The sequence below is a fragment of the Arvicanthis niloticus genome, chromosome 9, assembly GCF_011762505.2.
Source record: "Arvicanthis niloticus isolate mArvNil1 chromosome 9, mArvNil1.pat.X, whole genome shotgun sequence".
Taxonomy (NCBI): Eukaryota; Metazoa; Chordata; class Mammalia; order Rodentia; family Muridae; genus Arvicanthis; species Arvicanthis niloticus.
In genome coordinates this window covers 27,314,335-27,415,389 of record NC_047666.1, presented here as the reverse complement: position 1 = coordinate 27,415,389, position 101,055 = coordinate 27,314,335, and the positions used below count along the sequence as shown (strand labels likewise).

The 101,055-nt window shown below is 45.5% G+C and overlaps 3 protein-coding genes and 1 long non-coding RNA gene across 6 annotated transcripts; all 4 read left to right on the top strand.

Annotated features, from left to right (window-relative positions):
- The first annotated feature begins 33,109 nt into the window (after positions 1-33,109).
- Cnbp (CCHC-type zinc finger nucleic acid binding protein) lies at positions 33,110-42,043 on the top strand. 3 transcript variants are annotated; one of them, XM_034511712.2, is made up of 5 exons: positions 33,110-33,784; positions 39,201-39,338; positions 39,437-39,529; positions 39,688-39,886; positions 40,965-42,043. In XM_034511712.2, the coding sequence occupies exons 2-5, from the start codon at positions 39,215-39,217 to the stop codon at positions 41,080-41,082; spliced, it is 534 nt and encodes a 177-aa protein (XP_034367603.1). In that variant the 5' UTR covers positions 33,110-33,784; positions 39,201-39,214; the 3' UTR covers positions 41,083-42,043. The 3 variants fall into 3 exon arrangements, with proteins under 3 accessions (XP_034367603.1, XP_034367602.1, XP_034367605.1); XM_034511711.2 differs by having other exon boundaries at positions 33,618-33,784; positions 39,685-39,886; positions 40,965-41,314; XM_034511714.2 differs by having other exon boundaries at positions 33,638-33,784; positions 39,201-39,317; positions 39,685-39,886; positions 40,965-41,314.
- A 6,397-nt stretch (positions 42,044-48,440) lies between these two features.
- Positions 48,441-67,254, top strand: Isy1 (ISY1 spliceosome associated protein). Its single transcript, XM_034511506.2, has 11 exons — positions 48,441-48,598; positions 50,387-50,409; positions 50,948-50,999; positions 51,462-51,527; positions 52,122-52,164; positions 59,169-59,281; positions 61,034-61,151; positions 64,071-64,193; positions 64,884-65,005; positions 66,284-66,370; positions 66,741-67,254. Exons 1-11 carry the CDS (start codon positions 48,596-48,598, stop codon positions 66,846-66,848), a joined length of 858 nt encoding a protein of 285 aa, XP_034367397.1. The 5' UTR covers positions 48,441-48,595; the 3' UTR covers positions 66,849-67,254.
- Positions 67,255-74,840: 7,586 nt separating this feature from the next.
- Rab43 (RAB43, member RAS oncogene family) lies at positions 74,841-97,335 on the top strand. The gene is made up of 3 exons (XM_034511507.2): positions 74,841-75,306; positions 92,052-92,235; positions 94,192-97,335. The coding sequence occupies exons 1-3, from the start codon at positions 75,109-75,111 to the stop codon at positions 94,440-94,442; spliced, it is 633 nt and encodes a 210-aa protein (XP_034367398.1). The 5' UTR covers positions 74,841-75,108; the 3' UTR covers positions 94,443-97,335.
- LOC143443475 (uncharacterized) lies at positions 76,820-91,643 on the top strand. The gene is made up of 2 exons (XR_013112505.1): positions 76,820-76,931; positions 81,597-91,643. It is a non-coding gene; the product is annotated as an uncharacterized LOC143443475 (long non-coding RNA).
- Positions 97,336-101,055: the final 3,720 nt, after the last annotated feature.

The following is a 101,055-nucleotide window of genomic DNA, read 5'->3' as shown; positions in this document are numbered from 1 at the left end:
TGTGTATGCAAATAAAAAGTTATTAATCAGGCATGGTAGCATATAACTTTAATCCCAGCACTTGACAGGCAGCTCTCTGAGTTTGAAGCTAACTTGGTCTGTAGAGCAAGTTCCAGAACAGCCAGGACTACACATAGAAAACCTGTGTTTAAAAAAAAATGAAAGTGCCGGGCATGGTGGCACACACCTTTAATCCCAGCACTTGGGAGGCAGAGGCAGGCAGATTTCTGAGTTCGAGGCCAGCCTGGTCTACAGAGTGAGTTCCAGGACAGCCAGGACTACACAGAGAAACCCTGTCTCGAAAAACCAAAAAAAAAAAAAAAGAAAGAAAGAAAGAAAGAAAAACATTTTAGTAATAATAAAATCTTAGGGCTTCTCTCTGTAGTCCTGCCTGTCCTGGGGCTCACTTTGTAGACCATTCTGGCCTCAAATTCATAAAGATCCTCTGCTTCTGCCTCCTTAGTTCTAGGATGAAAGGTGTGTGCCACTATGCCTGAAGTAAAAAGATTGTAGAGAATGGGGGTGAGGGCTGGAGAGATGGCTCAGCGGTTAAGAGCACTGGCTGACCTTCCAGAGGTCCCGAGTTCAATTCACACAATTCAAATCGTTTACCGAGTTTACTCCTCCAGGGGTATATCTTGCATGACCCCCTGTCTTTAAACTAGATTTTCAGAGAGCTCTAAGCCTATAATAAAAAAGAGACCTTGAATCTGTAACCTATGCTGGCCAGAGTTCATCAGTTGTCTCTGTTTGCCCTATATCAATTATACTGTTTGAGTTTGCTCAGGGGAAGATACCCTGAGCAGATTCCTGGAGTAATGGCCTCATCTAGGTATGTGCTTATCTGTGGTTAATGATCTCCAGGGCATAAGGAAGACTTCCAAATAAAGTTAATTTTAGGATTTTCCTTAAAAGACTCAGACATAATTTTTCTCAGGAAAAGACATAACATGAATCATAATGCAGATAGTTCCCAAAAATGCTACATGCAGAGACCAAAACTCAAAAGTTAAGATAAAAGGGCAGCGATGGCAGCAATTGGCTCGGCTTTTCTGGAACTGTGTCAAGCAGCCAGTGAGCACACTTGTGATGCTCCATACTACGTAATATTGTAGAACTATACAGATGAAACCAGAGAGCTGGCGGCTGATTCCATTCTCATGCAAGCAGCCATTTGGTTGTATAGTAGTGCATGAGTCAAGGTCCTCTAGAGTCACAGAGCTTATGAAATGAATCTCTCTCTTTCTCCATAGATAGATAGATAGATAGATAAATAGATAGATAGATAGATATTTAGATATGTGTATATAGAGAGAGGTGCTGAGGTTTTTTTTTTTTTTTCAATGTTTTATTTCTACCTTAAGGTTTAGGGTTTTTGTAAATGTATTTTTGCCCTGAAGTGAGTGTTAATTTGATGGGAACTCTGCTTTTAAAGAATCATCACTTAAAGCAGGGCGTGGAGGTAGATGCCTTTAATTCCAGCACTTGGAAGGCAGAGGCAGGCAGATCTCTGTGAGTTCAAAGCCAGCCTGGTCTACACAGTGAGTTCTAGAACAGCCAGAGCTACACAAAGAAACCCTGTCTCAAACAAAAATAACAGAAAGTTCTAATAAAGGTTAAGCTTGAAAAAGAAGTGTCTTTTTAAAAAAAAGATTTACTTATTTGTTTGTTTGTTTATTCTATATGAGTACACTGTCACTGTCTTCAGACACAACAGAAGAGGGCATTGGATCCCATTACAGATGGTTGTGAGCCACTATGTGGTTGCTGGGAATTGAACTCAGGACCTCTGGAAGAGCAATCAGTGCTCTTAACCGCTGAGCCATCTCTCCAGCTCAAAAAAGAAGTTTTAAAGAAGGAAATTTGTGAACTATGTGTCTTCTTTCCTTGCAGAGCATTTGGTTTCATCTCGAAGAATCATTGCTTAAGCCAAGATCATTTTCACCCCTGTTCTCTTTAGAGTGTCATACTTTTGACTCCTATATCTAGTACTTTCATCCATTTTGATTAGTTTTTTTTTTAATATCTTCTGTAGCTAAGTAGGCCATAATACTAATTTTTAAAGATTTATTTATTTATTTATTTAGTGTATATGAGTACATTGTTGCTGTCTTCAGACAACACTTGAAGAAGAATCAGATCCCATTACAGCTTGTTGTGAGCCACCATGTAGTTGCTGAGAATTTAGGACCTCTGGAAGAGCAGTCGGGGAGAAGCGGGAGGGGAGTATTGCATACATGTAGGAAATTGTCAAAGAGCAATTACAAAAGCGAGGGGTTGTAGAGATGGCTCAGTGGCCAAGAGCAAGCACTTGCTGCTCTTTCTGAAGACAAGCACCATTTGCCTCACAGCCAAAAGTAACTCCGGCTCCAGGGGATGTAATGCCCTCACACACGCTTGTGCACATACATGTACACAGGCAGACACATAAATAAAAAATGAAATCTGAAAAAGTAATGGTATGGCTATAATATTTTATTGCCATATTCCCCAACTTAAAAAAGAAAATCTACAGTGTATTGTAGGGTTCTCAGGTCTTCCTCTGACATCACCAATTTTTTCTGTTTTGTCTTTCAGAAGTCAGAACATGAGATAGGAAACTAGTCCACCAAAATGACCTGGAAAGAGCCCAAGTGTCCTCTCAGTGCAAGGAGGAGGTGCAGGACCACCCTTGCTTTAGGAACAGTCTCTAGCCTCAAGAGACAAATGTTTGTTTAGCAAAAGCCCCTAAGTTTGATCCCCGTTATTACATAAACGGTGTATAAAGATATGTCCTTGTAACTCTAGTACTCAGGAGGCAAAGGCAGAACTGGAAAGTCAAGGACATCATTGGCCATGTAGTGAGTTTGAAGCCAGCCTAGGATACATGGAACTCTTTCTAAAACAAAGTGTGCACACACGCTTGCGCACATTCACACACACACACACACACACACACACACACACACACACACACACACACACGAGTATTTCAGTGGAGTCTGGTTTGTTTTCCCAAAGTGAAAAAATCATTTATCTGTTTATTGGACAACCATGATACTTCTCTGAACCAATGAGATGAACCTACTTACACTGGGAAAGCCCAACCCACTTCCCTCAGTATCCAGAGTTAATAATAACCTCATCCCAAACCACTGCCACAGAAACACCCAGAATCATGTTTGCCCAAAGATCTGGCACTTGAGGCTCAGGTAAGTTGACATCTAAGATAAGTGATCACAAGACATCTCTCACCTTCAGAGTGTTTGCTATATCTAGTACCTGGCACAAAGTAGGTGTTCCAAAAATTGTAGTTAAATGACAGGCCCAGATCCCAGCACTGGTCTGAACAACTCCAGGTTTAAGTATCCATTTATTTTTGCAATGAAACATCCCTTCAGGTTGGGTGGATAGCTCAGCAGAGTTTGCCTGGCACGTGCAAGACCCTGGGTTTGACCCCAACAGTGCAGGAAAGCAAATGAGTAAGACCTGCTTTCTGGCTGGGGATGGAGCTCCGGTAGAAAGGAAGGAAAGAAAGAGGGGAGGGAGGAAGAAAGGAAGAGAGAGAGGGAGGAGGAAGGAAGGAGAAGAATGGAGGGAGGAAAAGAGGGAGGAGGGGGGGAAAGAGAAAAGAAGGGGAACAGAAAATCCCCTCACATTGGCCACTTAAAGTTTCATGGAGGGAAAATGCATAGAAATCAAATTAACGTCTCTATAATGGTTTGTTTTCTTTCATATGATAAAATCAAAAAAGGCCTGAACTGGGTGTTTTGTGGGCTCGCAGTCTTAAGCAGTGAAGTTCACCCCCATCATCTTCTATATCCTGGTTAGCAGAGTAGGCTCCTGGGAGCTGCTTTCCTGTTACCATGGCACCCACCAGAGGAGAAGCAGCATCTGCAAGATCCTCCCTCCACCCTGCAGGAGGGGTGGTGTGGGAAGGGCTGCTGGTGATTCACCAGGAGCTGGTGACAGTGAAGTAGAAAGGGTTGGAACATCTCCACCCACAGCAAACTGAAGAGTACATGGAATAAAGCTAAGAGAAGGTCCGTTAACTATGTCTCCCAGGCTCCCCATCAAGGTCACCATGCATGAGGATTTTCAAAACTGGGCTGTGCCTGAGTCCATAGGTTTTTATACTTAAAAGAGCCCAGGAACAAGTTTGTCTTTCCCATCATAGTCCCCCACCTCAAAAAAATAAAACAAAAAAAACCATGATACTCTGGAATGTACACAGACATGTGAACAGAGCTACTGCACATTTTTTTATTGCATATTTTATTTACATTTCAGATTTTATCCCCTTATCCCATATCCCCTCTCCACCCAGGAATCCCCTATCCCATCCCCTCTCCTCCTGCTTCTATGAGGATGTACCCCCACCTACCCCCTCACTCCTACCTCCCCACCCTCAAATTCCCCCACACACTACATGGGACCAAGGATCTCCTCTCCCACCTATGCCCAACAAGGCCATCCTCCCCTACATATACAGCTGGAGCCATGGGTCCCTCCCTATGTGCTCCCAGGCTGGTAATTTAGACCCTGGGGAGCTCTGGTTGGTTGGTATTGTTGCTCTCCTCATGGGGCCCCTTTCAGCTCCTTCATAAAGAAGGGTTCTGGGCTGGAGAGATGGTTCAGTGGTTAAGAGCACTGACTGCACTTCCAAAAGGACTGAGTTCAATTCCCAGCAACCACATGGTGGCTCCTGGACAACTGAAATGTGATCTGATGCCCTCTTCTGGTGTGTCAGAAGACAACTACAGTATACTCATATACATTTAAAAAAAAAAAAACTTTCTTTCTTTCTTTCTTTCTTTCTTTCTTTCTTTCTTTCTTTCTTTCTTTATTTCTTTCTTTATTTATTTATTTTGGTTTTTTGAGACAGGGTTTCTCTGTGTAGCCCTGGCTGTCCTGGAACTCACTCTGTAGACCAGGTTGGCCTCGAACTCAGAAATCTGCCTGTCTCTGCCTCCCAGGTGCTGGGATTAAAGGCGTGTGCCACCACCACCCGGCAAAATAAATCTTTACAAAAGGAAAAAAGGACTCAGTTCCATGAGCTCCCCGAGAGGCACTGATGTCCGTGCTGAACCTTGGGCTTGGGCATGCTGTGAAGGGCAGCCTCTGAGGTGATTTATTTTCTCAGTCAAAAAATATCCAGAGATGCTGGTGCTGGAGGCTGAAGCAACAGCTTAGCACACTGGGCACACAAATAGTGCACATAAGGGCAAAACACCCACACACATTTACTTACACACACACACACACACACACACCACCACCACCACCACCATCAGAGGCCTCCTACATGATGTTCAGGGTTCTAAAGAGAGCCAAACAAATTGATGGGGTTGGTTGGAGAGAAGGCAGAGACATGAACTGCCTACAAGACAAAAATCTAAATATGTCTGTATATAAGCAAAACTGGGCACTAGAAGAGAGAAAGAAAAGGAGAGAGAAGGGGCAGGGGAGAGGGAATATATTGGGGAAAAGTAAGTAGTATTTACTCTTCATAAAAGTAACCATCAAGAAAAGGAAAATAAAAATAAATAAAACTAGGCATTCTGGTACATTCCTGTGATGTCAAGGCTCAGTGAGGACCTGCTGTGCAAAGAAGGGAGGAAATCAGTACCTAGTTTTGTGGTGGTTTAAATAGGCTCATAGAAAGTGACAATGTTAGGAGAGTGTCCCCCTGTATGACATGAAAGTCATGTCAATGACACTAATGCCTGAGTCTCATGGGAAAGGCAAGGTATGCTGATGAATGGTTGGCTTTTAACTAAACCCAGTATGTGCAGAAAGTACCAGCTCAGTGTCCTCATCCCCATGACTGCAGCCTGAGAATGCTCCCTACAGAGATGAATCAACCCACCTCCTCATTTCTATGTATGTATGAAACTTCTTGGAATCTGTATGGCCTTGTTGGAGAAAGTGCATCAATGTTGGGGTAGGCTTTGAGGTCCTATGTTCAAGTTCTGCCCACTGTGGAGAAGCCCCTTCTGGCTGGCTGCAGAAGATAGACTCCTCCTGGCTGCTTTCGGATCAAGATGTAGAACCCTTGGCTCCTCCAGCACAAAGTCAGCCTGCACTCTGCCATGCTTCCCACCATGATGATAATGGACTGAACATCTGAAACTGTAACCCAGACCCAGTTAAATGCTGTCCTTTATAAAAGTTGCCTTGGTCATGGTGTCTCTTCACAGCACTGAAACTTTGAGACAGGTAATTTTTGAGAGAGGTGGGAGAGGTCTCCTAACCAGAGTGGCATCAGGGAACAGATGCAAAAATATGGGCTGGCTGGAAATGAAGGTGAAAAGCTTCAGGGCTTGTTCCTGACTTTCTTCCAACATCGAAGGAGGGGAGATGAGAGGACAGAACAGCAGCCCTGACTGGGAAAGTTCCCTGCCACAACCTTTGGGCTCAATGACAGACACAAGTTAAGTAAAGCTGGGATCCGGTGGGAGACACCAGCCCAGAAACTCAGCAAGTTTCGTACATACATAGAAATGAGGAGGTGGGTTGATTCATCTCTGTAGGGAGCATTCTCAGGCTGCAGTCATGGGGATGAGGACACTGAGCTGGTACTTTCTGCACATACTGGGTTTAGTTAAAAGCCAACCATTCATCAGCATACCTTGCCTTTCCCATGAGACTCAGGCATTAGTGTCATTGACATGGCTTTGCTCATTCATACAGGGGGACACTCTCCTAACATTACCCTACTTTTGCCAGGCTCTTTAACTGACTGGTTCATATTCTTCACATCTTTACTTGAGTATAGGCAGCCAATCAGGGTTCTCCTATGAAAGTCTGTATAAACCTGGTGTGCAGCCTCTCTCTGGTCAGAGTGGTCAGTTTCCGTAGATTCTGAAAAGAAGCAAGTTACCCCTTCCTCAGCCTGAGACCTGCTGCTTATAGTGGGGAAGCCAGTCCCTACCTCATCTGCTGCTTTTACTTTCACAGGCAACCTGGTGTCTACAGACTCCCAATTTTTTTTTAGGGGGGAGGGGTTCACACGGAGAGCTCAGAGCTGTAACACCTGCCATTATTTCTCTCAGATCAGCTACAGAGAGTTATAAGCCTCCACTTCCTTAGCGAGCTGTCTGTCACCTCTGTGTGAATAAAAGTCTTTCTGGTTTGTTCACCCTTCTCTGTGTACCCTCTTCACTCTTAGGTGGACAGTACAAAAACCTTACGGGATTCAAAACAGGCCCCAGCTGTTTCAATATTAGTCTTTACTCTTAAGGAGTAGGGGTCTTGGACAGATACTGTGGCACATAGCTTTAGTCACAGCACTCTGGAGGCAGACGCAGGCAGATCTCTGAGTTCAAGGCCAACCTGGTCTACAGTGTGAATTCCAGGACAACCAGGACTGTTACACAAAGAAACCATGTCTCAAAAAACTGAAACCAACCAACCAACCAACCAACCAACCAAAGAGTTGGGGTCTTGCTATCTTGTCTGCTAGTCTGCAACAGTTGGGTTTAAAGGAAACTTCTACTTTAGCTTATCTCTTTTCACAGAAAGAACCCAAGACAAGCCTAACAGTGGTGACACACACATTTAATCCCAGCACTTGGGAGGCAGAGGAAAGCAGATCTCTGAGTTCAAGGCCAGTGAACTCTACAGAGTTCCAGGACTGCCAGGGCGACACAGAGAAACAAAACAAACAAACAACAAACAAACCCAAGACAATCCATGAAGATCGAGTGGCTGGCCCCTCCACAGAAGGAGCCCTCATCCTGTTCCTGCCTCTTCCTCTTCTGTCAGTGCCTGTCCCTCTTCTCCACTGGGACACTTCTGCCACAGGTCATGGGCTCTGGGGATTCTGTAGGACTCTGTCCGTTCCCTTGCTCTACCTTTCAGCAGCATTTGAAACCAACATCCACTCTCTCCTTGGAACATACCACATGAAGTTAGACATTATTCACGACATATTAAGTAAAAAAAATGTCCCGAACTTAGCTGTATAAAATTGCACACAATAGAGGTGGAGAAATAGTTAAGAGCACTGGCTGCTCTTTTACAGGATGTGGGTTTACCTCCCAATACACACATGGCAAGCCAGGCATCTAGCACGTGACGGTGATCCCAGCTCCAAAGGATCTTTGCTTTCTGCTTTCTGCTTTCCAGCCTGGCCAAGAAAATGCTAGCCCAAGGTTTAGGGAGATTCTTCTTCAAGGAATAAGCAAGTAAAGGTGTATATGTGGAGGGCAAAGGACAACTTGCAGGTCCCCAGGCTTGGTGGCAAGTGCCTTTACCTATCTTTGCCTATTGAGTCCTCTTACTAGCTGGGACCCTGTAACTTTCTGCATCTCCTGAGACTTGTAAGCACTGGCTGCTTACACGAGCTACTGGAGCCTCCTTCCTTGGTTAGGCAAAGAATGTCTTAACTCAGAGAAATAGCTACCCAGTAGCAGATTTATGTGTTTATATGTACATGTTTGTGTCTTTATGAGTGTATCACATGTGTGTGTGTGTATGTGTGTGTGGGGTGTGGGAGTGTGGGGGTGTGGGGGTGTGGGGGTGTGGGGGTGTGGGGGTGTGGGGGGGTGCACACATCTATGCATGTACAGGAACAGAAGATACTAAGTATCCTTTTCTATCACTCTTTGCCTACCAAAAAAATTTGTTTCCCCCAGATTGGAGACCACAGGGCAAGCCTGATGACCTGAGCTTGAACTCTGGAACCCATGTGGTTGAAAGAGAAAACAGATTCTCAAATTTGGCCTCTGACCTCCACACATGAGCCACAGCCACGGGTCATGTGCCAGCTAGTGCACACAAATGCACACATGTGTATAATTTTACTAGGTCCTTTAATTTACAAATGTACTAGATCCTTCCTCAAGGCTATAATGTAGTAAGAGAGGAGACTCCAACCCAGTAGGATTGGAGCTTCAGGGCTGCATTCATGAACCTTTTAGTGATCTCCCTCTCCTTGTCTCTCTCCCTCCCTCCTCATGCCTGGTCTTCACTATGGCTTTATGATTTGAGACAATGCAAGGGAAATCAGCCCCTGACAGCCCAGCTTATATGAGCTATTAGGATACTTGGTCACTACTGGCTAGGGTCTCCATGAATACCAGGGACTGAAAGACAGTGGAGGGCAGACGTCACTGAGAGAATTATGCTGGAGGGGTGTTCCATGCCCAGCTCACTGAGCTGGGTAAAACTTTGATCACAGGAGAGTTAGAAAAGAAGTTGCAAGCTGGAGAGATGCCCCAGGAGTTAGAGGCGATATGCTGCTTTTGCAGAGGACCTGAGTTCAGTTCTTAGCACCCGTATCAGGTAGCTCACAGCTCCCTGTAACTGTAGTTGTAGAAGATCTGATACCCTCTCTTGGCCTTTATGGGCCTCTGAACTCAGTTGCATAAACCCACACACATAAGGAACTGGAGAGATGGCTCAGCAGTTAAGAGCACTAACTGCTCTTCCAGAGGTCCTGAGTTCAATTCCCAGCAACCACATGGAGGCTCACAACCATCTGTAATGGGACCTGATGCCCTCTTCTGGTGAGTCTGAAGAGAGCAATAGTGTACCCATATAAAATAAATAGATCTTTAAAAAAAAAGAAAAAGGAAGAAGACTCGATAGATAGATCGATATCTAGATTAGATAAATGAAATTGATAAACTGTTGGGGGGGATGTGCTTTAATCCCAGCAGTTGAGAAGTAGAGGAAAGCAGATCTTTGTAAATTCAAGACCAGTCTGTTCTACATTGCAAGCTCCAGGCTACCCAAAGATACATAGTGAGGACCTGCCTCAAAAAAGAAAGAAAAAGAAAGAAAGAGAGAGAGAGAGAGAGAGAGGAAGTAAAAGAGGAAGGATGGAAGGAAGGAAGAAAAGAGAAAGAGAGAAGAGAAAATGAAGTGAAATTAATATTTTAAAATACAGTAGCTAGCCGGGCAGTGGTGGCGCATGCCTTTAATCCCAGCACTTGGGAGGCATAGGCAGGAGGATTTCTGAGTTCGAGGCCAGCCTGGTCTACAGAGTGAGTTCCAGGACAGCCAGGACTACATAGAGAAACCCTGTCTTTAAAAACCAAAACAATAATAATAATAATAATAATAATAATAATAATAATAACTACTTAAGGCTATGCTGAGGCACATGAGGATGGAAGGGACTCCCACAGTGTCATCCATGCAGAAACAATGAACAACAACAACAAAAAAAAAACCAAAAAAACAAAAATCAACTTGCAGTTGCAATTGGAGCCAGAAACAGATTCTGCTTGACTACCCACAACCATGACCTTGGACAGCCCATTTATGACGGTTGTCTATTGGAAGCCCCATGGCAGCAGGATGGCTCCAAGCCAAGATCACCCTAGAAGCCCTGGTGCAGACACCCAGTGCAAGCTGTGTTGCCTTGAGAACTGAGTACCTTCTCCTCCATCACTGCCTTGGAGGGAAGAGGAACAGAATCCAGGGCCTAGCTGGGAACCATTTGGCAGGCTTGGGTCATCCTCACCCTCCAGATTTGACAGCTCTCTCTTGATTGGTGCTTATTCTGTACTTAATTTACATGCCCACATCCAGCCAGCTAGACTCTGCCTTGAGCCTACGATTCATAGGTTTTTGAAAGGCTGGAGACATGTTGGCTACTAGCCAGAGTCCTGCTAAGGTTGCCAACCGGAGGCTGAGGCCTGGTGCTCTTATGAGGAGGAAGATCCATCACTCATCAGGGACTCACTGGAGATAAATTCTTCCAAGAAGCCCAGGTGTGCAGCTTCAGCTACAGGGAGGATATGCTTCATCCTTGGAGACTTTGGAGACATGGGAAGCCCACTATCCTACTTTCAGCCTAAACAAGCCTCATAAACCAGGACTGAGTGGCATTGTGGACATCTTATCTCAGTGTACACACACACACACACACACACACACACACACACACACAGAGAGAGAGAGAGAGAGAGAGAGAGAGAGAGAGAGAGAGAGAGAGAGAGACAGAGAGAACAGAGAGAGACAGAGAGACAGAGAGAGTTCACAGGACCTGTAAGATCAGGGGTCCTGGGAGCTGGAGAAATGGCTCAGTAGTTAAGAGCACTGACTGTCCTTCCAAAGGTCCTAAGTTCAGTTCCAGGCAACCACATGGCAGCTTACAACCATCTGTAATGGGTTCTGATATATATATATATTCTTAAAAAAAAAAAAAAAAAAGATCAGGGGTCCTGACATCTCAGACTCTAGTGTTGTGGCTTGAGGGTTCCAGCCTGGTAAGTGCAGGCTACAAGCAAATGGAAAGCAGAGCAGTTGAAGCATTATGATTAAGTCTCTAGGTCTCTGGGCATGGGGCTCTCACTTCAGCTCATGAGATTTTGTTGGACTCTAAGATCCAAACCAGGGGATGCACTTCCGAAGAAACATTCACGGTCAGTGGGTTTGCTGCAATAACATGAGGTTTAACCATAATAATAATCCAGTGCACTGGGGTTCCCTCGAATGCAGGTAAGAGGAACCCCAAGCTAAAGCTAAGAGCAGTTTTTATACAGTTTAAGGGTTGGACTAGGGAAACAGTGACTAGACACAATATGATTGACAGAACAGTGTGACTTTTAAACTGATTGGTCTTTGGGGAATGGGGTGGCAAAGACCTCCCTTGTCTGAAAGTGACAAGGGTTGGTCTGTCCTGCAGAATGTGTCTACCTGCTCTGGGCCTTCCCCACCTGCAGGTGGGTTCCCTTCCCTGTGGTCCGAGAAATGTTAATCAGCCTCTCCCTTCTTCCTCTGAATGTTAATCCAGCAAGTGTCCTCTGACTAAGGAATGTGCTCCTCCTGGGGATGTGTCCTGGGCAGTTAATTTTTAAGTTTTACCAAAACCTGAGATTTTTTTCAATTTTAAGTTTAAACTGAGACCTGAAATTCCTACAATTTCAGCATTCAAGGGCACACAATACAACACTAGGAAAGAGTTGTTGTTGTTGTTGTTGTTATTATTATTATTATTATTATTATTATTATTATTATTATTATTATTATTATGGTTTTTAGAGACAGAGTTTCTCTGTGTAGCTCTGGCTATCCTGAAACTCCCTCTGTACACCTGGATGGTCTTGAACTCAGAAATCCACCTGCCTCTGACTCCCAAGTGCTGGGATTAAAGGAGTACACCAACACCACCCAGCTGAAAAGAGTTATTCTTATTGACTTGTACAATTCTCATTTGAGTAAAGGACCCCAGCCAACTCAGTAGTACACTAGGAGGCAGCTTTTTACTGAGACTGAACTGGTGAGATCAAGCTAGCCACACAGAGATCCTGGGAAGAATGTCCAGGAGCCAATGGCAAAAGGAAGTAAAACATTGTCTTGACAAAAACTTAGTTTGGCTCTTAGGAGCAGAAGGCAAGTCATAATGGCTGCAGTGCAAGAAAGGAAGTCGGTTGCAAAGTCTGCCGGGACAGGCAGCGGCCCGTTTGACCTTTGCACACAGTCTTGCTGTATTGCATGTCAGTATCTCTGTCCCTTAGCTCTTTGTCTCTAAACCTGTTCTTGCCCGTTCTCCTGATCTTTTCTGAGAAGCTCTATCTGAAAATTGCTTAAAGGAGAACTAGATTAAGACGATCAGAGATCGTGCAGCCATCCATTTCCAGTTATAACCAGCATATGTTTGCACAGACATTGTCCAATAGCACCACTAAGTCCAATCAGGAGGAGACAATAAGTGTTTGAGCAAGACACATGGTGAGTTCCATGCTAAAGGCTTTCCTATGCGTTAACTTGGCTAACCTCTACAACCCTGTAAAGGATTGTAACTCTGAGGATATAACTCAGAGGCCCCACAAGACATAAGATCACAATTCCCACCAGAGTCCTTTCCTTCTGAGTCACAGACTCTGTTGGCTCCATGCAGATCTGGTTTCCCGCTGTAGGGCCTGCCAGAGGCAGGTGGCCAGACCGTGCATTCTCCAAGATCATGATCTCCATACAAGGCTGTTGGTGAGTCAGAGACACACTCAAAGAACTAAAAGAAGATGTGTCTCATATTTCCCTGAACTTGTATTCTTGTTTTAAACTAACACCTGGTGTATTCTGCATATAACTTATACAGAGAGTCCATAAACTACTTTCTTTTGTATTTATTAGAATGTTTTAAACTGCTTCTTGGTGATATTACTTTAAAATCTGATGAGCTTTACCTAGAAAGGTTGCTAGAGGTTAAAGAAAAAAATCCCAGGGCTGAGAGGGTGGGTGGGAGGTAGAGCACATGTCTGGCGCGCTCTCCTTCAATCCTGAGCACCCCGCCACCCAAATGTACTGTGTAAAGCTAGAACCAACATACCACTGAAATACAAGCTTGCCAGATATGACAGTTTATACCGGTCATCCTAGTTCTTGGGATGGTGAGGCAAAGGATTACTATGAGTTTAATGCCAGCCTGGGCCACATGGTGAAAGTCTGCCTCAAAATAAACAAACAAAGAAATATTTTTCTTACATATCTTTCTTTTTTGTTTGTTTGTTTGTTTGTTTGTTTTGTTTTTCAAGACAGGGTTTCTCTGTGTAGTCCTGGCTGTCCTGGAACTCACTCTGTAGACCAGGCTGGCCTCAAACTCAGAAATCCGCCTGCCTCTGCCTCCCAAGTGCTAAGAACATATCTTTCTTACATATTCATAAAGTGATATACACATATATGCATACATATATTTATTTATTATTTATATAAAATTGATTATTTTTAGGAGAACACTTGGGGTTGGGGAGATGGCTCAATCACTAAAGTGTTTGCCATGCAAGCACCTAAGTTCAGATCCCCAGCCACAGGTGTTGAGTGACTATGATGCCAAGGCTGAGGAGTCTGAGGCTGGCAGATCTGTGGAGCTCTATGGCCAAACAGCCTAGTTTAATCGGTGAGCTCCAGGTTCATGGAGACTGACCCACCTTTAATTGCAGCACTTGAGAGAGGCAAGTGGGTCTCCATATTCAAGGCCAGTCTGCTCCACAGAGTGAGTTCCAGGACAGCCAGAGATACACAGAGAAACCCTGTCTCGAAAAACCAAAAATAAATAAATAAAATCCCCTTTACGAAGGTGGACTGTCTCAGGCAGATATGCAGTGTCGATCTCTGACCTCATACATTCATTGGTTCCCACGTATACATACGTTCAACACACCCACACACACACACTGAGTTGTTTTTTTTTTTTTTTTTTAAGAACACTATTATTATGTGGTGGCACTCAGGAGGCAGAGACAGGTGGATTTCTGTAAGTTTGAGGCCAGCCTGGTCTACAGAAGAAGTTCCAGGACAGCCAAGGGTATACAGAGAAATTTGTCTCAATGAAACACCCCCAAACCAACCAACCAACCAAACAAACAAACAAACAAGGAGTAAGCAGTATTATAAACCAGTGATTGTGTGATAGTGTTGATTAAACACTTAGCCAGGCTTGGCACTGCATGCACGCAGCACTCAGTAGACAGAAGCAAGAGTATTGCTGCAAGTTTGAGGTCAGACTGATTATATATTTATGTATATGTATGTGTACACACACACACACACATACACACACACACACAACACACAGAGTAAGGTTTCAGGCCAGCCAGTGCTACATAGAGAAACCATCTCAAAAATAAGATAATACAATAAAGTAATGAACACTTATCCTGCAATTTGAATTTTATATTATTATTATTATTATTATTATTATTATTATTATTATTATTATTATTTTGCTGCTTCTGGAGATTGGAGCCAGCTGATGTGAGCCTGTTTAGAACTGACTTTTCTTTTTAGCCTTGTGGGCCGCAATCCATTTGAACAGCATGTGCTTGCCTGGCACAGCCTGTGAGGAAGTCCCATGGCTTCCTTCCCAAGACCTAGCTTGGTGCAGATCCTCTGTGTGCCCAGAACACGGCAGCTGTCAGCATGTCCCAATGACCCCTGTGGCCCCTACATTGGGATGTAACTGAGCAAGGGGTTGCTCTAAATAACTCCTGGTGCAGCCAAGCCTAGTTACAAATTCTTTCTCAATATAGTCTTTGATTCGCTTTCCAAAGGTCAGCAGCTTGCCTGACTGTGTTTTAGGGATGGCCTATCAGCTTGTGGATAAAAGAGGGAGGTTGTTAATGGGTAGCATCTAGGAGACCCTGGCTCCTTCCCTTGCATAGCAAACAGGAAAAGCAAGACAGAAGAGGGAATTTTTATAATTTGAAAAGTGAGTTTGAGCCAGAAAAATCTCAGGATCTCCCTGTGAGTTCTCACCTACAGAGGATGAATATACAAGCACAAGGTTGAGGTCACTTGTCCCACTTGTCCTGATGTCATGAGGAGGTTCTTGTTACCAGTCCTGTCCACATACATGTTCACTTTTATGTCTGTAATAAAAGCAGACATTTCTATTTAGCTGTTTTGCATGTGGGTGCACATGTTGGATGTCGTTCCCTCAGGAGCCATCCACCTTAGTTTTTGAAGGTCCTTCACTGGCCTGGAACTGATTCAGCTAGGCTGGCCAGCCACCAAGCTCTAGGGCTCTGCCTGCCTCTGCCTCATAAAACCTGTGACCACAAGGGTGTAGCATCACATCCACCATTTGTTTTTTACATAGGTACTGGGGATCACACTCAGGACCTCATGTTTGTGCAACAAACTGAGCTGTCTATTCAATCTTGATAATTTAATATTTTTACTCTGCCATTTGAAATTATAAAAATATCCTTTTATGCTGGGCACGGTGGTACATGCCTTTGGTCCTAGAATATAGGAGACAGAAGCATGCAGAGAATGTTCTGAGTTTGATCTAGCCTGGTCTACATAGTGAGTTCCACTTTAGCCAGGGTTACATGGTAATGTCTTGGCTCAAATAATAAAAAAAACAAATGCAAAACAAAACAATGAAACCTTTACAATCTTTGTTAATTTATCTTAAAATTTCCTTAGGATTTGAAAGAATCGCAAAACCAGTTAAATCCCTTGTTTTTACGGATGAGTAGTGAGTCTCTTTAATTATGTCGGGGGTGGTGGCACGTGCCTTTGATCCTGTCACTTGAGAGACACAGGGAGGTGTATCCCTGTGAGCTCAAGGCCAGCCTGGTCTATAAAGCAATTTCCTGGACAGCCAGGGCTGTTACAAAGAGAAACCCTCTCTTGGAAAAAACAACAAAAAAAAGATTCATAAGTAAACATAAGGAATCCTTACAAGCAGTATGACCTGAATTTAGATGAAAGGCAATTCTCTCTCCACCTCCCCATTCTCAGTCCATCCACTGAAGTGAAGAACAATAACAGCATGAAGAGCACAATCGAATGTGTTTTCTATTTCTCTTTTGTCTTTTGTGTGTAAATAATATATAATGGTTCACATTTGTGACCCCAGCACTCCAGAGACTAAGGCAGAAGTATCAAGAGTTTGGGATCCTTGAACTGGGTGTGGCAGCACACGCCTTTAATCCCTGCACTTTGGAGGCAGAGACAGGTCAGAGACGCTGTCAGTTCAAAGTTGGCCTGGTCTACAGAGCAAATTCCAGGACAGCCAGGATACACAGAGAAACTCTGTCTCAGAAAAACTAAAAGGAGGAAAATAGAGACAGAGAGAGAGGAGAGAGAGAGACAGAGACAAAGAGACACAGACAGACAGACAGACACACAGACACACAGAGAAAGAGAAAAAGACAGACACAGAGACACAGAGAGAGAGAGAGAGAAAGAGGAGAGAGGAGAGAGAGAGAGAGAGAGAGAGAGAGAGAGAGAGAGAGAGAGAGAGAGAGAGAAAGAGAGGCCGAGTCTAGGCTACTGAGACCCCATGTCAAAGGGTAATCACACTGGAGAGAGTACCAACATTTCTACATGGGTATTATGTTGGGATGTTCATCCTGCAGCCTCTTAGCAGTCACTTAGCAGCTCACTGTAGACTGGAATCAACAGGGGAGACCCAAAACACTTAGTCAAAAACTCTGTCAACCATCAAGGGTTAGGAGAATTTCAGAGGACAGTGTGCTCCCCTTTGCAGTAATACAAGCATTCTGGAGTAGGGAGAGCTTTCTGAGACCAATTTGCGTAGGGCACTTGCAATCTAATAACCCTAGCCTATTGGTTATAGGTATGATTTCTACACTCTGGCCACACTGTACACTAGGACCATGCATATGTGCAGCCTGTGTGTTATATGGAGAAGACATGTTTACCCTCAGAGTGCCTGGGGCAGGACACGTGTGTTTACATTGATAAGGACCTATACCCAGAACTGGGGAAAAAAAACATTTTTTTTTCTTAAGTTTCCCCACTATCAGCAATTTACAGAAGCACGCTCCTCCTTCCCCTTTCTTTCATTTGAAACTAAATCATATGTAGCCTGTGCTAGCCTAGAGTTCAAGGCCAGCTTAGGTAATTTAATGAGATCCAGCCACAAAAAAAGTAAAATGAGGTCTGGGGATAAAGCTCACTGGTAAACACTTCTAGGATACACAGAGCTGGGATTCAAGATCTCATGACAGAGCAGCAGCAGCAACAACAACAAAAGCAGGCATGGTGGTGTGCATCTCCTATCTCAGAACATGGGAAATGGAGACTGGATGATCAGGAACTCAAAGCCAAACTGGGCTATATGAGACCCTGCCTTCAAACAAAAGGTAAACACAAACAAGCAAGGCTTCATTCTCTAAAACACAGTCAGCTTGTGGTGGTCCAAGCGAAGAAAGTTGGTTTTATGAAGAGATTGAAGACAGCAGAGAAAAACAACCCCCAAAATGGACTGGTCATTTTAGCTCCGTTCTTGTGACAGAGCAATGGGGAGCTGACTGATGAGTCAGTTACTGTTTGTGGTTACTCCTGTGTGAGGATGGAGGCAGAGGGAGCTTCATTACCACCCTAACTGATGCTGTCTCTCTGCAAATCCTGTGGCTATCTCTCTAACAGTAATCTCTCAGAAGGTCAGCTGGACCTATGGGCTTCATTTGGTGACTGGAACTTTAGTGTGAGTGGCTCCACTTTGATTTTTTTTTTTAGCCTGGTCTGTTGGGGACGCTTAGTCCAAAACTGGCCCCTGGCCAGAATGTGGCTCAGTGGTAAAGTGTGTGCTTGGCATTGGAGAAGCCATTGGTTCAGACCCCAGCACCAAACCAAAGCAAGAACACCAGTGGCCTTCTGGAATCTTTATTTAAAATCCCAGAATGGAAAACACTGCTCCCCACCCCCCATCCTGAGATCGCAGCATGAGCACTTAGTAGATGGCAGACCCCAGGCTAGCCCCCCCGGCAGTCTAAATGAAGAGTCCGTGCCCATTTTCTGAGGGTGCTTCTTAGTTTACTGTGGTCCTTTCTCTTTCTCTTGGTCCACCCAATAACTGAGGAGAAAGTCCTGGGGGAGTCCAGGTGACTCAGATCTAAGGGTGACAGGGCAGGTTAGGGCTGTGCATGGCCGAGAGTGCTGGGCCACTAGGAAAAGGGAATGAGTCAGGGAGGAAACCAGAGAGGCTTGTGGAGCTGGGCCAGCAGCTGGGGCTCAGGCCAAGATCAGCCCAGAAGCTGGACAGGAAGAATCTGAAGAGGCAGCTCCTGAGAGAAGGGTCTGGAAGGGTGGAGGGAGCCTGCATCGGGGCTGGACAACCACAGGGATAGGCATTTTAGCTCTGAGAAATGGTGAGGGTACAGAAGTATGGGTCACTTTCTCTTCGTCTTGGTGATCAACTATATGACATGTTTTAACCATTTCACTACCTCGTGCTTTCCTGTAATTTTTGTTTGTTTGTTTGTTTTTGTTTTTGTTTTCGAAACAGGGTTTCTCTGTGCAGCCCTGGCTGTCCTGGAACTCACTCTGTGGACCAGGCTGGCCTCGAACTCAGAAATCCACCTGCCTCTGCCTCCCAAGTGCTGGGATTAAAGGCGTGCGCCACCACCGCCCGGCTCCTTTCGTATTTCTTAAACCATTTTTTACATGTTCAGTTCAATAACACTGATTACATAAATCATAATACATGCAATGATCATTGTTTCCAACATTCCAAGGGGAAACTGGCTCTCATCCACCTTCCTCTACTTCCTGGTGATCTAATCTACTTTGCTTCTGTGAATTTGCCAATTCCAAGCTATTTATTTATTTATTTATTTATTTATCTATTTATCTATTTATAGAGGGTCTTACTATATACCTTCAGGCTGGCCTGAGACTCCAAATGGCCTTCAACTTCCCCTTCTCTCTGTAGCTAAACTCTGTAGCTAAAGATGACCTTGAATTTCAGATCCCTCCCCTCTCCCCCCCCTCCATCTCTTGGGGATTGGAATTAAGATTATAGGCATGTGGCACCATGCACTTTATTTAGTGTTGAGGACAGCTCTCAGCTTTAGAAATGCCAGGCCAGGCCATCTTTTTAACTTACTGGGACAAGGCCGGTGTAGTACAGGCCGCCCTCACCCTTCACATTTGCTCTGTAGCCTAGCATGGCCTTGAATTCTTGATTACAGGCATGAGTCAACACGTCCATTTTTTATGTATTTATTTCGACAAAGTCTTGCTATCTATGGAGGGCTGGTCTTAGACTCATAACCTTTTGCCCTAAGTTTTTGGAGTGTGGGGCTCATTGGAAGTTACTTTTTTCTTTTTAATTTGGGGACAATCTCTTAAATTTCTCCCAGAGGCACCGGTAGTTGTTGTTTATACATTAGTTTGATTACAACAGTAAAAGGGACTAAAATACTATATTTGGAAAACACATAAAAACATATATTAGAATATTAAAATAAAGTACAAGAATAAAACAATATTTTACATGTGCCATTTTCATAAAACCTACAAAATTCCTGGTATCTATTAGTATATACTTTAAATTTTTTTTCTTGTATTTTTAAAAATTATGTATATGTGTGTATGTCTCCATGTGGGTTTGTACATGTGAGTCCAGGTGCCCTGGGAGGCCAAAAGAGGATGTTGGGTCTGATGGAGCCAGGTTTACGTGTAACTGTGAGCTGCACCATGGGAGTGCTGGGATTTGAACTCAGGTCCTCTGGAAGAACACATGCTCGTCACTATAGCCATCTGTCCAGTCCAGAGCACACAAAGAACAACAGCTGTCCTGGAACCTCCAGCTCCACACTGTGCCATACATATAACCCCTATAATAGAAATACAATAAAAAAAAAAGATTGATACAATACAATAGAATTGGTTTATCTGGGTCTGGAAGCCTGAAGTAGTCTGCATAGGGACTTTGCCGACTCATTCATGTTTATTTCTCAGAAGCACAGCTCTAGAGCTCTGACTTGTTGTCTGAGAGCCCAGGGATAAAAACGTCTGAAAGGGTTCAATGTTTATAGTTCCTCTGACTCAGCATGATTTTTTTATTCCCCTTTGGCAAAGAAAACAAAATGATTCTCTGAAGCCCTCCACTATCTCTGGCAAGCTTTGAGGTCCTTGTCCAAAGGTTCATCCTTGCAAAGGCAGTATGAGGGACAGTGGCCAGAGGCCAGTGTGCACAGGCTGTGCTCCTCTGGGGCTGCCCAGAGCCTCAGATTGCCTTGGCTGCTTCATCTGGAGAAGTCAAGCTGACTTGTGCTGTTTTCACCTGAAGCAAAAAAAGGAGAATAAAAAAATCCAGAGAAGACTTTTAAAGGGTCAGATACAGTGGCACATACCTTTAATCCTAGCACATGAGAGAGAGGAGGGAAAGGGAGGAAAGGAGAGAGGAGAGAGAGAGAGAGAATGAGAGAGAGAGAGAGAGAGAGAGAGAGAGAGAGAGGCAGACAGACAGACAGACAGACAGAGACAGAGGGACAAAGAGAGAGAAAGAGGAGAACGTGATTTCTGTGAGTTCATGTCAAGCCTAATTTGAGTTCTAGGTCAACTGGGGCTACATAGTGAGATTTGTTTGTTTGTTTGTTTTTTTAAAGACATTTAAAAGGAGAGAATTCTGACAGGTGATACAGTATGATGAACCTGAGCACTGCATCAAGTGAAATAAATTAATCAGAAAAAAGCAGGTACATATGGTTCTACTTACCTGAGGTCCAAGACTCATCTGTAAGAGAAGTGTGGTGGATACAGAGCCTGGGGAAAGAGACAGTGTTTGATGGGAACAGGGTTTGAGTTTGAAAAGATGGGAAAGCTGTAGAGATGAGTGCTGGCTGCATATCATCAGGATCAGTTAGTGATGCTGAGATGCACACTGAAAGGTAGGTTTGATATCGTGTATTCTACCACAGTTCAACATTTGAATGAGGGATCCACCCCAAGCCAGTCATGATGGCTTACACCTGTAATTCCAGTACTTGAGAGGGTGAGGCAGGAGGGGTGCTGGATTATAGACTTGTGCAACCATTACCAAATTGTGCAAGTCAGGGGACTGAACCCAGGGCTTCCAACTGACCTACATCCCCAGCTCCCAAGTAACTACATCTGCTGAGCTTTGCAGCCTAGCATAAGACACGTGGGCGGAACTGGCCAAACTGGATCTCTCCCACTCCAGTGTTCCAAGGTAGCCTTGGCTGTTCTAGCACTCTGTAGACCAGGCTGGCCTCAAACTCAGAGCTCTACCCGCCACTGTCTCTGGGACTAACTGCATGCACCATCACCACCTGGCAGATTTGTTCTTTAAGTTGTTTATATTTGGGGCTGGAGAGATGGCTCAGCAGTTAAGAGCACTGACTGCTCTTCCAGAGGTCCTGAGTTCAATTCCCAGCAGCCACAAGGTAGCTCACAACCATCAGTGATGAGATCTGATGCCCTCTTCCAGTATGTGTGAAGAGAGCAACAATGTACTCACATACGTAAGATAAATAAATAAATATTTTTTTTAAAAGATGTTTACATTTATTTGTTTTCATAAGGGGGGCACACTTTTGCCACAGCCACAGGGCAGTCAGAAACAACCTGTGAGAGTTGGTTCTTTCCTTCTACCATGCAGACCCGGGGGATGACTGTGATCATCAGGCTTGTTAGCAAGCACTTTCAGTCACTGAGCCATCTACCAGCCAGAGATCAGTGTTTAAATCAAACGTTTCAGTAGAGCTGTCTGGGGAGACAGCAAGAGCAAGGCTCTTAGGGCAGTGAATGGGATGGCTAAGAGGTAGGAACTATGCAGAAACCCGCCTTGAATAATGGCTGAAAGAGAAACAGAAGGTGCTAGAGTGTCAAGTCCCCAGACCATGGGCATTGTGAAGGCCTTGGCCATTCTCTGGGCATCTTAGCATCTGCTTAAACAGTAGACTCTTGTCATTTATGAGTTAGTCATCTTAGGCTTGTCCTCTGGTGACCACTAAGGCCAATGATACTGTCACCATTATTCTGTCAGGGCATAGGTTTGGGTTTCCGTGGCTGGGATGAAGAACCTTGGATTTGGAGAGATTCTCTTTTCCCCTGTGCTTTGCAAAGCTCCCCGCAGGCATGCCTCTTGCAAGCAAAAATCTTCCTCCCCATTGCTCCTCCAGGACCCAGAGCATACTTGACACCAACAGGTTCTCAGAGCTATCTTAACCCTGGCACTGGTAACACTGAGGCGAGAGGAGTATGGATTCCAGGTCAGCCTGGGCTGCGTAGTGAGACTGTGTCTAAAACAAAACAAAGGACAACAGACTGAACGTCCAGGGAGTACGCCACAGAATCCTCTGGCAAAGTTCAAGGCTCATGGTTCTGTTGCCCCAGCTGATAGTATAACAAACAGGAGGAGACAAGGCCAGGAACTAAATTGCACCGTTAAATTAACAGCTCCTCATAGGCAGACAAAAGTTCAAGGCTGATGGAGAAATAAAGAATTTCTGCCAATTAAATTTGAGGTCTACCCTGTCTCGAAAAACCAAAAAAAAAAAAAAAAAAAAAAAAAAAAAAAAAAAAATTGAGGTCTATATTTTTAAAATCTTGATGCCTAGAAAAAGTCAGAGAGTACCTACTTTTAAATTTTAGGCGTACTAACTTATGTAATTTACTTAGCTATATGGACCAGTTTGGCCTTTGAACTCAGAGATCTGCCTGTCTCTGCCTCCAGAGTGCTGGGATTAAAAATGTGTGCCACCATGTTTCAACTTTGCTGGATTCCTCTTGATGTCTTTGCTACCAGTTTGGATCCACTAGCTCTCCTGAAAGACCTCATTTAGATGATTCAAAGAAAAGACACAATTTTATGTGGTCTTAAAGTACTCCTGACAGGCTGCCTGGTGATGTGCTCCTCTGGTAAGTCCCAGGTAGTGATGATATACTAGACCTCACTCCTGCACCAACACACTTTTGGTTTAATAATGGTCTTAGTAGTAATATTTATACAAGGAGTAGTAATATTTATACAATTAGTAAATATATTGCAGCTACACTTACTATGTAACAGTAGTGTGTTAATAAAACAGTTCTCATGAGAAAAAAAGAAAAAAAAAAAAAAAGCCAGTGTACTGGTGTGTACTTTTAATCTTAGTACTCAGGAGGCAGAGTCACACTCTATCAGTGAGCACTACATCTCCTGCGTTTTTTCTCTCTAAAAATTCTGATTACATTTCTTTTATTTTAGGATTCTGTTTGTTTGTTTGTATGCTTGCTTGCTTGCTTGTTTTGGGACAGGGTCTCTATGCAGCCCTGGTTTTCCTGGAGCTTGCTATGTAGACAAGACTGGCCTTGAACTCACAACAATCTACCTGTCACAGAGATTGTATGTAACCAGTGCTGGGATTAAAGCATTCCCCACTGCAACCAGCTTTATTTTTAATTGTATGTATATATGTGTGTGGGATTATGTGCACTTGAGTGCAGTTGGCTCGGGAGGCCAGAAGATGGTTTCTGATCTCCTATAGCTGGAGTTACGGAAGCTTGTGAGTTATGCAATATATGCAATATAGGTACCTGGAACTGAACTCAGGTCTTCTGTAAGAGCAGAAAGGTCTCATCCTCTGAGATAGCTCTCCAGCCTGTGTTTATTTGTTTGGTTTGTGTGTGTGTGTGTGTGTACACACACCAAGGGTGAATATGTGTATGCACTGACATAGTGCCACAGCACATGTGTTGGAAGCAGAGGAGCCTATTGGTCCTCCCTTTCCATCACATGGGGTACAGGAATGCAATTCAAGTCATCTTGGCCACTAATGCCTCTACCTACTGAGCTATTTCACTAGCCTCCTGCTTTACTTTTAACTGCAATATCCATTTTTGGGGTGGGATGGAGAAGGATTCTCATGTAGCCAGGAATGGACCTAAATTCAATACTTAGCTGAGGATGACCTTGAACTCCGGATCCCCTAACTTCACACCTAGTTACCAAGGAGTGTGTCTACTAATAACATCATCACACAGCTGCCCCTTAGCCCAGCAAGAGACCCAGAATAGATGTCCATACTTGTAGCAGGTGAGGCCCTGGGAATTCATAGTTTCCTCTTCCACTAGTGATATCCACTTATGTCTTTATTAACTGTGTATGCATATGTTCTGTGTTTTTGTAAGTGTGGGAACCAAATCATAACAAAATAGAAATAGAGCTAATGAAGCAGATCATTCTCCAAAAATATTCTACTAGAGTTGGGTGGGAGGTAGATGTAGGAAGATCAGGGGTTCCAGGTCTTTCTCTGAGACCTAATGAGTCCGAGATCAGCCTGGTCTCTTTGACCTCTGACTCAAGACTTAACAAAATAAAACGTAATCTACACAAACTGTTGTGGGGTATCTGCCAGAAACGACTGTCTGGACATAGATTTAAAGCGATCGAAAGTTTTTATTAGCTGTTCAGAATCCCAGTGTAGCCCTGAGCCTTTCTCAGGATGAGCTTTTAAGCACAAAAACCATGTCCTGAGTTGACATACTTTGGTTAACAACAGTTAGCCAGAGTGGAACCACAAATGCCGAAAAAGCAAGCTTAGGACATTTAGAGACTTTCCCAGAAGTATGGACTTTGATGGATTAGGGCTTTCTTTTAGTTTTGGGAGGTGGTGGTGTCTTTGTGCTGAGTTTTACAGCCTGAATGGTACTTCCATCATAGGGTAAGTAGATCTGGGGGCCTAAGAAGGTCTGGGGCTTGTTATAAAACAAGGTTGTGTGACAAATCACTACAGAAAAGGAACTGTGGCCAGGCCTGGTGGGTATAGGTCTGTAATCTCAGGCACTTGAGGTGACAGGAAGATTGCAAATTCAAGACCAGCTCCAGCTAGAGCGATCAAGGTCAGCCTTGTACTTCAGTGATAGAATGTTTGCCTAAGGAGTGTGGGGTCCCACACCAGTGATTCTCAACCTTCCTAACGCTCTGAGCCTTTAACACAGTTTCTCAGGTCATGGTGACTCACAATCATAAAATTATTCTCATAGCTACTTCATAACTGTAAATTTGCTACTGTTTTGAATCATAATGTAAATATCTGTGTTTTCCAATGGTAACTCCTGCGAAAGGGTCATTGGACTCTTGCAGTGAGAATTTCGGTTTCCTTAAAAATCCAGCTATGTGAATATTTTTGTTTTAATCCCAAGTATGGAATGTGAGCTGCTTCAGATTGTCTATAGCTGCTAAGTATGGTTTTCCTGTGCTCCAGGAGGGGGGGGGGGCGGTGATTTTTGCCAGCTGCAGATAGTTTATATTTGGGACTCTGGAGAGGGTATAAATGGGAGAACCTCAAGGGTGCCAGAGGTGGCTGCTGCTCCCCGCTGCTATGGGTTGCCCCGTTTGCAATGGATTGCTGGACTGCTGGTTGGAAATATTCTGACGATGAAGATTGGGCTTACCCCTAGGACCTCAATGTTCCTAGTCAGCAGGAAATAGTCTAAAGAGGTCTCTGCCCCAAACTTTCCCCTCTAACCTTTTTTCTCTCCTACGTAGTGTCGGAAGGCTGATAGGTATAAGAACCCAATAAAATAGCCCCCAAAAAGTATGCATAAAGATCACCAAAGGGGGAGTTATGACCCATATGCTGCCCTAGATTTAATTCTCAGTACTGAAAGAAGGAAAGGAGAAAATTACAAATGAGGCCTACAGATATTTACCTTAATCTGTTTTTATATAAGAACACTTACTTAACTCAGCCCTTTGGAAGTACCCAGTGCCTTTTGTTGGGCATTATTTGTATAGCACAAACATAAATTCTCATACTCCTAGACAGCCTGTTTTCATGTACTTGCTATGGTTTAAGCAAAAATTATAAGAACTCTTCTCCCCTCCCAACACACACCTCTTTTATATGAATTTTTACAAATCAGCTTCTCTGTGCGTTATCTGGGGGGAATTGTCAGACTCATGTTGTCAGACTCATGCTATAAAGTGAACACTTGTTAAGGGAAATGAGCCAGAGGAAAAGAGACAAACCTCGTGTGTTCTCACCTAGAAGCTTTAGAAGTGACCTCTACAACCTGGCCAGGCAGTGCACGCCTTTAGTCCCAGCGCTTGGGAGGCAGAAGCAGGTGGATCTCTGTGAGTGTGAGTTCAAGGCCAGCCTAGTCTACATGGCTAGTTCCAGGATAGCCAATGCTGCACAATGAGAGAGACAACACTGTCTCAAAAAACAAAAGTGTTGACCTCACTGAGGAGAGCAGAATCATGAGCGAGACTGGCAAGGCAGGGGAAGTGGGAACAGAAACAGTTTGGGAAAGCTTACAGTTAGGAGGGAGAGTCAGGTCTAGTGTTCCCAGCATGGGGGGGGGGGGGACTACAGCTCAAGACCACTGTTACTCACTTTGTGTAAACTGGAGAAGGTGAACTGAAACCTCCAAACAGAAAGAATGATAAGAAACTGCAAATACTAATTACTGATTTTACCATTACATACGATATGTGTATATACATGTATGTGTGTTGAAATATTGTACTTAGTGAATCATATAATCATTGTATGTCAATAAAGAAAAGTAGGTTGCTGAGATAGCTCACACCCACATGGTAGAAGGAGCAAATGGAGTCCTGCAAGTTGTCCTTTGACTTTCAAACCTGTGCTTTGGTTGCCCTACCCCTACAAGATAAGTAAATAAAGTAATACCAGTTTTAAAATGAGGGGCTGGACAGATAGTGGTTAGGAGTGTTTGTTGCTCTTGCAGAGGACCTGGGTTCAGTTCCCAGCACCCACATAGTGGTTCACAACCATTTGTAATTCTAGTTCCTCGGGATCTGATGCCCTCTTCTGACCTCTGAGGGACTCAGGCATGCACATGGTGCACATATATGTATTGAGACAAAACATTCATACACATAAAAATGAAATAAAGCTAAATTCCTTTTTAGTTTATAATGCGGAACAGGGAATGGTATAGGGGTTAGAGGTGCTTGGGGACAACCCTGACAAACTGAGTTCAATACTGAATCCCATATAGTGAAGAAAGAGACTCAACCCCACAAGTTTGCTGACTTCACATACTCTCACCATGGCCCGTGTATGCCCCTCCCAGATCACAATACAGTTTTTTAAAAAAAGATTTAGAAAGAAAAAAATTTCAAAATGAATGTCATTTTACAAATCTTTAAAACAAGATTTCATGTAGCTTCAACAGGCCCAGAACTTGTCATCCTTCTGCCTCAGACTCTTGAGTGCTAAGATCACATGAGTACACCACTTCTTGAGCTTTGGGGAATGTCTCAAAGATCACAGCTGAAGTGTGAGCTGCTGGGCTGTGCAGATTCTCATCCCAAACCCTGTGCCATAGTCAGGCTGGCTCCGTAAGTGCAGACCAAAGTGGGGCAGGTGGTCACTGCACTGTTATGGCCTCAGGAAGACAGAATTAGCTACACCAGATGGGAAGGTCCCCAGTATTACGGCGGGTCTGCAGGAGCATGGTTCCTGTTTCTGCCAAGGAGAAAGCAGTGGCTGCTGAACTGAGGACTAAGGAGAGGCTGTCTGGTACCTAAGAGCACACTGGCTTTGGCTCCTCCAAAGCTCTTTCTCTTTTTCAAAGTCACTTTGTGAACACTGACTGTACTGGAATATTCAGCATTCTCTGTGGCTACTGAAGGATGAGTCAGGATTCTAAATTCTAGCTGCAGAGCTGGGGAAATGGGAGTACCGGGGAAGGAAGGAAGACCATGATGTCAGCAGCTTCCCAGGGCTGGTCAAAATGCTGGAAAGCATGAGCTGGGTTTGGCTTGCAATAAATGCATCTAAATCCTTCAAAATATCAGGCAAAAGATTTACTGAGCCAAATCTATGGGCTGTTGGCATCTGCCCTTCAAGCAGGTAGAAGTGTGATGGGAAGCCAGGAAGATGGGCCCTATGGAGGACTGTGTGGACCTCTTCAGTCCCTTCACACAAGAACATTTAGAGATGGCCAGGGAGATGGCTCAGTGGGTAGAGCACTTGCTAAGCCATTCAGATCCCTAGGATCCTGGTAAAAAAGCAAAACATAACAGTAATGTAAGCATTTGTAAGCCTAGGATGCTGTACAGGGGTGCAGGATGCACGTTAACCTGGCCTATGAAGCAGTGAGCAACAAGAGACCCTGTTGGGGTTGATCTGGTACTGCTATGTATTCAGATCCTAAATTCTGTACTCCAAGATCTAGTTGCCCCAAGATGAGTGAATTTTCATGGTCACCAGCTTTTGCTCTGCAAACCTTGCTCCCCAAGTTAATTGGTCAATAAAAGGATAAAGCCCTGTGATTGGGCAGTAGAGAGAGACAGGCAGGACTTGAGGATTGAGGATGTGTGTGTGTCTCCATAGAGACCAGAGAAGGAGAAGAGGCAAAGAGAGAAGGAGGAGGGAGGAGGTGAAGAGGGGAGGAGGCAGTGGTGAGGAGAAGAGATGGACTATGAGTATAAGACCAAGAGAAGCAGCAGGTAACAAGGGACATATGGCTGGGATGTAAGTTAGAACAGCTCCAAACCAGCCCAATCTAGGATTACAACTTGTAAATACCAGAATTGTGTGTCTTTTTACATGGGCTAGATAGAATATATAATTCCTACTACAGATCCTTTCTCAAAATGTCATGGTGGAAAGCCAGGACTAAGACTCAAGGTTGTCCTCTGAACCTTCACACGTGTCATGGTACAGACATACCCATCATACACAACCATATCATGCACACAGACATATATACACGTACAGCAAAATGAAACCAACTAAAAAGAAAGAAAGAAATGCTAACAAGACTCGCAAATTAACAAGAGACCAAGTCAGTAGAAAAAAATGTGCAAAATAGGCCCTTCTGGAAAGAAGAAACTGGAAGACTACAATTTTAGAAGAAATGTTTAGCTCCCCCAGTAATCTGGGAAATGCTAATTGGAAAGTGAGAGGTAAGATGAAAATTTATATTCATAGAAGAGCATTGCATAGATGTTTGTAGCAATTGATTTACTTTCTCTTTGCAGTGCCATTTATCATAGTAGCCAGAAACTAGAAGTAGGTCCTTCAATGACCAGTAATGATACACATGTGCTCTGCCCAACTGGGGAATATTAGCAATAAAAGAGTGGATTATTGATCTACAGTGATTTGGAATGAATCTACAGATAATTATAATGGGTGAAAAAAGATAATCTCACCGGGCGGTGGTGGTGCACACCTTTAATCCCAGCACTTGGGAGGCAGAGGCAGGCGGATTTCTGAGTTCGAGGCCAGCCTGGTCTACAGAGTGAGTTCCAGGACAGCCAGGGCTATACAGAGAAAAACCAAAAAAAACCAAAAAAAAAAAAAAAAAACCAAACAAACAAAAAAAAGATAATCTCAAATGGTTACATGTATGATTCCATTTACACAGTTTTTCTTTCTCCTTTCTTCCTCGTCTTCCTCCTCCTCCTCTTCTTCCTCTTTCTCTTTCTTTTAGAGGACAAAACTCACTCTGTAGACAAGGCTGGCCTTGAACTCACAGAGATCTTCCTGTCTCTGACTCAGGGGGCCTGGCTTATATAACCTTTGTTAAGGACACATTTTTAGGATGGAGCTGAGTGGATAGTGCAATGAGTAAACACGCAGGCTGTGTTGGAAACATGCTACTTGGGCAGATTATTTTAGATCTCTGAACATTACCTTCTGAGGATAATGAGAACTTACAAAGGTTATGTGGAAGATTACGAAAATTATAAAAATGCCTGGCATAGTTGGGCATAGCTATGCCTATCTGTGATCCCAGCACCCAGGGAGGTAGAGGCAAGAGAATCAAGAGTTCATCATTCCGGCTCTGTAGCAAGTTTAAGCCCACCCTGGGTTCTAGGAAATCTTGTCTCAAAAAAAAAAAAAAAAAAAAAAAAAAAAAAAAAAAACAAACCACCACCTAGGAGTGGTTGTACATTCCGTAAATCCCAGCACTTGGGAGGCAGGGTAGGTTCTAACCCAGTCTGGTCCTGGTTTTGATACTGAAGAGAAGGAAGTGGGTGGAGAACTGGTTCAAGGCCTGCCCTGGCTCCACTTTTGCCTGTACAGATGGAGGAAGAGGCAGATCTCTGTGCAGTTCAAGGTCAGACTGGTCTACATAGTGAATTCCAAAGCCAGGCAAACAAACCAACAAATAGACAGAAACAATCGAGAATCAGTGTTCTATAGGGAGTAACACGTGACAGAATGGTCCTGCTTGCTTTATGCAGACGTTGCTATGAAAGCTTTATATTCATAGTTTTAATGCTTAGTCATCTGGCCTATCATTGATTCCTTTTTTAGTTTAGTTTTTTCTTTAAGATTTAAAAAACTTTAAAATATAATTGTGCGTGTGCGACTTTGTGGGAGTCTGTACATGTGAGTAAGAAGGGACTGGGATCCCTGTTGCTGGAGTCACAAGTAGTTATGATCTAGGACTTGGACTTCTGTCCTCTGCAAGAGCATGTTCATAATCACCAAGCCGTCTTCTTGCCCGGTGTTTTGTTTTGGAGACAGGATCTCACATTTTAGACCTACTCCGGACTCACTCTGTAGGTCGGCTCTCCTTGAGTTCCTCGCAGTCTTCCGTCTTGGTCTCCTGAATCCTAGGATTACAGGTGTGCTCTACCACACCCAGTCTGATTTTCAGGATTTAGTCTAGTCCCTGCCTCTCCGCTTTGGAGGCATACATGGGATGGAAACATCAGTCTGTTCCCCTCTTCCTCAGCCACATACTTTCCAAGTAAAGTCACAGCAGTTTCCCTGCTGGCACAGAAAACATAAAGAAAAAGGCCTATGAATCATCTCGGTCTGACAGCAGAATCTAAGGCATGTGCTATGCAGCTGGGCACTTAATGGGAAATGGAGAGCTGGCCAGTTTAGCCGTTCAACAGTGACCTGTTTTAGGGACTGAATCCTGCTGAGTCACAGTGCTTTAGCTGGTCCTGTCTCCAACACTCATTCTCTTATGGCTGCTGCTAGCCAGCAAGTTCTTCAAGAGCAAGGTCTAGAGGCTAAGTGAGTACCTTTGTAACCCATGTGACACTTTGCACAATGAGTAACCGTGAACACAGATGGAGGAGGGGCAAAACACATCACGAGGACAGAGACTGCAACAGGAGTCCATTTCTTCAGTACTATTGACAGCTCAGCTTTAAAAAATTGTATTTTATTTATATGTTTTTGTATGTATATCTTTGTGGATGTTTGGAAAAGTGCTATTACATGTATAGAGGTCAGAAGACAAGTTGGGGGGGGGAGGGGATCCAGTCTTTCCTTCTAACATGTGGGTTCAGAGATCAAGCTCAGGCCATCAAGCCTGGCAGCAAACACTGTTACTTGTCAAAGTGTCTTTGTGACCTACGGTTAACCAAACTTGTCTTTTTCCTTTCTTATTTTTAAACATTTCTAGTGAAATGGGTGGTCATATTCAGGAAATACAAGTTAACTTCTGTTACAGATCTCCTTGCCAACTGTCATAATGCCTCGTGACCAGTCTGGTTTCACAAATAGTGATAATTACAGAATATTGGGCGCCAAGTGAAGAGTCATCAGTTGTTAACCACCACACCCAGCTTCAAAGCAATTGTTAAATAAGAAACATTCCATCCCTGGGCCTAAAAGTAAGACCAAACATTTTATGTATGATTGTACTTAAAATGGTAAATTAGAAACAAGCTATAAAATTATTAATTAATCCTGATATGATGTTACACACCTTTAACTCCAGTAAAAAGAGGTAAAGGCAAGCAGATATCTGTAAGTTCGAGACCAGGTTAGACTACATACTAAGATCCTCTCTCAAAAGCAAAAAACATTTTAGGGTTCTCATGTCCTGAAGTAGTATGGAATTCCTATATAGCCTTGCCTTATACATACTTACTGCTAGGATTTAAGAAGACACTGCTTGTCTGCAATTGCTTTATCTGCAGGGCTGGATATGTTGGTGTATGCCTATAACCCCAGCACTTGGGCAATGAAGTTAGGGGACCAAGAGAGTTCAAGGTTATCTTCAGCTATATATGGAGTTTGAAGCCATCCTGTGCTCGGAGACCCAGTCTCAAACAAGCAAGCAAGCAAACAAACAAACAAGATAGATAGATAAAAAAGATAAAGATACTATATTATGAAAATCAGAGAAGAGGGAGAGAATCTATGTATCTATAAAGCTGTATACAATTTCCATTAAGAAACAAATTGAAACAAAATCTACCATTTTGCCGCGCAGTGGTGGCGCACGCCTTTGATCCCAGCACTTGGGAGGCAGAGGCAGGCGGATTTCTGAGTTCGAGGTCAGCCTGGTCTACAGAGTGAGTTCCAGGACAGCCAGGGCTACACAGAGAAACCCTGTCTCCAAAAACAAAAACAAAAAAGAAAACCTTTTATGCTTTATCATTTTTGTTTAAAGGTTTAAAAATAGCATGTGTTCTTAAAGTTCATTCACATTTTGACAATTGTTGAGTATTAACACTGACTTAAACACAAACTGCTAAATGCTTTGCGTTGATGAGTAGGTTTTATGTCTCCCAATCAGTCATAGCCTTGGAACCAGAAGGATCCACTGAGATGACATGCTAGGGAAAACAGTAGCTCAAGTCTCCATAGTCGCCAACAGAGGACTTCTACTGGCGAGGAGAGTTCATCCTAGTTTTACTTTCTAACCTTTTTAGGATTATTTTTTATTTTATGTGCATGGATGTTTTGCTTGCATGCATGTCTGTGTAGCATGTGTAGTAAGCAGTGCCTGTGGAGGCAAAGGGTTCTGGATCCTCCAGAACTAGTGTTATAGATGGGTACAAAATGCAAACGGATCACTCCTGAATGGGGTAGCCCAGGCAGAGACTTTCCTGGCCCCCTCTTTCATCCATAAATCCTAGGGATGTCATTCATTATGGGTCACAAGAAGTGTTGTGACACAAATCACCTGTCACCATCTTCAACCCTACTATGCATTTTCATTTAGGGCTATTGCAAGCCAGGGGAACTAGCAGCGCGCTGTCCATTTATACCCAGGAAACACAGAACCCAAACGCATCTCATGGACCGTAATGGTAGCCACAGCCGCTTCTATGATCAGGCCACTAAGACCTTCCCCCAAACTTAAAGTGTGTGTTCTGGAAACCTGGCCTGCTTCTGAGCCCCACAGGCTTAGGGGAGGCTGGGCAGGGGTAGGTTGGCTCCAGCAAGCCGCGACCACTGCCCGGGCCAGTCTCCTAGGCTACAGCTGGCGAGAACCATCACTTGGAGTTAGAGTAAGGCCAGCAAAGGCTCGAGGGACGAACTGCCTGTAGGAAAGCAGTGAAACACCGATCGGAGCCACGGAACCCAGCTACGGGCGGGAAGGCCGCGAGAGCCGCAGGACGGAAGAGGCTGGGTGTGGAGCAGGCCGCCCCGCCCCCGCCGCCCTCGCGCGAGGCCGCGCTCCCAGCGGGCGACTCTGATTGGCTGGCCTAGCTTCCTGCGCTGATTGGACCCGTGGGCGAGGCGGAGGAGAGCCGTGCGCAGCGGCGTGTGTGGGGCCGTGTGCAGACCCGCGTGTGGCGCAGGCAAGGACTCTGAAAATAAACAGTCGCTGCTTTGCGAGTCGCCTTCTTGGTTCTACGTCCGAGTCTCCTCCAGTGTGAGCAGCTCAGACGCTGAAGGTGAGAGCCGAGGGTGTAGCCTGCGCAATGGAGGTCGCGGGGTTGGTGCGGCCGAGACCGACGGAGGGCCGGAACTGCGAGGCCCGATGGCGGCCGCACCTTGGCCTGCGCCCTGCTGCGTCAGGCGCGGGGCTCGGCCCGACTGCCGCCTCGGCCCCAGTTTCTGGCCCGCCGCTCTCGGGCGGGCGTTCTGGCCGTCCTGCGGCGCGGGCACTAGGGCCGGGGTGCGGGGGGGCCTCTCTCGGCCCCCAGGGCCACGCAGGCCTCATCCGTGTGGCGACGAGGCCCGGCGCCCTTGGGGCCGAGGCGGGGAGGGTCGCGCGCGGGCCTAGCGCCGAGGGCCAGTGTGGCGGGAACTCATGGAACGGGGCGGTGTGGCGGGGGAGAGCGCCTGCTCGAGGTGGAGGTCCCCAGGCCGAGCTCCGGGTGGAGGCCTGGCGGGCCATGTGCCAGCGGCTGCGGGGCCTCAGGACCTGGCCCGTGACGAAGCCCGCGTACGCCCCTGTAAGGCTCAGGAGTCTGGATTCGGTTCTCCGTACTGTCGACCTTTATTCAAACTCCTGATTTCTTGTAGTTTGTATTCTTAAGCAGCTTATTCGACATCGTTACCCGAAAGAAACCACCTTTCCCTGACTCGACGAGATTCAAGTCTTAAGTCCTTCAAACCCCCCCTCTTTTTTTTTTTTTTTTTTTTTTTTTAATGGAGCGGGAGCGGGGTAGAAGGGACTCGTAGATTGTCAGGCCTTTAAGGCCATCAGGGCGACAGAGGTTTTTACCAATATCTCTCGGATGAAACGGATATAAATTAGAAGCAAGCTTCGAAAGTAGAGTTGGCAAAGAAAAATCTAGGTTTTTTTTCATTAGCGTGAAAACCTGTTATAGAACGGTTTAATCGCTCTCACTTGGGTTTGGGTGTTGATTTTATATAGGTAAAGCTTTTTGCTTCTTGCCACATGTCAAGCACATGGCCTCGGCCACCAGGCACTTTCAGAGGAAGTGACTACATCTGGGGTGGGGGCGGGGGTCTTGGGAAAGGAGACATTGCACAGCAATCGGCTGATTAGGTTTTTGGAATATTCTTGGAAGACACAAAATAGACAAACCACGACACTCAATTTGTCTGCATTAAAGTAAAAGGGAATTCAGTTATATCCCCGTTTTACCCCCAAATTAAGTTTAATGAGAAAAAATTACCATTTCCTGTTGCTTGACCCAGTTTTGGACTTAGGACAGTGAATTAATCTTTGGATTTCAATTTGCAAGTTTGTTAGCCATTTGCTCCTACTAAATATTGAATGTAAGATTTTGAACGTTTAAAAAAGATACATAAGCTGTAGTCCTTATCACTTTCTTCTTTAGCTCTGAAAAACTGAAAGTTAATGTTGGTTAAAATTCAAGCTTATCAAATTGTAACCCCAATAGTCCTAGGTACCTTTTTTTTTTTTTTTTTTTTTTTTAAGCTTGTTAAGCTTGCTTCTTGTCTACAAGGAACTCTTTGTATGCTGGACTATAAAAGGAATAATTTATTGGAATCCCAAGGGCTGAATTAAGGGCTTAATTTTTCCCTCAAATTACAACTCCTGGTAACAGGTTTTAAAACTTAACAGTACTATATCTGTGTATTTACCTCCTATTTCACATTAGGAAATTATTGTATTTGAAGTATTTATTTTGGTATTGATAGCAAGAAGTGATTTATTTGTAAAATGTTTTAAGCCTAGTCAGCTGAAGACCAAGGGCTTACATTCAGGCAGTTGAGCAACTGCAAGTATTTAGATTTTGTAATGATGTATGATGTGATTCTTTTTACCTTTTAGACTTAAAAACATTACATAGTAAATAAGTCATTGCTGGGGTGATAGCTCTGTTAGTTAATTTTTAGAGGTTTTGCCTTCTCCTAGGCTCCTGTCAGTAAGTGGAGAGCCAGAGTACTAATACCAAGGCATCCTGGCCAGCGATGTGGAGAATGTCCTTTTCCACCCTGCCTCACTTAATAGGGCTCTTGTTCTGGCACTAATTTCAGGTTGTTAAATACTTGGGATACTAAAGTGAATTTAAGGCCTCGTGCAGATAGGAAGGCTTTGTACATTTTGAATACAAGCCAGGTGTTTTGATATTGGCCTATATCATCCCAGTACTTGGGAAGGGTAGACAGGATTGCAAATAAATTTGAAGCCCGCCTAGACTGTAGAATAAAATTGTTTTAAAAGGGCAGGACAATCCAGGAGTGGGGACACTCATTTAATACCAGAACTGAGGCCCATCTCTTAAATTTGAGAACTGCCTCCTATATCTAATAAGTTCCAGGCCAACAGAGGCTGCTGCATATGACCCTATTTCAAAAGGAGGTGGTGGGGGAGGTAGAAGAACTATGAGAGTGCTGCAGTAATCTGGAGTTGACTCCATCATTACTAATGAGGGTATTTAGCTAGTGAGATTAAGCTGTTAGTGTTTGTGTGTGTTAACACTCAGAAGGATAAGAAGACAAGATTTTGGCCTAAAATCAAATCTCTGTGAAGAATTACTGTGAATAAATTAAAAATTACTCCAGTGTCTCACCTGTTGTAGTTTTTATTTGGTTCATCTAAAAGAACAAAAACTTTATGCGTTTGGGGTTTAAATTACATATAAGAAGCAGTATGTATGTATGTATGTATGTATGTATATGTAAGTATTTTCCTTTATTATTTAGCTAGCCTTAGAGGATTTAGAGGTAAACTCTTGACATCTTGTTAGTACTAGGTTCTACCTGTATGGCTTTAGTAGGTGAGTCACTTGTACTCAGATTTGTTCTTCTAATTGTTATCATCATCATGTTTTGTTGAGACAAGTTTCTCTTTGTGGCCCGCTGTGTCTTGGAACTCATTCTGTAGACCAGGTTGTCCTTGAACTCAGAGATCTGCCTGACTCTGCCTCCCTAGTGCTAGGATTAAATGAATGTGCCACCAAGCCCAGCCACCCTCTCCTTATTGAAAGGGAGTGAGGATACATACCTTGAAGAGTGTACAAGATAGTAGATGATGTAATTATGGCTGGCTCAGTAGAAACTCAGCTATTAAGCTTTGCACAGGTAATCAGGGAAGGCAGGTACGGGTGTAATTAACCAAGGTCAGGTAGTGAATTGTAGGGTGAAACAGTTTGTTCCAGTTGATACTATTATTTTTTCATCATGGTGGCCAGAATCTGGTAAGAGGCTGTATCTTGCTTTTTATTATATCTAGTATGTTACAACAACAGAGTATGGTATTGTGGTGCCAAGCCAATACCACTGGAGCAGTATGTTCCAGAAGGCAAGAATTGCCCTGTGATCCTCAGTATAACAACTGTGATAAGGCAAGGATAACCCTTTGCTTAGGAAAAATAACTTAAGGGTCTAGGGCATTAAAAAAATGAATGTAAACCACTGCGGTAAGAAAGCCAGATGAAATAGTAAAGTTAGCTCAACACACACCAAAGTTGGTGGTGAGGACTGTGTATCTTTGAGGTGACATAACATGGGTAGCCAAGTTAACTAGCTAACCTGAACTTAACCATGATTCTAGAAGCTTTTTATACTGCTACTATACTAGCAGCACATCTGTTGTCTAACAGCAGTGAAAAGGAGTATTCTGGGTTTGGAATTGATTTTGTTGAGATTTTGTCTCAACACGTTTCTGGTCTAAACACTTGATCATCCTGTCTCAGTCTCATGCTGGGATGTTAGGGATGCACCTGCCAGTGTGCCTGATAATACTGCATTTTACTTTTTTTTTTTTTTTTTTTTTTTTTTTTTTTTGAGACAGGGTTTTTCTGTGTTGTCCTGGAACTCACTCTGTAGATCAGGCTGGCCTCGAACTCAGAAATCCGCCTGCCTCTGCCTCCCAAGTGCTGGGATTAAAGGCGTGCGCCACCTTTAATCTGCCCGGCCTTGATATTTCATATTGGCATTTTGTGATAGTAATTCTACAGAGGTATGAGCTTGAGTGACAAGTTACAATAAGATAGAGACTTGGCTGCTGGCTCATTTTATCTTTGGTGGAAATTTTCAACTACTCTTAGATTTTTAGATAATACTTTTTTTCTTCCACTTAGAACTTTCTCGATTTTCTCTTTATACTAGCACTATTTTTATTTTGTATGACTCCTTTTGTCTGCATGTTTGTGTGTGCACCGTATGGGTAAATGGTGCTAGTGGAGGCTAGAAGAGGGTGTTCAATGTCCTGGAACTGGAGCCATGCCATTGTTGGGAAGAGAATTCTAGTCACGAGCAGCAAATGTTTGTAACTGTTGAGTAATCACTTCAGCCTGTAGGGTTTTTTTTGTTTGTTTGTTTGGCTAGTTTGTTGCTTTTCATCAGAAATGTCCTTACAGAGGGAGCCTTGCTCCCTATTGGAAGCAAAAGCCTTTGCTCCTAAAAATCATCATACATAGGACTATATACCTATGATTTGAGGAAAATGAGTTTGAGTGTACTCTTAATGAGTGCTTAATTGAAAACATTAACATAGTAAATTAGTGATAGAGTAACTTTTGTGATACCAAGCATATTTAGTGCTTTACTGTTAGTATTTGGTTAGATTGAATTGGGTCTATATAAAATAGAAATTGTACAGAGCAGAAAGGACTTAAGGCCTCCCCATCTTTGCAGAAGCTGTGATATATAACTGCTACTAAAATGATCACTATATAGTGTGCTGTAGTGATTCAAAGGTGAGCTGATTCACTCAGTCTCAGCCCTCCAGGAATATGATTACAAGCATTGTTAGTCTGATTTTTTTTTTTTTTAAATAGACTTGGCGTTGAGATGGCGCTTAAAAGTTGGAAAAGGATGTGACAAGTAAGGGGGGGGTTGCAAAAGAATCTGATAGTCATAGGTAAAGTCATAGTTCTCAGCCATGTTTTAAGTTTCTGTGAGGAGTGGTCACAATCTAAAAGACCTAACAAATGCAGTTGAAGAGGGAGTACTTAGAGTTGCCGGACCTTAGGGGGAAGGCAATTTGCATGCATAGTATCTAAGACGATTAGACTTATGAGCTCAACTGGCTGTGGGTTTACTTTTGGTTTCAAGTTTTTGAGAAAGTGAATATATGTAGCCCAGGCTGGCCTAGATAGAACTCAGGATTCTTTGCCACTGCTCTTGACATGAAATTTTAAATTAGTGTTTCTGGGCAAAAGGAAGCTATTTTTCTGTTTTTGTTATTAAGTTTCCTTGTGTAGTAGGTACACGTGGTGTCTGTGCATACAAGGTGGACGGGGAATATTGAGGTATTACTGAGATTATCACAGGCATGTTAATCCATATATGCCTCTTTTAGAAGTTGTAAGACACAGTTTCAGAGTTTTTCATTTTTCGTATGGTAGTAGGTGTATGAAGCACAGGTACATAGTTAGGTGTATGAATTCTAAGTGTTTAATGATATTTTTTGATATTTCAAAGCTCCAACTGCAGCTATGAGCAGCAACGAATGCTTCAAGTGTGGACGGTCTGGCCACTGGGCCAGGGAATGCCCCACCGGTGGAGGTCGGGGTCGTGGAATGAGAAGCCGCGGCAGAGGTGGTTTTACCTCGGATAGAGGTATTTTTGTCGAATAAAAAATTTTGAAGTACTCCAGCATTCATTAATACCAAGACTGGCCTGATTATCCCAATTTTTTTTGTTTCTGCTCAAACTAGGGTTCCAGTTTGTTTCCTCGTCTCTTCCTGACATCTGCTACCGCTGTGGTGAGTCTGGTCATCTTGCCAAGGATTGTGATCTTCAGGAGGATGGTAAGTATTTAACACTTCATACTCTTGGGAGAGGAGTGTGTACCCACACACAGCTTTGTAAGGTTTTCTAGCTTTGAGGATTTGTAGCATGTGGCTTAGATATAGTACTTTATAAAGGTTTTATAGTCTTGGTCTGCTTCTTTTCCTTATTGTTGAAGCCTGCTATAACTGCGGTAGAGGTGGCCACATTGCCAAGGACTGCAAGGAGCCCAAGAGAGAGCGAGAGCAATGCTGCTACAACTGTGGCAAGCCAGGCCATCTGGCTCGTGACTGTGACCACGCGGATGAGCAGAAATGCTATTCTTGTGGTGAATTTGGACATATTCAAAAAGACTGCACCAAGGTGAAGTGCTATAGGTGAGTCATAAAAGTGGGTGCTGAAAAACTTGATTTTTATGGAGGTAGTATCTGTTGAGGACAGCTTGTGATTTGTTCTTCCTTAGGGTAGATCATCATCAGGCTTAGTGGCAAAAAAGATGACTTTACTTACTGAGCAGTCTTGTCTTACTTTTTTGAGATGAGTTCACTATGTAGCCCAAATTGGCCCCTCAATTTGAGGCAGTTTTAACTACTTTAGCTACCACTCCTGGCAAAGACACTGAACCAAGATAAGGTGTAGAGTTGGGGCAGTAAGGGCTCAGTGAGTGTGAAAGGACTTGTGCAAGCCTGTATCCCATAGGGAAGGAAGAAACAAACACCTGCCGTTTATACTCCGACTTCCCATATGTGATCTATATAGCTTGTGTATGGTGTAGTTACTAAGTGCTCTTGGGGCATATAAATAAAACCTTAGGGATTAACTTAGAAAGTTAATGTTTTGGACTTGATGCTTTGGACTTAGTACTAGTTAATCAATCTCTTGCGACAAGGTTTTTGAGAACCTAGTTTTTTTACTCTTCTCTGTTCTTTTTTGTTTTTTTGAGACAGGGTTTCTCTGTGTAGCCCTGGCTGTCCTGGAACTCACTCTGTAGACCAGGCTGGCCTAGAACTCAGAAATCCGCCTGCCTCTGCCTCCCAAGTGCTGGGATTAAAGGCGTGCGCCACCACCGCCCAGCCCTCTTCTCTGTTCTTAATTAAGATACAAAGATAGACTCTTAGCTGGGTATGATGATTTAACTCCCATAGCACAGCACAGAGCTAGAAGGTTGTGTTTGTGGCCTTAGTCGGCTTAGGTTGTTTTCGAAAGTAAAGCAGTGTATAGTCCTTTTAAAGAAGGAAGAAAACACTCAGTGTACTGTAAGGGATTTAAAAACAACCTGGGCAATGTCTTCTAAATGAGAATAGTCTTGTAAAGAAAAACATACTTATTTGTGTTTATTAATAAGCTTTTTTTGTTGATATTGACCATTGATTTAAGAGCAGTTTTATTCTGAGAAGCAGTGTCAAAACTATGTAAATCCTTTTTTTTTTGTTTTTTTGTTTTTGTTTCTTTTAGGTGTGGTGAAACTGGTCATGTAGCCATCAATTGCAGCAAGACAAGTGAAGTCAACTGTTACCGCTGTGGCGAGTCAGGGCATCTTGCACGGGAATGCACAATTGAGGCTACAGCCTAATTATTTTCCTTTGTCGCCCCTCCTTTTTCTGATTGATGGTTGTATTATTTTCTCTGAATCCTCTTCACTGGCCAAAGGTTGGCAGATAGAGGCTGTTCCCAGGCCAGTGAGCTTTACTTGCAGTGTAAAAGGAGGAAAGGGGTGGAAAAAACCGAATTTCTGCATTTAACTACAAAAAAAAAGTTTATGTTTAGTTTGGTAGAGGTGTTATGTATAATGCTTTGTTAAAGAACCCCCTTTCCGTGCCACTGGTGAATAGGGATTAATGAATGGGAAGAGTTCAGTCAGACCAGTAAGCCCTTCTGGGTTTGAGTGTGTTCCCATGTAGGAGGTAAAACCAATTCTGGAAGCATCTAAGCTTCCATAAATAACTTTAATTCTTAGCATAATGACGGCCTTGGATTGTCTGACCTCAGTAGCTATTAAATAACATCGAGTAACATCTGCATCAGGCCCTCATAGAACATACAGTTGAGTTGGGAGTAAACTGAAAAGACAAATGTGTTGAAGGTTGTGCCAGGGAATCTGGCTAAAAGCCTAACACAGAAGCAGCTTCATCCCAGTGTTGATGCTGGACGTACAGATGGTGATGGCAAAGGTGTAGAACACATTTTTTCAAAGACTAAATCTAAAACCCAGAGTAAACATCCGATGCTCAGAGTTAGCATAATTTGGAGCTATTCAGGAATTGCAGAGAAATGCATTTTCACAGAAATCAAGATGTTATTTTTGTATACTATATCACTTAGACAACTGTTTCATTTGCTGTAATCAGTTTTTAAAAGTCAGATGGAAAAAGCAACTGAAGTCCTAGAAAATAGAAAATGTAATTTTAAACTATTCCAATAAAGCTGGAGGAGGAAGGGGAGTTTGACTAAAGTTCCTTTTGTTTGTTTGAAATTTTCATCAATGTATATAGAACAAAATGCCATATTAAAGAGGGGAATGTGGAGGACTGAAAGATGACAGCTTGGACTTTTCTTTCTGTGCTAAGAGATGTCTTCAGTAAGGGAAAGGTGGTGATAGAAGAACACAATGTTGTATTAATTTGCAGAGCTATGAAGAGTTCTCTGTGGGTCTATGTTCTAATTGTCTAGTGGATAAAGACAATTGCCACATAAGCTTGGTGACCTGAGTTTAGTTCCAAAATCCATGTAAAAGAACTGAATCCACAGTTGTGCTTTGACTTAAACATATGAACAAAAGAACATTTCTCTTGACCTGTTGTCACAATACCCCTAATTTTTCACTCAAAATGGTCTGGTACTTTACTTACTGCTTTTTTAGTATGTTATATTTAGCTTTATTATGTTGGATTCCATGGCCCTGCCAACCCCAGAATCATCTGGCTTTATGCCCTTTATAATAAAAGCAAGTTAATACTATGTAGTTTAGGGTTAACCCTAAGCACCCTTCCTACCTGCTCTCTGAAATACAATTGGCGATTTTCCTGTTTAGTAGTTCTGATCCACTCTTAGTGCCATGTAATTCTTCACATTGGGTGTTTGTTTTTTTAAATCTTACATATAAGTAGAATTCTTGCCAGTTTGTGATGTTCTGTCACATTGATGTCAGTGTGGGAGTATTTCATCTGTGCCATGCCTGTGACAAAATTTCCACACTTAGAATCTTGGTGTTTTTACTGAGCAAGTAGTATGTCAAAGCAGCCAAGCATATTAAAAATCCTAGTAAATGTGTTTCTAAAAGTAGAAACCAGCATAAGGAATGGCCTGTTTTCAAACATTACTGTGCAATGTTGAGAGTAGGCACAAAGGATGAGTGCTTACTAGGTAATGGTACCTGATAAGCTGAACTTTGAACCCATGCTAAGATGGAAAAGAGAACAGGCTTGCTTACAGTCCTTGTGACCTGCACAGCTTTGGCATAGATGCATGTGCTCAATAAAACTAGCTACATCCCCAGCCCGCTGCTTTATTCTCCCAGGTGCTGAAATTCCAGGCATGAGCTACCACACCCAACTCTGAGGCAGTCTTTCCTTTCTGGCCTCCTTTATAGATGGTGCCTTGAAGCCAGGTGCATGCCTTTAATCTCAGCACTCAAGACAGAAGCAGGCAGATCTCAGAGGCCAGCCTGGTCTACAAAATATTTTCTAGGACAGCCAGAGCTGCTACACAGAAAAATATCCTGTCTCAATAAAATAAAATAAAAAATTGGTGCCCTGTCCTTTGTTTCCTAATATCCTTTAATGAATTAAAATTTACTATGTGCCTATAGATATTTGCATTGAAGTCAGAGAACAATTCTCATGATTTTATTTTATTTTTTATTTTTTTTATTTCATGATTTTATTTTTTTACATTTAATGTTCAAGAGTCACCCATCGGTTTGTAAATTTTTTACAAGATTGACTGAAGTACAGTTTTGTGGTCTTTACAAATACTGAAAATTGTAAGGACATTGGCTCTTAATAGAAAGTTAAAGTGAGCAGAGGAGCCGACTTCAGTTTCTAGCAGGCCATGGTGGATGCTCAGAACTACCTGTTATCTCCAGCTTCACAGGATCTGATGCCCTGACATGGTCCTTACATGCAGGTGGACATAGCTGGAGAAAAGATGCATAATTGAGAATCTTAAACAGCAACAACAAAAAAGCGTGTTAGGCCCTTACCACTGGGGCATACCTGTAGCCCAGTAGGTATGATTATGTTGAAATACATGAAAAACTGCCCAAAGTTGAGACCCCTGTAGTAGGTTTTGTTGTGAAAAAATCTAGTCCTACTTTTTCATACAAAGTGCTATCTTCTGCATGGAGAGCAGGATGCTTGGGGTTTTGTTTCTTTTCCTGGTCCAGTTAGGAAATAGTATCCACCCAGCTGGAGGTAGAAAACAGCATGTCCTAGACTTTACATTTATTTAGTTAGCTATAAAACAAAATTAAACTTGTTTATAGTAACCTGCTTTTCTGCCCTCCCCTTTGGAGACTGTGTGTGTGTGTGTGTGTGTGTGTGTGTGTGTGTGTGTGTGTGTGTGTGGTTTTTTTCCTGGAATTTTCTCTTAACCAGGCTGCTTTCTAACTCAGATCCTCTGCCATTGAGTGCTGGGATTAAAGATGTATGCCACACGGCTTCAGTGTACCAAGTTTATAAGGGATACCAAAAAAGCTATAATAGCAAAACTGGTCTCCAAAGGCACTACACACATCCTGCACATATACACACTCAGACACCTATTAAAAACTGCAACAGGTAGTGGCTGCACTTGCCTTAATTTTAGCACTTGGAGGTAGAGGCAGGTAGAGCTCAAGAGATTGATGCTAGCCAGTCTTGAAAAACTGCAAGCTGGGGTGGTGTGTGCCTTTAATTTCAAAACTCAAGTGAGGTGAGTATGTGAGGTAATTTTGCTCTAAAGTTCCAGGCAGAGCCAACATGCTAAAACCCTTTCTCAAAAAAAAAAAAAAAAAAAAAAAAAAGAAAGCCTGGTTGTGGTGGCGCACGCCTTTAATCCCAGTACTTGGGAGGCAGAGGCAGGCAGATTTCTGAGTTCAAGGCCAGCCTGGTCTACAGAGTGAGTTCCAGGACAGCCTGGGCTATACAGAGAAACCCTGTCTCGAAAAACCAAAACAAACAAACAAAAAAAAAACTTGCTATTGTAGAGGACCTGCCTTTGGGGTTCTGGCACCAGCACCAAGACTAATGTCAATCACCTGTAACTACAGTTCCAGAGGATCTACTGCCCTCTTCTGGTCTCCGTGGCACCAGACACATAGTGCTATTTATATTTGCATGCAGGCAAAACACTGGAAGTAAAGAAAAAACACAATATGCTACATACCTGACTGCCACTCTCAGCATTTAGGAGGTAGAAGTTTAAGGTTTACTTGGCTACAGAACAAGACTCTTAAAATGAAAAGATGGGAAATGAGAGGTGAGATGGTTCAGAAGGGAAAGACATGGGGGTGGCTTAAGTTTGATTCCTGAAAGAACTGATCACTCTTGTTACTAGTGGGCATTTTGGAGGGCAGTGTTTTGATGTTTTTGGTGTTTACAACACTTCCTATAAGTTCTGGATAGGGAAAACAGTATTTAAGATTCAAAGAAAGGTGCAGGAGATATTCATTAGCAAAAACATTCTGGCTTATGGATCAGATAGAGTTGGGGAATATTTTTAACTTGGAAGTGTTCTTTTTTGTTGTTTGGTTTTGGTTTTGGTTTTGAGACAGGGTTTCTCTGTGTAGCCTTGGCTGTCCTGGAACTCACTCTGTAGACCAGGCTGGCCTCGAACTCAGAAATCCGCCTGCCTCTGCCTCCCAAGTGCTGGGATTAAAGGTGTGTGCCACCACAGCCCTGCAGGAAGTGTTCTTTCAACCAATTCATTGTGCTACATTTTTCTGTCCTGCTTCTGGCATAGATGACAAAGCAAGGCTTTTCACAGGAAGTGATTGAATTAATAAATAGATTGAGTTGTCCCACTGAGGATTCTTAAATGTTTTACTCTTTTTAAAAAAAGATCTTATGTATGTGAGCACATTGTTGCTGTCTTTAGACACACCAGAAAAGGGCATCAGATCCCATTACAGATGGTTGTGAGACACCATGTGGTTGCCTGGTACTGAACTCGGGACCTTTGGAGGAACAGTCAGTGCTCTTAACCACTGAGCCATCTCCAGCCCTGTTCTACTCTTATTTCTATGCATATGTGTGTGAATGTGGAGGTCAGAAGACAGTTTGTAGGAAGCACTTCTCTTTCATCATGGGAATTTCAACATGCAAACTCAGGTCATCAAGCTTGCTAGTAAGCAGCCCCACTCATTTCAACTGTGAGCTGGAAGTGGTGGAATACATCTGTAGTTCCAGCATTGGGAGGTTGAAAAAGTATTAGCATGCAGTTCTAGATCAGCCTAAGACGGATAACAAGACTTTGGTTTTTGTTTTTTTTAAAGTCAAAACAAAGCCAAAACCTATCCAAGGTGTAATGGCTGCACACCTTTAGTCCCAACACTTGGGAATCAGGAAGATCAGAGTTCAGGGAACCATCCTCAGCTACAAGGCATGTTTCAAAGCCACCTGGGCTACTTGAGGTCTTGGATGAAAACAAAAGTCTCTGGAATATAGGGACACATATCTTTATGTGTCTTTATGTGCTTTTCTTTAACTTGAGGCTAATCTGAGCTACACAGGGAGTTCCAGGGCAACAGAACAACCTAGTGACACCCCCAGTCTTCATGTGAAGAATGACTATTCTTGTTTGGAATAAAATAAGACAATAGACAAACCATTCAAGTGCAAAAAAAAAAAAAAATCCCACTAATTTTAGAATAAGCGTGGGCCTGGCAGTGGGCTCTGGACTGCTCATGATAACTGCCAGTTCTCAGTCGAAGCTGGTGGTTCCTGATTAGAGTCATTTCTCAGACTAGTGAAAGGGATGGAAAAGGAAGAGGGGAAGGGTTTATTTTTAATGTGCTAGGCATTTAATCTAGTGGTCTTTCATGTCATAGGAAGTGGAGCAGTGTTCATCTCTGACTTCATTTCCATTGGTTCCTCCTAATCCCACCCCCTGCTTTAAACTTATAGACAGTTGAGCAGTAAGGGCCCAAACTCCGCAAATCTCTGAATGTGAAAAGTCACAGTGGCTGGACAGTGGTGGCACACGCCTTTAATCCCAGCACTTGGGAGGCAGAGGCAGGCAGATTTCTGAGTTCGAGGCCAGCCTGGTCTACAGAGTGAGTTCCAGGACAGCCAGGACTACACAGAGAAACCCTGTCTTGAAAAACAAACAAAAAAAAAAAAAAAAAAAAGAAAGAAAGAAAGAAAGAAAGAAAGAAAAAGAAAAGTCACAATGCTTTAGTAATGCAGAAACTAAAAATTAAGGCAAAAGATCTTGGGGCTCTTGACCCAAAGCACTACTGACAATCATTTGGTCACATCTCCATAACCTATTTGCAAGAAGTGGGAACACAGATTCTAGTCAGGTGACCAGCTGCCCACTTACATAGATATTCCAAGTATCTGTCTGAACCTGTTGGATCCTGAACTTCTAGTTCACGGCTTCTGCTGAGACCTTGTGTACTTACTGATGGTTGAGTCTACAGTGGCCAGGAGCAGGGAAAGCTGATATAGTGGGCTGACCATGGCTGAGATGTACAACGAAAACGTCTGCTGAATGCATAGCCAAAACAAATGTGTTGGTTCCTACACCTGACTGCAATGTCACTGGTTTTTACCTTAATAAATTCTGTATCTCTGAGCTTTGATGCACAATGTGCTTTGGGGCAAGAGCCTGCCCATTAATTGCCAGCTAATAAAGGACTCCAGTTTGACCTTATATGCATGGTGGTAACAATCTTGCATGGACTATGACAGGGTACTCTTCTTAGTGTTGACTCAGTGGGAGAGGCCACCATCATTTCCAGAATCCATATCTCTGCCAAGTGACTCATGTAGTCTCTAACTTCCCGTCTGCTCCGGATAGCTTTTTCTTCTCTGGACCTTACTCCATATTTCATTTTCTTCTCATTACTTAGTTGTTTTTCCGAGTTGTTTCTTTGTGTAGCCCTGGCTATCCTGGAACTTAACTTCATAGACTAGCCTCAAACTTCGAAGATAATCTGCTTCTGCCTTCTGAGTCTTGGGATCAAAGGTGCCCAGCTCTTCTCTAGTTTTTGAGGCAGGGTTTCACACTATGCACCCCTGGCTGGCCTGAAATTCCCTATGTAGACCAGGGTGTCCTCCTGTTCACAGAAACTGGTCTGTTTTGCCATCAAAATCCTAGGATTGAAGACATGGACCAACAAGCCTAGCTTTAACTCTATATTTTAAAACAAGGTGGTCTCTGCCTTCTGGAAATGTGTGGAGAGAGGCTTGATTCGTTGGCTTAAACGTTTCTTTCACGATCACATCCTGTCAGTTTCTTGGAAACAGTCACCTTTAATAAAGAATAATAATTATACATGTTTCTTAAAAGGAGGACGATCGTAGTCTCAGGCACTGTTCATTCAGCTCCAACTAAATGACAGGCAGCGGTGAAAAAGCCTCCCAGGAAGGCAGGTTCGCCCCACTGGCTCCTCAACCAGTGCCTGCGCCTGGAGGTATGCCAGCGACCCGTGTTCAGGCAGGTGACAGTACTCCACTCAGGGCCCCGAGTGGCTGTGAACACTCAGTGCATTGGGAGGTGGAGTCATTTTCAAAAAAGGTCATTTGCTGTCATAGACGAATCAGGAAGGACAGAGGCAGGCGAATCTTTGATTGCAGTTACCACCAGAACGAAACCAAACGACAAATGACACACGCAATCCTGCCGCGCAAGCGCAGTCTTACCGACTTAGGCGCGAGTTGACGCACTGGACAGGCGTCAGCGGGAAGCCGCCCACCGAAGCGCTACTGCGTTTCTCTTCCCTCCCCCGTTCTCTCTCACTTCCGGTCCTTAACTTCCGGTCCTTTCCCTTTATTCTTCCGATAAACAGTCCGCTGTTTTCCGTTCCCGCGCCTGCCGGCCTTGTTCCGGGCTCCTAAGCACGTTGTGTTGCGGCGCGGCGCCAGGGCGCCCTCGCCGGCACCATGGTGAGTACGCTGGCGAAGGGATCGGGCCTACGGGCGACGGGACGTCCGGGCCAGTGTGTGGTCTCGGGTTCCCTGGCCTATTTCGGGATTCTTTTTTCGCCTGGCGTAGCTGTTAGAAATTGCAAGAAAACTGAGTTTAGGAGCTGTATTGCGTCTGGGTGATTCAGTCCCGGTGAAGCCTTTTTTGGTAGAGACTGAACGGGCGGAGGACCCGCCCAGGTGTTCTCAATCTCCAGGGATAAGAACTTCTAAAGGGCAGGGTCTTTGCTTGCTTGAAGCAGGCGACATCTGGCATTCTCTAGACAGGTGTGACATCACCGTGAGTGAATGAATAGGATGGGCTGAAGTGTTGACAGGTTGTGATCCTCGGTTTCATTCACTCAAGAAGTGTTTAATATGGAAATATGAGATCAGACACAGTGTTGGTACAAAGAGGCGTGGTTACTTTAGTATTTTCAGAGTAAGGTCCCCATGGACCTCGAGAGATGCCCCAGTGGTTAAAAACCACTTCACTTTGGTTCCCAGCACCCACATGGTTACTTACAATCATCCACAACTCTAGTTTTAGGGAGTCCAACACCTGAAGACCCCCAAACTCGGGACACCCGCGCTCTCTCTCTCTCTCTCTCTCTCTCTCTCTCTCTCTCTCGTTTTTTTTGAGACAGGGTTTCTCTGTGTAGCCCTGGCCATCTTTAATTCCAGCACTCGGGAGCCAGAGGTGGCCAATCTTTGAATTCAAAGACTGTCTAGTGTACAGAGCAAGTTTCAGGACAGCCAGAAAAACAACCAACCTGTAGGTTTAGATTTTTTAAAAACCTGTTTTTAAAGGGTTCTTAAATGTTTTAATGTCCCTTCTAGCCCATCATCCATTAGGGGTATTGGAAAGAAAAGGCACATAGAGCAAAGGAGGATGTGAACCTGTTTAGAAATACTTCTTTGAAACTAATTGAATCTGCATTGTCAGGGTATTAGCAGTTCAGTTTACACAATTTAGCAGCGGCAGCTAGATCCATTTGCAAATATCATTTCTGAGGAGTCAGCAGTGGCAGGACTCGAAAACACCATTCATGAATCAGCAACAGCAGGTTGATCCAGAAGAAACTGCAAGGCTCTGGCAATTGGCCCGAATGTGCAGAAGCAACAAGAAGCTGCTAGAACACCACCAGAAGTTTTTTGGTGTGTTTCCTCTATAAAGTCATGACAAACAATGACTGACGAAGAATGGTAAGGTGTACCAATACCCTCCAGCATCGTCCACAGTCTGCTGGGCTACATTCATGTTTTTTCCAAACATCACATGTTCTCTCAAGCATCCATTCCAGCAGGACATCATATGCCCCCTTTCCAGGCCGCCTCCAGAAAAACACCACATGGCTGTTCTTAGCAAAACATCCTCTCAGAAGACAGTTTCCAGAAAAACATTATATGACACAACTGAATCTCCAAAGAAACTAGAAATTTCCACTTTACCAACCAATCAACGAACAAAACAGTAGAAGTGATAAAGAAGATTCTAGTGCCAGAGGAATTGGCTTAGTGGTTAAGAGCACTTATTGTTTCTACAGAGGACCCAGGTTTGGTTCCCGTCATCTGTATCAGGTGGCTTACGATTGCCTGTATTCTTAGTTCCATGGAACTGGTGTTCTTTTCTGTTCTCTGGCCACTGTACACTTACAGTGCATGTACAGACAAGCAGACACACACATTTATGGATTAAAAAATACAAAATCAATCACAAGAAAGACAGTTATTCTAAACTTGGTGTTTTCTTCCCTTGTCTCTTTCTAGGCCCGAAATGCAGAAAAAGCCATGTGAGTATCAACTTTCTTGGGGCTGAGAAATTTGAGATTTAGTAACTGGCACAGAACTTGTATGTGATCCCTTCGGTAGGACTCTTTTTAGAAGTGGTGTTTTTCTCTCCATGTGTTAAAATAACCTTTCTGTGTTTGCTTGTGTGTGTGTGTGTGTGTTTTTTTTTTTTCCTTTAATGTTGGACATCTTCCAGAACTTACACTGAGTAAACATTTTCTCTGTTGGGGATGGGTTGGAGAAATGACAGGAAGGGCAACCCGATGTTAATCTTTTAACACTTCTGTATATTGCTTATCACAGTCTGATAAATAGAATTTTCCCACAGTCTATATATGCAATGTAAATAAAGTAGATACTTGAGTACCTGGAGACACAAATGGAGTTTGAGGCCTATCCCTTGGAACATGAAAAGCCTTCACTAGTCCGGTTTCTTTATTACCGCTTACATGAGTAATGTTAGATGTGGTCATGAGCAGATCTACCCCATCCAGGAACTCAGTGATAAGAACTCTAATGGGGTCTTTTGTGTGCCTGCAGGACTGCTCTGGCGAGATTTCGCCAGGCTCAGCTGGAAGAGGGAAAGGTCAAGGTGAGTGAAGTGTCCCCTGGGAAGTGTCAGGGAGCAACTGCTCTGGAACTCCTTGGGCAGGCTTCGAACCCCAGCTCTTCCTGCTGTGTTTGCCGAGGAGTTTGTACACAGCGTGGCTGCTTTGCCTCTTCTCTGTTGGCAGTGATTTATCTGCCTCCTGCGTCCCCTTATTATTCCATCTTTAATATTGACTAGAAGAAGGTAGAGAGTAGGTCCAGAGAGATTAAATATTTGCATATATTTATTTTAACTATACCCAGTTCCTTGAGTAACTGTGTATCCTAACTATATAGTTTCCTAAGAAGAGACTGTATGGTGACGGTTAGGAATTGAATATCCTCCAGCACTGCGACTTCAAGTATATTTAGAGCATTAAATATTTCAGGTTTCAAGTCTGAGTGGGCTGTGGATGTTACGTAAGTGTGTATAGAGTTGCATGTGTGTTACTCTCGTCCTCCTTAGGAACGGAGACCCTTCCTTGCTTCTGAATGTACTGAGTTGCCGAAAGCAGAGAAGTGGAGACGACAGGTATGTTCAGTAGAAATAATGCCTCTGCTTGCTTCTTTTTATCTCATCAATGATTATTAACCAGAATTCAATTTTTTTTTTTTTTTTTTTTTGGTTTTTTTAAATACAGGGTTTCTCTGTGTAGTCCTGGCTATCCTGGAACTCACTCTGTAGACCAGGCTGGCCTCTAACTCAGAAATCCGCCTGCCTCTGCCTCCCAAGTGCTGGGATTAAAGGCGTGTACCACCACCGCCCGGCTCTTTTTGTATTTCTGACTAATCCCTATGGATACCAGGCTGGCCTCTAACTCACAGGGATCGCCTGCCTTTGCCTCCCAAATGATTGGACTGCAGATACGCACCACCACTGCCCGGTGTCGTTTTTGTTTTTTAAGACATAGTCTCACTGTGTAGCCTTGGCTGACCTAGAATTCATTGCATAGGCCAAACTGTCCTTGAACCCACGGAGCTCTGCCTGCCTCTGCCTCAGCAGTGGTGGAGTTAAAGGTGTGCTCTGCCACACCTGGAGCATTTTTGTTGCTTGTGAATTACAGGTTTCCAGGACTTTCCAATATGTTCAAAAATAATGAAAATTTGCCTGTTATTTTCCCCACAGATCATTGGAGAGATCTCAAAAAAAGTTGCTCAGATTCAGAATGGTAAGCTGCTTACTTTCTAAAATGTTCTAGAGTGCAGAGTCAGATGTGGGGACCAGATGTGAACACTGGCCGGGTATGGTGCATGCTTACAATCCCAGTGTCAGGGAAGGGCAGGCAGCAGCTCAAGGGAACCCTCACAGCTACACAGCACACTAGAGGCCAAATCAGCAAACAGATAAATACAATTGTGTCAGTCAGTTTGACCTAGTTGACATTTATAGAATGCAGCACCTAATAACATTCCACTTAACTTTATATTATATTTTTTTATTATTTAGAACAATTTTTAAATATATTTTGATCATATTTTTCCCCTCCTCCAAGTTCTTCCAGATCCTCTCCCCCTTCCCACCCACCCAACTTTTAAGTTCTTTCTCTAAAACCAAACAGTAACTCAATACAACAACAAAACCCCAAACCAAGAAAGCAAAATACCACCCCCAAACAAACAGAACAAAAACCAAACCTAAATTGCAACCAAGTGTAAAGTAAGCACACTAAAACCCGGCAGAGCTCAGTATGTATACTGGTCAACTACTCCTGAACATGAGGCCTGTCATGGAGTACCTGATATATCTAGTGTTATTATGTTATTGAAAACTGATTTTCCTTGTCCCAGTATGCATAAACATGATATGCAGTTCAGTTGTTAACCTTTACTGTAGTGGATACGTTTTTAATCACTCATTCATTCATTCATTTTTAAAAATATAAAAATAAATAATAAGATAAAACAAAAGCTGTCACATCGAAGAAGGAAGAGCGCCCAAGAGAAGGTAAAAGAATCAGAGACCCTTTCTTTCACACACTCAGACATCCTATAACAACACCTGACTGGAAGCCATAATATAAACTCAGAGAGCATGGTGGGAGCTGTGCAGGCCCTGTGCATGCGCAGGCCCCGTGAGTTCACATGAGCGTTGCTCATGCTGAGTTAGAGGGTCTTGTTTTCTTGGTGTCCTCCATCCCCTCTGGACCTTACACTTTTTTTTTTTTTGCCTCCTTTTCTGAGGTTTTTGTTTTGTCTCGTTTTTGCTTTTTGAGACAGGGTTTCCCTATGTAGCCCTGGTTATCCTAAAACTGGCTCTGTAGACCATGCTGGCCTCCAACTCAGAGGTCAACCTGTGTTTGCCTGCCAAGTGCTGGGATTAAAAGCATGTGCCACCACCGCCCTTTGAGGAACAGGATTTGATGTAGATATTGCATTTAGGGCTGAGTGTTCCTTCTCTGTTCCCATTGGCTGCAGGAAGAAGCATCATCTCTGATGATAGCTGAGCAAAGCACTGATCTATGAGTATAGCAGATTGTCAGTAGGACCGATTTTATCACTGCTTTTATTTTTCCTTTTTTAGACTAGGATTATTTGGTGTTTGCCCTTGGTGCCTGGGCTGTCTTAGTCTCAGGTTCTTGATCAGTGTCAGGTATGGGTTCCATCTTGTGGAGCTGGCCTTAGGTCAAGCTAGTCATTGTGATTGTTACTCCCACAGCTCTGTGCCACTGACTGCCCTAGCATGCCTTGCAGGCAGGACACCACCATAGTAAAGAGTCTGTAGCTCAGTTAGTGTTCAAGTTTCTCTTTTGAGAGTACGGTGCTGTACCAAAGATGCTGGAATGTAGGGGTGAAGGCTCTATGTAGACACTGGCTGGGCATCTCCATCTTCAATGAGTTCTGTAGATGTTGTCTTCAGGAATGGAGCTTTGCTGTCAGTTTGTGCACAAGCAACCTGTAGTCTTGGCAACAGCCTGGGTTATTGAACCATTCCCGTGGGGTTTCTTGGACAACAACTCAATTAAATGTAACCCAACCCAGTACTGGAAGCCTAGTTGGGTAATTAGAGGTGATCGCCTTCAATGTGTGTGTGTTTTAGGAAGTTTCTTCTGTAATAGGCTTCCATACTACCCCTCAAGTACCTTTTAATTTTAGCTGTCTTTCACTGTGTTCCCCCCACAACCCTCTTCCCATGTTCCTACTTGGTCCTCCCATTCCAGCCTCCTGTCTATCTGTGACTATATTCTGTTTTCCTTATAAGAGCACACAAACCATTCACCAAAATAGAACATACTCTTTCTAGGCCATATGATAAATGTCAGAAAATTAACAATAATTGAAATCTTACAGATTAAGTTTTCTGGTTATAACAACAGGAAGAAAAATGCCTACACACTTAAAAATTAAACATGTGTATGTGGAAATTCAAGAGCTTTTGTGTTGTTAATATTTATAAAACCAGCAAGTAAGAGGGTCAAGCAGGACAATCTTGTGTTTAAGGACACAACCCAGATTTGAAAACTAACCAAATACATTGCTTGAGATGGTTCACAATTTCTTCCCAGCACACAGGGAGGCAGAGGCAGGTGGATCTCCAGGCCAGCCTGGTCTGCAAAGGGAGTTCCTGGAAAGCTAGGGTTACACAGAGACTTACTCCGTCTCAAAAGCCAAAACAAAGAAAAGAAAACAAACAAAAAGAAAAAAAAAAAAAGAAAAAGAAAAAGAAAAAAAAAGAAAACCAATCAAGAGATAACAGCAAAGGGCTGGGAAGCCTCTGTGCTTGGGACACTTACTGAGCTGCTCTTCCAGAGACCTGTGCTTGGTCACCTGTCTCCACTTCAGATTGCTCACACCTACCTTTAACTTCAGCTCCTGGGGATCCAACACCCTCTTCTGATACCCACACACAGGTGTTAGACACACATACACACCAGGAAACCAGAATATTTACACAGTATATGTCTATTTAGGTGGTACTGGGGATTGAACCTAGGGTCTTGTACATTTGGTCTTCCACTTCGGAGACATACTCCAGTCTACATGTGTATAAACCTAACAGATATTCAGAGTTTGTTTGCTGAAAACAGCAAAATATTGCTGAAAGGAATTAAAAGGTGTTAATAATATGAAGAGATGCTGTGTTTGAAGGTGGTAGTACTCTGCATAGTCCTACCATCCCTCTTCCCCCATCTCTCCTTCCCTCCTTTTCTTCCTCCTTGTCTGTTCTGGAACTCAGCTATCCTGTCTCAGCCTTCCTAGTGCTAGGGTTACTAGCATGGACCATCACACCCAGCTTTTTTGTTGCTATTCTTTGAGATAAGGTCTTGCTATATAGCCACCAGTTTTTTCCTGGTAATGCTAGCCCCCCCTCCCCCCCAAATATATATATATTGACAGTTTTATCAAAAAATTTAAATGTTAAGAAAGAAGATGTAGATCAGGTAATAGAGGGTTTTCTTGACACACACTTAGCTGTGGGTTTGATCCTTAGCATTGTATAAACTGGGTATCTGAGCTTTGGGATGTACAAGCCCAAGGATCAGAAATTCAGGATCAGCCTTAGTTACACAGGAAGCTTGAAGCCAGCTAGGCTACAAGATACTGTCTCCAAAATATACTTAAGTACATACTATTTTACTTTACACAGTGTGTGAGTATATGTATAACTACAAACCACTTTTAAAAAAGGAACAGAATTGGCACATTCATACCACTTAAATTTAAAAAGCTTAATATACAGTAAAGTCACTACAACAAGAATATTGGTGAGGGAGAGCCAGATGTGTGGTGCACACCTTGAATCCAGCACTCTGGAGGCAAGGGTGGACAGCCTGGTTTACATAGTGAGTTTTAGGAGCTAGGGCTGCATAGAGAGACCCTCTCACATACAAGAGAAAAACAGAAACCAAAAATCCACGTTGGTAAAACGATAGCTATGTGGACATAAGACAGAGTGCATCCAGAGATAGTGGCGCCTTACCTAGGCACATTCCACGCACCATCTGGCTCTCTCTCATTCTCTTAGCTAGTCTTACTGTAGCTCAGGCCTGCCAGAGGTTTTGATCTTCTTGCCTTAGCCTCCTAAGGGCTGTTCTGTGCACTTCTGATGGAGGCATAAAGGCAGTTCAGTGGGGAAGGCAGCAGTAAGGAATGAACTGGTAAAAGTCAGTAATAAGAAAACAACAAACTTTTTTTTTTTTTTTTTTTTTTTTTTTTTGGGGGGTTTTTTGAGACAGGGTTTCTCTGTGTAGCCCTGGCTGTCCTGGAACTCACTCTGTAGACCAGGCTGGCCTCGAACTCAGAAATCCACCTGCCTCTGCCTTCCAAGTGCTGGGATTAAAGGCATGCGCCACCACTGCCCGGCCAACAATAAACTTTTAAAAATAGATGTTTAAGCACTTTACCAAAGAGCATGCATAAAGTGAAATGAGCACCCTTCCATGTGTTTAATGTATAGAGTGGAGATGAAATCTGCAGAGTATTGTATGGACTGCATAGGCAAAAGGCACACAGGCTGAGTGCGGCAGAGAATGGGGAGCATTTGTACCCTTCAGCTAGCAAGGAGAGTGGTGGCCCCTGTAGACTGTGAAATGATAATTTCTTATAAAAGTAAACACTGCAGCCTGTTATCCTACAGTTGCATTCTCCAACAAAAATATCTAATAAGTATAGCAGCTTTAGCCCCTAATTAATTTTGTATCAACCAGGAAGCAACTCAAAGGTCTGTCCATATGCTGAGATGCTATTTAGTAATGCACAAAAGTATGTGGATAAATGCCAGAAGCATAAAAACCCCAATTTTACTGAGAATGGTGACATACCCATTTAGTTTTATCAGAGGCTGGAGGATCTATGCAAGCTCAGGGCTAATCTGCTGGTCTACACAGTGAGTTCCAGAACAGCCAGGGCTTAGGGAGACCCTGTGTCAAAACAACAAAACAACGGAAACCTAACTCCACTCCATGTGACTTCATTTATGTGACATATAAGAAAATTCATAGGAACAGACAGTGACGTAGTAGTTGTATGGAGGGCTGAGGCTGACCACCGTGAGGCGTGAGAGGATGTTCAGGGGTGATAGATGATCTCGGTGTCTTGGTTATAGTGATGACTTGTGTCACTTGTAAAACCACATAGCTTTGTACCAAGCATGTGAATGCTGCTCTGTGTAGATTTTCTTTTGTGTTTTGGGTAAGGGTCTCAGGTATCCCAGCCTCATCTGTGTCACTGAGAATGATCTTCAACTCCTCATTCTCCAACCTCCACCTCCCTACTGCCAGCATTACAGGCATGCACGACCGACCACACCCAGCTTTCAGTTAGGTTTTCAAAATGTCAGCAAGAAGATGCTATAACCCATGACGTTGATGATGATGATGAGGTGATGGTGATTGTAATTCTTTTTCCTCTTCCTTCTCTTTCTTCTTCCTCCTATTCCTTTTCCTCCTCTTCTTCCCCCTCCTCCTCCCTTCATTAGCTTTGTTTTGGGAAGACTGATTGTTTTGAGTTTTTTCTGACTATAGGATCGCACATCCTCACAATGGAAGTAATGGGTCTTTTTCTTGCTTAAGAGGCTAGAATGTGGGAATGAGAGTTTGTAAACTGTGTTTCCATATTCATTCTACTTGGCATTATTCATTGTTAGTTGTGGTTATTTTGAAAAGTTATCTTGTTATTTAGGCTGACTTTGAACTTCAGTCCAGCCAGCCTTGAACTTTTTTGTTCCCCTTGCCCCAGCCTTCAGGTCAGTGGGATGACTATGCCTGCTGATCGCTCTCAGTTTTTAGGATTTATTTTATTTTCAACTATGTGTTTGATGTGTGTGCATATGTGCACACAGGTGAGGTTGCTTGCTAAGACTAGAAGAGCGCCCCAGATCCTCTGCAGCTGGAGTTGAGGCGAATGGGAGCTGCCTGGTGCGGGTGAGTGCCTCCACCCAGACTGGTCCTCTGCAAGAGCCGCAGACGCTCTCAACCTCGGAGCTCTCTCCATCTTACCTTTTCTTCTTTGTTTTAATGGACTTACTTTGGGTGAAGCATGCCATCTCTAACATAAGTGGGCTGAGTTTAGCTGACTTATGTGCCTGGGTAAGCTGTCACACAGGTCCAGGTTGCACCCCTCAGTGCACAGAGTTCCCTCCCACATGGACACTTTCCGCTTTAGTCCGGTTAGCTTTGCCTTACACAGACCTTGCTGGGACTCCTGAAGACTCTCAACTTGTGTGGTCACCAGCCGTCCTCGCATGTGTCCAGCGCTTAGCCCCCATAGTCAGCCTTTCAGTACGCACCCTGTGCACTTCCTTTTCAGCTGGTCTTAGGCTGTCTGTCAAGTCCACAGTCTTGGCCTGCTTTCCTGAAAGAGCTAAGGCAGTATAGCCTGGTGCTGGCCAGTACTCAAGCCAGACTCACTGAATCTTGCTTGCCTCAGAAAGTAACTGTTTCTAGAACCTTAACTGTTGATTCTAAAGTGGTGTAAATGATATACAAGGGTTTTCATTCATATTTTTTGGTTGCTACTTTTTAAGGTTTTTTGATGCAAGTTTCACTGCATAGCCCTGGGTGTCCTGGAACTCGCTTTGTAGACCAGGCTGGCCTGGAAGACCCACTACCTCTGCCTCCCAAGTGCTGGAATTAAAGCTGTGTGTCTGTGTGTCATCATCATTTAGTGAGGGTGAAATTTTTAAAGAATTCTTAACCCTATCCTCTGGGAATCTTTACAGTATTTGGTCTGCCTTTATTTGGGTGTTGGTGATTTTTCTTTCTTTTTTTTTTTTTGGTTTTTCGAGACAGGATTTCTCTGTATAGTCCTGGCTGTCCTGGAACTCACTCTGTAGACCAGGCTGGCCTCGAACTCAGAAATCCGCCTGCCTCTGCCTCCCAAGTGCTGGGATTAAAGGCGTGCGCCACCACCGCCAGGCTTCATTTATTTATTTTTAAGATAGGGGTCTCACTGTGTATCCCTGGCTAGGCTAGAACTCACTATGTCAGCCAGGATGACCTTGATCTCACTAAAATCTGTCTGCTTCTGCATTCTGAGTGCTGGGATTAAAAGTACACAGCACCACACCAGGCCTTTTCTTCTTGATTTAAATGAGTAGTTTTATGTAGTACACTATCGGGGTTGAGGTCTTCCATCTTAACGCTGTAACACTGAGTACATGCATTAGAAGTACTGACATTCATTATTTTAGGGCATGGCATCTTGAAGAAATGATATTAATGTTTTTGTTTTCTAGCTGGCTTAGGGGAATTTCGAATCCGAGACCTGAATGATGAAATTAACAAGCTGCTAAGGGAGAAAGGACACTGGGAGGTGCGGATCAAGGAGCTGGGCGGCCCTGACTACGGAGTAAGTCGCTAGAGCTCCAGGGGTACCGGGGACAAACTGATGACTTGTCCAAGAGTGTGTCTGTGTGCATTGCCTGTAGGTTCAGTCCGTGCCTGTCCAGAGGTGCCAGGGGTGACAGGGTTGAGAAGCAGCTGTTACATTTGGGCAGGATGCCTGTGAAAAGGATGGTGGCACCATCCTGAAATCCTGCATGGCACTTGGCCTAGCTTCCCAGAGACATTCCTGTCTGTTGTGTTGCCCCCTGTAGTGTCATGATTATAGTAAGACACACACATCCACACTTTGTTTGTTTTGAGACAAGGTCTTCCTATTATGTAGAGACTCCTGACTGTCCTGGAATTCATTATGTAGACCAGGCTGGCTTTGAACTTACAGAGGTCCACCTGCCTCTGCTGGGATTAAAGTCTTGTACCACCAAGCCTGCTACCTATAATACTTTATTTTAAATTTAAATTTAGTTTTGTGTGTATGTGTGTGTGTGTGTGAGAGAGAGAGAGAGAGAGAGAGAGAGAGAGAGAGAGAGAGAGAGAGATTGAGAGAGAGATTGAGAATATGAGTGTTGGTGCCAGCGAAGGTGGGAGGAGCCTTATCTCCCAGGAGTTGGAGTTACAGGCAGTTGTTATATCCCGGCAGATACCTGTGAGCCTCCCGATGTGGATGCTGGGGATTGAACGCAGATCCTCTGCAAGAACAGGGTGTGTTTCTAAGGTCTAAACGATTTCTCTAGCCCCAGCACACAGTTTATACTGTCATATGGTGCACACAGAGTGTGCTTAGAAAATTCTGTCATGTGCTTTGGCATTTTCCATTCTATCTTATTTTTTATATTTATTACTATTTTGTTTGTTTACCTTTTGAGATTGTATCATGTAGTTCAGGTTGGCTTCGAAGTAGCCAAGGTTAACCTTGCACATCTGCCTCTTGCCTCTGCCTCCTGAGTTCTGGGGTTTCAGGCATGTGCCACCCTGCCCGGTATTATGTGGTGCTGCGGATGATCTTAGGACACTTGATTGTGCTAGCCAGGCAAGCCTTTCCTGATCCAGGTGCAGCCCAAGGCCCCTTGATACATTTTTTCTTTTCTTGTCTGTTTTGGTTTTTTCTCTCAGACCAAGTCTTACTCTATAGCTCAGGCTAGGCTAATACTAGCCTTATATTTGTGGCAGTCTTCCTGTCTCAGGCTTTCAAATGCTGGGATTCTAGGCATATACTCCCGCACCCAGCTGTACACGGCTCTAAGGAAGCACAGTGCAGAGTTAGCATCCTCAGCCCTGTTGACTTTTTTCCTTTTAGTTTTTAATTTTTCTTAATGACATTTATTCATTCATTCATTCATTCATTCATTCATTCATGTGTGTGCATGTACACACCACAATGCACATTTAGTGGTCAGAGGACAACTTGTAGAAGTCATTTTATTTAGCTTCTACCATGTGGATTCTGGGGAACTGAACTCGGGTCGTCAGGCCTCCTTCCTCAGCCCCTTCAGTGCTAAAATTAAAGGTGTGTGCTACCATGTTGGGCCAGCATTTTTTATTTTTTAAACTTTTTTCTGGTTCTGGGGATTGAACCAGGGCTACTTGCATGCTAGATGAACCACATCTCTCTAGCTTCATTTTTAAGTTTTGTTTGTTTGTTTTTTAAATGCACAAATGTTCTTCTGTTTTTCATATGTGACATTATCTTAAAATGTATTGTAGACAAAAAAGCAAGCTTGTGTATCAGATTCATTCCTCCTCTTTCTTTCCCAAAAAGAAAGTTGGCCCTAAGATGCTGGATCACGAAGGTAAAGAAGTCCCAGGAAACCGAGGTTACAAGTACTTTGGAGCAGCAAAAGATTTGCCTGGTGTCAGAGAGCTATTCGAGAAAGAGCGTAAGTAGCTCCTGTGTTTGGGAATGTGTTGGCCTTTAATTGGTGCTACTGAGTGACAGAGGTAGGATGGATGCTATGCTGTGTAGGAATTATTGTTCCTGGATTTTTAAAAAATAGTTTAAAAATGTTATTTCTAAGTTTATTTTATATTTTGTAATATGGTCTGAAGTAGTCCAGGCTCTGAATGCTTGGTCTTCCTGTCTCCTCCGCCTGTTAGGGTTATAGACACCTATCCTTTTATTTTATTTTATTTTTTATTTTTTTATTTTTAAAAGACATTGTTCAGGCTGGCCTAAAACTTGCCAACTAACTTTAGTCTCACCCTTCAGAGCTCTGGGATTACAGACCTGCGTCACTGTGTCTGGCTTTTGTTGTTGTTCTGTTTTTTGTTTTTTTGTTTTTCTGTCTACCTTTCATTTTTCTTTATTGTAATTGACACTTATTTATTAGTTTGTCGTCAGGCCTCTGGTGAGTACCTTTACCCACTGAGCCATCTATCTCATCGTTGCATTTTGTGCTGAATTTTTTTGCCTTGTTAAGATTTGAGCCCAAGACCGTGCGCTTGCTAGGCAGGCACTGTGCCGCTGACTTTCACCCCGGCCCTTGAGCTGTATTGTTCCTCCCGCGGTGGCTCTGCTGTTGTTGGCACAGAGCCTTTCAGTTTTACCCCAGGCCTGTCTTAAACTCATGAGCTCAGAGGCTCAAGTATATCCTGCCTCAGTCTCCTATGCCACCAGGCCTGGCTCAGGAGCGGTGTGCATAAGTCACTCTTATCAGTAGAGTTAAAGAGACATTTAAGTCCCCTTGCTGACCCATGCAGGACTCTGTAGAGATGACGGGGACCCTTTATCATCTTCAGGTTTCCTTCTCGGCCCTTTCAAGGCTTATTTTTTTCCATATTAGGTAAAATATTAATCAATCCCAGTTGACTGAAAGCAGTTTTTTTTTTTTCCTTCTGTTTCACATGATTGCACTTTGAAACTAGTCCTTACATTCAGGTGCTTTTCCTCTGCCAGTGTGGTGAGCATTCCTTCACAGGACATGGCCTAAAGTGGCAGATAAAGTTGCTGTTATCAGATGTGGGCAGTGAGTGGAGGTCTGCACAAACATGGCTGACCCATACTGTTAGGACACCCCTTGATGCATGCACGCAAAGCTACTCCACAATCGGTTGTAAGGAGTTGAAGTGCATCACAGGGGTATTGATGGGGAAGCACTTGCTGAGCCTGTGTGGCAGGCCCTGTGTGGGGAGGCCCTGTGTGGGAGGCCCTGTGTGGGGAGGTCCTGTGTGGGGAGGCCCTGTGTGGGGAGGCCCTGGACTTGGTTGGGCCTTAGCACCAGAAGGAAAGCAAAAGGTCGATGTGTGGATTCGCCATTTTTTAAGTAGTGTTCTGTTGGTGGGCCTTTGTTTCTACTTCGTTTCTACTCATAAGATTTTTGTGATTTAAAAAAAAAAGATATGTATGTGTCTGTGTGTAAGTGCAGGCACGTGTGTGCTCCTGTGTGCATGTGCGGGGACAGCATTTGGGAGTTGGTTCTCTCCTGCTATATTTGAGGCAGGGTCTCTCTTGTTTAAGCCTCTGCTATGTAGCTTAGGCTTTCTGGCCCACAAGCTTCCTAGCAATTCTCCTGTTTCTGTTTCCCATCGTGATGCAGGAGTCTGGATTTACAGATGGGTGCTACCATCCGGCTCCTTTACATGGTTCTGGGAGTTGAAGTTGGGTCATCGGGCTTGCCTAGCAAGCACTTTGAGCTGCTGAGCCATCTTTCTGTTTTGTTTTGAGACAGGGTCTTACAGTGCAGCCCAAGACAGCCTGGAATTTGTATGGTAGCCCAGGCTGGCCTCCCACGTGCTAGGATCAGAGATGTTTGCTATCATTCTCTGCTTATTTCTGTAATTAATAAAGTTGATAATTAAATTTGATTACCAGTGGAAATGTTCATACTTTTTTTTTTTTTTAAATTTTTTGGGTTATATTTTAATTTTGTGTGTGCGGGTGTATTTGTCTGCATGTATGCCCATGAGTTCAGAAGGGGATATTAGACCCCCCTTCCCGCCCCCGACCTGAAGTTACATACAGATGGTTGTGAGCTACCATGTGGATGCTGGGACCATCCGAGGTCCTCTGGAAGACAGTGCTCTGAAGCCCTGAGCTGTCTCTTCACCCCCACAGTTTTCCCGTCTTCAGTGATCAACCGTTATTCTTTGGCCAGTGTTAGAGTTTTCATTTGCTGTCTCTTTGATCATTCCATCTGTGTTTTAGTCAGTGTCCTTGGTCTGACTGCCGTCCTCAGAGCATTCTCGTTTGCCCTTTCTTACGTTTTCTTTTCCATGTATTTGTTTTGTCTCAGACAACATTGTACCATTTCCTGGGTTGGTAAAACAGTGTCAAAGAGGTTTCAGGATACCCCAGGCCATGACTTACAATCTTAGGTTATCCCTAGTGTTTATTGTGATGTATTTCTCTGCCTATAAAACTTTATTATAGACCTATGGGTTTGAGAGTGTTGCTAGAAAGTGCTTCAGATTGAGCCTGGGCCCTAGGGCTTCCTAAACAGAGGTCACCATTGATCTACATCCCCAGCTCTGTTTATTTAAACCACACACATTCCATTTATTTACTTGGTATAAATCTATTTTTGTAATGCTGAGGGTTGAACCAAAGGCCTCGGGCATACGAGGTAAGGCTTCTGATCACTGGCCTATACCAGTAGCCTAAGAATAAACTTTAATTTGGTTCCACTCTTTGGACCAAAGCTTCAGCTTTAGGAAGAGTGGGCCCCTCACTTGGTCCCATGTATGTCACAGAGAAGTGCTGCCTCTGGCGTTTCCATGGCCATGTGTCCTGTGTGAAGAAAAGGTTCGGCTCAAGGATGATCTTGTTGGGAATTCAGTTAAGTTGCTGCTGTTTCTTGTAGCCCTTCCTCCTCCCAGAAAGACTCGTGCCGAGCTCATGAAGGCAATCGATTTTGAATACTATGGTTACCTGGATGAAGATGATGGAGTTATTGTGCCCTTGGAACAAGAGTATGAGAAGAAACGTATGTCTGCGGGCGATGTCACTATAGCTGGCACCTGGATTCTGTCTCTCCATTGCAAAGGAAACAGTGCATGATACCAGAAGCTGGATTTATTGTTGCTGAGGGTCTGTAGGGGGCTGGCAATGATCTGACATCTAGGTGGCAGGTGAGGCAGTCAGGGTCATGCTGGGCCTGGAGCAGCAGGTGAAGCCACAGATTTTCCTCTGTCCTGATCCAGTTTCTGGATCTAGAATCCTAAGCTAGCTTTTCTTGAACTCCTTTAGTAATATCCAGTGGCTTTTAGATCTGCTTTCTTGCACCGCTGACAGCTTACTGATGGAAAGGGAGGTGCTGTGTATACAAGTGGTTGCTTCTTCCTGTAGAGTATACCATGCCAGCCTGAGGAGGGGGCCCATGGCAATTCCCATAGAATTTGGACTGCTTGGTGAGGGTGGACCCAGCATGCATGTGTCCTTCCCTTTTTCACATATGCATGTCAGTTGGCCACTGGAGAGGTCAGAGACATTGTTACAAAGCCTGTCTTGTACCTACCTGCCTACAAGGTGAGAGGCCTTGTAGGACAGACTGTCCTTTGCAGTAGTTTTCACCATCCATGGCAGAATCAGGGAGTCTTTTTCCAAAGGGGACATCTTGACCTCTCTGCTCACTGAAATGTGTTTTAAATAATCTTCTATTCTTCTCTGTCTTCAGTCAGAGCTGAGCTGGTGGAAAAATGGAAAGCAGAGAGAGAGGCTCGGCTGGCAAGGGGAGAAAAGGAAGAGGAGGAGGAGGAGGAAGAGGAGATCAACATCTATGCCGTCACAGAGGAGGAGGTATGGGCATGGGTCCCGTCTGGTGCTCACCGTCCTCTTCTCTGAGCTATAGAGTACACTAGGGAGGGACTGGGCCGTGGCTCAGAGCCTAGCTTCCTCACCTGCAGGATGGCTCTGATAACCCTTCACAGGAGCACAGGGAGGGTTTCAGACAGGAAGGGCTAAGAGAGCAATTGTTAGCTTCCTTCTAACAGGCCAATTCTCTTGAGTGATGTAGGACATTTTATAAACCCAGTTTAGGTCGCATAAGTTTTAGCCCATGACCTTAGCACTTCTGTGGCTCAGCAGGAACTCTTGTGTAGACTTCCATATCTATTTCCCAGATGGAAACAGGCCCATGGGTTTCTGCAGAGGCTTGTGACCAGGGATGGGGCTGTGGTACACACCTCTCACGCAGAACCTCTGGGCTCTAGACTCTATTGGGTTCAGCATGGACCAGTCAGAACACCTCTGATTTGCTATTCTGAGACAGGGGAGGGTGAGGCAGATTCTTCATATACAGTTCATGGAACTGGCTTGTACATCACTGGCAAAGAAGCAGGTTTGGAGACAGGTTTGATGTCTTCCAGAATGTGTTACAGGATATGGTCCAGCTGACCTGCACTGGGGCTCAATAAAGCGTTTAAAGTAGGATGGCAGCATGCCCTGGGCTTTCTCTGGGTTACAAATAAATACTCACCTGATTCCTCGGGTCTGTAGTCAGTGGCCTAGACATGCCATGCTCAGCTAGGTGCAGAAGCAAAGCAAGTAGCATGTGTGGGAGAAGCCGGAGTGAGTGAGGACGGCTGGCTGGCCAGTGTCAGGCACAGACAAGTGTGGCTGGTGTGATGGGCCAAGCAGGGGTTCCCACCTAAAAGGCTTTTTCTCTATTGTAAAAACAATGGAAAGGACTTTTTTTCCCTTTTAAATCAATTTAGCTGTTTTAAGTGTTTTGCTTGTTTACTTGTTTTCATGGTACTGGAGAAGTAAGCCTCTACCACTGAGCTCTGTCCCCAGGCCTCTCATTATTTTAAGGTAGGGTCTCACTACATTGTTGAGGCAGGCCTTAAAATTACTTTCAGCTCCATAGTGCTTTTGGTTTTTAGTCTTATTTTTGGAGACGGGGTCACTTCTGTAGCCCAGACTGGCAGGAACTTGAAGCAGACCTTTTGCCTTAGCTCCCAAGAGTGGGATTACAGGTTTGTGCCACCAGGCCCAGCTGGGTGACACTTGGTACAGAGGTGTCAGTGTTTATGTCACTGGTGACCTGCTCATGGCTTGTATGTTTGTCTTCTGCAGTCTGATGAGGAAGGCAGCCAGGAGAAGGCAGGGGAAGATGGTCAGCAGAAGTTCATTGCTCATGTTCCAGTGCCATCACAGCAGGAGGTAGGCTGGATGCTGTGAGCCCTGAGACAGAGTGCTGCCCATAGAGCCAATCCTCCAGCGAGGCTCACATTCCCAGTGTTCCTTGTCCCTCCCTTCCACTGTGCACTCTTGAATCCTGACCATGTGGCACTCATCGGTGTGTTCACAGAGGGATGTCGGATCCATGAAGGGCAGGACCATCCTGAGGGAACTGATAAGCAGGAGCTTGGATGGAATGTTCCTGGGGGTGTGGCTGGGTTCTTGCAGAATTGGAATAAGTCTGATGAAAGTCAGACTTGCTGACCATGCCCCTGCAGGTATTCTCTGCTTGGGTTGTGGTAGAGCTGGGAGCCTTGCTGAGGGGTGACTTCTTTACTTTGGGTGTCCACAGATTGAAGAGGCGCTTGTACGGAGGAAGAAAATGGAACTGCTCCAGAAATATGCAAGCGAGACCCTGCAGGCACAGAGTGAAGAAGCCAAGCGACTCCTGGGGTACTAGGATGAACTAGAGCCCTTCTTGAACTCTGGAAGATCTGGTGGGTGTGCTTGGTACGCCATGGCATGCCATCCTCATAGCTGCCCTGGGCTGCTGCTAGGCTGCCTGGTGCTGGAAGGCCCTGTGCCTTTCTCACCCTTCATCTGGCCTCCTCTCTGGACATGTGAGCTAGCCTGATGGTAGAGCCTTGTCCCTTCTGAGTAAGCTGCCAGGGTACTGAATACTTTAGTAACCATCACCTTTGTATAGATGCCTTTGCTACTGTATGGATCCATTTATTTTTGTTTTTGAATATGTAAAATCTGTTCTCTGAAAATTTATTCTGCCCTGTACTATTATGCTTTTGGGAATCAAGAAGAATCAAGTAGCAACCAATTTTAAAAAATACATGATTTTTATTCAAATCGCATCCAAATTCAGAGCCGCATCTTCTCTGGGAGACTGAGATAGTGCGTCTGCCCTGAGATGGGATTCCATGGTCAGTGAGTGATGGAGCCATCCCCTTGACTGGACACTGCTTTCCTTGCCATGAGCCCCTCTGGGAGAGCTGCTTCATCTTCTCTGGTCCTGTGTACAGGACTGTTGAGTTAGCAACTTTATTTTTTATAACTTGTTTCGAGAAGGGTACTTTTATTAAAGGTTTTTAGTAAGAAAGGAAACATCTGTGCCTGGAACTTGTTCTGTGGCCTATCTAGACTGTGGTGGCTTGATATCAGTCATGGAAGGCCCTGAACACTATGTTGGGGTGGGGAGGGAGGAGGGTACAGAGTGGTTGGTGATAACCAGGAATGGTACAGATTCCAAGGCTGCACCCGGCATGCACATACCACCAGCTTACATTCACAGCAGAGGATGGTGGTGTGCTGTTCGTGGGTGCACATGGTAGATCCCAGTGACTGAATCCAAAGCACCTCTTTGAGCTGAGTCTTTGCTACCTATCAGGAATCTCCTTCAAGGTCTCTAAGCCCAAGCATTGTAAGCCCCAAGCCTCCTTTTCTGAGGATGGCAGGAGCGTCTGGGAAGTCAGAGGCATAGTAAGTGGCTCTCCCTTGGGCACAGGGACTAGCCCAGGCCAAGGGAACAAGGACTCTTGGTTTGGAGCAGCTCATCCCATGGTAAGGATGTGGGCTTCTCAGACGCTGGGGAGCAGCATCATGGAGGATGGCAGAGCCTGCTATGTTGCTGTAAGTGGCTGTGTTGGAGTGAGCCAAACAGGGACTATGCTGGCTGACTTTTTTTTTTTTTTTTTTTTTTTTTTTTGGTTTTTCGAGACAGGGTTTCTCTGTGTAGCCTTGGCTGCCTTGGAACTCACTCTGTAGACCAGGCTGGCCCCGAACTCAGAAATCCGCCTGCCTCTGCCTTCCAAGTGCTGGGATTAAAGGCATGTGCCACCACCACCCAGCCGCTGGCTGACTCTTAAAGAAACTTTGTTCATGGGAAACTGGAAGGTTCTGAGCAAAGGAGGCGAGACCTAGCTAGTAAGAAACTTCTCTTGGATCCTCCCTTCGGGGAGGACTGGCAGAGACTCCTGAGCCAAGGCTGCTGTGTACAGGGAGAAGGCAGGTCCAGCATGGGACTTTGAGAACCCTTATAGGCAGGAGGGTAGGGTCTAGCACCAGCCAGGGCCTGGTTTTGTGTTAGGCTTAGGAAAGAACTTGAAGCTTGGAGCATATCCTTGATGGGCCTCTGCTTTGATTTCCAGCACCTGGCGCTTGGTGTTTGCACTGTGGTCTTAGCAGTCCTGTGGCATGGCCATAGGCATCAGAGAATCCTAGGGACAGACTAGTATCCATCTGAGCCTTTGGAAGACTCTGGGATAGCCAGGCCTATCTGAAAGCTGAGGGCTTTCAGGACCTTTAGGATATCAAGCTTTCCCCTGGGCAGTTTTCTCTGTGTCCTGGGGTGCAGGGTAGATTAGTTAGATTTCACGTTTATGGAAACAGGCTCTGGATAGAGAGGTGAATGGCCTGCCACTGGTGTCCTTGGCGGGGGGCCCCAGCAGTGCCGGAGTAATGAGGGCAGGTCTGTCCAGGGCTCCTGCCCAGGCTTAGGAACAATTGGAAGCCAACTGGGCCAGTGTGACTGTGATGTAGCTGTGGTCCTCTTGGCCTAAGTCTTTGCATAAGGGGAAAAACCAGTTTTGGTAAACATTGTTCAACAAAGTGTCTTTCAATATGCATGCATGCTTTAACTCAATTTGCCAGTTCTGAAAGGATGACTGTCTTGGTTTGGGTTTTATTGCTGTGAAGAGGCATCAAGACCAAGGCAACTCTTATAAAGGACAACATTTAATTAGGGCTGGCTTACAGTTTCAGAGGTTCAGTCCATTGTCATCACGGTGGGAAGCATGGTGGACATCGTACAGGCAGACATGGTGCCGGAGGAGCCAAGAGTTTTATGTCTCCATCAGAAGGCAGCAGCTGGAGACTGTAACATTGGCCTAGCTTGAGCTAAGGAGGCCTCAAAGCTCACTCCCACACTGACACACTTCCTCCAACAAGGCCACACCTACTCCTACTCCAACAATGCACCTCCTAATAGTGCCACACCTTATGGCTAAGCATTCAAACATGTTAGTCTATGGGGGACATACCTATTTACACCACCACAGTGGCTTTTTATTATCTTCTCCTCTCCTGTCTTTAGCCCACCTATCCTGTGAATCTAAAACATAGTATCTCCTATTTTTCTTCAGGACAAGTGCCTGCAACCCTAGCCAAGACTTCAATGGCTCTCTTCCCCATCCTTTCTTTGTACATATAGCTCCTGTGCCAGCGAGTTTTATGTCAACTTGATGGAAAACAAGTCATCTGAGAGAAGGGAGCCTCAATTGAGAAAATGCTTCCATAAGATCAGGCTGCAGGCAATAGGCATTTTCTTAAGTAGTGATTGCTGGAGGAGGGCCCAGCGCATGGTAAGTGGAGGCCCCCTGGTCTGGTGGTCCTGCGTTCTATAAGAAAGCAGCAGGCTGAGCCAGGTGGTGGTAGTGCAGCATCCTGGAGGCAGAGGCAGTCAGGGTTTGAGTTTAAGTCCAACCTGTTTACAATGGGTTCTAGGACAGCCAGGGCTACATAAAGAAACCCTTGAAAAATCAGAAAAGGAGAAAGAGAGAGAAAAGAAGAAAGACAGCAGGCTGAGCAAACCAAGCGAAACAAGGCAGTAAGCAATACTCTTACATGGCCTCTGCATCAGCTTCTGTCTCCAGGTTTTTTCCCTGTTTGAGTTCCTGTCTAGACTTCCTCCAATGATGGACTACCATTTGGAAGTATAAGCCAAATAAACCTTTCCTCCCAACTTGTTTTAGGTCATGGTGTTTCATCACAGCAACAGAAACCATAACTAAGACAGCCCCTCACTCCAAATTCCCACTCTTGACTGTACACACCAGGAGTGGATGGAAACTTTGTCTTGTGGCTACCCTTAACCTAGAACATTGGCTCTAAAGGTTGGATAAATGGCAGCAGACTCTTCTGGTTTCCTCAGGCTAAAGAGCCTGAAGAGGTGGGGGTTCCTCACCTGCACATTGACCTGACAGGGACATGCAGTCCTGGTTCATGTCCCTGCGTCTTGACTCAGGAACAGTAGGTTCCTAGGGTGGACAGTTGTCAGGTTGGCTCCATTTCTTTCCTTCAATTCAGGCTTGTTTGTGTACTGGCTACTTTTCTCTCTAAGCCTCCTGGGACCTTAGAGGCAAAACCACTGAAGTGTTTGAACTGAACGTCCTTTATAGTAAAGTGAGTGGTGAGGGGATGGTGTGTTTGAGGGACAGCAGGGGTAGATGATGCTGGAGAGTTGTGTCTTGAATGTTTGGACATTCCTGGGTCTGAAATGTCTCTTGAAGCCCCATGAACAGATATGTCTTAGAGTAGGCAGACTTGGTAAGAAGTGGGAGCCTATAGGTGTGGAGACCAAGCTGCCCCAGGTTGGGGGCCAAAATGTCAGGGACCGCTCTATCATTATTGGAACCCGCACTGCCAAAAGCCTTGGGGGCTAAATTGTTAGAGCCCGCACTGCCCCAAGCTGCTCCAGTCCGAGGGTCGGGGTTCAGCAAGAGAGAGAGGACAGACACAAAGAATGGAGACCAGACAGAGTGTGATTCAATCCTGTTTATTCTTCAGTCTCTCTTCTTCTCTCCAAGTCCCTAGTTCCTAGTACCAAGTCTCAGGTCCTGGGCTTTGGCACCAAGTTTCAAGTCCTAGTCCCTAGTGCCTCCAAGTTCCTACTCTTCCAAGTACAAGTGTCTAATCCTAGTTCTCTTCCTCAAGTCTCTAGTACTAAGTGTCTAATAATTTCTTCTGTCTGCCTCTTGCCTTTTATATGTCTCACTTCTAAGCCATGTCTTTAAGTCTTGTCTCTAAATCACACCTTTAAGTCTCACATACCCAAGGGAAAATCCTGGGTATCTAAAACAAGATGTTATCAGAGTGTGCTCAGCTGTTTCAGGCTGATGTAATCAAGTCTCTTGTCAGAGTATATGGCTCAAGATGGCTGCAAGTATGATAGCCGCCTTCTGTCGGCTCCTCACATACAGGGTAGACCAGAAGCTGAGGCTGGGCCTGGTCTGGGGAAGAGCAATGGAAATGGGATTCTGCATAGCACTGGTCTGGAGGTTGGAGGAGTTGAGCCAAGAGGCAGATAGCTTGAATAGTTTGAGACAAAGTCTTCAGGTTAAGACCACCAACAGAAGCATCATGGGGAGGGATGAATTTGAACTGTATTTAAGGTTTTCGAGTATTTGGGAAGGGAGAGAGTCAGATGCCTGTGCTTTCTGTGGCTACTGGGTGAGCTGAAAGTTGCCCAAAAGGGCTACTGCTTACCTTGGCCAGCTGCAGTCCAGATCACCAACGTCTCAACTGTTCCAGGACATCTGTTTTAATTTTGCATTTATTTCTCTAACATTTTGCAGCAACCATTCTATATTAAGGACACAGGGGATCATGGTTAGTATATGGTCATCTTTGTAGTGCTTTTTCCATACCTGTTTTTATTGGGGGCTTATAAGGATGAGCCATCTAATCTGCCCTTATAAATTACTACATTTCTTTTTCTCTCCCCCCCCCCCCGTCCTCCAGACACAATTTGTCTGTGTAGCTCTGACTGTCCTGGAACTCGCTCTGTAGACAAGGCTGGACTTGAACTTAGAGATTCGATGCTTCTGCCTCCCAAGTGCTGGGATTAAACTACCACTGCCCATCCAGCTAAATAAAGGAGGAAGTTTGAGATATGGCTTAATGGCTCAGTGGTAGTTCACAGGCACCTATGATTCCAACTCCATGGTATTCAGTGCCCTCTTCTGGTCTCTGCAGGCACCTGTATACATGTGGCAATCAGACATACACATGAATAAAAAACAGAATCTTTTTAAAAATGTTAAATCTTTGGCTTGCTTAAGTTTGAGATATGCATTATTTCAAAATTTGCTATCAAAATAAGGCAGTATTTTTCATAAGAAAAGTAGTTTATTGAATACATATTTTTAAACTGCTATCTCAAGCATAATACATTTAAAAAAAAAACACCGCTAGGTTTTTAAAAAATACACTGGCAAAAGAAAGGACATGCAGATTTGTCAGGGTGTGATTTACATAGCATAGAATATGCTCTTTGAAAGTGTTCACTTTGTGTGTGTGTGTGTGTGTGTGTGTGTGTGTGTGTGTGTTGGGAGGCACCTGTGCCTACACTACATGCAGAGTTCAGAGTTGTTCTGAGTGTCCTCTATCCTTGTTTTCCGTCTTATCTTCATTTTTAAGACAGGGCCTCATTTGAACTTGGAGCTTGCCATTTGGCTTGGTTGGCTGGCCAACGTGCCTCCAGGATCCATCTGTGTCTGCTCTGCCTATGGTCACAGGCATGCACTTCCGTACCTGACATGTTACACAAGTGCTGGAAGTTTGAACTTAGGTCCTCACACCTTCACAGCGAGCATTCTATCTGCTGAGCCATCTCCTCAGCTCTCATCTTAATGGCTTTAATCCATTTGCTGAATTGCAGCCCCCACCATTACCCATTCTTATCCCTGACCAGCCTGGTACTGTATAGACCAAGCTGTCCTTGAACTCAAGGCAAACCTCCTGCCTCAGTCTCCCAAGTGCTTGGATTACAGGTGTTCACCACCACACCTGGTTACACAGTCTAATTTTAAAATGTCTTCGTCCTCCATAAATGAAAGTAGTGGATCGGCTTTTGCCATACCAAAATATCCTCCTTCCTACACCAATTCCAGCTCAAGGCCGAGTAGAGGCCAGCGAACCATGACTAACTATGCTGGCTTTCCCGAGCCTGGCCTTTGGACTCCTCTTTCCCTTCTTGTGAGCTAGGCCTGGCTGAGGGGTATTTCCCACCCCACAGCCAGCTTCAGGGAGGAAACCACTATGGTTCAGGGTACATTTTGGGATGGAGGCAGTTTCTTGAGGCTGCAGTTCTCCACGACTTTGCAAACCACGAGTTTGCAAATCCTGGCTGTTGGAATTCCTTTGCACAGCATTCTAGGGGGTCCTGGCTGCAACTGCTGGGCATTGCTCATGGCCATGGAGTTCCTACTGTTTGAGAATAAACTTTTCTGCTTTCCCCAAGTTCAGCCTTTGCCTTTCATCTACTTGGCCAGTGAGGCTGGTCACGGGGTCTGTGGTGATGGTGCCTGTGGGCTTGCTCTGTCTCTGGTTTCCTTAAGTTTCCTCTTCCCTTCCCTTCTGGGGAAGAATTTTGGATTTTGTTTTGGATTCTGTCTTTCGTTCATGGATGGATCTCAAGGCACTAGAACAGTGTTTGGCTTGCAACAGCCATTATTAAAAACTATCGAATCAAATAGCCACGCAGGGCCTAAGGGGGGCTGTCCAAAGAAGCTAGAATAATCTCAGCTTCTTCTCATTTTTAGGAATGGGGCCTATTTGATCTAGTTCAAGCTGCTTACAGACATCTGGGTCCCATTTCTTTGACCTCTGGTTTCCCAGGCCAAACTTAGGAGCTGGCTGGCCCACAGGTTTTCCTTGGGCCTCTTCTCAAGTGCAGGTGGTGGTTGGCTGAGATCTGAACTCCTATTCCCAGCCAGCCCAAGTTTGGCTGGACTCCTGTCTGCACTATCATCTTCTAAATGGGACTCTGGGCCATTCTGCCCTCAAGGATTTTCATTTCCTCCTGTCTTCATTTTTCACCTAAGGGAAGCTGCCTTTGCTGTGTGTCACCAGAGCTTTCGATTCTCCGAAGTGGGAACATTGAGGTGGGGTTCTACCTCATCAGCCCTTCACTGTCAGCCATAGCTGTCCTCTGCCTCAGCACTTACCCTATCGAGGTTTCTTGCCTGCTCCTCCTCACTGGGTGCAAGCCAGGCGAGGGATGGTGCAGGCCAGTGAGTAGTGGACGTGGGTCCTGGATGAGGACAGGAGGTTAGGGAATGGTGAACTGGCTATGACTTAGTAGGAGCCAAAGCCTGTTATGGGGGCGCAGCAGACTGAAGCGGAGTTGAAGAGGGGTGGAGAGTTGAGCTGAGAGGCGTTAGGGAGGAGTTAGCTCCAGGGCTATGAAAAGGTGCGGGTGGATTTCCGTCCTGGATGCAATGCCTAAGGCGAGGTCCAAGCTAATACAGGCTCCGAAGGATTAGGGCGGGGTAAGAGGTGTTAAGGGCGGGGTCAGGACCAAATAGAGGATCTAGGCGGTGTGAACAGCGGATCCGTACTAGGCTTAAGTCCGGGTGAGTGAAGTGCTGAGAAGTGAGAAAGAACGGTGCTGAGGGAGGGATCAGGGTGGTATTGAGAGGAGGGTCGGAGGCTTTGGCTGTGGTGGAGTGCGGACAGTGCTCGGAGAAGGATCGAGGAGGTGAGAAGCTTAGAGGGAATGCTGGGGGTGGGGGGCGTCGGAACTGTACTGACAGGATAGGAGGCGTTGGTTACGGGAGGGGGTGACTGGGCGGTCCTGGGGGCGGGACCCAGACGCGGAGTGGCGGGAGATGGGCGGTGCTGGGGATCAGGGAGGCTCGCCCCGCCCTGAAGGCGGCGCACGAGCGGGCCTGAGGTAGCCCTGGGCCGGCGCGGCACCGACGGCTGGCAGAGAGCTCTGCGGAGGGCCGGGCGGTGCGCTCCCGGGCGGAGCCGAGTCCGCGGGCTCCGGAGCGGGGCGGGGCCGTCGATCGGTCCGCCGCGCAGCTCGTTCAGGTGCTGCGGCCGCTCCACGTAGATCGGCGGCGGGCCGGCTAGGGCACACGGACCTCGGCCCCCGGGCTGTCGTTAGCCCAAGCCGGGCCCTTTCGTCCCAGGACTCCCGCGGAGCCATGGCGGGCCCTGGCCCAGGAGATCAGGACGAACACTACGATTTCCTGTTCAAGCTGGTGTTAGTGGGCGACGCGAGCGTGGGCAAGACGTGCGTGGTACAGCGCTTCAAGACCGGCGCCTTCTCCGCGCGTCAGGGCAGCACCATCGGAGTCGACTTCACCATGAAGACGCTGGAGATCCAGGGCAAGCGGGTCAAGGTGGGAGGCGGCGCGGCCCGCTGCTTTGCTCCCGGCGGGCGGTTCGTGACTAGTCCTTCAGCTTCCCCTTCTTTCAGAACGGGCTTGGGCCTTGATGTCCGCTCTGGGTTCAGGTCCGAAAGCACCGCCTCGGGCTCTGGGAGTGGTGACAGTGGGCGGCCAGAGCGTGGAGGAGGAAGCCCGCCCCCCACTCCCGCCCCCTGTCTCACAGCCTGGGGACTCCTTCGAAACAACTTGCGGTGGAAGGCAACCTGCGGGCCGTTCCGTGAGCGCCACGCATGCCGGGACAGACCCTTCCCTGCGCGGCCCTCTGGGGAGCACTCAGCCAAATAACGACATCCCCGTGACCGGGAGGGACCAGGAAGTAGTGGCTGCTAGGACCGGAGGTCCAAAAGTTTTTGTCAGAATTTCCTCCCTGGCCACGCCTCCCCGCAGTCTCTCTTATGGACCTGGTGGTGGAACTCAACTCCACCAGGGCCAGCGCGGGGTGGGGGTGGGGGGCCTCCCCGCCTAAGGGTTGATAGAAACCGAAAACTTCATCACAGATACCGGAAGGTGGGGGAGAGAACCAAACTTTGGCAGTGACCCCAGCAGAAACAGCAGGATGTGGTTGCCACAATGTCCTGGCAATGATTTGATAAATAATATTTGTGATGAATGAAATCAAGTTTCTTAACCTAGGTGTCTGTCCTCCCTAAAACGGTAGCATCCTGGACAGGACGCAGCATTGTTCTTGTGCACAGAGGCCCTCAGTAACTTTCCTGACTTGCACCGTACAGAAAACCTTTGCCGTTTTCATGGTTTCAGGTTCACAAGGATCTTCAAGATAGTTTTAAAGAGACCTGGATGGGGGCTGGCCTGTGTTTTCAGGAAGTGGAGCCTAGGGATGGGAGTCTCTTGACCCCGTTGCTCTTGTGGCTCTCTGCTCATTTGGGTGGCTGTAGGCCTGTTTTCTGTTGCCCTTGGCTGGGATACTTAGCTCTTTGTTTCTATAAAGTTGGGATAATTTCTGGGTGTTGCCTCTCTCTTCTGTCCCATCGTGTAGGAAAAAAAGCAAGTCAACAATCATTTTTATGACCACTGTGCCTCTAGAGATTTGCTTTAAATGGGTCTTTTGGGTGTCAGTGTATTTTGGTTTGCAGGAGGTGGAGAAGAACCAAGTGCAGGCAGGCAGGTTTAGTTTTCTGGACCATCCCCTTGGAGCAGGTGGCCAGGGAAGGGCTGTCTGGGTGGAGTATGTCCATGCTCAAGTTGGTGCCCTCTGATAATGCCAGTAGTCAACAGTCAAAGTGCAGTGTGGGAACAGAAACATAAGGAGGATGAGTCCTTTTGAAAAGCTGTTGGCCTGTGCCCAGCACATGTGGATCCCTGTGCTGACTGATCAGGGAGGGGGCAGTATTCCTGTTTACCTGTGGAGATAACCTGTCACCTAGTGCAGCCCTGGGTGGACTGTGCACTTGAGCTTAGGTTATGCAATACAGTGCTGTGTAGCTTGTTAATTCTTTTCCTTATGGTCACTCCAGCTTTTCCTCTTAAGAGGCAGCCTCGAGGGCCTGGGAGTAGCAGAGCTGTGTCTGTGTGGAAATACCTCAAAGCTGTGTCCCTTGTCCTTTCTCTAAGCTGTTGTGAGTAAGCTGTTTAATGGTGTGTTCTACGGACTGGAGGCCATTATTCCTGATAATTATTCTTTCTGTGGTGCTGAGGGTTGAACTTAGGGCTCTTTGCATAAGCTCCACCAGGAAGCCTGTCTCCCACCTGATCTGGGCTTTGTAAGGGTGTGAGGAACCTTAGAGACAGGCCAGCTGTTGTTCCAGCTCTGCTGAGGTTGGAAGTTCCCAGGAGTGAGTTGGGAAGGCCAAGAAGGCAGAGGCTCTGCTTCCCCACTGGTCAGAGCAAAACCATCTTACTGAGTTCTGTGTCCAGTTGTCAGAGCAAAACCATCTCATTCACTTCTGTGTTTCAGTCTTGTTTGTTTAGAGAGTTCTGCTGTAGTGGAAAGCTGAAAACAACAGATTCAATCAAGTTCTTTTTTTTTTTTCTATAGTTACTTCCCGTTACAACCATTGTGCTATATTCTACTTGAAGAGATGGGCCGGTCAGTCTCTCCAGCCCTGTTTTCTAACCACAGCAGCCTCTTCTTAAATATTCCAGGACTGGATGGATTCTGTGTCTGTTTCCCCTTGTCGTACTCTGTCCCTTAGATCCAGGACAGGATGGCCTTTGCATCTGTCTCCCCTTGTTATACTGTGTCCCTTAGATTCCTGTGTGACTGATATTTTACTATTCAGTTTCTAGCGTAAATACTGCTTTCCCAGAGGTCCCCCTGACCCCTCCCAGGTCTTTCTTCCCGGTTGTCTATGTGCTTATAGCACTTACCTGGACTTGACATGATCTGGATTCTTTGTCTCTTCCTGTTGAAGATAAGCCCTTTAAAGACACAGATCCCTTTGGCCAGCGTCAGACACACATGTTCATCATATGCTTGCTTAGTGGCTAATATTTATAGAGAGGAAGCCGAAGCCAAGGAAAGTGAAGTAACTGCTTCACCTGAGGTCTCCTGTAAGTCAGAGGCAAAATCAGGATTTGAACTCTGGATTTGGCTGGATTCTGGGCACAGTGCTTATTTTCTGATTCCCTCTGTGCCTGGAAAGGTTGCTCCAAAGTTCTGAAGGCTGATGAACCCGGTGAACTATTGCACCCACTGAGAGCTGAGTATGCACTTGGGCTGGTTTGTTTGTTTGTTTGTTTTTCTTCTCTCTCTCTCCCTCCCCTCCCCTCCCCTCTCTCTCTCCCTCTCCCTCCCCCCCTTCTCTCTCCCAGAGACAGAGCTTAATGTAGTCTAGGCTGGCCTCAAACTCACTATGTAGCCCAGGATACCCTTGAACTTGTGACCCTTTTGCCTCTACTTCCCAAATGCTGGCGCTTCAGACATCTATCACTACAACCAGTCTTTATACTTAGGAATCTTATAAATATTTTCACTAAGAGCTGGCACCAGACTCTTTCAGGGTGTTTATCAGCTAATAGGAACATTTAGATAGCCCCTTTTGAGCTGGTCAGATGACTCAGCAAGTAAAAACCCTGGCTGCCTGAACCCAGAGTCTGAGGTGAGAAGAGACTCCTGAAAGTTGACCCCTGACCTCCACATATGTGCTATGGCATGTGTGCACCATGGTGTATGCATGCACGTGTGACACACATTATGTATAGACACACATCACATATAGACACACAATAAATGTTTTTAAAAACCAGCCCACTCAGATCTTACAAGCTGCTGTGCAGGTGCATAAGCCTTTTCTATGGTCATTTGAGGTTTCTCCAGGATTTGTTTTAGGTCTGAGGACTGGACATAGCACAGGAATCTGATTGCTGTTTATCTTTCTGATTGGAGAGTCTGAAGGCATGGGTCTTTCTGTCTTTCCAGCTGAAGTTCTTTCTTTCTGGTAGCCTCAGACCTCTTCATCTTGGAAATGGGACTAGTGACCTACTTGTGAAGGGTGTTGAAAAACCACCTGTGGACATGTTTGAAAGCGTTAAATTTTCCTGGCTTGTTTTTTTTTTAAATTATATATATATTTATTTATTTTATTATTATTTTTTCTTTCAAGACAGGGTTTCTCTGTGTAGCCCTGGATGTCCTGGAACTCACTCTGTAGACCAGGCTAGCCTCAAACTCAGAAATCTGCCTGCCTCTTCCTCCCAAGTGCTAGGATGTGTGTGCCACCACTGCCTGGCTTTTTAATTATATTTTAAAATTTATTATTATTATTGCTATTATTATTGTGCATGTGTACATGCACACATGTGCATGCACTTGTGCAACACTGGGCTTGTGGAGGTCACAGTATAACCTGCACGAGTCCCTTCTCTCCTTCCACAATATGTGTCCTTTGGAACTCGGGTTGCCAGGCTGGGCAGCAAGCCCCTTTATTCACTGAGCCATCTTGCTGCCCCTTCCTAGCTTTTTTTCTCTTTTTAAGTAGATGATGTAATCATATGGTTCAAATTACAAAAATTCAAAGACTTAAAGAAACATAGGGAAGTTTCCCTTACTCCTTTGTACCCCCCCACAAGCTACCCTGAGTCCACTAAGCAAAAAACAATTAGTGCTACCCATTTCTTTTTTTTATCCCCCAAGTATATTGTAAATAAAGCCCAAATGTATGATGCAAACAAGTAATAGGATTTGCTTTGTTGCTTTTGTCTCTCTGTGGACCAGTAGGGATGGCCAGCTGCTTCTCAGGAGACCTCCCTAGGAAGGCTCCCCTTTAAGCCCTGAGTGTGTCTGCCCCCACTGCTTCTCACTTCCTTTATGTGGGCACACAAAGGCCTGTTATGTAAACTTGGTTGTGCTGATCACTAGGCACATGGGCCCTGAGCGCAGGGAGCCTGGTTAGCATTTCATCTCTTTACATGGCTCCATCAGGCCTCCTGGCCACTTGGTGGAGACACTGCTACACCTCCTCATGGAATCAGTGCCTTGGGACCTTCTAGTTCATTCTCCTTGACTCAGGCTCTTCTTGGCCTCCTAAGTGATCTTTGTTTTCATGGCTTCTCCTGTTACTTCCCAAGCAGGGATAGGGAGGTTTAAAAGGAAGCATTCGCAAGCCCTTGCGTCTGTGTGTGTGTGTGTGTGTGTCTGTCTGTCTGTCTGTGTGTCAGTGCTGGTGATGGAATCCAGGGCCCCATGCACTCCAGACATATGTTCTCCTACTGAGCTATGCTCCCAACCCAGAATGTTTTTTGTTTGCCTTCTCAGTTTTTGCAGTCTAGGATCTGGTTTTGTGTCTGTGCATTTCCTATTCAGATAAAATCAATTTGACTTTTTCAGTTCTGCTCAGAAATAGCAAAAGGACTGTTAGATAAGAGACATTCTAGGTCATGGTGATTTTATGAAGAAATCTGTTCTTGATACCAATGGCCGCCAGTCCTCATTGTAAACTAAACCTTGCCTCCTGAGGATTCTTACTGTCCTCAGGCAGTGCTCGTGTGGGCAGAGAGAGAGAGAGAGAGAGAGAGAGAGACAGAGACAGAGACAGAGACAGAGACAGAGACAGAGACAGAGACAGAGACAGAACACAGGCAGGCTGTAGAAGCAAGCTAAACCTTTAGCTTCGCACACATCACATTGGGCATACGATGGCTCCTCTTCTAACCAATTTACCGCTCTCTAAGTTCCCCTTACAGACTTTGCCCAAATGGAAACCGAATGGGAAGTGATGCTATGTATGTGTCTAAGAGAGGAAGTATCTCAAGGAGTCAGGAAGGGTGGCCTCTCAGCCTATTTGTTACTGACCTGCCTCCCTCTGTTCTCCTTTTCTCCCTCCTTTTGTTTTTTTGATAAAAGTCTTAACTCTGTAGCCCAGAATGACCTTGAATTTGTGATCCTCTGCCTCCACCACCCAAGTGCTGGTATTTTGGGTGTCAGTTACCACATCTGGCTCTTGCAAGTTTTCTTTGGGTACTTGGGGCATGAGACATGTTTAAAGGTCAGTAGCAGGAGGAGCAGTGTGTGTGTGTGTGTGTGTGTGTGTGTGTGTGTGTGTACCTTACCCTCCTCACACAGTGTTCCACCTGGTCATTGCTGCCACCCCTGCTGGGGTGTCTCCATTGTACAAGGGCAGGAAAGGCAGCTTGGATGTGGGATCTAGAACAGGAGCCTAGACTTTTGGCTCCTAGTCAGGAGCGTTTCTGTCCTTGTACTGTTAGACTCTCCGCCACTGTCTGCAAGTGCCCAAGAGCAACAAGTGGGGGAGGTGGGGATCAGTGTACAACCTGGTCAGGGGGCTGGCGAGGTGGCTCAGTGGTTAAAGGTGCTTGCTGCCAAGCCTGACAATGTGAGTTCAGTCCCTGGGACCCACACAGTAGGAGAGAATCAACTCCTGAAAGTTTATCCTCTAACCTCCACACTGGCTGTGTGGCACACATGTGCTCCCCTCTCCCAGATAAATGTTATTTAAAAGTTGTTTAAAAATCTGGTTATCATAGATCATTTGCATTGTACATTTTGATGAGGAGTATTGCTTCAACATTGTAATACCCGGTGCTTGTTGTAAACAAATGCTTGCTCAGTTGAATTAGGCAGTGTTGAAAATGGCCACTGTGAATAAGAGAAAACTTAGCTTCGAGACTAATATTCGAATACAAAATGCTTTATTCACATTGCAATAGAAACCAACCAAAGCCTGCTAGATAAGGAACCGTAGCCGGCTGTGAGGGAAGGACCTTTTGTTGTTAATAGCTTCTTAAATCTCGTTTAATTTCTTTGTTGTCACTGGATGAGACAGGGTCTCATTATGTAACCCTGTCTGGCCTGTACCTGCTGGACAGCCCAGGGTAGCTTTGCCTTTGGGACAGCCCTCCTGTCTTAAGAGCTGGGATTAGGAGTTTGCCCACACCTGGCCTCTTCTACCCTTCATTACATCATCACTTTGTTTCGGAGACCTCTCCTTCTTGGATGGAAAAAGGGAGAGCCAGTCCTCAGTGTGCTGTTTGACACTTGGCACTGGAGCTGGAACCCAGGATCCTGCACATGCTAGGCAAGTACTTTACCACTGAGCGATACATTTGGCCCCCTTTTTTCTTTTCTTTTAATTAATTTTTGTTATGTAGCTTAGGCTGACCTCAGTGTTGTGATCCTCCTGTCTCAGCCTTCCTCTGCTGATGTGAGCCACCATGTTAGCATCGGACCAGAATTAACTACTGACACAGTGGCAGGCCCTAGCAGCCCGCTGCCTGTCTGTAATCATCAGATCTATCCCAAAAGAGAAATTATTTGGTTTCAAAACAGACTGGATGTAGTGTTGTAGCCGATTGAACAGAATGACCAGTTCAAGGAGCCCACTCTGAAAGGAACGGCACCCATCAAAACACTTAAGTTCTAAGCTTCAGATGTCAAAAATTCAGTCATGTTGTTAACCATTAGTCACACCTATGTATGTTTTTGTGCTCTCTCTCTGTCTCTCGCTGCGTCTCTCTGTATGTATGTATGCATGTATGCATGTATGTATGTATGTATGAATGACATTTATTTATTTATCATTCATTCATTCATTCATTCATTCATTCGAAGACAGGGTCTTATTATGTAGCCCTGGCTGGCCTGACACTGGCTGTATAGACAGACTAGAGATCAGCCTGCTTCTGCCTAAAGAATGCTAGAATTAAAGGCTTTGTACCACCATGCCCAGCTTTATTTGAGACAGGATCTGTGGTAACTAGCTTGGCCTGGTACTCCTGGGCTCAAGGGATTGTCCTGCTTCAGCCCCTAGGTGGCTGGGATTAAAGGCATGGGTCACTGTAACTGGTTTAAGATTCCTTATTTGGAATGGCATCACTGATCTGAACACATGTAAAAACCTAAGAACTGATGCTTATCAGGTCTGATTGCACAAGCCTATAATCTCAGCTACTCTAAGCCTCAGGCAAAAACCAGCCAATGGGAGTCTGAGATGGCGCAGTTGTTAGAGGTGCTTGCTGCTATGCCTAATGACCTGAGTTTGATCCACATGATGGGAGGAAAGAACTCACTTCCAAAAAGTTCTCACCTGACCTTTCCTGCAAACAAAAATAAATAAAATGTAATAAAAATAAAACAAAAAACTAAACAACCCACCAAACAAACAAAACCAGTAGTCCTCGGGGTTATAGCTCATTGCTAGAGTGTTTGCTTGCCCAGTACACCTGCCCTGTGTTCTGTTCCCAGCACTGTAAAAAATAAGAAATAGCCAGGTGGTTCACTTTAGGTTAGAGGACACCGGGTCCAGAGGATAATTCTGACACGTGGTGGGCTATGACAGGTGTTTACTAAATGTGTCTCAGCTTTTTCCTTTATTTTTATTTATTTTTTGAGATAGGGTTTTTCTATTATATAACTATGGCTGTCTTGGAATTTGTTGTGTAAACCAGGCTGGCCTTACACTCACAGAGATCCACCTGCCTCTGCCTCTTGTGTGCTGGGATTAAAGGCGTGTGCCATCATACTTTGTTCTTTTTCCATTAAAAAATATTTGTTTTGTTTTATGTGTAAATGTTGCCCTGCATGTATATATACTATGTGCATGTCTGGTGTCTGCAGAAGCCAGTAGCAGGTGTGATGTTTATGGAACTGGAGTTACAGACAGTTAGGAGCAGCCATGTGGTGCTGGGAATTGAACCTGTTCCTCTAAAAGAGCAGCCAGTGCTCTTAACACTGGGCCTTTCCGGCCCATTTTGATTTTTGAAGTGGCAGCTTTTTAAGGGGACTAAGTAAATCTTGACTTGAGAGACTTACCAGTTTGACCTACAGCCCATAGGTGTTGGTTAGCTTTTTATCACTGTAACGGAATACCTAAAAATCAATCAGTCTGAGGAAGAATGGCTTACTTTAGGTGACACTTTCAGAGGCTCTTATGTGGTTTTCTTGGCTGCTTTGGGCTGGCAACCCACATGCATCATGGGAGTATGTAGCTAAGGAATACTAGAGAGAGAGAGAGGGAGGGAGGGAGGGAGGGAGAGAGAGAGAGAGAGAGAGAGAGAGAGAGAGAGAGAGAGAGAGAGAGAGAGAGCGCTAGCTCAAGTTCATGACTTCAGGGCTGGAGAGATGGCTTAATTGTTAAGAGCACTGGCTGCTCTTCCAGAGGACTTGGGTTCAATTCCCAGCAACCACATGGCAGCTCACAACTCTTAAGTCCTATTCCATGAGATCTGATATCCTCATATAGACATGCAGGCAAATCACCAACGTGTGTGTGTGTGTGTGTGTGTGTGTGTGTGTGTGTGTGTGTGTGTGTGTGTGTGTGTTGATGTTCCCAGTGATCCAATTTCCTTCTACCAGGTTCCAGTTTCTAAAGTTCTACCACCTATCATTAGTGCCATGGGCTGGTCACCAGCCATTTAACACATGGGCCTTGGGGGACACCTGATACTCAAACTGTGACACCATAAGGGAGGTCTGCCCCTGGAGGCAGTTTGCCGTCTATGAGGATGTTGAATCGACTCCTGAAAGAATTCTTGTCATTGCACACCAGATAGCTGCTTGATCGCCATTGTTATGGCCGAGGAGTGTAGAAACTGGGTGAGGTTTTGGTGCTGGGGACCAAACACAAGGCCTAACATAAGTTCTTCTACCAGTTTCCACATTTCTTTTTAAAAACTTTACTTTGCAATACTGGGAATTGAACATAGGGCCCTGTGCATGCTACACAAGTAGTCTACCATCGACCTAAATTCCCAGCACAATATTTTTTAAAGTTAGAAATGCTCTTTGTATGATTTCAATGAAAAGCTGATCCCCTTAGGTATGCTAATTTCATGACCCCTCCCAAATTACAGTTGTCAGAAGAAACATCAGTTTGACAACTATGACTTGTTAATATCTGCTATATTTGTATTTAGGTGAAATATGTAGAAAAAATTATAGAAAGTACATGAAAATTTCTGTGAAACAGAAGAAATCACACAAAAATTAATTTTATTACTGAAGTGCCAGGGTAAACTTTTTTTTTTTTTGAGACAGGGTTTCTCTGTGTAGCCCTGGCTGTCCTGGAACTCATTCTGTAGACCAGGCTGACCTCGAACTCAGAAATCCGCCTGCTTCTGCTTCCCAAGTGCTGGGATTAAAGGCATGTGCCACCATCGCCCCTCAAGGGTAAACTCTTAACTCTGTAGTCCTGACTGCTTCTTGGCATGACAAGAGCCATGGCCTTTCGGGTAGCTTACTTGTTAGAGTCTGTGCTTAGCCTGTCTAAGGCCCAGGGTTTCATTCTGAGCTCTGAAGGGAAAGAAATCTTCCCAAGGTTTCAGGCTGTTGATGGAGCAGTAGGTGATTGAAGTAAGAGGTGGGACCTAGCTGCTGTTCTGTGGATTCCCTGTGCTTGTTGACTGGGGGCTCAGACTTCAGGTCCCAATCAGGACAATGATTCTCCTGGTTCATGGTTTGTTCATGGTTCCATAAGTACCCACCTGCGTTCTCTCAGACAGTGGTCCAAGGCCTGAAGAGGGCAGCTCCACCTCTATTGGGAGTGCTGGTCCCGTGGTGCTCATCTGAACTGGGCCAGGCACCTGGGAGGGATCCTGTGCTCCACGTTCTCTCCTTGGTGCTATGACCATGGCTGGTTGTAGGTGGATGGTCCAAGTTTCCAGAAAGGGAAGAAGGGGTGTTGGGAGCAATGAGCCCACTGTAAGCAACTGAGGTAGGACTTTGTTTGCCAGAGGTACAGCAGAGACAGTCTTTTTTCTTTAGGCTTCATTTCAGACAGTACCTGGTACTTAATGCTGTTACTGTGGTGGCTGAGACTCTGAGCCAGGCAGTGGACACACCTGGTGCAAACAGGGCCACAGCAGGGCAGAGTGTTGATAGTAAAGATAGCTACTACAGTGCAGGGCCATGGTGGCTATAGCTGCTGTGGACACACAGGGATGTATGTTGCCTGCTTAGACAAGCCCAGAGGAAGCAGCAGTGCACCTTGTTCAGGGTTATAGAGACAGGATGTTGAGGGAGGCATTGAAAAAATGGAAGAGCATTCCTAAAGAGGGGGACAAAAGTGGTTTCAGATGCCATGGCTGCACGAATGTCAGACCATAGGAACATGCTAAAAGGCGTGGTTCCAGCTTGAGAGTGGGGAGAGATGAGGCCATGGATTGCTCCTGGGCCGACTTGATCCTGCTGGATCGTGTCCACTGTGTTCTGAGGGCAGCAGGAGACAAAGTGCTCAGCTTTTTTGGGGAGGCCTGGGAGACTGCAGGCACTGTGTTCTGAGGTTGATGTGGGGGAGGATAGAAGGACCCAAGGCCGAGCTGAGATCCCAAGCTACTGTCATTCTTAAAAGTGACAGGGCACAGGGAGCATGGCGAAGAGGTGGGGAGAGTTGAGCCTGTGATGTCGTGCATTGGACTGAGGATGTCTGGAAAAATAAGATGACCTGGGAGACAGAGGCTGCAGCTCAGGGGTAGAGCAACTTGTTTAGCTGCACAAAGTCCTAGCTTAATCCCCCACCCCCGTCTAAAAACAAACAAACAAACAAACAAACAAACAAACAAATCACCTTACCTGGTAATAGAGAGAGCTTGAGTTTACTCAAGAGAGTTAACTGTGGAGACTCTGATTAATGAGGGTAGAACTCATGGCCACAAGAATGCTACTCTTGTCACAAAAGGCTCTCCTGATAGGCACAGTCACACAAGGAACTGACAGCCCCATTCTCCTGGGTGTTGTCTTGGTCCTGTGGTGCCCATCTGAATTGGGCCAGATGCCTGGGAGGGATCCTGTGTTCCAGGCTCTTGGTGCTGTGGCCCCATGGCTAGTAGTAGGTGGGTAGTCTGAGCTTCCAGGAAGGGAAGAAGGGGGCAACTGAGGCAGGACTTGTTTGTCAAAGGCAAACAAGCCATGAGCAAGGGTTTGGTTCTTGAGATGTAACTCACTGAGATCTACTTAAAAAACATATCCACATGCTGTGGGAGCCTTGCACACAGTGAGGGCCGAGGGCTGCAGGCTTGGAATACCATTGTCACAGCCTCTTTCCTGTAACACTGGAGATAGAAGGAGTAGTCTTGTGGCTGGATATGCTGCAATGCAGGAAGCCATGGTTCTGTCTCCTGCATGGAATAAAACTAGGAACGATGGCACATGCCCACAAGCCTGAGACTCAGAGAAGATGGAGACAGAGGATCAGAAGTTCAAGGTTGCTTTTGGTTACATAGAGGGTTTGAGGCCAGCCTGGATAAAGGAGATCCTGTCTCCCAAAAAAAAAAAAAAAAATTGATCCTGGAGTGACAGACTGGAAATGCTGACAGATCTAGGCACTCTGCCAAATTCTGCTTGTCTGGACACAAGGCATTGTGGGCCTGATCTCTTAGCATGGCTGGGGGCTGATGCTGTCCAGAGTATGATGAGGAAACCTGCGGAAGGCTGGCATAGCTGCCCTTAGTCACAAGGCCACGGGCTTCTTTGCATTGCCACAAACCCCCATGTAGAGCCACAATACTGCAAGGGACTAAAGTACTTCCTGATGTCATGCCTTGGCAAGCCATGCTGAGGGACTGGGAAGAATTCTGGGTGCAGAGGCTGTCCATATCCCTCTGACACTGGCTCCTCTCAGCCCCTCTTTGTTTGCCTTGTTTCTTCTCCTCACTTGATCTTTGTCAGATCAAGACTTGCCTCTGGGCCCTGGGTTAGAGTTTAAGCACTGTTAAATAGAGCCAGTGCACTATCAATGATAATGATAAGGCACTCCTTATAACATTTACTTTTCCTTTAAATAAGTTAAGATTTGGGGGATTTAGTTAGGGTTTTTATTGCTGTGAAGAGACATCATGACCACAGCAACTCTTACAAAAGAGAATATGTCATTGGAACTGGCTTACAGTTTCAAAGGTTTAGTCCATTACTGTCATGGCAGGAAGCATGACAGCATACAGGCCAACATGCTGCTGGAGAAGGGGCTGAGAGCTCTACATTTTGATCCACAAACAGTAGAAGGAGACTGTGTTCCAGTAGCTGGAACATAAGAGACCTCAAATCCCGGCCCTACAGTGACACACTTCCCCCAACAAGACCATACACACTCCAACAAGGCCACACCTCCTAATAGTGCCACTCCTTATTCCCTGTGGGCCAGGCATTCAAACACATGAGTGTATGGAGGCCAAACCTATTTAAACAACCACAGGGACCAACATGAGTTGGTAGCTGTTAACTTTCCCGGTACTCTGTCTGCTTTGAGTAGAGGGTTATCAGCCATGTAGCTGGCTCTGATTGGCCTCATGGATTTCCTGAGGAAGCTATAGAGTACCGATTACTGCTAGCTGCCCAAGCAGACCTCCAACTTCAAAGTCATCACCCCATCTTGACTGCTTCAAACAGCTTGCACTAGACTTTTGCCATCACAAGCTTGGTGAACTCTCACTCTACTGGTGGCTCAGCAGAAGACCTGTGATTGAGGCACACATGATCCTTGATTTGTTTGAAGGACCACACCGTGATGGTGCAGATAGCCTTGGCACAGCACCTTTCTGGCTATTTGAGAAGTCAGTGCAGTTCACTTTATACTCAGCTGCAGGACACTCTTGTACTGAACCCTGGGGTTGCAGCATTAGGTCAAATGCAAGGCTTCTCCTGAAGGCGATTTTCCTACTATCTTGGTCATTATCAATAGTAAAGTAGACCAAGATGGTGACATGAAGAGGTAAGGGCAGAACCCAAAGCTGTGGCAGCAGTGACAGCAGAAGCAGTAAGAGTGTGCTAAAGAGTTCCTGAGAATGCCAGGTTAGAGACGTGGGAGGAGAGCCAAAGGAGAAGAGAGATAGAAGGCTTTGAAGAACCAGAGATGAGAAACTGTTAGCTTCAGTTGCTTGAAGAGTTCCGAGGAGCTACCAGGTCTTAAGGGGCCAGGGTCCTAGACATTAGGCCTGACAGCTGTGACAGCAACCACTGCAGGGGCTAAGGCTTCCAGTATTTGTCAGATACACTCATAGGGAGTGTAAAGCAAGCTGTGGGAGATGAGGGTTACAGTGGCTGCCAGTTAAAACCCAGAGCAGTGAGTCTCCAGCCTCAGGACCTGGAGATGTAAGCCTTTGGCTCCTGAAGCTGGAGCAACAGGTCCCTGGCTCAAGCGGTGAGGCTGCCATGCCAGCCCCAGGGGAGCTTTTTATCACCTGTTCACTTTCTCCAAAGCAGGATGCCAAACAGCAGGTTGAACTTGCCCACCTACTGCACTTCCCTTGGAATGACTCTTGCCTTTTGACAGTATAACATACTGGAGCTTTTGCAGCATTGGAGAACCTGCAGCTAAGCTCTTCCCTAGAGGACAGAGCACAGCAGAGGAGGCTGATTGGAGGAGGAGCCCTCAGACACTACCTCCTGGTTTGACTCACGTCCCAAGACATCATAAAAAATAGCTCAGGAACTTGTATTTGGGTCAGCCTGACCATCTCAATTTTTGCCCTGAGAACTAACTTTTCCAAGGTCCTCTTCTAAGGCGAAGAAGGCTGGAACTTTCCACTGTCTGCTTACTCAGGATAGGCTCCCTTTCCAATGGGAGGGGCAGGACAGGACACAAGTCTTGGAACTGAACTTCCAGCGATGTTTTTAACCTAATAAACAGGGTTGATTTACTGCAGCCATGTGACTTACTCAGTGGGATTGTGAGCCATGAATCCCTGGAAAGCAGCTTGCGGCCCCTGCTTCTCTGTCTCTGTGTCTCTGTCTCTGTCTGTCTCTCTCTCTTCTCTCTCTCTCTCTCTCTCTCTCTCTCTCTCTCTCTCTCTCTTTCTCTCTCTCTTCTCTCTCTCTCTTTCTCTCTCTCCCCTCTCTCCTCTCTCTCTTTCTCTCTCTCTGTCTCTCTCTCTCTCTCTCTCTGTCTCTCTCTCTCTCTCTCTCTCTCTCTCTCTCTCTGTGTGTGTGTGTGTGTGTGTGTTGCTGTGGCTAATGTTCCCTGCCTAGCTCCTAAAGTCATCTTGATGGATACTTGGTAAACGTTCTATGGCATGAGTTGTGAGAGAGACAGGAACATGAAAGGAACAGGAGTTACTTCTGCTTAGGGCTGGAGCATGCATGTCAGGGAGAGCTGCCCCAAGGAGATAAAGGACCAGATGATACACATAGCATTGCTTCATCAGGGGCTCATGGAGACTTGTGGGCTAGCATTGGCTGAGAGTTATTAAGTGTGGAACTTAAAGGAGATCAGGAGCTCCAACCCCACCTAGGATGGTGATTCCCAGTCTTCCCATTACAGGGCCAAAGAAGGGGCTGAGGCTCACCCACCCAACCTTGCTTAGTGCTAGAGGAGAGGCAGATTCATTTATTTTTTTTTTAATGAGCACATACGCTCAGGGAAACCATTTTTGTCCTCATTGGGACTCAGAAATGTTTTGGCCCCACAGTTGCTCCTGGACACAACTCTAGATATCCTCAGTCTGGAGAATTTCTCCTGAAGGTCAAGTGCAGGCTGAGAAGGCTCAGCTGGGAAGGATTGAGAAGCTGGGTGTGGCAGGTGAGAGGGTGCAGCACCAAGCCCCGCTGGGCCTCCGTGTAGTGGTAGGGACTGGGGTGATGTCAGTTTGGTAGGGATTCTTGGCAGTTTGAGGCTGATCTTGGCAGTGAAAAAGGTTCTCAGCTTTCATAACACTCAAACTGATCTGCAGTTAGCTGTCAGACACTGGGGCTTTGGGTCTGATTGCAGGCGAGGCTCCTGGGGCAGACACAGCACCCACTCCTCCAGTTTTTATTGGTATTGGACACCTTCTCATGCTAGGCACTGTCCTAGGGGTTGAGAGTAGAAAACTAGACAGACTTAGGCCTGTTCTTATGGGACTCACATGAAGGGTGGGGCAGTGATTGTGTGTGTGTTTTTGTGTGTGTCTGTGTTTGTGTGTCTGTGTGTGTGTGTGAGTCTGTGTGTCTGTTATGTCACACTGTAAAGTATAGCGAAGGGTGTTTACTTGGGGTCTGAGCTGGATCTATATCTCAGTGATAGAATACTTGCCTGTGTGTGCATGATCCTGAGTTCCCAACACTGTCTAAAAAGAAAGAAAAAGAAATTGGGGTGAAGGAGTAGATGGGGCTGCTCTGTGGAGGCGATGACTGAGCATTCGTTAGAATGGAAAAGGGATGTCCCTCTAGGACAAACGCCTTGCTGCTGTGACCCAGTAACTTGGGGAGAAGCACAGACTTCATTATTTTCTTTTTGTTTTCTGTTTTTTCCCCCATCAGTTTGGCTATGAGCCACTACAATTTACTGTGTTTCTTCTGCTTGGGATTTGTCGGTCTCCTTGGATTTTTAAAGATGACTATCTCTTACCAACTACAGAGAGTTCTTGGTCATTTGTTCTTTCTTTATCCTGGCAGGGATCATCACATACACACACTAGCTCTCCACTGTCCAGTCCAGCAGGGTGCCTACCCTAGGGCACTGACATTTGTTACATGGAGAAGTAAGTGGTGGAGAAAGGCCCTTCTCCCTGTGCTTGGCCAAGGTGGATCAGCAGGCACACTGCCCAGTCCAGTTCCTCTCCACCAACGGAATCATCCTCCCCAGTGCTGTATGACCAGGGCCCAGTGAGCCTGCAGGGGAAAAGACCCAAATGCACTGCCTTAGTGCAGCCTTGGGGCCAGTTCCTCACCTCCAGACTGCAGCTATAATCAGGGTTAGGTCAGGTTAGGGAGCCAGTCCATGGAGTTCAGAATTGCCTGGCCAGGGTTGGGAGGCAGGCTGCCTCCTCCCCCGCCCCTATCCATCCCATTCTCTTTCCTTCTTCATATTGGATATTGGATCTCTGAGTTGCGAGATCTCTCTCTCTCTCTCTCTCTCTCTCTCTCTCTCTCTCTCTCTCTCTCTCTCTCTCTCTCTCTCTCTCTCTTCATATCCAGAGGCCAGAGGAGAGAGTCGGGTACCCTCCTGTCGTTTCCCATCTACTCCTTAATTGTGGCAGAGTCTTTCCCTGAACCTGGGGCTTAAGTTTTCTTGACTAGGCTAGAAGCCAGCAAGCTTCAGCGATCCTGTCTACCCCATTAGAGCTGAGGTTCCAGCCGTGTGTGGGAGGCCTGGTTTGTAGGTGAGAGCTGGGACCTTAGCTCTGCTCCTTGGGATCGCACAGCACCCGTGCTGAACCTCCGAACCATCTCTGCAGTCAGGGTTGTTCTAAGGCTCACAGAGGACTGTTGCTGTGAGCTACCTTTAGGCCAGTGGACACACTGTTCTGGGCATGGGTCTGTGGAGGTGCCCTTCTTGTCCCTTTGACACATGTCGTTGGGTCAACCCCTTCAGCTACAGATTTGGGACACAGCTGGCCAGGAGCGGTTCCGGACCATCACCCAGAGCTACTACCGAAGTGCCAATGGGGCCATCCTTGCCTACGACATCAGCAAGAGGAGCACCTTCTTGTCGGTGCCCCACTGGATCGAGGATGTGAGGAAGTATGCAGGCTCCAACATCGTGCAGCTGCTGATTGGTGAGCTAGGGATGGTGGCTGGAGGGGTCTGGAGCAAGCCTTATCTCTGCCTCTCCCCTTTTTCTTTTCCAGTACATACAGGCTAAGCCTGCCTAGAGAAGGGCTGAGCTAGAACAGGAAAGGAAGTTGAACTAGGAGCTTGCAAATCCTCATTCCCCTTGTCAGTTTCAAAGTTAGACTCAAGGTTGAGATCGAAAGGCACGAAGGATGCTGGGGTTGGCTCTGCAGTCTCTGTGTGCACCAGATCACCTAGCTGTAAGGCGTGGTGTTTCTGCAGACACACAGCTTCTCATGCTCAGAGGAAGCAAGGTGGTTCGTTTGCTGCTCAGTGGTTGAGCACTTAGCTAGTATGCAAGAGGCTATAGGTTTCATCCCCAGCACTGCAGAGGGGAAAAAAGCAGGAAAAAGAAAACAAGGTGAGATGCCATAGAGTAAGAACTTGATTTATTTGCATTTTAAGCTTACATTTCGTGTGTAGTCTGAGCATGCAGAGATGCATTGCAGTGCATGTGTAGAAGTCAGAGGACAACTTGCTAGAGTCGGCTCTCCCCTTTTACAAAGTGAGTCAGGAACTGAAATTAGATCACTTGGCTTGGCAACAGTGCCTATACCTGCTGAGCCATTTTGCTGACCTAGAAGAGTTTTAAACATTTAAAAAACTCTATCAGTCTATCTGCCTGTCTTCCTACCTGCCTGCCTGCCTGCCTGCCTACCTACCTATATCTTTCTATCTCTGTCTGTCCGTTTGTCTGTCTATCAATCAGTTATCTATCTACTGTATGTATGTGGGCATACACATGCCAAAGCTCATGCGTGGGGGGTCAAAGCACAAGTTCCAGCATGTTTTCCAGCATGTGGGTACTGGGGATTGAATCGGGTTCCTTAGCTTAACAGCAAGCACCTCAACCCACTGAGCCATCTTGCCAGCTGAAAAAAAGAGCTTTAAAATAAAGGCAGCCTGACTTGTTGGTTGCACTTGTCTTAGATCTCAAGAGGCTGAGAGGCAGGAGGATTGCTATAGTCAACAACTTCAAGTCTAGACTAGGCAACCTAGTGAGAATTCTCAGTTAATTAATCTGTTTATTTATTTTAGTTTTTTTCAAGACAAGGTTTCTCTGTGTCCTTGGATGTCCTGGAAGTTGCTCATTTGGCCAGGTTGGCCTCAAACTCAGAGATCCACCTGCCTTTTTTTTTTTTTTTTTTTTTCCTTTTTTGGTTTTTTTTTGAGACAGGGTTTCTCTGTGTAGTCCTGGCTGTCCTGGAACTCACTCTGTAGACCAGGCTGGCCTTGAACTCAGAAATCTGCCTGCCTCTGCCTCCCAAGTACTGGGATTAAAGGCGTGCGCCACCACCGCCCGGCTCCACCTGCCTTTTTAATCCTCTTTGAGTGCAGGCCCACCATGGCCTGCCTACGAACTCTTGTTACAAATGGTTCAAATGTGCTGGGTGTGGTGGTGCTCTCTTCTAATCCTAGCACTCAGGAGGCAGAAGCAAACAGGTTTCTCTGAGTTCAAGGCCAGACAGGGTCTACAGAGGGTGTTTTAGTCAGCCACAGGTATACCTGTCTCAAAAAAAGATTAAAGTAGTGGCTGGTGAGATGACTCAGTGGTTTTGAGCACTTCCTCATGTCCCGAGTTTCCCCAGCAACACATATATTTTGGCTCAAACCATCTATAACTCCACTTCCAGGGGATATGATACCTTCTGGTCTTTGTGGCTGCCAGGCATTCATGCGGTTCACAGACATACACTCAGGCAAACACCCACGTGCATAACATATTTCAAAAGGTTAAACTAAAAAGGACTATTTTAACTCAGACACCACACCTAGCAGTATTACCCTGGAGCTGGGAGAGGAGGCATGCCTGGGGACTTTTAGTGTGGCTTTGCTGGGTAGGACTGTGCAGGTCTGGCACCTGTGGGTCCTACCATGCTTTACTTGGCCTTTCTCCACAGGGAACAAGTCAGACCTTGCCGATTTCCGGGAGGTCCCGCTGGCGGAGGCGCAGAGCCTGGCTGAGCATTATGACATCCTCTGTGCCATTGAGACCTCTGCCAAGGACTCCAGCAATGTGGAGGAGGCCTTCACCAGAGTGGCCACTGAACTCATCATGAGGCACGGAGGCCCCATGTTCAGTGAGAAGAACACTGACCACATCCAGCTGGACAGCAAGGACATTGCGGAGAGCTGGGGCTGTGGGTGCTGACTGGGGGGTCAGGGCAGGCAGGCTAAGACCTCCCTTCCTCCTTTGTCTCCAGCCTGTCAAGCCCCACCCTTCACAGTCAGCCCTCCAGGGCACTGGCTTCTCTAGAGGGATTCTGCACCCCTGGCCTGGATGCTGGGTAGGAAGGGAGACCTGGTGCAGGGTATCCTGTGCAGAAGGCTATTGGCCCAGAGCAGGATGTGGACCATCCCACCAGCCAGCATCTGCTCCCTCCATGTTCTTCACATTCCAGGACTAGCCTGAGCCTTCCAGCATGGACTGTGGTGGGAAATGGGCTGGCTGTGCTGCCCAGCCCCCTCGTGCTGGTTTTGACCTTCTCCTGCCTTGACTGCTGCAGACGTGCAGCAGGTTGCTGCTCTCCAGGGATGTGGCTGGTACCCCAGGTCATTCCAGGTCATTCTCCTGCCTCTTACCAAAGTGTAAAAAGCACATCAATTAGACCAATTGACTGGTGCCGAGCCTTGTCCTGGGGAAGCCTGAGCTCATCAGGTGGAATCAGAGTCCCTGTCCTCACGGCCAGCTTGGAGCTCTTAGCTCCCTGGGCCTGGCTTACCAAGACCTCTCTTTCAGATGTTTCTGCTTTTCCATGTAGCATCTCATTTTCACTGACCCAATTGTAGGGTCATGGCCAGGGGCCAACTGGGAACTGTCTCCAGGCTTAAGGCCCAAAATGTTGCCAGTCAGGTTGCAAAAGCAGCTAGTCTTTCAGTGTGGTTGAGGGGTGAGGTAGGGAAATGAAGGTCTAAGGAAGAAGAGCAGCTTGTAGGGGGCAGCTCACAGGCAGAGCGCATGCTCAGCACACGCCAGGCCCCGAGTTCAGTCCTCAGCACCAAGCCCAACAAAACAGCAGCTTCCTGGTGTGTCCCTGAGGTTGAGGGCCCTGTGGATGCCAGCATGTGGAGAAACCGTCCCTGCCATGACCCAGAGCTTTTAGTTCCCCATGGTCCTGGTCTGGCTTATAGTTTCAAAGCAAAAACGATGAGTGCCCACTGGCCTGAGACCTGGCCATCTTAGACCTCACTGGTTCTCTGCCTGCCTAAATGGGTGCTTCCTGCTGGGGTCAAAAGGAGTTGTTCCCTCATCTCCCCTCCTGCTGGCATCCTACCCTTGCCCCCACCCCCACCCCAAGCATTCTGGTCTGTCAGCACCTTTCTTAGGGAGATCTGGCCACAGGGTGAGAAGCAGCACTTTGTAACAACTACATGACAGCCGAGGGAGACAGCACTGTGGTAAACGAGGTAAACCCGAGTTACACTCGCTGGGACCTCTTCAGGCAGAGCTCTACTTGTTCTTTCACAAGATGGCAGCTGACGGGTGATGGGGCTCACATGCCACCCTGGGCCATGAGCCCACTTTCCAGCCTCCAAGGGCTAGAGATTATGAAACCCATAAGGTGGTATTTCTTAATCTTTGAGTCAAGACCCCTTTAGGGGCCCAAATGACCATATCACAGGGGTTGCCTATCAGAAAACACAGATACTTACATTACGGTAGGTACGAAAATAATTTTATGGTTGGGGGTCACCACACCATGAGGACTTTAATAAAGTGGCAGCGTTAGGAAGGTTGGGAAGGACCACCATAAGGCCTAGCCTGGAGCAGAACAGAACTCAGCGACCCCTTTGCTCACCCAGTGACCAGGAAGATTATTTCTTTCTCCATTCACAGGAAGATAACCTCACTTTCCTTTCACAATCCCTGGGTGCTGAGTGTGGATTAGGCCCTGCCCTGTGCCCTTAAGTAGGAACAGCCCTGCCCTAGGAGTTTAGCCCAAACACCAGTTCTTGAGCCCTGCTCTCACTAACTCTGTCCTGTAAACACCCTGCTGTCTCACTTTCCGGGTTCCAGTTCCACTGCCAGGTGCAGGTCTGAAAGGCTAGGCCCAGGGCCCTCAGCCAGTGGGGATGATCATGGCCTCCACAGCCTGCCCACCTCTGCTCACTGTCATGTCTGGATCCAATGTGACCTCCCTCTCCCAGAACTCTCAGCCAACCCACCTTCTTACAGCACAGAATCCCACAAGTGACCCAAAGCACACATCTTTGAGGGTTGATGGCCCCTCCCCAGCCACAGGCCTTATACCCAGTATCCTAGCAAGGATAAATTCTTCCCTTGACCCCGGATTCTGTGGCTTGGGAGGGCCCTGAGTCCTGGACTGAAGCTGGCTTCTATGGACAAGCTGCAGCCATGCCTTCTAACAGTAGTGCCAAGGCTCTTGCCCTCTGCTGAGGCAGCCACCTCACCAAAGTGCTCAGACCTTTGGGCCTTTGTCAGGGCTTGAGGGCCAGAAAATAATCAAGTGTGAGAGTCAAGAAACAAAACCAGCTGCTTCCCTTCCCCTGGGCAGGCATGGCTTGCTGCCAGCAGCAGCCCAGGGCCTCTGGGGCAACAGAAGTTTAATCTCTTCCCGTGTTTGAAGTTACTGAACAGCAGGAACAGGTGGAGGTGGATGCTGCTGGGAGGAGGTACCCACAGAAGGGCTGGTATGGCCAGGGTGGCTGCAGCAGGAGTGACGTTTTGTCTACTAAAGGTACTAGAGAAGGGGCTTCGTGTCTTCGGGTGGAAGTCTGTCCCCAAGGACACAGGCCCCAACGGAAGGGATCTACTGCAAGCCCCTGGTTCACACTGAGTGGGTTGCCCTGTCCCAGGATACTGCCAGCAGTGGGCCTCTAGCCAAACTCGCCCCTGCAGGGCCTGGGCAGGGGCAGAATTGCCAGCCCAAGGAGGCCATGCACATTGGGGAAATTTTCACATTACCTATTTATGAATATGTAAGTCTTTCTATCAAATCTATTTTTTGAAACATGAAAAGTTGCCTTTCTGGATATGTCAGAGCCAGTGTACAATTCTAACCATTAAACATTTCTGTACTGACTGCGTGCTCAAAGCTTGGTCCTGTCACCTCTAGGTGTGGAACCTGTCTAGTGGCCTTACCTGCCATGCCTTGTGGAGTTTTCTAGACTGGTTTTCAGGTTGGATGGTAGGTAGGTGGGTACACCTCACTGTCGAGCCTGGTCTGGAGAAAGGAGCCTGACTAAGACCTTTCCTCTGGTTCTGGGCTCTCTAAAGTAGAAGCAGTCGGAGATTGGGCCACATCTCTTGCCAAGGGCAACAGTGACTTTGGAACTCTCTGTCCTGGATCCCACAGATGGGGTCATGTCAGGGAGGGTTCCTGGATGGTGATAACCAGTCCATGAGGGAGGAATCACACTCTGCCTCTGACTGAACATGGAGGGCCTTGGGGTTAACGTTCTTGCTGGAGGAAGACAGGAAGAAGCGGTGCTGTAGTTCTCAGTGGGCTCAGATTGCTTGCTGCTATGTTTCATTATATGGCAGATGCCCAGGTGATGAATATCAGAATTAGCTGCCTGACCCACGCTTGCTGAGCTGGTAGCTCACCAAGATGACCTGAGGTTATTTCTAGTCACCATGGGGGATTCTTTGCTGATGGAACTTTTGCATGTCTGGCTGTTAGCCTGTCTTCCAAGGACCAAGATGCTGAGAGGACCTGCTTGTCCTTCCAACCCAGCTGTGGGACAGTCAATCTGATAGTGTGCCTTGGGGCAAGTTATTAGTTTTCTCAGGGCTCCAGTTTCCACAAATGTAGGATCTAATTGGTCCACTGGTATCCCCAGGAGCCCTAAAGAAACCTCACCAAGCAGAACATAGGACCCTGGAGGCCAAGAGTCCTTGGCTTTCAGAAGGGACACATCTCAGGGAGAAGAAATACCTGCTTAGGGCAAGAAGCCCACTGTGCTCACTAGATGTTGGCATCCTGAGTTAGGCCTGCCTGAGAAGTACTGGCCACTTCAGTATCCCATCAAGGGTTCAGATCTGTTCCCAGGATTCTCTGATGCCTCTGGCCACTCCACAGGCAAGCTAAGACTATGGGACAAATTTGAAGAATAGTGGGTACAGTCCTAGATTTTGGAGCCAGGGAAACAGGTTGGAGTCCATAAGGACTCTTTCTAAGCTCTGAGTCCTCTCCTGAGCATGACTTGAGCTAGGTCTGGGCTGAGTTCTGGGCCCAGAGTCTGCACCTGTCCACCTCCAAGGGCCCCCAAAGCTCTGCTCGGAACCTGTCCTTTGCACACAGTGGCCTTGGCACAGTGGGTCCTGCCAGCCTTCTCTTGGCATCTGTGAGCACATTAGACATTTACTAGATCTCACTGTCAGGTGCTTTAGAGAAGGGGTCGACACAGCTGCTGGTTCTGCTACAGGCTCTGTTACCTCTGACATGGCTGCTGTCTGCAGCCACGTGGCTCTACCAGCTGCTCAACAGCTCACATTTTTGATGTACAATGGGCTTTTCCACTCCAGGAGCTCCTGTTCCAAGCCTGAGCTGGATCCCTGTGCCCAAGGCATAACCACTTGCCCTGACACTGACCTTTCATGTGTTCCCACTAGCTTCAGGAGAGAGAGAGAGAGAGAGAGAGAGAGAGAGAGAGAGAGAGAGAGAGAGGAGTGGCTGCTCTTCCAGAGGACCCAGGTTCCAGCAGCCACATGGTGGCTCACAGGTGCCTGTAACAGCAGTCCCAGGAGATCCTATGCCCTCTTTGGCCTCCAGGGACACTCCATGTACATGGTGCATGAACGAACATATGTACAGACAAAATACCCAAATAAAAAAGTAAAACGGGTTGAGAGATGCTTCAGCACTTCTGAGTACTTGTTGCTCTCCCAGAGGACCTGGATTCAATTCCCTGTACAACATGGATGCTGACAACATAAAAATAAAATAAACCTTTTAAAAGTAATAAAAACCGAGGAAATAAATGAAGAAAAATTAGAAAAGACTCTGAGGTGGAGCCTGAGAGTCCACATTTTGAGCAAGTCCCTGGCTGACTGCTACCACAGGGGCAAGATGGGAGGCCTCAGGGAGGCCAGGGTCCCATGTTGCCCAGGGTCGTGGTCTCAGGAGGTTCCCGATAGATAGCAAAGATACAGCTTAAAGTAGTGCTTTGGACTCAGTCACTGGGTGTCCACACAGGAACCTGATAGTTGTCCTCGGCTGTAACATGGTGCCTGGCGGGGTGCTCTGCCCTGCCTCCATTCCAGATGGATCTGTCTGGTTCCTGCCACACCTGTCTGGTGCTTGGAGAGCTCTCTTTTTGGTGTCCTCCTGTGACTGCTCTCACATAAAAGGTTTCCATAGTAGATGAAAGACTCCCTCCCTCCCTCCCTCCCTTCCTTCTTCCCTTCCTCCCTTCCTCCCTCCCACTCCCCTCCCACTCCACCCCCTCCCCCCCCCAGGATCTCACCGTGTAGCCCTGGCTGTCCAGGAACTCACTATGTAGGCAAGGCTGGCCTAGGGCGGACAGAGATCTACCTGTCTGCCTCCCAGATGCTGGGATTAAAAGCACGGGGCCGCTATGCCAGGGGCAAGTGTTTCTTATCATCATTAGTATGTTTGCAGGGTCCTGTTCATCAGGGAGCCAGGAGAGAACTGGTTGGTAGCGGGGCCATAGCTGTGAGACAGGAGAGGGACTAGTGTTTTTCAGCCTCACTCTGTGGCCTCAGGCCTAAGATTGCCCCGAGGTGGCAATCGGCCAGGGACTTGCTCAAAATGTGGACTCTCAGGCTCCACCTCAGAGTCTTTTCTAATTTTTCTTCATTTATTTCCTCGGTTTTTATTACTTTTAAAAGGTTTATTTTATTTTTATGTTGTCAGCATCCATGTTGTACAGGGAATTGAATCCAGGTCCTCTGGGAGAGCAACAAGTACTCAGAAGTGCTGAAGCATCTCTCAACCCGTTTTACTTTTTTATTTGGGTATTTTGTCTGTACATATGTTCGTTCATGCACCATGTACATGGAGTGTCCCTGGAGGCCAAAGAGGGCATAGGATCTCCTGGGACTGCTGTTACAGGCACCTGTGAGCCACCATGTGGCTGCTGGAACCTGGGTCCTCTGGAAGAGCAGCCACTCCTCTCTCTCTCTCTCTCTCTCTCTCTCTCTCTCTCTCTGTGTGTGTGTGTGTGTCTCCGTCTCTCTTTAATTGAATATATTTTTTATACAATATATTCTGGTTACAGTTCCCCTCCCCCACCTCCTCCAGACCCTCCTCACTTCCCCACCCACCCAAATCCATACCATCTCTCTCTCTCATTAGAATGCAAATAGAAATTTAAATTACAACAGTAACAATAAAAATAAATAAAAACTAGAATAGGACAAGACAAACAGAAAAAAAGAGCCCAAGAAAAATCACAAGAAACACACAGATGCTGAGAGACACAGGAAACCCAGAAAAACAAAACAGAAAACAATACTGTATAAGAAAACAAAATCTGTAACGTTAAACAAATGTCCAGACAAAGCATTTTGAAAGAAAAAAGCTCTCCAAAAATGTTTTTGAGTTCATGTTTTGTTGACTATCTACTGCTTGGCCTGGGGTGTGGCCTTCCGTGTGCTTTGTGTACCCAGTGAGACTCAGTTGGAAAACACCAATTTTTCTTTTCTGAATAGTTATCAGTTAGAGACGGCTTCTGAGTTGGGGTTGGAAGCTCGTGTCCACTTGCCATCTTAGAACTGGCACCCATCTGGCTTAGACCTGTGCAGACCCTGTGCCACAGCCTCTGTGGATTCATATGTG

Coding starts and splice junctions, on each gene's coding strand:
- Cnbp (XM_034511711.2), top strand. CDS start 39,215: ATGAGCAGCAACGAATGCTTCAAGTGTGGACGGTCTGGCCACTGGGCC. Junction 39,530..39,684: donor TTGTGATCTTCAGGAGGATG/GTAAGTATTTAA, acceptor TCCTTATTGTTG/AAGCCTGCTATAACTGCGGT. Junction 39,887..40,964: donor ACCAAGGTGAAGTGCTATAG/GTGAGTCATAAA, acceptor TGTTTCTTTTAG/GTGTGGTGAAACTGGTCATG.
- Isy1 (XM_034511506.2), top strand. Junction 52,165..59,168: donor AGTTGCTCAGATTCAGAATG/GTAAGCTGCTTA, acceptor TTTGTTTTCTAG/CTGGCTTAGGGGAATTTCGA. Junction 64,194..64,883: donor ACAAGAGTATGAGAAGAAAC/GTATGTCTGCGG, acceptor CTCTGTCTTCAG/TCAGAGCTGAGCTGGTGGAA.
- Rab43 (XM_034511507.2), top strand. CDS start 75,109: ATGGCGGGCCCTGGCCCAGGAGATCAGGACGAACACTACGATTTCCTG. Junction 75,307..92,051: donor TCCAGGGCAAGCGGGTCAAG/GTGGGAGGCGGC, acceptor CAACCCCTTCAG/CTACAGATTTGGGACACAGC. Junction 92,236..94,191: donor CATCGTGCAGCTGCTGATTG/GTGAGCTAGGGA, acceptor CTTTCTCCACAG/GGAACAAGTCAGACCTTGCC.